This window comes from Homalodisca vitripennis, chromosome 1, assembly GCF_021130785.1.
Source record: "Homalodisca vitripennis isolate AUS2020 chromosome 1, UT_GWSS_2.1, whole genome shotgun sequence".
Taxonomy (NCBI): domain Eukaryota; kingdom Metazoa; phylum Arthropoda; class Insecta; order Hemiptera; family Cicadellidae; genus Homalodisca; species Homalodisca vitripennis.
The window spans coordinates 94,539,736-94,642,500 of record NC_060207.1 but is presented as its reverse complement, the minus strand read 5'-3'; the positions used below and the strand labels follow the sequence as shown (position 1 = coordinate 94,642,500).

Genomic DNA, 102,765 nt, shown 5'->3' with positions numbered 1-102,765 from the left:
TCGCACGCAAATCTTAAGAACCGAAGTCCTTATATTACTTAGTAAAATTTTTTTTTTTACTATAATAAATTTTAGATTAAATTAGTTATATCTCCGATGCCACGATTGAGCTTGCTTTGTTGTCTCGATCGAGAGAATATGTACACACGGAGTTTTGAGAACCATACTTCTGTCAAAAAAAAACAACTAAGGTTGATTTTATAACATTCTTTATATTTGTAGCCAACGTAAGATAGTAATTATGATATCTGCATTACTCTTCTGATCAAGCATGAGCATGGTTTATATTAAATAAATATTGCAGTTAAAGGTGAATTTTTACGTCAAATTTGAATTGTATTATCTGGATAGTAAAGTCTATGTTTAACAGTGATTGCAAAAACAGTTTAAACAAAATTTGTCGTTTCTCTTAAGCTTTCTCTATGCTTTAAAACTATAAGTGTAATATATGTTTACAAAGAACAGCTGATTAAAAATTTGAAAAGACGTTAACATATGTTTGCTGCAATGCATTTCTTATGGGTATTTCTGTAACCAGTGGGGCGGAATCCTGAATCGGGAAAGGGATGGGCATAGCTTATAAACCTTCTCCGTGGAAAAATACATATACGTACAAATTTTCATCATGATCGGTCCAATAGTTCACGATTCCATAAAGGACAAACATACAAACATTCATTTTTATATATATAGATAACAGACAGTCGAAAGCTGGTGGACTACCGTGAAACGAAGTTTAAAAAGTGGCATATCATCTCTGTATTTGTATAGAAGAGAAGTATGGGTTTCTAGAGAGGATGCTTTTAATGACTTCTTGAGTGGTTACTCATTGCTACCAAGGAGAAAACATATAAATAGTTAACATTTTTCGTATTTTTTGTTTTACATGTTTGATATATTGTTAACATTTCGTTATTATTTATGACTTCTCCTATGTCTAGTTCTAATTGCTTCTGCTCATTTATTAGCTTCTGCTAATCGTTATAGCTCATTTATTATTTATGATATTGTTACTATGTAGTCTATATTATATTATTTTAATTTCAAATATGATTGTTATTATTAATATAATATATTGATAGGCTCGTATTCGATATATGAATATTAATTATCGATGTTTATACTAATCGATATAACAGCGGATTTCGCTCATTATAGTGATGGGAGAATCAAATACGGTGTATTTAAAGCACACTGGTATTCGAATATGTATTTGAATACAAATATGAATAAATGAAATGAATAAATGATTTATTCCACCAAACAATATCTAGAAACATTACAAGGTTACACAATACTTGGGAATTAACCGACCACTGTTTCAAGTAGTGTGGCCGGTGATAATAGAATATTATTATCAGCTACAGTCCATAGTTCAAAATTATAAAACACCTGAGCCGGCTCTCTGTGACGTCTGTCAGACACAGCTGACCAACTTACACTGCACAATACATATTATACAAATTAAATCAATTCACTAAAGCATTTACTGTTTATTTTTATTACACATTTACTAATACTACACAATTTAAGAAAAGGAAAAAGATTTTCTCACTTATCAACTGTACACATAGACCAGGGAGACTACAATTTAAAATAAATCAAATTCTGCTGAGTAAACAACCATACTTTTAATCTGTTACAAAATTTACTAATATTGCTTAGACTTTTTATTTCCAAAGGCAACTTATTAAATATATGTGGTCCGAGATAACAAAAAGAGTGTTTAAAAAAATGATTTGTTAACTTTAGGCATTCTGAAAATTCTACGGTAAATATTTCTTGTAGCGTATATCAAATCAATTGTTCCGTGGTTACCACATCTTGAATAAAAGAGTCTTAAAACTTTGAACACAAAAAGATGCTGAAGGGGCAAAATTCTTAACTCATAAAATATAGGGAAAGAGCTATGCCTTCTATTTTTTTGAAATTATTCTTAAAAAGTAGTTTTGAGTAACTCTTATCCTTTGAATTAGGTATTTAAATGTCCCGCCCCAGCAAACTAATCCGTATTGTAATTTGGAGTCAATTAATGCAAAATATAAACTTCTCAACAAATCTTTAGAACAAAAATTTCGTAAAAAATAAAATTTCCTAATTGAAGATGTTTAGTCTGTAAAGTTGTTATGTGTTTACTCCAAGTAAGTTTACTGTCCAAAATTACCCCAAGATATTTGAAGTGTGAGACTTTACTGATAGTTTCACAGTTGCAGTTAATTTCATTACAAATTAAAATGTGATATTTAATTTCTTTTTCAATGTTAAAATTTTTGAAATAAAAATTGACATATTGCGTTTTTTTTACATTTAATTGCATTTTATTTAAATGACACCACTTTCTTAGAGTACGCAAATCTTCTAGTATGTAATTTAACAAAGTCATTATATTTTTGTGTGAGTAAAAAAATGCTACGTCATTTAGCAAACGCATTTGGCATGCCCTTTAGGTTCATTTCCAGGAGATCGTTTATGAATATCAAAAACAGGGTTGCAGATATGACGGAGCCCTGAGGCACACCAGCCCTGACTAGGAGCGGTCCGCTCAGGAACTCGCCAATCCGCACCCGCTGTTCACGGCCCAAGAGGAAACTGCGAAACCAGCTGAGAGCAGGTCCTCTCACTCCTAACAATTCCATCTTGTGTAGCAAAATATCATGGTTTACTAAATTGAAGGCGGATTTAAAGTCAATAAACAGTCCTATTGATTTATTCCCTGAGTTTAAACTTTCGTAAATCATATTAGAATTAGAAGCGCATCTTCGGTAGATTTTCCCTTTCTGAAACCGTACTGATTGCCATTGAAAAACCCTATGTTATTCAAATATGCAGTAAGTCTTACATTCATTAACCTTTCAAATATTTTAGAAAAAACTGTTAACAAGCTGATAGGTCTTAGATTTTCTAATTTAATCGAAGAGAACCCCTTTTTAAGTATAGGAACTACCACACTGATTTTTAACTTGTCGGGAAAAACGCCTGAAATAAAACTTAAATTAATGATGTGTGACAATATGGGTGATATTACTTCTGCAATGTGTTTTATAAGAGCTGAACTTAAACCATCGATACCAAAAGATTTCTTGTTTTTTAAACTTTTTTATTGTTTTTAAAACTTCTACATTGTCTGTGGGTAATATGAAAAATGGCGTGTTTCTGTTGCGCAAACTGAGTGGACCTAAGTTCGGAACACCGCTGTCCTGACCTGACTGTACTGCGATAAGATGTTTATTTACTTCTTCCGCAACAATATGAGGTTCCGTAATGACTATACATTGTTTAGCTTAACCCGTTCAACTCTTTTCTCTGCGGATTTTTCGGTTAAATTATTTATAATTTTCCACTGAAGTTTCGTATCACCTTGGCAATTCGAAATTTGATTTGAGCAGTATGAATTTTTTACTTTACTGATTTCATCATAACTATGATAAAAAATTACAAAATTTCTGTCATACAGTCTCCTTTTAAGAATATTATACAACCGTTTCCTTCGATCTTTTTTTGATAAAAGGCTTGAATTTATCCAAGGGCTTATCGATTTATTGACCTACTTTAATTATTTCTAACAGACAAGTTAATACTTGTCTTACTTCCTTCCTTTAATCTATTGTTTCTTAGTTATTTGGAATTACCTTGCTAAAAATATGTGGAAATCGTTTGCCTTTTTGTGCCTCCTACAAACATTTCATACCCATAATTTATGAACTTCAGAAAAAATACATTTGTTTACTTGCTACTTCAGTTCTGACATGCGATCGATATGCGATTAGCCATGGATCGAGGTCTTTATACCGTACTAGTTCTGTTCGATTTCAGGTTTCGATGAAGGCTTTCAATATAATCATTCATAAAATTCTATTTAAAAACTTACAGATTTAGGATTCTCTGACAAAACTTCAGAATGGATAAAATCATATCTAAGGAACAGATAGCAGTGTGTGTGCAATTACAACTCAATGTCTGATTTCAGAACTGTGACCTACGGAGTTCCGCATGTGTCAGTTCTTAGCCCACTACTTTTTACCATGTACATAAATGGCATTAACACTGTATTGCGATATTGCAAATTTCCCTGCTATGTTGATGACTTACAAATATACTCACACTTTAACAATATCGACACAAACCAAATTGTGAAGTGGACGAATGAAGACATAACCTACAACAACTTATTCAATGAGATTTAAAAATGAACTTAAGATTAACCCGGACAAAACCCAACCAATGATGATTGTCTGTCATCTACAACTTTTCAACTCCATTAACCTACAGAATAAATCGAAAATAACTTTAGACGGAAACCCCTTACTATACGTTGAAAATGTGAAAAGTGTAGGACTATCATAAACACTTAGATGGACCGATGCAGTGGTGTACACCTGTAACAGGGTATTCGCTGTTGTGCACACACTGAAACAAATGCAAGGACTTCTACCATTTCACATTAAACTTCTTTTGATTAAATCCTTACTTTAACTACTGCAATTTTGTAGTCAATGGCATGACTGTAGCCCTTAGCACAAAACTGTAAAGAGCACAAAGTTACTGCATTCGCTTTCTGTTTGATTTATGTAGAAGAAAACATGTTACGCCATATTTTATTCAGTCATCAATTCTAAAATCAGTCGATTCAAGATCGATTCACAGTTTGTCATTGTTGTACTCTATTAATAATAATATTTATCTGAAAACTTTCAGTTTTTGGCAGAGAGTGGCGTAAGAAAAAGTTGGTCTGGTGCACAAGTCTCAGAATTCCAATACACGGAATCATAACCAATAACCGATCCTTCACCGTTACTGCATTTAGATTATGGAACTTCTTATCAGATTTTGTCAAACAAATTAATTGAGGTAGCGGGATCGGTTTGTGGCGGAGCTGAGACGAAAAACCCTGGACCGGATGGCGGGCGGCGGAGCTACTCTTTGTATCGTGACTGTGTGAATGGAAGAGTGAATAGAATATTGTGTTAATAAGTTTTAGTTAGATAAGCCTTATTTTGTACTATTAAGATTGATTTTAGTTTAAGATGTTAAATGTAAGACAGGACCATATATGATGCCACTTTAATTTTGCTTGAATAAAAAAGTGTTTCTATTCTATTCCCGTCTGAAATGTTTTTGTATACTCAAATCAAATCAAATCATTTCTTTATTGCTTTTAGACAATATATAACATTGTATAGCAGTCGTCATATATTCAAACAGCAAATACTCTACACACTCACACACAGTCAGACTTACATTTCACTCATTCACACTAATTCACACTATCTTTGGATCCAGATTTTAAATTTTGGTAATTTAAGATATTTTTAGATATCCCAGCGTCTCATCATAAACTCCTCTAGCGAATAAAATGCTTTTGACACCAACAGGCATTTGAGACGAGTTTTGAATTGGATTTGATTAGTTGCATTTTTTACACTTTCAGGGAGCTTGTTGATTAAGCCGACGCCAACCTGATGCGGTAAATGCTGAGATACCGCCAGTCTATGACTATGGACTCTAAAGTTGTCCCTGGCTCTAGTTTCATACTGATGAAAGTCCCTGCCCCGGACTAAAGTGCACTTCGATTGACAGTACAGGATCACATGAAACATATAGAGACAGGGCAATGTCAACAAACCTAGCTCCCTAAAAGAGTCCCTACACGACTCTCTGTAATTCAAATTTGCAATAATTCTAATTGCCTTTTTTTGAAGCCTGAAAACGCGTTCCATCTTGTGTTTAGCACAGCCCCCCCACAGTCTCAAGCCATACGCAAAGTGCGGATATATGAGACCGAAATATGCCGTCATTAAGACTTCAGGGGAACAGTATTTAGCTAGGCTTCGCAAGGCAAATATGCCAGAAGTAATTCTAGCACATATATTGTTAACGTGGTCGTCCCAGGTCAGACCTTGATCAATGTACATCCCCAGGAATTTCGTGGATCCAGTTTCCTCTAAAAGGACATCGTCCACAAATACAGCAGGTTGCCTTGCAAATTCCCTTGGTCTTAGGCAGAAATTGATGACATTTGATTTTGATTGGTTCGTTTTCAAATTCCTGTCAGTAAAATACTGAATGCATGAAGTCAGTTCCACAAATGATGTGATTTCCAAATCTTGTGTAGTTTTTCCTTTGAGGCAAAGAGTCGTGTCGTCGGCATACTGAATCAGATCACCATGCTGGATCACTGAGTTAAGTCTACAGACGTAAACCAAAAAAAGAATAGGCCCAAGAATAGAACCCTGAGGGACACCGTGGGCTATTTTAATTTTACTAGAGATGACATTCGAAATCTGCACGCATTGATCTCGATTCTTAAGATAAGAAGCAAGCCACGCGTTTGGCAGACCCCGAACGCCACATTTTTGTAACTGGTGCAACAGTGTTTCATGATGCACACAGTCAAATGCTTTGGATAGGTCAAGAAATATGCTGAGCACTTGTTCTCGCCTTTCCAAGCCATCAACAACATTGTTCAAAAGACTGTTTACTGCGTCAATTGTTGATCTTTTTTTCCTGAAGCCAAATTGTTCAGGATTTAGAATTTCATTGCTTTCTAGAAAGCTTTCAAGTCTTTCACAGAAAACCTTTTCAAAAATTTTGCTGAAAACTGGAAGAATTGAAATTGGACTGCAGGTTTTGTGATCGTAGAAATAGATTGAAGCCAAAAACCTCAATCATATTTTGTTTTTACACAACAACATGAAATGAACATTCATTTTTGTCTTTATTGTTTATAAATACGTTTATTAATCGAATAATTGTACAATTATACATATAGACAAATTTGAAAATTCGTTAATACTTATTCCAAACTATGAATCTCCCCTTCATTTTTCTTTTCATAGACCAGTATACATACATATATATATATATATATATATATATATATATATATATATATATATATATATATATATAATATATATATATATTCATCTACATCCCTCCAGTGAATACTTGTATATGAATAAGAGTACAGTTCTTGAATATTTTATTTAAATACTATCAGTCCAAACAATTGAATTCTGTAGGTTTGAAACAGATTCGTTCAGAGAAATTGTATTCATTTCAAAAGTATTCGAATTTATTTTGAGGTGTTCGGGCTGTATTCGAATACTGTTCGATTCTGTATTCGATCCTCCCATCACTAGCTTATTATTGTACTCAATGTACTCTACCTAATTTGTTGTCACTAGTAAAAACATAACCTCTCTGTTAAGTTATTATTTTCAATAAACTTTTCTCTTATTTTTGTTAATGCTCCAAATCTAGGCCTAAGTGAAATAAATCAAAATCGTAATCCTGCATGAACAATGTTTTCAATAATAAAAGATAAACTACAATCTGTTCAAGATAACTTGACAACTAGGTAGGTTTATAATAGGCTAGTAGATATATTGTTGAAAAAAATTTTTCATTTAAGAAAGTTTTAGCATAGCTAAATATTTACTTTACCAATTCACACTAATTACAGTGCTTTATTTTCAAAAGGAAAATACTCAGCAAGTGAATACAAAATTTATGTAGGGCGCGCTGTATAATAAAGTTACATGACAATTGACTTAGAAAACAAATTATCAATTAGAAATACCTAAGTTACAAAATAATTCTTATTTACAATCAAGTAAATCTAGGCCTACGTGTTTTTAGTGTATTGTATCAATATTGTTTAAAATTAATTTCAACAATGTAAAATCATCTGTATGATATTTGAATGATGGCCACAACTAAAATGGTGATAAATATATGTTATTTGTATCATAAGCTACTCTTCAAAATAATAAGAAGTAAGATTTGCACCGCTTTGTTAGTTACATTCAATAAAAAATATACATACCTATATGGTTTTTAACTCATAATTAAATTATTACTTTCTAGATATATCGGTAGTTTTGATAGTTAGACATATCGAAGATTCAATTGTTGTGGTGGGCGCTTTTAATACTGCAGCAAAAAAATATTAAAATTGTGCGATCTTATCTATCATGGTAAGGCTAATATGTAATAGGTAAATTATATACTGCATAAATTATAAGAAAACCTCAAAAAAGGGAACTAGTATTTGAACGGGCGGGTAGGGTACGATAAACAGACCTGGTTATTTATATCGAAGAACCAAATCATCGATACCTAATATTTGCATCTCAAATCCTAGACTATAAATCGATATAAAAGTATCTATAGTCCTCAATAGCAATCATATGTTTTAAATTTAAATATGAATTTAATATTTACAGTATTCAAACAAATTATTATAACCAAAATTAGGAAAACTGAAGACGACCATATTTACTCCTCTCACAGTTACAGTTGTTTCTTTCCCACAAATTTCACATAATGGGTTTTTTCGGTACGAGTCCAACATGTTGAAGTCATGAAACACATGTCTCGGTAATTCTAAGCAATATATGGGTCAACCTCGATTTTTCTCATATTACAATATAATGTTCCAATAGTCAATTAGAAAAGGAAATGACTAGAATTTCTTGCCGGAAAGCAGTTATAGGGAGCAGGCAACTCATATTACAATATAATGTTCCAATAGTCAATTAGAAAAGGAAATGACTAGAATTTCTTGCTGGAAAGCAGTTATAGGGAGCAGACAACCGCGAGGATTACCTATTAGTGATCAGGGGCACTGACGTGATCTGGGCTTCAAATTTGGAACTACTCGAGTTAATTTTTTTCTAAAAGAGCAAGCAGCGCGAAGCGCTGCGCAGCGGGCAAGCATCGTGCGTGATCTTCGTATATACTGAATTGATTCAGGCCAAAGGAATGACACAGATTCCTTTACCAGATTTTTACGGAGATTTTGTATTAGGCGGATTATATTGGTTTACTTTGCTTTCCAGCATGTAATGTGTTTAAAACTGTTTTACATACATTAACTACATTATATTGTAATATGTAATAACAATTTATCAGAAATTTTAATAAAAAAAAGGATCACGCACGATGCCTGCCCGCTGCGCAGCGCTTCGCGCTGCTTGCTCTTTTAGGAAAAAAAATAACTCGAGTAGTTCCAAATTTGAAGCCCAGATCACGTCAGTGCCCCTGATCACTAATAGGTAACTGTAAGCAATATATGACCGTCTGGCGGTTGCCTGCTCCCTATAACTGCTTTCCGGCAAGAAATTCTAGTCATTTCCTTTTCTAATTGACTATTGGAACATTATATTGTAATATGAGAAAAATCGAGGTTGACCCATATATTGCTTAGAATTACCCATGTCTCATCTTTTAAAGCAACGTCGTGTAGTTTTCTAAAATTGACTGCCATTTTTAATAATCAAATGTTACTTATCTAAAATTGAACATGTATTATTTGAAAGTGTTTACAGCTGTTGATATAGATTATGTAAGTTAATTGTTCAAAATAATTAATCAGTATCGATTGATTATATCGATGGTTATGATTAAGTAATATCTAATATCGGTTGTCAATTTCGATATAAAAAACCGGGTCCGCTTATCGTACCCTACCCGAACGGGCTGACAATTGTAATAAATTCGGCCATCAGCACGGAGCAGTACGGGTACCGAAGGAATATAGTGGAATATTCCATTCAGCTCATAATATTAATGTTCATCCAGAGAGATTGAAGCCTTGGAAATTCATAATCTAATTTTAAGAATTGTCATTAGATAATGCAGAATTTAATGCAGATAATCCAGAATTTATCTTGATTTGATCATTTTTACTACTACCGCATTTTCGATGAACTCACTGTGCTGCCATTATAAGTGTATTAGCTACAATATCTGCAAACCATTTCCTTGTCACTTGTTAAAAACAATGTTTTTATGGACAATGCATATAAGTAGGAATTCATGCTGAAATGTAGCAAAGTTAGTAAATTTCTTAGTCCAACACTTTAACAAGTGCAATAACATTTAAAACAAGTAATTAACATTAAACACTGTGATTTTAAAATAAATGTACATTGTAGACCATGCCAAATAAAGGTAATCTTAATGTATATTAAAGATCAGGCTTAGAACCTAATTTATCTATGTTATTCTTAATTTTTGTACAGGGAGTTTAGGTAAGCTATTAGAAATTATGCTCTTTAGGTATCTAAAAGAATCATAAGCTCTTAAACTCAATGCCTTTTGTGAATTTGAAACATAAACAACTATAAGACGCTGCCAAACTTCTTATGACGTTCCATTGTTAATCTTATGAGAGTACTTTTGTTTTATTTAGAGCAGCTGAATATTAAATACAGATAAGTTGCTCAGCCAGTTATTTTCAATCCAGTAACCAACTTAATATCAGCTCATTAGTTATAATATTTACTAGCCAAGTTAATATCCGCTTATTTTCAATCATGGTTTATACTTGTTAAAATTGCTGTAGTAAAAAGAATGTTTGGCATAATGTATTTGACATTGTGTAATAAAATCAAATGTAGTCCAACCCTAACCTAACCTTATCTAATTAGGAAAATATTTATTTACCTTTGGGGTATCTTTTAAAATAGTATTGATGTTGGCAGTTTCCGAGGATTGAAAGTTGCTGATACCTCCTCAGATTCGGCCCGGAAACATCCAGTAGACCTGAATGCTGGAGCCGATCTCCTTCACAAGTATCAGACAGAATGGCAAGAGCTACACCAGTTGGCTGAGGAAAACGCTGTAGCAGCCCAGGCAATATTTTCTCATTTTTTATTTAGTTTATATAAAATATCAAATCAATGTACAACTTTGATTTGAATTGTATCAATTGAAATAGTATTTTTAAAGTAGTATTTATACATTTTAAATTTAGCCAAATATGCTAATGTACATTTGTGTAATATAATAATATAATTGAAAAAAACATAAGGCTAATTTGAGTACATTTATAATAAATTTGAGACCATCTGTGCAGTACCTATAGCAGCCAAACATACCAAACTGCATAATTATTTTCAACAGATATCCTCCATTTTTACCCCAAAGAACAGTAAAAGTATTTTTAACCCGGAAAATTGCTCAAAAGGCCATTTTTGGAGAGTAGAGGTCGTTTTCGGAAAATGTTTAAATGGGAATGTAGGTCATGTGATATCTCATTTTAAAGATCTATGTACCCTGAGCATTTTGGCACCAAAAACTCAATATTATGTTTATTCGTATGTACAGAGTGTGATAAAATGTCTTTAATTTAGGTTTCAATAGTAAAATCTGCTGTCAGCCCCCCTCAAGTCTTAGGTGGACAAATCGTTTTGGAATGGTTTGTTTCATACCCTATCAGGAAATATTGAATTGCATAACTTTTTACTTCTTTTTCTAATAACAAAAATCATGATAATACATAAGAACTGTGATGTCAAAAATGTTAGATTAAATAACAATCTAGTATGTTACAATGTAAACCATTTTAAAATCCTCTTAGAGACAAACATTTTTTGTATTTGAAATTTTTTTCTATTTTGCACCATTTATAATAGTGCTTATAAATCTTATTTTACTTTGTTAGTTATTGAGTATTTTGTTACATCAAATAACATACAAGGAAAATTAAACAACAACTGATATCCAGAACAATTAAAACTAGACTTGTTTAGTCCTGTTATTTGCTCACTGTTATAGAGTAGATTACCTGTAAGATTTACCCTGATCCCAATTAGCTTCAGATCAATAGAGATTATGATAACACAGGTCCTCCTGTGTTTTTTTTTATTCATCATAGAGATAGTAAAATTAGGTTTTTTACTTGGAAAGTGTTTGAATTAACTTTTTGTTTTGTACATGTTCGTTATACTGTACAATTTACTTATTGTATTTTATGAGTAAGTTTGTATAAAATGTTGATATTTCTTTACTATAAGTTATAAACTGTGAAAGGGCTGAGCTTGGAGGCGATAACCTGCTGCCAGTTATAAAGTGAAAACTAGGTGTCTTGACAGCGATATTTCATTTTCTAATTACGTCACTCATGCTGCTCACTGAGCTGATGTTATGTTCACTGTCACCTTTTTTAGCAAATCAATTGCAGAAGAGCCCAGTAAAATAGAGCAGAGAAAAATAATATCAAAGGTTCAGTTTTACAAAAATAACAATACAACAAATACAAATAACATTACCAATTTTCATGACAACATACAGCACCTGCCCTCATCAACTGAAAGTTTACATGATTTTTCTCAAGATAGTAGGCATACTAAGGCAAGGAGCTGTCAATCATCATCCAAGTTTTCTATTTTTCATCAAAATGTTCAACATTTGTCATCCCACTTAAATATGTTAAATATAAATTTAGAGGAAATACAACCAGATATCTTAGCACTAACTGAACATAAATTGACAGCAGCAGAATTGGTTGGGTTACACATTCCTCAGTACAACATTTGCTTGTCTTTTGTGAGATCTCATTCATCTGGAGGTGGAGTGCTAATATTGGCTAAAAAGCATATACATTTCAGATGTATTAAATTACCAGCAGTTGAAGCTCTCTTAGGAGAAAAAGAATTTGAGTGCTGCCTGTCTGATATAACTATAGATCAATTTTCTTTTGTATTGGCAGTTTTATATAGATCACCCCAACACTGTCTAGTAGACAAATTTTTAAATAACTTAGATATATTGTGTAATATACTATGTCATAAATTCAAAAATGTGATTTTGGCTGGAGATATAAACATAAATGTATTAAAAAAAGATATAATTTACACTAAATTTAGTAATATATTAAAAGTGTATAACATGACATATTTGGTGGACTTCCCAACTAGAGTTACAGCTGATTCTCAGACAGCCATAGATAACTTTATTACGAATATAGATTGTACAAAATTAAATATATATCAGGTATCATAACTCAAATATCCGATCATGATGGTCATCTTCTAGAATTTTTAGAATTAAATTGTGCTGATTCGAGTAAAATGAATATAAAAAAAACTATGCAGAAGATTTACTTTGAATAACACTGAAACATTTTTGCGAGATATAGCAAAGGAGACATGGATAGAAGTTTATCAATCACCGGTAGATATGAAATATCAACTATTTCATAGTATTTTTAGTTATATTTTCGAAATACATTTTCCTAAAATTAGTCAAACTGTTAAACATTTCTTAGGACAAAAATGGATTACAGATGATATGCAAATTAAAAAGAATGAATTAGTTGAACTTGAGAAAAAATTTAGAATTTCCAAAAACACAAATTTGAAGTTAGTCATAAAAGAAAAGAAAAAATGTACTGAAAGAGTGCATGAATAGAAATAAACAAAAATACTTCGATGATAAAATTCTATACTCTGACAACAAACCAAAAAACAACTTGGAAAATAATTAAAATATGAGGTAAATAAACAATCCAATGTAAATCATAATAAAAGTATTATTGCAAATGGAAAATTAATAACTAATCCTGTTACTGTAGGAAACACTTTTAATGATTTTTTTGTGACAGCCGTTGACTTGCTAGTATTACCTAACATACCTCAGCTCAACTCTATTGATACCAATAGTGAGCATCAGACCTGTGCTCGGCCATGTTTCAGACTTCAACCGGTGTCTGAGTATCAGTTAAAAAACAATTGTTTTGTCATTTAAAACTAAGTTTTCTGTGGGGCACGATGATATACCAATTGATATTGTGAAAAAATCTGTTAACTTTATTTTACAACCTCTTGTCCATGTAATCAATTCTTCTTTAATTTCAGGAATATTTCCTGATATTTTAAAAGTTGCTAAAGTGATTCCTCTCTTTAAAAAAGGTAATGTGACTGATCCAGCATGCTATAGGCCAGTGTCATTGCTCCCAATTTTTTCTAAAATATTCGATCTAAAAGTGGTTTATGATCAGCTTTTAAAACACCAGAGTCTAATGAACTGTTGGACAAACAACAACATGGCTTTCGTCGTGGAAAATCAACAATAACGGCCGGTATAGAATTTATCCAGTCCATTATTGACTCAGTTGATAAAAAAGAAAAAGTAATTGGGATATTTTTAGATCTTACCAGAGCATTTGATAGTGTCAGTCAAGTAAAGTTAATAAGGAAATTAAACAGCTTCGGTATATATGGAAAGGAGCAAACGTGGTTTTATTCCTATTTAACAAATAGAAAACAATATGTAGAAATAGAAGAAACAATTTTTCACAATAAAAATCATTATGTGAGGGCTCATAGATCACAGCTGCAGACACTACGGCATGGTGTGCCGCAGGGGTCTATCCTGGGTCCTCTATTGTTTTTATGTTATATAGGAGGTTTGCCAGGGGTGATGGAGGGGTTGGATGGTGGCGTGTGTCTGTATGCTGATGATTCAAATGTTTTGTTTTCTGGTCAGAAGCTTGAGAATATTGAAATTTCATCATATATTGGTCTAAGTAGGATTAAGGACTTTTTTGACAAAAATAATCTTTTATTAAATTCAGATAAATCAAATTATATTTCTTTTTCTACAAAGCAATCCAGATCAAATTTAAACTGTGACATTTTTCTAGACAATGACAGACTTAAACAAGTAGACCACACAAAGTTTTTAGGACTTATAATAGATAAAAATTTAGCTTGGGATAAACATGTAGATCATGTTACTAAGAAGATGTCTACTGGTCTATATGCATTGCGACAAATGGCAAAAATTAGTAATTTATATACACTTAAATTAATATATTTCTCTTTGATCCATTCACATTTAGCTTACGGAATAAGCATTTATGGAGCAACAACAATAAATAATTTAGATAGGCTTTTGGTCCTACAAAAAAAAAATCTTTGAGAATCATGAAATATTTCAGATATACAGATTCTGTTAAACATATTTTTTTCTGAACTTGGAATTCTGACAGTATATGGTTTATACATATTTGAATCAATAATTTATGTAAAACAATTTTTTGATCCGATACTACAAACCAATAAACATACATATAATACCCGTTTTAATAGACATGTCGATCAACACAATCTTGAATTTTATAAAAAGAAAACATATTACAGAGGTGTTAGATATTTACATAATTTACTAACAAAATTTATAATGGAAACAGATCTGTTAAAATTTAAAAAAGAAGTCAAAGATTATTTAACTAATTTGTCTCTATATTCTTTTGAGGAATATTTCAATACAAAAACCAATTAATTCATTTAAAAAGAATTGAAGATAAATTGTTAAGATGTTACGATTGTATTTTTTTTACTTGTATTTTAAAATTAATATTAGTATTTAGTTTCATTGTAGTGACGCTATTCTTTGTACCTTGTACATATTACAGAATAAAGTAGTTTGACTATGACTATGACTATGTTTATTAGTTCTAATAGCCCTATTTATAATATTTTATTTTATTTCGTGCCGACGGTTTAGACCAAAATATAGAACTTGTTTATTAATATTGTTATAATGTGTGTAATATTGTTAATTAATATCTTTTTATTTTTTATTCTGAAGATTAGTATACTTGTACATGTATATATGATTATAGTGCTTCATGTGATGTCAGACAGCATTCTGGTACATATCCCTGAAAAATGACAATTTTATATGCATTGAAAACTTTTTCCTCTACCTAAGAAATACATAAAAGTACTCTCTTGAGACCTCATGCTCTAAGCATTATTGAGAGCCTTTGAATCTACTTTTTTAGTAATTAAGTTTATATATTAATGGATTTACTGTTTTATCGGACGTACCAGCTTATTGGCAATATTTCTGGTATTTAATAATGTTGTCTATTTAATATTTTTTAAATACTATATCCATTTGTTCTAAACAGGCTGAAAATTTGTATTTGTAATGGTTTACAAAATGTACTATTAAAAATAATAATTATGCAATTTTGAATTTGTTTACAGGAATTTCTGTTTATGAGTAATAGTTTTTGATAGTTCAATTAATTGTACTCGTCAGAGCTTGAAAAACAAATCATTTACAAACTTGCTTTCTTTACGTTATTAAAATTCAGTAGAATGCAAATGAATATTTTTTCATTGTTAAAAAGTGTTATATTTTCATTGAGTTTACTATCATTATTCTCAAAACCCCAAGATAAATAAAACATACTGATTATCATTCACTGAGATATACTCTTCTAATCAGTACCAAAAACAGTGCAATACTTATTCTTGGGTTTGATATATTAACAAGCAAGCATGATGTATTCTCACAAGATTTGGATTATTTAGTAGCGCACACTTAAATTTGGACAACATCTGTCTAGTTAAACTGTAAGTTCCTTATTTTCTCTTGTCAATTATGAAGTAATGATCCTTTAATCTTTACTAGTTTTTATACTAAATCATATCTTTTTATAATTATTTTATTCTTATTTATCTTATAGTAAAGATTTAAAATTTTGCCTTTCAAAAAGTGCATTAAAACAAAAAAGTAAAAGTATAATAATATAAGGCTCTACTTACTGACAAACTTACTTGTGCTCTCCCTTTACTTAGAAAGTAGATGTACGTATTGGAGCTCTCCATGAAGAAGTGATGCGGCAGTGGAACGCAACCTCACAACTGACTACGGGATTGGCGACACTGCCCAAGCTAGCAGCCCAGACTGACAAGATCATCTCACAGATCGGTAATTTAATTTGTTTCAGACTTGATATGTAAGTCTTCTTTGAAATGATAAATGCCTTTAAATTAAAAATGAAGTAAACCTCAAATGTGACTAACTTTTCATTACCTGAAGTTACCCTGAACTCACCATTCATTATAAAACATAGAAACTTACAAGCTATGAATGTATTATATCTTGGCCAGTACGATTGGACATACACGTTGAGATAGCATTACGCCAAAAATTAATCCGCGTTAATCGAAAAAATGGCAGTGGCCAGTAGAGCTGGCCATACAAGCTTCAAGGACAAATTCAAAATACTGCCTTCTAGTGTATAGGGTTAAGCATACTGGTAAGATAGGAGAACTAAAGGCAGATAGCCTAATTCTTTTATCATCTGAGCACATAGGTATAAAGTGTTGAAAACAAGAAAGTTCATCACAAGAAGGGATCTGTAAAGAAACTAAAATGCATACATGAGTATAACAGCAATATTTATGGAATTTATAGGTCAATGTGAGTGGAGTATTGTACAAGTACAAAGAAGTGTTTTTTTCATTTCTTAGACGTCTCCATGCTCTATGCTCTTGTTATTTTTTAAAGAATTTTTCTCTTATAAACTGGGCAGAAACTTACATTGTCAGAAACTGTTAATATTAAATGTTATGACAATTAATTTTATAATTATACTAGCGGACCCGGCGCGCTTCGCTGCGCATTTCAATAAGTTTCCCGCGGCTTCGCACGCAATTTCCCGTTGAAAACAGTACACTATATTCACTTATTCATTTTCTATCACATTCTAAACATTGCTGAGATAATTGATAGTCGTTCCTTCGTGAGCTTCTTGGGCGCATTATGAAGGTATGTACCACATTCCTGATACTTCTGTCAAAAAAAAACAACTAAGGTTGATTTTATAACATTCTTTATATTTGTAGCCAACGTAAGATAGTAATTATGATATCTGCATTGCTCTTCTGATCAAGCATGAGCATGGTTTATATTAAATAAATATTGCAGTTAAAGGTGAATTTTTACGTCAAATTTGAATTGTATTATCTGGATAGTAAAGTCTATGTTTAACAGTGATTGCAGAAACAGTTTAAACAAAATTTGTCGTTCCTCTTAAGCTTACTCTATGCTTTAAAACTATAAGTGTAGTAATTAAATTATATATAAATATATTTTTTGTCGCATTATATATGTTTACAAAGAACAGCTGATTAAAAATTTGAAAAGACTCTTTCACTTAATAACATATGTTTGCTGCAATGCATTTCTTACGGGTATTTCTGTAACCAGTGGGGCGGAATCCTGAATCGGGAAAGGGATAAAAAGTATCCTATAACCTTCTACAGATCAAGACGAACAAATTAAAAAAAAAATTAGGCGAATCCGTCCAGCCGTTTGTGAGTGATGCTGTTACACACGAACAGTTTCATTTTTATATATATAGATAATGCCTCTAACAAAAGTTAAAAATGTTATATGATCTTTCAAATTAGCTAGTACATGAGGATGTTTTTGACAAAAAATGTCAGCCAGGGCAGGTTAAAGTCTAAAATAAGCCAGCTAACTTAAGAGGTTAGATATTTTCCTTTTATATATATCTTTCAAGAAATCTCTCTATTTCAACCATGTCATGAGATGTATAATAATAAACCCTTTGAAGTACATAACATTAGACACAATCAATATGTCAAATGCCTAATCTTATATGGACTTTTTGTGTGGATAACATCAAATAATCCCCTTCAGTGCTGTATATTTTTAAATTATGTTGTGACTAATATTTTCTGAAATATTTTATTTTTGATCTCATGTGCTTTTAAACATTTAATTAATCTAAATTGCTTAGATTTAACTCATTATTTCTTTATTTTGCTCCCAAATCTGTTATTATAATTGTATTAAATAATGAACTGTTATTTTGCCAATTGATAGCTTTGTATCAAACTTTTTAATATTGTTATAACGATAATAACAAAACAGCAACCAGTTTCCCTTGGACCTGACGGATTAAATGCTAACTTATTATGGACCACTATAATAATGTGTTGAGCAAGGATAAGATGATTGTGGATATTTTCCATCGTTACATGTTACAAAATCTGAAACATGGTGTTTGAAGAGCTAGTATATGCCTCTTCTTCAGGTGTCAAAACTTAAGATAAAAGATTAAAAAATAACAAATAACAAACGATGATGAACATACAAGTTCATAATACTTAATAATAGAGTGTCCATTGCCATGTGTTTTAAATTTAATTTTTATGTATGCTCATATTATAGGTTTAACCACCTGAAGAAGAGGGCTGATACCATATATCAAAATGTCATGTTTCAGTTTTGATAACTTATAATGATGACAAATGCCAGAGATTCTGTTACTTTTTCAAGTCATCCAGCATCAATAGGTTTTAATCAAAGAATAAAGAGCAAGCTGGATGGACTCTTCTGTATAACCATATAACTGAAAAATTCAATAGTTACTCTATTACGATAATGAGGCTACATTAAAAGGCAGAGATTTTTATCACATAACCATTTAAGTTGGTAATTTTGTAAAACTATTACATAAACTTGCACAATGTTTGTATGATTTTAGAAGAGCTACGGAATCTTGTCGTTGAGGTGGAGAGCTCTCTGATAGAATTAGCTGATACAGTGGAGAAGAAAGAGCTGCAGGAAAGACAACTTGAGAGCAGGTTCCAACTGGCTTTACACAGCGAGAAGAGGCTTGCTCAGCTGGACATTCTCAGAGGTACAATTTTAAAGTAGAATCAGAATTACAAATAAGAATTATATTTTTAATTAAATAGAGAATTAGGTACCAATATAAGATTCTTAATACCTTAAATTGTTATTTTTAGTGTATTTTTTAAAGTTTATAAATCTGCTCAATATTGTTGGTTATTTATCACTATTGAATAATTTTTTCTTTGTCCTTTACATTGAACGAGGAGGTGAATATTTCGGCCTCGCCATTTCTTCAGCCAAATGATGTTAAACTGAAACTGGCAAAGCTAGTAACTCATATCGACAAAAAACAACTTTATTTCAAATCCACCTATAAATGTGGGTAAGAGTACAGGCTGTATCATGATTGGTTGAAGGTGTACCAATCAGTAATCAATAAAACCAATTGGCCATTAATACCACTAATAAGTCATCAGTATGACTATTACTCAGAGACTGTCAGCTTTATGATAATCTGATTCAGTTTTCTTTGTTGAAATTATTTTTATTCTTTATTATTTTCATTGTTTCTCTTATTATCATTAGAAAATTTCAAAGAAATTTACATGTACTTTGGTTTTGTAAAATTGTATTGTGATTGATTTTTCAACATTGTTCTACTCACCTTCATAAGCAGAAGTGCATCACTGACTGCCAATTTCAGTTAACCATTTTTTGAATGATGGCTCTCCATAGCTAGGCCAAAATATCTCATGATTTTAATTGTGTTTTAAATGTTTTGATACAGTGTGAACTAGAAATCTTATATGACAATCATTAAGTCAGTTTCATCAAATCTGCTTCAGATAATCTTTAAATCTTTTACTTTAAAACTTTTACTCCTGTTTACTTGACAGCAGTTATTTAAATCCCTTGCTGCATAAAGAAAAAAATCACCAGAAAAAGTTAAGATCAAGCAGACAATATCAATCAGCAGCGTTGTAGCAACCATGTGTTGTGATAGATAGAGTCTTCTTTGTCCGATTTAAGTAGGAAAGAAGTTTCTCAGTAACAAGTGCTTCACCACAGATAATGATTAAGGCTGGTATTCTCATGTGGACCAGATGTCTATGATTTCATCATACAAGGTTCTAGAACATTATGATATATGTTTGGCCAAAAATGTAAATTATGTAGAAAAATTTAAGAAAATTAAAAGAATTAAATTTTAAAAGATTTTTTAATCCATCATAGTTTATTTTTTTATCAGAATTGGAGCTTACTCTCCGAATAATCCTTTTTAATGTTTTGAAAGTAACAATAATAGGTTATTCTAATATATTATGTAAATAAGAACAGTAGTTTATAATGTATTTAAATTGACTTTTATATTGTTTTAGCAAAACTGTCAGAAGAACACAGATTAAAAGTAGCAGAATACGAAAAACAGTTTGAGAAAAAACAGAAGGAAAGACAAGAAACATTTAGTAAAGCATTTGAAGAAGACTTGGCAACTTATAAGCAGACTGGTATAGTGCCCACAATCAGTGAGTATTGTTTCACTTAATGGCTTTATACAATTTAGTTTTATATTTCAATTTAATTGAGAATTGGTTGAGGGATAGTGAGCCTAACATTCAGTGGGCTGGTATATTTTTTCTCATGTCTATTTGCATTTCTGTCTGGGAGTTGACCAGAATTTCCCTTCTGATTGTCTATTCAATTTGAGAATTTTGTCTATTCAATTTTCTCAACATTTTGAGAAAAAATGAGCTGTAGATTTTTTTTTATTTTGTGCGAAACTAGCGATAACTACTATGCTACATGAGTTCTAGTGTTCTTCTACTTAAAAAAAATAAATAACAGTGTCAATATTTAAACTCACATTTGACACCTTATTGGATTGATAATCAAACAGAGAAATGTAGTCCAATCCTTCAAGATAGATAACGTACATTTCTAGAGTCTCATGTAAATTGCCCTGAAGCAAGCTCAATGCAGAATTTTGCACCTCTTTTCTGGGGGGGGGGGGGTAGAGGGGCAACCACCACCTTCTCGTAACATCGTGACAACTATGTTCGGGAAAACCAAAGAATAAGCTGGGAATTTAACGCACAGGTGAAAAACCTGTAATAAATCAGGAATCTCATGGAAGCATGAAAGTCTAAAAATCATTTTTCGCCCTCAAAGAGTATGAAATCAAGAATTAAACTACATTGTGGTTTATGCCTTTTTGATCCGTTTAACTGTGAATGAAGATCGACAACGTGCAGACGATGATGTTGCAGAGTTGTTTACTATATGTGTCTACAATGCTTGGTTGCTATAATGTGTGGTGTGATTAGCAGTGTGTTTGTAAATCTCATCTCGTAGATGGAATCCAATATTGTAGTTAAGTTTATTGATGATTAGTCCTACCCCTGTGTCACATCACGTTGTGGTGTTTCAGAGTACGTGACTGCAATCTGGTGAACAAGCAGTTACCACAGCCTTGAAGAAAATCCGTTTTATAATTCTTTGTTAATTGCCCCTTGTTGTGTCAGTGTGGATTCTGTGTTAAATTATTTAGCCTCACTTGTTGGTCACCATGTGTCGCAGTATTGATCTTTTACAGCCTTTCTTTAAATATTTTATTTTTTCTAGGTTATGTTAGTTCTTGAGGTTAACATCTATAGTATTAGCAAATAGGGAGTGCAACTGAAGGGTCAAGTAGTTGCCTCGCACACATGCACCCTTACAATTCATTAGTGCAGAGGGTTATGTCGTATTAGGCATATGTCGTTTTCCTCCCAGTTTATTCAGGAATATTTTAGACTCATGGTTAAACAAACAATACTTTGTTCACTTTATTTTAATTGTTTAACTGAATTTTCCGGCTTCTGGACTTGCAATACTGCTAACTGTCCGTCCATGATATTTTGCTGTGATATATCAAGTTTTATCTGTACCAGGACCTGCCCTAACTAGTGGCCCTTCACTGGAGGAGGTGGAGTTACATGTGAATACAGAGGCCCTCAATCACTTGTTGGAGGAGTAACCTCTGGACTTGCAACACTGCTTAAATGTCCGTCCATGATATTTTGCTGTGATATATCAAGTTTTGTCTGTACCAGGACCAGCCCTGACTAGTGGCCCTTCACTGGAGGAGGTGGAGTTAGATGTGGACACAGAGGCTCTCAATCACTTGTTGGAGGAGTGACCTCTGGACTTGCAACACTGCTCAACTGTCCGTCCATGATATTTTGCTGTGATATATCAAATTTTGTCTGTACCAGGACCAGCCCTGACTAGTGGCCCTTCACTGGAGGAGGTGGAGTTAGATGTGGACACAGAGGCTCTCAATCACTTGTTGGAGGAGTGACCTCTGGACTTGCAACACTGCTCAACTGTCCGTCCATGATATTTTGCTGTGATGTATCAAGTTTTGTCTGTACCAGGACCAGCCCTGACTAGTGGCCCTTCACTGGAGGAGGTGGAGTTAGATGTGGACACAGAGGCTCTCAATCACTTGTTGGAGGAGTGACCTCTGGACTTGCAACACTGCTCAACTGTCCGTCCATGATATTTTGCTGTGATATATCAAGTTTTGTCTGTACCAGGACCAGCCCTGACTAGTGGCCCTTCACTGGAGGAAGTGGAGTTAGATGTGGACACAGAGGCTCTCAATCACTTGTTGGAGGAGTGACCTCTGGACTTGCAACACTGCTCAACTGTCCGTCCATGATATTTTGCTGTGATATATCAAGTTTTCTGTTAAACATGGTTAATAACCTTTCACCAACAAGAAGTCTTCGCACTGTTAATATGAATAAGTGCCTTATTGAATGAATTTTGAAGCAGTTGCCTAGGTGTCAATTTAGATACATGTTTTGGTATTGTGAGTTTTAGTGTGGGGAGGATATTTGTAGTGGATTTGAGTTTCCACTGGTAATCTGGCATTGTTACATAGATTATAATATGAAGCTATTCTAATATTTTTTCAATCGAAAGGATTTATATAGCAATTTTATGAAATAGTAGGGTTTTAGCACGTTGGATACCTAAGCTTATACAAGTAGAACCTGATGGCTCACATTTTTGACACTGCCACTTGGTGGCCCAAGTGTACAGTGATATTTAGAAGGATTCCTATTACAGCAAAGATGTTGGATTTCTACCACCAACAATAAATGAGCTATTTAAAAAAATCATTTGCTAACCAATAATACTCTTAGTCTTCCATTGTTTTAAACTCATTTAAACTTCTATCACTGTTATTGATATATGTTTCTAGTTGTGTTGCTGTACAGTATAATGGTATTGGTATCTTGTAATATATATTTACAAATATCCAATTTGTATATTATATTATTTTCTTGTAATTAATATATTATGAGGTGTATACTATTTATTACAATAAAATTTATTTGTATTGGTGAAATTTTCTAGACTTTCTTTAGATATGTAACTGTTGTTAACATTAATTATTTATACCACTGCTCCTGTATAGTTTTCAAAATATGAAAACACAGTTTTAAACACTTAAATAGGTATTTTTGTGTTTGTTAAAAATTTAATTTTTCATTCTGATTTGTTTTTAAATATCATTCATTAATATCAACTACATCCATTTACACAGAGTTAATGATTAGAATTAATGATTAGATGTATTAAACTAGAAAAGTTGAAGTTTTTACAGGTGGTTGTGTGTATCAGTAACATGCAATTCACTCAGATTAGAAAATCAAGGTTATAAACAGCCATCAAAGGGTGTTAAAAAAAAAACAAAAAATTCTAATAGTATTCAGACTGTTAATATATTGTATCAGCCAATACTGTTCTGTTCAAATTAGTCTTTTTGAAAAAAAAAAAAAAAAAAAAAAAAAAAAAAAGAATCAATATATCATTGCAGAACACCCAAAGGGTTAAATTACTATATTCAATTAATTTTCAATGGGTTCACACTGAATTTGTCAGTTGCAAAACATTTAATGACTAACTTTTTTATATGAGCATATCATCCTTTAAACTGGGAGGAAATCCGCAGTGGATGGATTTGAATTGCCTATACAAATTAAGTTACCACGATTAACTCAGCCTACTGTTGGCTGGTATCGCTTTATAGTAGGGGAGTCTGGGGTACTAAATTTGCAGTTATGTATGGGCCGCTTTAAAGCGTCATGGGGACCTATTAGATTGTGAAGATTAGGTCCTAAAACAAATACAGCTTATTTCAAGTTTGCCATTTTAGTGGGGATGTAAGCATGTACATATTTTCAAAAATGTAAGAAAAATCAGTCACATGGAAATATTTGAGCATATCAGGCATTCAGCGAGTGTATACACGCTATGTCTTTTTGATAACCGAGAGATACAATCTGATAGATAGTGAGGCGAACATTCTTGTAAAAAGAAAATGTTAAGTAAACTCAAAAAAGTGTCCTATTCAGTGACATTTAGTCCCGTCTGACAATTTGGACTCGACCAAAAGTCATGACAAATTTTTGAAGATGTTAAAAAATGTGACCTTGAAATACTCGAGCATGTCTGACTTCAATACAGACGGTCCTACTTGATGTACTAGTCGTTCTAAATGATAATCTGACAATCATATGGAAAAACATTGGTAATCTGACAATTAGATTTTATTTTTTTAATTACTGGATGTAATAAAACAATTTAAATGGGTACATGTATAATGTACTGTTAAATTTCATTTTACGACAAAAAGTTACACAAGTAAAGTTATAGGAGATTTTATTAGCACCAAAAAATGTTTAAACAGTTTTTTGGAAGATAAATAAAAAACCGTTTGCTCTCCTTTTTTCAAGATGGTGGCTGAGAGAGACGAGAGGTGACCCCAAAAACTTGGAATTAAGCTTTTACTAACCCTAATTACTAACTAATTGAGTTTAAAAAAAATAAAATTGTGTCCTCTCAAAAATGCAAACCCGAATGTGACTTTTTAATGGACTATTTTATTTGTTAATCTATTACATTAATACCTTCTCGCATACTCTTGTACCAGCAGTCTGCATTGTGGAAGTGCTAGGACTAGATAATTTGGGCTCTCTTGAGCAAGTTCTGTTGCATCATTACATTTCTGTGCAATTTTCGATATAATTCCATTTTGCTATTGGAAATCGGATGGTATTTTTTAGCTGTAAAAAGTTTGTAACACTCAGCATAATAGCCATCGTTTCAAAATGTTTCATTATATATTTCAACCGTATAAGTGTTGCTAGATTTTCTTCAAACCGGTTTCACTTTATGATACTCCAAAATAGTTATACTTTTTTTAAGTTTCCGGTGTAAAATTTTTAATTTTTTCATACCTTTCTTCTCCACAAAATACACATTTCACATTTACATTACTCATTATTATAATGCATATAAAACTTATTGCATTAAATTCACAAAATTGTATTAAAATACAACAAAAAAATCAAAGCATCATTTCAAAAGTTGCCACATTCTAAAGTCTACAACAGCAAACAGGTTATAATTGTGATCAGCTGAGATGGCATCATGGCAGTAGACTTTAGTGTTGGGATGGCGTGAGAGATAGAGACGCGAGAGTGGGAAATACAGTTCTCAGCACTTGTACGCTCCACGCTTTATTTATGGTTTAAGCTACATCGCCCCATAAAAATCATCAGATTATATTTTTTCCATAATCCTTCAAAATAAAAAAAAATTCAACCGCGCTTGAGTATTTCAAAATGACATTTTTTTACAACTTTGCGACTTGCCCATTTACACCCTCAAATCGTCAGATTATTTAAATATACACTGTTCTTCATGTTTTTAACTTACCTTGTCTTAATATGACATGCTCGAGTTTTTTTTACTAATTTGATAGACTGCCCTCAACGCACGCCTCTATTAAGGGTTCATACATAGTAGGGGTACATTACAGGGTACAGTTTCTCCCCAGATGAGTTTCTGATGCACTCGAGTAACACGAAATTCCCACTTGGACTCCCCTACTGTGTTCATTAAAAAAATGTAATTTTCTAAACGAGATTTTGAAAGAGTTTTGGTTTTTAATGGAATGCTTAGACCACTATTGCCAACTGACTGTGAGTTTAGTAAGTTATCATCGCCTCAGAAAAAGGGATAGCATCGAGAGATGTTGTTAAGAAGGTAGTGAGTTTCAGTCGCCAATCTAAATTGCATCTCCATTTTCCCACTTCTTACAATAAGATCCAAAATCGTAATAATACCATTACACTCTGACAAATAACTGGTGACTTCAGATTCATGACAGCAACGGGTTACTCTAGGAAATTGGGTGTTGTGTCTCTGATTGATATGCTACTAAATTGAAAAGTAAAATAAAAATTATTATAAAGTATCGCTCAATACTCCAAAAGCTTGAAAAAAGCAAATGAAATAATACCTATTCATGTAAATAAAGATGGAGGGACCCTGCCAAGGCTAAACGGAAAATACAATCTTTCACATTTTGGTTTATCTTGAATGCTTGAGAGCTTCTGCTATGGCTGAACGGAAAATATAATAGTGTACATTTGGTTTATCTCAAATGTTTGAGAGCTTCTGCTACGGCTGAACGGAAAATATAATAGTGTACATTTGGTTTATCTCAAATGTTTGAGAGCTTCTGCTACGGCTGAACGGAAAATATAATAGTGCACATTTGGTTTATCTCAAATGTTTGAGATCTTCTGCCAAGGCTAAACAGAAAATACAAACTTTCACATTTTGTTTTATCTCAAATGCTTTAGAGCCTCTGCTGAAGCTGAATGAAAAATCAACCTGTCAGGATTTGGTTTTTCACCAAAACCAAAGGGGTCTAATTGCAAAATAATTATTGTGGTAACAAAAGTTTTTTTATTAAAACTGTACTGCATTCAACGTGTTAAACTCCTGTACAATAACTGTCTAGCAGTAATAAATGTAGTTAACACCTTCAGTGCAGATCTGTTTCTGAGTGAAATCTGCTATTCTTAATCTGGCTCTGCCACAGTGCTTGGCACCTGATCACTTTTCCCTTAACAGCATAGTAGTCATTTTATGGAATCAACTTCTTGTATCAAACAAAATCTGTGTATTTGTTTTCGTCTAAAACATATGTTTTGATGATTTTTATATCATTTACATTTTTACAGGTATGTGGTCAAAATAAGACGAAAGTGAATAGGAAAGAAGATATTGAACATATTGTACAAAATTTAGGTAGGGGAATTATTGTGGAGGATATTCACAATCTCCCTTGCACTACCTCCCTACAAGCTGAGCACTATGGCACTGTAACACAATGTTTGATTATTGTTTATCTTTATTAATGCACAGCTATTTTAGAATGCAACTTTACCAAAGCAAAACAGCCTTTCTTTCGTTACAAATGTAAAAGATATACACATTCTCATGAGAATAAAAAATGTATATGCTAAGAGGTAACTGATTAAAATGTATGTAGTAGCATTCAAATGATGTTTAACTGTATACAGTTTAAATCATTCTTATGATCCTAGTTTCAAAGTAATATCACTTTAAACTGCTGTTATGGATGTGAAATAAAAGAAACCTCTTCACAGACGGATTATTTCCTTTTTGTAATTTCAACGCTAAATTATAATTTATACAACTATTTTTAAAACTTTGAGATTTTTTTTGTCATGGATGTGACACTGAAATTGGTTTCGTTTGTTTTTTATGAACTTGTTTTATCTTAAATTATTTACGTTAACATACATGCTTATGCAGAAATCTTCAAACTTCTTGAACTTAAACTCAATTTACTTGAGGGGAAACCAACAATTATCAAAATCATCTGTAAAAAAAACATAAATATTTGCTTAGCCACAAGCAACGATGAGTTGCCAACTGTAAACTTAAAAATAAGAAACCAGAAGAAATATACCCTCAATTTGTTTATTTTGGATGTTTTATGTAGTTTTTATTAAAAAAAGTATATTTATATTGTGAGATGTATGTGTGAAAAGAATGGCTGAAAATTAATTAATTTGGTTGCTTACCTGAATAAACAGCTGTTTAGACTTAAATGAATCTCCATGCTATCCTTGTGAGCAAAAACTAAACCTTGAAGGTGTGTGTTCTTCAAAATTGTGATAAAGAAAATTGAAAACCATTTTGCATAATTATGAACCAAAGTAATTTTTTGATGCCAATTGTTAAATCAGTTCCCAAATAATGAAGAGTTCTGTTTACAAATATATCCTTAATGTATTACAGTAGAACCCCTCATATCCGGCCTCGGTTTTACTGCACCTCGGTTTATCCGGCCACTTCCCGGAAGCCAATATCGAAATTTATTTACCACGGCTTGCAGACGCGCAGTTGCATGCACTAGTCTCCCAAGACTCGTGCGTTATTTTGGTTATCTATTTGTTTACATTTTCCTGTGTTGTCCTCAGTTGAGCTAATAGGTTTAAACATGTAAACAGTTCTTGATTATTTTCTAGTGCGGTTAGTACAGTACAGTACCATTTTTTTTTTCGTCAAGTGTTGTGTACTGTAGGTTGGTTTATCCGGCCGAATCGTTATCCGGCCAGGGGCTCGGTCCCGTGGTGGCCGGATATGAGGGGTTCTACTGTATAGAAATAGATGGTCAAAACTACTAGAATATAATGTTTTAATTAAGTAGCCCCAAGTAAAAATTGATTTTGATCTCAAATGGTGATAATGTGTTTGTGGAAATTAGGAATTTTATATACACATATGATTACTTATTAAGTGATTAATACTCACATATTTTACATTTATCAGAATACCTAAACTTTTCTATATTAAAAAATTGTACTTCATGCTATTTATTAATAAATTGATTTTAAGACTTGTTGGTACTTTCATTTGTATCAATCTCATTTACTACTATGTTAAAACACTTAGGAGCCATATTAAAATAGGTCCAAATTCCTCCAGAAAGCCACATTTTGTGAAAATAAATTTGTTTTAAACCCCTCTTTCAACCAATATTTTCAAAACTTCTAATGTAATTTAACAAAAATAAAACCATATATTTAGAAATAATTGCTGTATTATTGTATTGAATATTTAAATATTTTTAAAACTAAATTTTTAAGAAAATTATAAAGTTATAAAATCCCAACAGTAGGATCTCGAGTCTGTATATTTATCACAACTAATTTTATTTATTATTCCTACAACCGTATACAGTATTTTAACACTTCTGTCAATCCCATAAAACTGTTTTAGTGTTAGATTGCAAACATATTATCTTAACTGTACGGTTCTTTCTCATCACTGGACATTACTAACTCCATGATATGATGGTTTATTTGACATCAGTACATTTTTAGACTCATGTACAGTTGGAGGAATTTAGCTCTGCTCGTTGGGCCCTAATACTACCCTTTCAACAAATAAACGCTATCTGTGTGGCGGGTTGCGTTTACGTGCTAGCTGCTGAGATGAAGGTGCGACAATCTCTTTAACGACTTTAAACTCACGATTTCGATTTGCAGATTAGTATTGACAAATACGTTATTTTCAAAACACATTAAACAACACTATAACAACTGAAAAACAAGGATTAGTCCTATTATTGCTATTATTTAGTATTCTCTTATTTTTTAATTCCATCACAATCAACACTGTCACAAAACATACTGATTTTAGCGAGTCTGATGAGTTATTTGGGCCAATACGATTCCTGAAAGGAGGGTTTTACCTACGTGTCACAGGAAATGTTTTCGGGACGCAGCGCATAATACTACCCCGCCACCCCTCCCGCCTATCACCACACACTTAAGGTCACGCGCACAGCTGAAGTCCTCGAACTGTACATTGGCCTGACAAAACTATTTACAAGTAAAAATGTAACAACGAATTTACTATTGGGGCATAAATGCCTTGTAGTATCTAGAACAATTTTGTATTCTTGGTTGGGAGCATCAGTATCTCTTAAGCTTTTGTTCCTCGGATACTGCAGGCAACTGTACTATCACTCTTAAAGGTTCATGGTCATCTTCTTTACTGGAAACACATGCTCTCCACATTCCATAGATCTGTGTCTTGCTTGACCCAGAAGATATTGGTGGGCCATAAATCTTGAAGCTTTAATCCTCATTGATTGTAAGGCAAAAGTTGGGATTACAGTTTATCCTACAGCATTGCTGTGCATCCAAGTGTGAAGATTCTACAATATAGTAGAACTTCAGTGGTTTATTAATTGTATGTTGGTCTACAATAACTGTACATACTCTTAAAACAATACCCAATACTTAAAAGAAAAAAAACTCTGTTTTTATTATTAACCCTCTCCCGGTCGAATTACCGCGACGCGCTTTTGGCGCTACTGGGCTGAATTAAATCGCCCGCTCTGCCGCGAGGGCACACTTATTCGCGTTTTTACTACGTTAAGAACTTTATTTTAATAAAACTATTATTTATGGTACATAGTTACAAAGATGATTAAATCCTCTATAATAACGTTTTATTTATTTTAAAAAAATATCAACATTATGAGGTAACTTAAAATTAAACAAAAAGTCAAACTTACATGAAAAATCTTGTTTTAATCGTTGTATAAATTATTGTATATAAAGGGTTATAAATATAAAAATTAAGATAACACTAAGACTTTGTCTAGTGTTATCTTTGTCTAGACCAGACAGGCGGGACCCGAGTGGCGGTACCAGAGGCGCGAGGCAATGGTGGGACACGGGTCGCGGTGCCGTCGGCGCGAGGCAGCGCCGGATCACGTGGCGAGTCATCAGTGTCCCTATCTTCTTGGTTAGAATGGTGAATTTCCTCATCACTAAATACATCGCTATTCATGGAACTTTCATCGTCACTGAAACCATCAACTTCATCATCCACTTCATTGTCAAAAATGCGATCAATTTCGCTATCACGCAAACATCTTGAACCTGCCATTTATGAAGTACAGAACCAAGTGTAAAGACTGCGAAAACAATTAACGAAATGATTTCAGTAAATAAGTGGTTATAAAAAGTCCCAAATAGTTCATCAAATTATGTAAAATAGCAGCACAAGTCAGAAAGAATTGTACTACTAAACAACAAGATCACCGTCAATGAAGTAATGAATGAATCGTTTCAAATTATTAATCCTAGATAGCGTCCCTAGTCATAAAACTATGAATAAGCAAGGCAACAATGATACTGCCAATAGATATTTCCAGTATTAGTTACCCAAACAATCGTATGACAGCAGCACAAAGCAGAGGGCGTTGATAAAGCAGTTGGAGGCGTTTGGACTTTAGCGCCAGGCGCCCTGCCGAGGCGTTTGCCCGGGAGAGGGTTAAGTTCAAAGAGGAATTGGCCTGTTCACAAAAAAAATTGGCTTGATGACATAAGTAAAGAATTATTTATAATAATTATATAAGTTATAAAGAATATGAAACAAAAATTTATTTAGATGTATATAGTCTGCAGTTTTTTTAGCCACGGTAGCGAATATACGAGTATATGCTTATATTATCAAAGTTACATAATCTTGGAAGCTGTAAGTGAAAACTGATGCACACAAGTTATTGAGAAAGGAAATAATTAAAATAGGTTATGATTACCAGCAATGGGTCCTATTGTCGCACCTACCAAAATTATAAATACCAAAGTTTCAAAAGTAACCACAAATTAACAAATATAGCTACAATAACAGCAGTTGTATTACAATTTAACTTCTTTGTTTCTACAAAACCTACTCCATTAAATTGCTATTAAAATAAATATTTGAAATAGTGGTTTAGAAAATTAAATGCCCAAAATAGTGAATTTAAGAGCTCTATAGCTTGTTTGATACAACTTTTTTTCATATAATTGTAAAATTACATACTCATTAATAGTGCACTTGCATACAAATTTTGTCTTATGCAGGCTACAAGTTTCCAAATTATGAATTTTTAAAGTTGCAGTTTGATTGAAAAGCACCAAAACCTATTACCCTTTTTTTGTTGATTCAACATAAAACTGTAAGTTATTGTCTGTAAACTATTTGCTTTACAGTATATATCCAAATGCAGACAAAAAACTCAATTTTAATATAACTCCTGTTATTGTAGCTCTGCTAATTAGTTTGTGGTTAACTTTTAAACTCGAGTATGTATACTTTTCGATCCGAGAGTACACCATTATTCGATGGTGATCATATTCATAGGTGATCAAGCAACCTTGTAGGTCGTTTTTTCTTCAAGATTTATTCGCGATACTAACATTAGAGGATAAATATTACAACATTTATTGGCATCAGGCAAAAAAACGTAAAATTCAAATAAATTTTTATTTCATAATTATTTACAAATCAACAATACAGCCACATACACAGGAAAGAGGAAACAAAGTTGTAAAACATCAAAATCATTTTTTTAAACACATTGTATTATTGATGAAATCATTTGCAGACCATTTGTAATTGGATTACCTAGGTGTTCAGGCAGCTTAGTTTAAACATAGTCTATACTGTATTGACTACTGGTGATACAATATTTCAAGTGGCTATTATACAGGAGGCTTGTAGACTAATTTAAACCAGTAGCCGCAGTTGCAACGTCGAGGCTGGCCCTGATGCAGCCACATCCACGAGACAGCCGTCGCATCCTCTTCACAGATGCAGCCAACGATCCTGGCGTCTGTGGCTGATGGAATTTCATTTGGGCAGTCTTTGGTTCCCTTGCCCCTCTTTAGTACTCTTAAGTCGAATGGATTCTATGAAAATAAATACAAAAAAATTACTAAATATTTAACAATTTGAAAATGGCAGATAAAAACGTTAAGGAAATAAACACTATTGGAATACGATATTCTAATAAAAATACAAAATGTAAAACAATCAATTACTTGCCAACAATACGTCACAAAACCGCTTGTTACTAAACAACAGTTTTAGTCTAAAACATTGTTTTGTTGTATGTAACATAGCCAAAAGACTCTCAAATCTTGAACTATATTACACTGTTTATTTTTAACCCTCTAACTGGTATGAAACGAATTTTCGTCGCCAAAGGCCCGTCCGATTTGGTAAGGACGAATATTCGTCGCCAAAGTAGACATTTACAGTTATTGAAATTTTATGCAATTAAGGTCATATAAATGATTTTTATTTGATATATTCTGGAAGAGCATTAACTATAGTACCGAGTTACTGTTCTTACTTTGATTATTGTCTTCTTTGTTACCGTAAAACATCATTCTCTATGGACAGCTGACGTGAACGTAGTACGAGTCAACCACGTTGTTGTGAAACTGTAAACAAGTGTCAGGTTTTGTGTTTGAGGTTACGAATCCAATAGTATTTTTGTAAATTGTATTTTATAGTGTTTTAGTGTTGTTATTATTGTTGTTTAGCTTTCTTAGTTTTAGTTTTAGTTGAGTTATGTTTACCCACGAACAATAATATTTATTTAGAAATTACACATTTTTGTAAATAAATAAATATGCACGCTTTTTCATACAAAGCCGTGTAAACACATACGTTTTGAGGTAAAAGTTACAATAATTATATATTTTTGGAATCAGGAAAAAAATCTGAATAAGTTATACATTTACAGTTTTGATGTAAAGCTTATTGCTAATCCATAAAACATTTTTCTTACATTTTGTAAAAAAAAAAAAAAAAAATATGTTTACATGGAAACAATAAGTTATTGTTATTATAATGCTCTCCATATAGTTGTGAATACATTGACATATAATAGTTTATATTTGGATCAACAGTTATGAAATGTGATACATTATAAAAAACATCTGCGAGGCTGTTAAAATAGAGCCGTCAGTACAGAGTGACACCATTGCCAGTTCTAGAGTTAAATAAATCGTAGTTGGAAATTGACAGGTTGAGAGCTCAATTTCAACATGGCAGTCCATACAAGCTATGAATTAACATTTTTGTTTTATTATAATTGACCAGCATAATTTCTCTGAATTATAACTACTTGCTTTTAACAGCACAGGAATTCATTAGGAACACAAACACATAATAAATGGGTGATTCCATACAATACGGAAATTTCCAAATCCCCTTTTCAAATTTTACAGTAGTATGAAAAACAAAAAAAAATCCTCAAGAACAGTGACTCATAAGTAGTACTTTAAAAACATAAACTTACAATTTAAAAAACAAATTTTAATATGTTTTATACCAACTAATTTGTTTAAGAAATGTCATTCCTTTACCTATCCCTATCTTCTATCCCTATCTTAACAGTTCATAATACTTTTTTATTGCAATTATTAATATATCTTACTGAATAAAATTTAATTTATAATTAAAATGATGTCAGTCTTAAAAAGTTTATTTAAATTATTTACTAATTTTAATTTTGATGTTATACAAATAAGTTGCCTTTACCCTACTTCCTCATTCTCTCACATTTAAATATGTTAGTTATTTTTCTGGCCAAAAGAGTTCTCTCAAAATTCACTACAACTGAGAAGGAACAACAATTTTTTTTTTTTTTTTTTTTTTTTTTTTTTTGTGGCGAGGAAAGAGCTAAACCTTTCACAATCAACAGTGAATCTTCACAAATTTTCAATGTCTGTGGAGAGTGTATTTTCAGCTCATCATTCCTGCACTGTTGCCCAAGGCAAAGATGTTAAGAATTTTAAAATTCTTTAATGTGCTGAAAAATCATTGCTCTGGGGTGCAAATGTTTGAAATCAAAGGCGAAGACATTCATTATAAGGAAGACTTGGCCAAAGGAAGTGAGGAGGTGAAAGCTTTCTCAGGAACATTAAAACCACATCAAATTAACATCAATTCAGCTATTCCGACATTAAGCTTTAGAGGTTTTCAGTGCAAAGAACAATCAATGTCCCCACTTCTACAAGGGAGAAGACTGAACATAATGAAACCTCTTTCAGCACTACGCCAAAGGAAAATGCTAAATGAACCTAACATTAATGGCCTTACATCTCATAAACGGAATAAAGGCATGTATAAATCCATACTTATGGTAAAAGTAAAATTCTAGACTACATTTAAAAAGACCCAATAACAATAAATTACCTATAATTATAACCTTGTTTTAGGGCTTCAATATTCGTTCTCAGGACATTATTGAACTTGGAAGCTATGTCCTAGTATGATTTGAGCTCAAGAATGAGGACAAGAAGAGAAAAAACCAAATATTCATCAGTTTCTGGGTATCACATAGAATTGTGAACAAAATACTGAAATTGAAGTAATGTTTCTAAAAAATGCTAGTAAAGATAATAGTTTGTTTTATGCTGACGATAATGATGTTTCATTTGTATCCACTAAAAAAAATTGCTAAACTCTGATTTTTCAGACGTCTCGAAAAATATTAATAGGAAATATTAATTATTAATAAAAACCAAAACCAATGTAACTTATCTTTCATCTTTTTAGCCCATTATTGATGATGTAATAATTGTGAGGGTAGCAGGAATTTTTAGGACATCTGTCATTATTCTGTGATAAACAAACTAGTAATGCTACAAATAGGAATCTGTAATTTGATCTTGTCCTCAGGTGAATATCTAACGTAACTATAATCTAAGTTAACCCTCCTATTTGTCCATCGACTAGAATCTAGTCGAATGCAGTCTTTCTACATTTAATTCTTGAATGCTGAGGAAGGTTTTTTATAATGTTCTGACCTCCACATGCTTATTACCATTATGTACTGTATTGCATACAGTATTATAACCAATTTAACAACATTTGCTTTAATTATTCAATCAATATTCATGTTTTTATTAGTCAACACAAAAATCTTTCCTATATACGTCATAATTAAATTATATATAATTATTTTTTATAAAAGATATCTTACTACTTATTACACATACAAATTTTACATTTTCTCATATTGAGAAACATAATAAATAGCATTACTTTAAACACTCTTATTTATTTTTGTTTGTGGATAATTTAAATTTATACTGGCATCTTCTACAAAATGTTCAAACCCAGTCTAGACCAAAACCAGTTAACAATTCAAATTGAGCTTCTGAATTAGGAAACTTATGTCTTTAAATTGTATTGCATTTCCAAAATTAATTATACTAACCTCATTTCCAGCAGCTTTAGCCAACATTTCTCTCTTCTCTATGCCTGTTGCAATATTTATAGGTTCGTCAAGCACTGAAAAGATAAACTCATATTAATTCAGGCTGGGGTCTAACATACATACTTTATATCATAATAATGTCACAACTAGGACTGTAATGTCTTGTTGGTTGACTAAGCAGTTGTTTTACACTGGAGAAAATCTGATATCGTCTGTAAGAGAGACGATGACCTGTGTGTAAAGAGTTCCTATGTTGAGTAGTTACCAGTCTTTTAATGCTGGCTCTAACTTGGAAGTACGATGTAAGAGGGTAAAACACATATAACCGGGTTTTCTTTTAGAAATTTATTGGTAGGGTAAATAAATGTAGAACCTTATTAAGCATGTATGGATATTCAAATTAAAAGTAAAGTAAAGATGTCTTATTTTAACAGGTGAAGTTAGAGCTAAGAAGCCCTATCTAACATATAACCTGAAAACCAATGGCTTAAGGGTAACTTCTAAACCACCACCAATGGCCAGGCAGGCAGGCTGCATGCAACAGCATTATCACTCAGCGGTCACCCATCCAAGCAGCATCCATGCTTGATGTTGCTTGATCTGGTTATCTTGTGATAACCGTTTGTACTCACTACATTGTGCAATTGGGAAAGTTTGGAAAAGAAATTCTTCATGCACAAAACGTTTGACATAATATTGTTTTTATAGTATGCAAACAGGTGTATTTTGACTTAAAATAAAATTTAGATAAAAATAATATACATATGATCATATAAAATCAGTTAATATAATGAATCACCAAGTAATGTACATACACTAGACTATTAAAATTGTAAATTATACTTTAAAAACTCAGGAAAGACTCCCTTATCAAAAGAAGTATTTAATAAACATGTTAGGGGAGCAGTTATGGTTCTTGAAATAGCCTTAAGAAGGTTAGGTGAGATTTCGCCCCATCCAGCAGGTTTTAAACATTTTAAAGTCAGAAATTGTCAATTGTTATCAGATCGCTGATGACTCCAGACCTCTTATCTACGGACATCCTGTCTTATCTGATTGCAAGATTCAACTTGTCTAGCTGAGGTTATTACCCGCTGTTCTGGTTTTCTTTTATTTGTGCCGTATATTATTTCAAAATGTCAGAAAAGTGAAAAAAGTTGTGATATCAACTTCGTTGCTTCTGATGTTGCAAATAGTGTTTTGTGATTGTCTACCCATAGGGAACTCATAATAAAAAAATTAGGCAAATTAAAAATGTTGAGCAACAAATTTTATTTTTATTGGGTGATTTGAAATGGATTGACCCTGGATTGATCTGAGTTGTAGCTTCATAGTTTATTTCTGATATTACATTAGGCTTAGTTTGTCCTCCTATCTCTTGCTTGACAATATCCAAAGCTTTTTTACTTTTCTATTTGAGTTTTTTATAACTTTGCTGTTGTACAAAATTTTTGCAACTGCTACATATTTCTTAATACTTTTTTATTTATAGACATAGTCATGAAGAAGGGGATCAATAGAAATTTTACTCAATTTGTACAGCTTTTTTTCATCTCTCTCTATCAAAAGTTTTAGACCATTAGTGAAAACCGTAGCTTCTTGTTTTGATTTGCTTTTCTTTTTTAGTGCACTTTTGGGAAAGCTGTTTCAAAATTAATTTCTATTATGTCTATACATTTTTTGTACTTACTAATTATATTATTCTTTTGTTCATTTGAGAGACAGAGATCCCAATTTACTGACATTATTAGAGGTGCAAAGCAATGTATATTATGTTTAAAGTCATTTTGAACCCAAGAGTTAGTCAATTTTTAAGATTTAGCTTATGATCTGGTTTTAATTGTAGCAATTGTGCAGTGTGATCAGAGAGCCCCAGTCTCAATCACCAGAGAAATACACAGACTAGAATCATAGTTCACTAAATATGTTATCTAAGCAAGTAGCTGAATGATGCGTAACTTTAGTAGGTGAATGTATTAAAAGTTTCCAAATTATGTGAGTTAAACATGTTAACGAATTCGTATTGTAGTAAGTTAGTTTTCAACATTTTATGTGTGTTTAATGTCACCAACAACAAGCTTAGATCAAGAAGTTTTGAGTTTTAAATTATTCAAAAGTACTTGAAACCATTCGAAAAAAGTACCTATAAGTTGTTACAGGTACTTATAACGTATTATAAGTTGTTCTATAAACACATATTATGACAATGGGAGGCATTCCAGATATACTAAACTGTACTCCATAGCACTGAAAAGAGAGATTTGAAACAATTTTTATCATCTGGTCGATAGTTACAGCATAATAACTATCAGCTAATATGCACACTCCTCTTCTACCTAGATTTGTCCGAACATAACTTGAAATATGACTGTAACCTAAAAGTGTTTCTAAAAAAAATGTGTTATTTGGATTCAGCCAGTGTTCTGAAAAACAAAATATATGGGGTTTGGTTATAATACAATCTAAGACAATATTAAGTTCACCCATTTTCAGTTTTCTAGGCATATGTTGTATATTAAGAGTTCATGAACCATTCATTATACAAGGTACCATTATTATGTTTTGTGTTTAACCATAACAGTCAAGATTTCTAAAATTAATCTGTATAGAACTGTTAACAGGTTCTAGGTTACTTTTTTTAAAGCAGCGTTTGGCCTAAGAAATTTGACTTATATACTTAACTTGGACTAAGAAACTAAATGACTTTTTTACTTCTCAGAAATAGTGTTCTGACTGTCAGTTGGATCAAAATTGAATAAGTTGTTTACATATAATTGGCTTTTTATGTGTCTTTGTCATGATTGTGACTATGTACAACTAACTGAATCCCAAGAAATAGTTGAATTCCAATTATCAGGCATCTTAAAAAAAAAACAATAAAGTAATCTGCAGTCCTAAATTATTTGACAAAAATGTATTTGTTCTTAAATGTTTGTTTATATATTGTAAGATTTTGAGATAGCGGCTGTATAACTTAAATCATGAGAAGTTTATGAAAACTGCAGAAATACAAGAATACAAGGTAGCCTATATAAAAACGTTAAATGATTACAAATTAACTTATATAATTCCAATGTAATTGAAACCAAGCAAACTCCATAATTTTAGAAACTTTTTATATCTTAACCCTTTTACTGCCGACGTCCGACATATCGGACGTCGGCATTTTTGCCGAAAACGCCAACGTCCGATATGTCGGACGTCTGTTTTTTTTTATTGTTACTGGCTACTGTTATGTTCAAATGCCGAAATATTCGGTATTTTGGTTGTTTAGGAGGAAAGGATAATGAAAGAAGCCATTTGAAGAACTTTGGATTTCTATTTTCGTCGTCTTTGACTAGAATTGACGAACTACCTAGACAGCTGTCAAAACCAGATGATCGGGTTAGATTACTGAAATCTTCGTTCATTGTTGTTGTTTACAATGTTATCGAAAGTTTTTTGAAGTGTTACTTTTGTTGATCAAGGATAAAATGAGTAAAAGAGTTACATCTAACTCTCCTGTGAGTGAGGGAACAATAATTAATAGTCTAATCGATGGTGGTGTACAAGTGCAAGACGAACTGAGTGACAATTTCCTTCAGAATTTGTCAGATTCAGATGCCGAGAACGATTCTGATATTAGTGTTAGGGCTATTGATGACAATCAAAGTGATGTGGATGACACTGATGACGATCCTGACTTTATCTTACCATCAGATAATGAGGAGTTATTAGATAGTGAGGGGGATGTGGCACAGATAAGTTTACCTTCAACTTCCACTGGTAGGCCTAGAGGAGACCTACCAGTTTTGGGAAAATCCTCATAGTGCAGCTATGTTTCAAGGTAGCACCTTCAAATTTGGTATATGTTCTAAGCAATTGCTCTAGTTTATAATGATATCATGCTCAAAATTTTAGTATAATTTTAAAAATAAATTATCAGATGCCAAACACAATTTTTTATTTATTTTTTATTTACATAATTTTTAAAATTAAATAATGAGTTTGTTTCAAATTAAAATTTCTTTTTATTACTTGAAAAACAGCATTTAAATACGAGTAAATAAAGTAAAAATTAATGCAAATCTAATGAAAAATAAAAAAGATACAGCATTTTTTGTAAATGAATGCACAACAGCGATTTTCCCCCTTGGCAATTTTGACTGGTACGATAAAAAAATGGCCGGCAGTAAAAGGGTTAAAAATGAAAGATAATGAGGGTAGGGTATGATAAGCGGACCCAGTTTTTTATACAGAAATTGGCAAACAATATTACTTAATCATAACCATCGATATAATCAATCATATCTGATTAATTATTTTGAACAATTAACATAGATAATCTATATCAACAGCTGTAAACACTTTCAAATAATACTCGTAATGTAATATTTCAATTTTATATAAGTAACATTTGATTTTTAAAAATGGCAGCCAATTTTAGAAAAAATACACAACATTGCTTTGAAAGATGATAAGACACGTTTTTCGTGACTTCAACATGTTGGACTTGTACCAAAAAACCCATTACATGAAATTTGTGGTAAAGAAATAACTGTAATTGTGTGAGGAGCAAATATGGTTGTCTTCAGTTTTCCTAATTTTGGTTATAATGATTTGATAACTGTAAATATTAAATTCATATTTTAATTTAAAACATATAATTGTTATTGAGGACTATAGGTACTTTGATATCGATTGATAGTCTAGAATTTGAGATGCGAATATTAGACTTATCAATGATTACATTCTTCGATATAAAAAACCGGGTCCGCTTATTGTACCCTACCCGATAATGATGTTCCAAAGTTGTTGTGCTATAAGTGACAATTTCAATATAAAAAACCAAGTCCGCTTAACCCTAGAACTGGCGGTCATTTCATCCTGTAGTGTCGGGCTGTTTTGGAGCTTCGCGCAAGGTTTTTTTAAAAAAATTATTAAAAATATAAAATAAAAAGCAATTATATATTTTTATTTTTTGGTTCAGAATTAAACGAATTAACGTAGAATTGCACTATATTGTAAAATTAACCATCAAAAATTTTCTAATAAACACTTTTTTTAATCAAATATAAAATTTACGAAAAATATTTCTTAAAATTGGGGGGGACCATACCTAGCAAAAATGAATTTATAGTGAGAAATATTTATAAGTGAGATAGCCATTCTGTGTCAAATTTTATGTGTTTCAGAAAATTTTATCTAGTTTCAGAAAAACATAAACATTATATACACATTTATGAAAGCATCATAAAGCTATAGAACAAAAAGCAGCGATGCTATAAATTCTGAAAATCGGGTGTAAACGTCGGTGTAAGACGATTTGGTAAAACAAGTTTTTCAAATACATTTATCTATGAATACATGTTATTTTTTTGCATATATTTTATTACTTAGAATAAAATAGAATATACAGTAATAATGAAATAATTACCATAAATTATTTTTGAAAAGTAAAAAAAAGTTAAATTTTTGCCATTATTCAAAAATTTTTGCGAAAAATTTCATTCAGCAAAATATAAAATAGTTTCTAAAGCTTGTACTATACTATATCAAAATTTATAAAATTTATGGTTTATAAGTAATAGGAAAATATTATGTAGTTAGAAAACTATAAATATAACTAAAGATATTAAAAAAATAGAGAAATAACCCAAACAGTTATTATATATAACCAAAGAAATTACAGGAGTATATATTTTATTGTGAAAACTATCTATTTACTTAAAATAAATAGTTACTTCAGAGCTAAAAGAGAGTGCTATAAATACGTTTAGTAAGTGAAAACAATAACAAACTATGTGAAATGAATTTTTAGCCAAGTCATTTTTGCCATAGCCTACACAAAGCCGGTAATTTCTCAAACATATTTCAGTAAATAGAAATTGATTTATTTCTAAAATATATATGTTTACACTACTACGACATCAAACAACACACTACACATTAAATTACGACACTAAAACACGCGTAAAAACTATTAAAACTTACAAATATCTACAGCTCGGCACGAAAGTGATACAGAACGGCAGCGGCAATATGGCGGTCACAACAAAACGGCGTCGCGTTTTCCTTTTACGTTCAAATAACAAGCTTGCTACGTCATAACCATAATACAAAGAGGAATAAAACTCATCTGTTCCTTAGCATTTTTCTTCCCGAATCCAATGGTGCATGAATTATATCGATACGTTACGGAGTATATTATAAAAAGTAATTATAGGAGGGAATGTTTGATCGACAAAATTTTTGACGGTTAACACCACAAAAGCGGCATTAAACCGACATAATTATGTCGATTAACAGTTCTAGGGTTAACGAACTCTACCCCATGGAAGTTAAAACTCCTGCACACAAACACAATTGACCATAGTTACTCCAGAACTGGAGCTTTTCATTGGTCTAACTTTGAAGTTTCCACAAAAATTAATAAAGCACACGTAATTTTACAAAGTTACTGAATTTCGCAGATGCAACTGGTTAGCTGCCAAAAATTGTGACTTACTAATTATTGTAGTTTTTTTTTATACTATTCGTAGACAAATAAAAAAGGACAGGTATGTTTTAAGTATGAAAATTAAAGTTCAGAATCTCTTCTTTACATTGATATATGCTATGTTTGGATTAAATGTAGTTTTAAAAGGAGAACGGTACTTGACTGTTGGAAAACCAAGGGCTGTCACCTAACAAACATAAAAAAATAGTCGAGAATCTGATGAATGCCACTTTTAGGGATAAGATTTGGTCTAACCTGATTTGGATATTTAAATCTTAAATAGACCACTGAAATTTTAAAAGGTTTAGATTGTTGGATTCTTTTATAATGGTTACTTTATGTACGCCTAGTTACAAAATATTCTTATGGTTGGCTTTAACTTTTTTACCCATTTTGAAGGAAATATTCTCGGGAACGTTGAGGACGAATCTATAGGCTACCTAGTCCTAGTAATACAGACGATATGCATGATTCCATGTATATTATAATTTAGAAGATTTACTTACCCTTAGCTAAACTTGAACTAGAAGTATATAATTTTCTAAACGAATTTTGCACAACTGAACGCGCACAGATTAAAGCCATTATTGTAAGAATTAATGAAAACTTATAAAATGTCCGACAGAGGTCACCAAGCCCAAGAATATCACCAACCAATAGACACAGAAAGAGAAGTTAACTCGGTGAAGCTATCACAGATTATAATAAACAGCTGTTATTTATCCTTTAATATCTAATTACTCCTCTATGTGATTATTTTGCATGTGTATACGAAGGACTCCTCCATTATGTGTAATGTAAAATCATCCCACGGATCCAGAAGGTTAAAATATGATAATACATGATTACCTCTAAATAATATACCGAATATTAACATATAATGGATGTCTGTGGTGGAGCAGGGGTGAATCTAGAGGCCAGTGGGCTGCTTGTCCCGGCGTCGGTTGGTAGGAGGCGTCAACCTAACCTATCGGAGTTTAAAAAATAAAGGTTGGGAAATATGTAATAAAGAAATATTGTAATACATTGACGAAACTCATTTAATTACAATTTACTGTAAACAACTATTAACAGTTTTTGGTGAAACGAACAATCTTTATATTTCTAAAAAAATTATGGTTGCCTGTAAAGTCGGTTTTACGGGCGAAGATTTTACGTGACAACGTCTTTTTCTCGGTAGAATATTTATTGATATGAATATTATTAAATTGCACAATAGGAACAAGGAATTGAATGAAAATAAGAATTGCACAAATTTTAACTATAGAAATATATTTTGTTTACTAAAACATTGTACATAATTTGAAATTAATTAAAATTTTTTATTGTAAATGGTAAAGTTGAATAAAACATTTACTAAAATTGGAATTTGAAATTCTTGCTAAACACAGTTAAATTCTAACTCCGCGCGTGGTGATTGGTCGGTTTAGTTCGTTTGTTTGGTCGCACTGTTATGACAGGTTAGAGGTTATAATTTGTTATTTTAAATGTTTGACTAGCAATACGCGCTGTTTCTTCTCAATCGACTGAATTACGATTGATTGCAGAGTGATTTAAACTAATAATTTACTTAACACTATCAACATTTGTCAATAGTATGACATAACCTATAAACTCAGTTTCTCAACTTTTGTGTCAATCTAACAATTATTAATCAATCAATCATAGTTTACGATAATGAAATATCAGTGCACAACTATTTACCTTTATTGTTGTAGTTGTTGTAAATGACGAATCTAAGCACTCCACATTTTCACGAATAAACATAGTTATCTGCTTTATCCCGTACGGCGGACCCACAGTTATCTGCTTTATCCCGTGCGGATCCCGTGCGGCGGACCCACTGGACGGGCATCGTAACGTTACCGGGCGTTACACTTTTTCATGAGTGACTCCGAGCCGTAACCTAATTTAAGACGTTGTCACGTCAATAATTACATGTTCTTTGGGCATCGCCAAAGGTCAAAGCTTTACGCCATGCTGCCACTACTTAAAAATAAGGGGGGAAGGACGAGAAAGACGTTCTACGGCATGCATAAAATTGTATCGTATGGAACGGGTCTGGTTCGATTACTCCAGCGATCGTTGAGCCAACGACCCAATTAACTTCTGTTGTAACATTAAAAGAGCATTTGGAGATACATAACTCTATTCGGAATTTTCTGAAATGAATTCTGACATAGTCTGGCGCATTAACTCTAGAATAAGAGAGGGAAAAAACGGGCATAAATGTTTTGTCATTGTTGGGGTTATTATTCACTTGGCTAGACGATGTTGATAAGATTAGATTTTTAAACAAACCTGCTCACAATGTCAAATTTACTACAGTTAACATTTAAAACTATGTGGTGTCTAGATTACCTCTATCCTTAGCTAAGCCACGCCTCATACTCAATGTATACGGTCTGTGATTTGGGCAAGTCATCATGTTGGACATTGCTGTTCACTTCATAATGTTCAGAGACGCTTTCTTCGTATGATGGGTGTTAGGAGTGGTCTTAATTACTCTGATGACGACGTCCATGAAAATTTTAATCAGTATAGTATCACCTCCCTCCCTTCCAGAATAATTGCCTTAGATCTGATTTTCCTATTCAAGGTTGTCAATGGCTTACTTGACTGCTCCGAGCTCTTTCAGCTGATCGGCATCCACATTCCACAGAGAACTCGCCTGATACAGACTTTTACCAGACATCACCATCATGCTGCGAATGCCTACCACAGCACATTCTCTCGTCTTATGCGCTTGGGAAATGCCTCTGAGCTAGAGTTCTTTGGACTTTCCTACCAGACCTTTAGGGCGCAAGCCTTCTCGTTTGCATTTGTGTCTGATCAATTTACTTTCTAGGTCGTTTTATTATTGCTTATTGTGTTGTAAACCTTATCTTCTATATTTTGTTATTGTTATTTGATTCGATTACCTTAAATAATAGTCTATCCATGTCTATTAATCATGAGCTTACTTGTTGCTTTATGTTTATGTACGTTGACGTTGTTTTATTGTTACTGTTATGTTTGCTATTGCTATTATTGTTAATACTGTTATTGTTATTATTTATATGATTTTCCTCGTATTACCACTATTTATTAAATAATTGTTTTAATTTATTGTTTGTATATTGATTTGGCTTATTTGTTGCATATGTTGGTTGGCGTGCTTGTAACACGTTATTGTTTTGTTCCTTTTTGACAATCTTGTATTGTTTTTCTACAATTTATATTACCATCTTATTATCCAGATCTGTAAAATGATATATTACCATTAATAAATACATAAATATACGAGAATTCAATTCACCTCGTACGGATATCGTGAGGATCAGCTATTACATTTAGTTGATTACGTTGAGAGTACGCCATTAAAATCAAACAAGCGTCTTTAACAATATCAGAAAAATTGTTGTACTTATATCATATTCAGGATACGCTGAATAACTGTTCTTGCATCCTGAGACCATACAAACCCCAAAGAAACTGATTTAACAATCTCTCATCAAGAGTGTCTTTAAACTTACATTCTGCCGTACTTAATATCAGAGTGTTCACAAAATGAGGAACAGTCTGTTCATGACCCTTAGTAAAATGTAGCAAAATTTTAGTTTTTCTGACTTATATGGTGGGCCAAGGCTTGTAGAACACATCTAAAAACAAAACAATTTTTTCAAATCCACTTTGCTATACATGAGTAGTAAGACTAAAGATATCAACAGTAACCTTGTAATGTTCAGAACTAATCCATGTATACAGTAAAATCTTTTGTGTTTTAATATTATCTTGCAATTATTTACATGTAATTTTCCGTTGAAACTGTTGATAGTAGTTTTTCTATGACTTCTATAGGAGACAAATGTCTTCAAACTGAACTTTGTTAAGTCTATTTTATATTATTAACTAATATTTGTTGTAAACCTTCATCCCGCAATGCCTTATGTAATGTTTTAAAAAATTAACAAATGTAGTGAAAAAGTAGGATTTGCATTTTGTGAACTCAAACAGACAATATCTACAATAAACACCAACACACAAAACGTAAAATTGATATTGTTAGTTTATATTACAGAAATATTTAAATTAAAAATTAAATGCAGAATGTTACCATTCGATATTTTTGCGTCCTTTATACCGATAGTTGGAGGCTTTATTTCCGAAAGTCTTTTCCATCTTCCTACTAGGTATAATTTTCTTCTTCTTACATCTTATGGAACACGCTGGTGCTCCTTCCTTCTGTTAACTGCTGGACAAGGTAAAGCATTTTAATTACGCATGTATTAAATTATTAAATTTAATGCTATATATTGGTTCATTGGCAAAGTAGACTATCTTTGCGTTACTTTTATTTCAAAGAAATGTTTATATCAATGTTTACAACTTGGATGCAAACGGATAAACTATGTGTTCCTTGCTTGTGTTACAATAAATAACCTGATAAATATGCCAAGTTTTCTAGAATTAGGGTAACAAAATAGAGAGTAACAAATTATTGCACTTTTATTGCTAATTTCCTAATTTTAAGATATATAGAATAATATGGAATTAGTCTCATATTTAGATTGAATTTACAACGACTTTTGAGGCCTAGGTTATGTAGTCTTAAGATGGTGTATAGGCCTACTTCTGAATAGGCTAGTTAACAATCTTATTTAGGGCTAAGTTTGACAGAACATTCTGGACTCTAGTCCAGTGGGTTGTAAATGTTTACAAAACATCAATGAAATTTCATATTCCTGAAAAACATGAAATTTAAAAATCTATATTTTATTTATTGATTCAGATAATGCCGTACTTTAATATGATATGTAACTTTGCTCATTTATATAAAGTAAAAACAGGTTTTTTAAGAAAGTTATTTTAAGTATAAACCAAAGTTTAAAATGAGATAAAAATTTGTGTTGCAAAAATGCTACAAGCTCTTGCGACTTTTTAACTACAATGTTTGTCTTATAGCACTTAACCCTAGAACTGGCGGTCATTTCATCCTGTAGTGTCGGGGTGTTTTGGAGCTTCGCACAAGGTTTAAAAAAAAATTAGGCCTATTAAAAATATAAAATAAAAGCAATATAAATAAAACTATTTATTTTTGTGTTCAGGATTAAACGTACAATTACACTATATTGTAAAATTAACCATACAAAATTTTTTAATAAACACTTTTTTTAATCAAATATAAAATTTACGAAAAATATTTCTTAAATTTGGGGGGGACAATACCTAGCAAATGAAGTTATAGTGAGATACATTTAAAAGTGAGATAGCCATTCTGTCTCAAATTTTATCTAGTTTCAGAAAAACATAAACATTATACACATTTATGAAAGCATCATAAAGCTATAGAACAAAAAGCAGCGATGCGCATAAATTCTGAAAAACGGGTGTGCACATAAGACTTTAGTAAAACAAGTTTTGCTAATACATTAATTATCTGTGAATACATGTTATATTGCATATTTTCTTACTTAGAATAAAATAGAATGTACAGTACTAATGAAATAATTTCCATAAATTATTTTTTGAAAAGTAAAAAAAAGTTACATTTTGCCATTATTCAAAACTTTTGCGAACAATTTTCATTCAGCAAAAGGTAAATATTAAGATCAGCGACTACCGCTGCTCCGATCGCCGTAATTTGTTGCATACTAACTTAGGTTAACGTAATTTCACCGAAAAAAATAGTCTCGATTGTCGCTAACATATTAAAACCTGTTTTTTTCGGCAGTACAATGTTGGCAATACAAAACACATCAATAACAAGATTTTTCGATTATTAAACTAAAAACAATGGCCGACCATGGTCGTTTTGATGAGTTGACAGTAGTCACGTAACAAACAGGAAAGTTTCCGATTGGTCGGGCGGATCATGTGACCTATAGGACGGCTTTGATTGACTGCCAGACGTCAACAAACAAACCCACATGGACAAGAAATAATTAGTGAAGTTGAATTAGTTGTTATCGAGTTGAGACGAGTGCCTCCGGCCATCAGCACGGGCTTCATTTGGTGCTGCCCTGCGCTGATGTCAAGGAAAGAAAACCATCCCTCGAGATAGTACCTATCAGTAAAATATCAAATTCTAGAGGGGCTGATCAGAAATATAAATTGAATTGTAATTGAAAGGCACTGCTGAAAAACGGATTTTTATATTTTAGCGACAATCGGGACTAGTTTTTTTCGGTGAAATTACGTTAACCTGTGTTAGTATGCAAAAAATTATGGCGATCAGAGCTGTAGTCGCTGATCTTAAGATTTACCTACCCAGCAAAATATAAAATGGTTTCTAAAGCTTGTACTATATCAAAATTTATAAATTTATTGTTTAATAAGTAATAGGAAATATTATGTAGTTTTAGAAAACTATAAATATAACTAAATATATAGAAAAATTATAGAATAACCCAAACAGTTATTATATATAACCAAAGAAATTACAGGAAATATATATTTTATTGTGAAAACTATCTATTTACCAAAACTAAATAGTTACTTTAGAGCTAAAAGAGTGGTATAAATAACGTTTAGTAAGTGAAAACAATAACAAACTATGTGAAATGAATTTTAGCCAAGTTATTTTTCCATAGCCTACACAGAGCCAATAATTTCTCAAACATATTTCAGTAAATAAAAATTGATTTATTCTAAAATATATATTTTTACACTACTACGACATCCAACAACACACTACACATTAAATACAACACTCAAACACACATAAAACTATTAAAATTTACAAATATCCACAGCTCAGCACGAAAGTGATACTGAACGGCAGCGGCAACATGGCGGTCACAATAAACTGCGTCGCGTTTTCTTTTACGTTCAAAATAACAAGCTTGCTACGTCATTACCATAATACAAAGAGGAATAAAACTTATCTGTCCCCTAGCATTTTTCTTCCTGAATCCAATGGTGCATGAATTAAAAGGATACGTTGCCGGAGTATATTGTAAAAAGTAATTATACAAGGGAATGTTTGACTGACAAAATTACAGAAGCGGCAATGACCGACAACATTTTGTCGATTAACAGTTGGAGGGTTAATAGTATTGGTATTCAGTGAAGATTACAATAATACTTATAGGAAAACAGTATGCAGTTCTATTATATTTTAGCATCCAGAACCAATGTTTACATATATATATATATATATATATATATATATATATATTTAGAACCTCAATAATAAACGATTTTTGTGGAGAGGTTTTATTAAAAGCAGTATATTTAGAAAATAAAATTTTTAATTTATTTTTAAAATGTACAAAAAGTAAAGTCTTCTCAGTTTAGAATACAAAATGAAAATAAAATGGCATGGTTATATTTTTATAAACCAAGTTACTTTTAACATCATTTTATCTTTACAAAAAAACCTAATTAGGCTCTACCAACATCATTGAATCTGTAACCTTCCATGTGTTGTAAATGCTTATGCTTAATCTTCATTTAAATGGATCTTTCTATTAGGAACTTCGATAGATATCATTAACATTTTGCTTAAATTGGTTATGCTTAGCATTTCACGAATGTCTGATATTTCAAAATAAAATCTGACTTTATAACATAACCTCAAATCGCCATTATTAGTTAGTCGTCAACACAAGATGTTTAGAAGTGTACAATGTGCGTTTTTGTTCGTAAATGTCAGCCATGGCATATTGTAGTATCAGTATCGGAAACCGCTGTTATATAGCAACAAGCATATGCGTTCATTGCTCTTCTGATAGTACTCTCGCCAAAAAAAGTACAGATAACCTTGTTTAAACGTTGACCACAAGGTAACTAATCGAGCAAAAGTCACAGGAATTAAATAAAAATGTTGCTTGTTTATTTTTGTATCTAACTGTTTACAAACATTAAATTTAAGTTTTATGTCGGTAAGAACGAAAAATGGTACCTGTTTTGGCGCTTTTCAACCAGTGTACAATTTTGAACATTCATAAGTAATAAGGAAAACTTGTAATCGTATTAAGACCAAAGTTTTATACAAGATATGTACAATAGTACCAACTTAGATGTTGTAATTTTTGAATGATATGGATATAAAGTTATTGTTGAACTGGTTGTTTACAAACGATTTCAACTTTTACTCTCAGCCGGGTTCAGTTATTTTTGTTTCATAGGCAATTTATTTATGCAAACTCAAATTAAAACTGTTGTTTTTAACCACTTTAACTTAATTAAACAGATTTTGTTCATTTGCCACGGCTGACGTCTGCTCGGAAGATGCGAACCATTAAACCGTCAAGGGCTATGTTGCAATGATTGTGTACGGACCACTCATGCCCTAAGTGCAAGACGTAGCTGAAGTAAATTATATATTGTTGTGGACTATTCCACATCAGCCATCAGGACATGTGGACAAAAACCATCAGCTTTTTCAAACGAGCTTTGGACCTCCATTGGCAGGTTTAACAATGAATTACTTAAACTTTCAAATTTGCAGTTTAGTAGTAAAACACCGAAACCAGTACTTTCTTTCATTGCTACAAACAGAAAACTTTGTTATTGTTTGTCAATAATTTGCTTTATACGTCTGGACGCAGAAATAAACAAGCTTAAGTATTTTTTTTTTTTTTTACTTTCATACTCGGGTATTTATTCTTTTTGATCAGAGAGTAGGCAGGCATTTCCGAACCAAATAGTTTGTCGACCAGCTGTGCGGCACAGTAATAATCTAATATTTTACATCTATTTGAAATTAAATGTGACGAAAAAATATATGATCTTAGTATCATTGAAACACAATATATGTATCCCTGTAAACTGATTTTAAAAATTATATATACTGTTTTGTGGTTAATTGTTCTTTTTTTTGCTTTCGTCACAATTTTTCTCAACAACATCGAGTTTCTCGGCTCGTTTCACAAAATGCGATCACAGCTTAAAACCCTGAGTATAAAATATATTGTAATAGTAATGTTTCCTATAGTTTAGATAATGTTTACATTAGCTACACAATCCATAAAATCTCTTTTATCAATTTTTAAAATAGTTTTTAAAATGTTTTCATTTTTAGGTGGACACAATGCATATATTTTACAATAATTTTTGTTTCAAATACTCGCATCAGTCTAGGAAACTGAAGGGAATTGGGGTTTTTGGTTGGGAGGGGTAGGCACTGGTGAAGGGGATAATCAGAATATCAATATTCACGCTTAGTATTTAAAAAAGTAAAGGAATAAGTATAAGGAATTTAAATTAGGGCTTCTTTAATGGGGCGGCCTATTACCATGCATTTAAGACTCTAGGGTCTTTTGCAGACCCCGGAAGCACACCATGAGGCACACCCATCCACAGTTTTAGCAGTTCTACATACCTCAGAAAACAACCGATCAGGTCCTCCTGGGGAAATTCGCAATCCAAATTATCAAATTTGGCATACCGCTCCATTGCTATTGCAATGCAGTCAAAGAGCAGGTGTTCAGCAGTTTCCTCCTGCTTGTCACACATTCCACAGAGTGGATCCTCCTGAAGAATATCGGCTCACTGCATATGAGATTAGTTTAAAGAGTTTTTTGTATTATTTGGAGACGCACTACGTTTAACAGTTTCTTACATTATTAGAAAAACATACGATTTGACTTAATGTGAAAATTACATGTAATTATGAGGAGCGGTTCTTGTTTTCTGCTTCTCGAAAGAAAGTGATGTCAGCAAGAAGGAGGCTTCTCTGTCCCTGTCTACTATTTTTTATTAGGCTATATGTACATGTGTATTATACATATCAAAGTTAGTTGACATTTACAAGTGCACACCTGATGGTCGGGGGCATTTCTGATCAGTACTTTCCTGACTTCAAGTCATGTGTATCAGATTGTATTCAAATGTAGTTGGTAAACTTTACAATTTTGCTCGAATTCTTGTGTGAATGTTGCCATCACTGTTACCTCCTCGCTTAAACCTTCTTAGTTTGTTACCCTCCCCTTCTAAGAAACCCTGATTCCTCCGGGCCCCAAAGATTGATGGACTAATTGAGACATTATCTAAAAAATAAAACTCCTTAACCCTTTAAAGCCCCATTTACACTGCCCAAACATCCCCGAGCATCGAGCATCGAGCATTCGTGATCGTAGCTCGCCGGTTTTTCAACGAGCACGAACGCAAACGAGCCCTCTGTTTACACTGCTCGAGCATTTGTGTCCGATCAGTTTCTCGTGAGCGTTTGCAGTGAATATTGATGATGGCACCCGGACTGTCAAAACTTGCGGTTTCCGCTGCGGCGTCCTCATCCTGTTACAGGAGGAAAACGCGAGGAAGGAAAAGGCGACGCGTGTGGGAGTCTTCATTTTTGAAAAAGAGGAACCACACTATTTTGCTGAGAGATTTGAAAGAAGACCACGGAGGGCCTCTTTGAAAACTTCAGCCGAATGTCGTTAGACGATTTCGCCATCATATTGGGAAGGATAGAAGGGAAAATTGCCAAAACCGACACCAACTTCCGAGAGTGCGTTCCTGCATCAGTCCGGTTGGCGATAACTCTTCGATTTTTAGCAAGTGGTGACTCGTACGGTAGCCTCATGTATCTCTTCAGGGTTTCAAAGCCTACAATTTCTTTACTTGTTCCTGAAGTCTGTCGGGCCATCGTTGAAGCACTACAGGAGTATGTCAAGGTAAGAACAAAAATGTATAATATAATTTTATTTTTGGAAATATATATTTGGAATAAGTACATGAAAAAACGTTGAACGGAACTATTGAATAAAGTGCAAACGTGTGAATATTTTAACAGAACGAGGAAAAGAATGTTCCTGCTTCTGAGGGTACCCCAGTTCCAGGATCCGAGGCAAATACGGAGGCGAGCGGATCTGCATCATCACTGCTTGATTGATGTGAATGGTCTGTGGTGGGGGGTTGAGGTTCTAGATGGTGGTATGTAGGAAGAGAGGACAGAGGTGAAGTAGAGTCCCACTGTACTCTGGTGTATGGAGCCGTATCATGGCAAAAACGATTACGCATGATAGCATTCTGATTGCGCCTAAACCTCAAGTTATCAACACTGAAGATAGCCCTAAGGATAGTTATAGTAAAATCTTGAAGTCAAGTACAAGAAATAGGGTTATTTATGGATCTTTGGAATCAAAGGGCAGCGTTCCTTTGAAGACTGTTAAAGAGAATGTTCTGGTTATTTCTATCTGGCTTGGTGTGCAGCAAATTCTTTATGTTTGAACTAGAGTAAAACCCAAAATCTTATGTTTAGTTTAAGAAAATGATGTTGACATATATAATATTAAATTTCTTGGTGTTTATGTACAGTCTAATATTAAATGGAATGTTCATATTGAAATGTTATGTAAAAAGATGGCAAGAGGAATTTTTTATGTTGTGTAGGTTAAGATCAATTGTTAATAGAGAAGTGTTAATAGCTGTTTATTATGCCCACATACATAGCCATTTAACCTATGGAATTTTAGTATGGGTAATGATGGGAATGTAAAAAGGGTACTTGTATTACAAAAAAGGGATGTGAGAGTTATATGTCAGGTGGGGAATAGAACTCACTGTAAACCATATTTTAGACAGCTTAAGATTTTAACTGTTTTATTCTATTTTTATATTGGAATGTTTGTTGTATGTTAAAAACGCATTTAAATTCTGTGCCAACTAATAGTTCTGTACATGGTTATTTCACAAGAAACTGTAATATGCTTAGATTAGATAAGTACAACTATCATTCCACTAAATCAAACTTTTAGAAATAGGCAAAAAACTGTATAATTTGTTACCAAACCATATCCAACAACTTAGCTTAAGACCTTTTAAATTGAAAATTAAATGTTTGTTGTTGGATTTCTGCTGTTACAATATTGAAGAGTTTGTTAGTTTGATAAGTCAGGTAGATAGACTTAGTAATTAGTCAAAATAATCATTAAGCCTAAGCATGAACGTTGTGTCGCATTTGTGAAAATGTTTACCACAATAAATTTTCTGATTCTGATTCATTACCTATTTATTGTACTACTACTAGGAGGGCATATTATACCTGAATCTATTAGGAGGCATTTCAAGCTTAAGTACATAAAAATGAATCTCTAATAAGCCATGCAGGTAAAAAAGTGTAATTCGTGAGCTTACCTGTGAATCATTCTCCCTTTCAAGCGTTTTGTGAAAGTACATGAGTTGATGGTTTCCTTGCACTTGTTCTTATCCTTCAAAAACCCAAAAGCTTCGTAAGCAAACCATTTGCTCCTGTAGATCTCGTCTGCACCTGATAAAAAATAGGTACATTTAATTATCAATTCGTTGAACCGAAAACATAGGTGTACTATTCAGAGAACAATGCACCGTCTGGCTGCAAATCACAACATCTTATTTCCATTCCACCTTTTATTTTCTATATTATAATAACGATAATAAAGATACTTAACTTTTTATATATATTAAGAGATGATCACCTTCTATTTGTATTATTATTTATGATTTCTTGAAAATAATATTGTCAATTGGTGTATTCAAAGTGTATGAAAATTGGTTGAAAAGATTTATGAATTTGGTTGAAAAAATTATGAATTTCACCGGAAAAAGCTATAAATTTGCTAGAAGAAGGCTGACTTACCTTTTCCAGTCCCTTTTGAAGTTTTCTTCCTTGTTCTTCTCCCTCCTGAAGGAAGCTAACAAGGAGGTTATTTTGCTTTTGACGGTGTCGTATGTCGTCTCCAACTGCGTCGCTATAGCTTCCCAAGCGTCATTTTTTTTTTTAATTTTGTTGAAGTACAGCTTGTGGTTCGGCTGCCACAGCTCTAGGTGCCCCTCATAAAGAAAAACTAAAAGGAGGCACTTTTCATTCTCCCACTCCATGCTGCTTTTACGAAAAATTACTACACAGAATAAACTAAAGAAGGAATTCCACACTCGAAATGGGAGACGTGTGAACTCGACAGCCAGTAGGCAAGAACAGAATTCGGTGAACGCTGTTCGAAGAAACCCGAGGTGTGTTATACACTGAGCGAGCGGCGAACGAGCATCCCTTTGATGATTCGCCGGAAAAACCGACATCGGCGGATCAGGCTCGAGCACGAACGAGCATTCGATTCGACCTTGCTCGGCTCGCCGAAACTGTTTACACTGCCTGAGCCTAGAACGAATGATCGTTCGTCACTCCTGTTTGCGACGAATGCTCGGGCAGTGTAAACGGGGCTTAAGGAGTATGGACGTCATATGACGTCTTCTTTTGATAGGCTAAAATGAGTAAAGGATGGAATCCAAAAAATTACTTAAAGGAGTAAAAAATAAAAAAAACTTAAAAATCTCTTAAAAAATATTTATTTACATTTGAATGCTTAATAAAAAGGACTACATGTTCCACAAGTCAATATTTCAGTACTTTTTCAAAACCAAATGTCTTATTTCCTCTCTACGACAGACTTGATCAATATTGTCTGCCATTTGGACAATAGTAACAAACAACATGGTTGATCAATAAATATAAGTTACTCTCACAAGATAAATATGGTCACAGTATGCAGTATACATGGAATGGCTAGTATAATGTGGCGACATATTCTGACAGCAAAGCAATGCGCGCAACACAACCTTCAGTCAGTGGCTTCTACCAGGTGGCGACTGCGATCTGGTGGTAAAATCAGATTACAAGTGAATGCGAGCACAAACATTGAAGTTAAGATTAGTATGTTGCCGATAGATGGAACCACTTTACAGACAAATTTACTTAAGGGCAATCAGTAATAGCATTGCATTTACGATAATACAAAAATACAGAGGCTAAACGTCATATGACGTCGGTACTTTTTTGGGCCACTATTATTTATTGTTGTTATACAATTTATTTTTGGTTTCAGTTTGATAGTTTTGTCTTTATTGGTACTTTGGTAATATCCGGAGGCAACTATGTTCCTAAATACTACTTGTTATTAGGCTATATATGTAGTTAAATACTTACATACGATTTATAAATTTAACCCGGGAACGGTCACCCTGTTAGATTTTTTCTAACATAACTAATCGTTGTATTGAAAATTTTTTTTATCTACAGTCCTAGGCGATTGAGAGCCTTGGTATGTGTCCTTTACTATATAAGACGCCTTTTGCACGTGTTTTTCCAATGACTCATTCAGCCGGAGGGGTGGGGGTAAGATTGGAAGTGGGGCGCGCACGGACCCGCAGTCGGAATCTAACGCTCGACCGGATACGTACTGCCTATTGTTAAATTTTTTCTAACGGTGCGACCTTTTATGTCAGTGTATATTTCATTTTGTGTTGTTGTTTTGAGTGCTGTTCTTTGTAATTTATTTAATTTAGTTTAGTGCAACGGCTAATAAATCGCATGAAGCCCTTATTTTGGGATGGATTGATGAAGTTGAGGAGAGTGAGCTTGACAACTGCGATTCTATGAATGAAAGTGATGCCCAGACTGAATACTCGGACCATAACACAAATACAGACCAATCAGATTGTGAAATTGTGTTACGACAAGAAGACACTGTGCAAAAGGAAATAAAACATTCACAAGCTGCAACTGCACCTTTAGCTTCGACATCAAATATTCAATATGTACAAGGGTCAGCTTATGTATTATGTAGGGAAAGATCCATACACTAAATGGTTGGTTCACAAGCCTACAAACATTCGCAATACCAAAACTACAAAGGAAAACATTATTATTTCATTACCTGGAGTCAAATCAGTGGCAAAAAACAAAGTGACTCAATTAGATTGCTGGAAAGTATTTTTTCCAGACGAAATGATTCATCGAATACTAATTTGGACTAACAAAGAACTTCTATCAATATATTAGGACCTTCAGAGAATATTCCAATAACTAATTAATTGATACTTGGTATAAGAATACGTTTGAAAAGCTGTAAAAACAAAAGGAGTCAGATGTTAGATTTTTTCTATACGCGCGACCATTTACGTAAAATATCTAGGGTGAATTCTCCCGGGTTAAAAAAGTTAAAGTTAACATTACAAGCACTTGTGCTATCTGAACTTTGATTTAGGTATCTCCAAGGATGTTTTCCTTTTTTGCCAGAAGTACGGAGTGATGCCCTGGCACCATCAAAGCCCGCACTGATGGTCAGGGGCATTTTCGATCAGTACTTTCCTAGAATATGTCCCAGATCATCCAACTTACTGATGTCAGATCATGATCAGCACCTGATCTAAGGTTGGGAAAGTTCTGATTGGAAATGACCCTGGTCATCAGTATGGGCTTCTGCGCCACCCAGCATGTCTGGGGAAAAAAGAAAAACTCCTCAAGATAGTAGCTAAATTAAATTCGCTTTTAAAGGTTAACTTAAACTGTGGTAGGTTACTACTAGTTACATATTTATGATAACTTAATCTAAACCTACTTATATCACATAATAACAAGTAGTAGATAGGGTCAGAGTGGCCTCCGAATAAAATAACTAAATATATAACTAATGATTATAACTCTTGTCTCTCACTCTGCAATTAACATGTTAATTAGTCAGTTCATATGGATATTTAGTGTTTGGGCTATGGCACTAAATGCTAGACATTAATTAAGTTGTTTATCACATGTCTGATGAAATACCGTTTTCCAGATGTTTCCTGCTAGTTCAAAAATAATAAAGAGTGGGGGGGCAGATCCCGACCCATTTGAGGTGTCAATCTCACAAGCCCTTCTAGAGTTGGAGATGAACAGCGATCTTAAGGCACAGCTAAGAGAGCTCTACATCACCAAGGCCAAGGAGGTGGAATATAACAATGGCAAGAAGGTAAGAGTTTTATATCACTAATTTGCCATTGCCTTTTTAATGGCAAAAACTTATTAATAGGCTAATTTAAGAATGGATTAGTTCGTGCAAAATTGTCTGGAACTACATTTTAATCTTTTTGCTTCAAATTTGCAGCGTGTACCAGAACTTTAGATGACCTATAGATATACAAATGCAGTCATTTATACTGTGGTTCTTGAAGTAACCCTAAAACAATGAGGTTTTGAAGAGACCCAAAACGACAGGCTTCATGCCTTTGCCAATCATATCTCGCTATACCTTGCATGTTTCTCCTTCAATAACTAAGTGCTCCAAAAGCTGTAATTTTGGTCAAAAGTTATTACTGTGATAAGGAAAGTTCAAACCTTCATTTACATTTATAGTTTATTACTTAATAAGATTTTATATTCTATGTAAATAATTGCACAATATAATGAGATAAGTCCTGTTACCAGTCACTTTAAAATATTAGTTCTGGATGGTACACTATATAAAGGCTCTCAATACCATAGTGTCACTTAAGTTTTGTTAACCTTGTATTATCTTTTTCACCGTTGTAATACCATTTGGTGTTTTATTACTTCTTTGTCATACCTTAAATCATTATGGCCTAGGGAGATTGTTGAGATTAAATTAGAGTACTACTGTACACAGCTTAGTGGTAGGTGACATTTGAATTAACCCCTTAACAGCATACTAAAAATGTTTAAAAAGTGCTTTTCATGAAATTTTTTGATTATTTATAAATTTTATTCCAAATATTGCAAAAGAGAAGCAGTGTACAAACCTACATTGCAATTACAGTAGCCTACTGTTAATATGACAAAAGAGTGTCAGTTATTTATAATATTGCATAACAGTCTCAACATAAGCCATTCAGCATGGCAACACCATCTGGTGGCAAAATGATAAATTATGTATTTTCTTCTATGGGGCAGATTATTGCCATGCACTTAAACTTAATTTATAAACAAACACTCCAGTAATTATAAACTTTTATTTTTAACTGACAATGTAGGTCTGATGATGTGTTCATTGAACATGAAAGGCCTCAAAAAAATAAAATTTCATAATTATTACAGTGTACAGTGGAGTCCCGCTAATCCGAACACGTGTAATCCGAACGTCGGTTAATCTGAACAGGTCCAGGAGGAATTATTTATAACGATAATGAAAAGTTTATAGGAACTAATTTACTTAAAAAATGAAAATGGGTGCATCATTTCGTACATAAACAAAGAAAACTTTAATTAAATAGACATAAAGTATTTTATTAAGACAAATTGTGTACGGTACAGTACATAAATAATGAAGTTAAATACAGTACCAAAATTGAAACTTATAGGTTAATAGTATGAGTTAAATTACTGTATTAAGAAATGAAATCAAACAAAAAATTGGACGTACAGTACTGATATTATTATTGAGTACAATATTAATTGTTAAAAGACAATAAATTCAGTTATTGTCTTCCGTCGCATTGAAGAGAGTCTATTGGATGACGCGTAGTTTCGCCATCGTGTCATAAACATGACATCGGCAGGTGTAGCAGTAGCCTGTTGCTCTAAGTTATATATATGTTTTTCATTTGTTATTATCAATGATGTACCCTAAAATCAGGCAACCTGGAAAACTTTGTTTTTATGCCGACGACGCAAACCTAAAAAATTTCTGCACCTTCAATAAAGGGAGTGGAGGAGTCATCCAGCACTAACTTATCACTTTTAGCCCAATTTTTTGAAGCAAATAAATTACTTTTGAATGTTGATAAGACAAACTTTATAGTATTTAACCACAAAACAAATGAAAAAAAATAATCAAGCCAACAGTAACAATAAATAAAGATAGCCATATTTTCCAAGTAGCAAATTCAAAATTTTTAGGATTATCGATTGACGAGAACCTGGACTGGAGCTCTCACATTGAAAGTGTTCTTGCAAGGGCAGCTTCAGGCATTTATGCTTTAAATAGATTAAGAAATTTTTGTGATGTCAAAACTCTAAGAACAGTCTATTTTTTCTTATATTCATTCCGTTATTTCCTTTGGGATTTCAAATATATGGTGCCACAACAGTTAGAAATTTAGACTCAATTTTAAAAATCCAAAAGAGAGCAGTAAGATCAATTTTTAAACTTAACCCTTTTAGTGCCAGGACAAAAAAATCAAAAGTTGGTCTGAGAAATGCCAGTGATTTTTCACATAATACTACTGAAGGATGCCAGGCCTATTTCAGCCGTTTTTGCAGTGTTTTACTAAAAAAAAATTGTAAAAAATTACAAAATATTGAGATATTTTCCTAATTTTTTCATTGTTTTGCAGTAAAATAAATTTCCTTATAAAAAAAAACTATAAAGCAAATTATATTTCTAAATGTAATTAACTTAAAAAAATTTAAAAAAGTAGACATTTTACTTACAGTTTTTATATTTTTCCAGTTTCACATAAAAAATAGTACTTTAAAAAAATTATTTCACTATAACACATACTGTCACTTGATAAGAGGAATTAAAACTGAATACACACATAAAAAGTTTTGATTAATATTTCAAAAACAAAAAAAAATCATGTCAATTTTTTTAGAAAGTTACATTTTCACTTTTTTGTGTTATTTACACTATTTAGCTTCTTTGTAAAGCTTATAATTGTTCCGGTACTTTGGGGATTATACCGACCTCACCAGTATGAAGAACACAAAAATGTAAATTTATAGAAACAAACCATGATGGAAGGAAAAAAAAAACAACTCTGTAATTACAAAATTACAAACTTACAAGCATTTCCAGGTATTGTGATCGGTATTGTTGTCGCTGTTATCTTATCTTTCTCGAGAATCCCGATTACGGCAAGCCGCGCGGCATCACATGATTTGCACGGGTACATAATTAATTGCCTTTTCCATTACAATTCAATTTATATTTCTGATCAGCCCTCTAGAATTTGATATTTTACTGATAGGTACTATCTCGAGGGATGTTTTTCTTTCTTTTTTTTCTTTCATTCTCCGCCGAAGCCCGCGCTGATGGCCGGAGGCACTCGCATTTTGGGTGGCGGAATGTGATCAAGAATAAAAACAAGTTTTGAGTGTTTTTTCAATAAAGAGTTTAGTTTTAGTTTGGTAATTGATTGTTTTTGTTGAATTTTTGTATTTGGAGAAATGTAGAAGTAAAACACGGAAGTACAACAAAGCGACGCGACTCTGCAATCACGTTATCTACTAGACCGCTCGACTTGACCTGAGGATGGGGAGGGGTTTGCGATAAGACAATTCCTGTTTTATATTGACGAAATATTGTTTTACGCTAATCTAGTAATCAGTAGAAGCAAAATGTCAAATAACACCATGTCTGGGTGTGGTCGGTATAATCCCAAAGTACCTATTTTCCACTATGAAACCATTAAAAAACTGTCTGAAACTACTTTTCTACTTAAAAAATAATGTACACTTTGTAAAATATCAACAACAAAATTTACACACTTTTGTACATAGATATTATAGTTAGGCGGTAAACACAAATATGGTGAGGCAAACATAAGGGATGCAATCCTTTTTTACAGCGTTTGCACACAAATGTGGCTTTCATTTTATTGAAGTTTACTTTTTATGTTATTAAAACATTGTTAGTTAACTATTTATCAAAACAAACAAACACTGTGGAAGCAGCAACACAAACAACCAAACCAGAGGTTAGACGTGAACTATCAGCTGACACAACTTTGTCTGATGCAACAATTACGGCCATTTTATCATGGCTAAACACCTGACTAACCTTACCATATTACTATTATTATTTTTTTTTATGTAGATTGGTTTCATTCTGATTGTTTGTATACCAACAAATTTAGAACAAGTTAAAAAATTATTGCGGTATGACTTTTACTCCGAACGTCCGTATATACGGACGTCGGCATTCTTCAGTAGTTATTCAAACGTCCGTATATACGGACGTTGGCAATTCTCGGTAGTTTTTTTAAAACGTCCGTATATACGGACGTTGGCACTAAAAGGGTTTTAAACCAGGCACATCGTCAAAAGAACATTTTATTTCATTAGGTATAAATGACCGTGTATGGTATGTATATTTATGAAACAATATTATCGGTAAAGCTCAGATTTTCCAATTTGCCACAGCTTGGTACACTTCACCAATACAATACCCGGCATAAAAATGACCTTGCCATTCCCACACATCATTTAAAATTTTTTCCGCAAAAAACCTCAATATATGGGCACAATATTTTTTTAATAAATTACCTCAATATTTAAAGTCAGAAAATGTTTTATCAACTTTCAAATCAAAATTAAAATATTTTCTCATTGCCAAGGCTCTTTATAGTTTTAACGAATTTTAAATACAGAACATGTCAAATTATATAGTTAATAATAATACTTTAGATGTACAATGCTATTGATGACACCATTCAGTGTACAATGTTGTGCCAATGAATAAAGAAATTTTGATTTGATTTAAAGTAATCGTAGTGCAAGGTTAAGCGCTGCAGCACCGTCTGCGTGTGGGACCAAACTCTCCTTTATCACCTAGGTTCTCGTCGTCCCGTAGCGCGTGGACCCGTACAATATCCAGTACGCTCACATTGCTTAACAATAGAACTCTCACACTAAATACAGTAAATGTGCTTAGTATTCACAAACACGTTTATATGTCAAGAAATACAATGCAACAGTCAGAAAACATGTTTTAATAAAAACAATGTTGATAATTCTATAACAAAATAGACCCATTCTCAAGTTTGAAACCGTATTTTTCTGTAATTCTGGCTAATCCGAACAATCACATAATCCGAATAGGGCTCGGTCCCAATTAGGTCGGATTAACGGGCTCTACTGTATGTTTATAAATTAAGTATTTGATTCCAATAAGAAGAAGCTGGTAGAATGTATTATGTATGTTATTTATTTGCAATTTTCCTGAGAATCGAATCGCAAACTGTCACAGATCAAAATAAAACAGGTCATTGTTGCAAGACGAAATAACTCTTATTGAATTTTTACTGGTCATAAATCAGCAACGAATTATCTCAGCTAAAACCATTAAGGGGTTAACCCTTTCAGTGCCAACGTCCGACTACACGGACGTACATAAAATGTGCAAGAAGAGCCAGCGTCCGACTACACGGACGTGTTTTAAAATATTCGTAAAAAAATACAAAAAAATATCTAAACAATCCAAATGTTGTTATAATTGTATTTATAAAGATATAAACTAAGAACACATTCAGTTGAATGTATTTCCATTACATTAGTGTTATAAATAAAACAAAATCAAGTGGCTGTGAACGTCGCTAGTCTGAGTCAGCTGTCGTCTGTTGTTTACTAACCAACTACGCAGTTTCGCCGATTGCGCCGAGCTAACTTGTTTCGTTTATTGTTGTAAAATTTTTACAAAATGAAGCGTATTGCATCACCTCTTAGTGAAAACACTGTACGGAGAGTGTTAGAAGACGATAGTAATGTTGTTGTGAGTGATAGTGGAAACGGAGAGTGTTTAGCAAGATGGTACTTTGGGATTATACCGACCACACCCAATCATGAATCGTTATTTAACATTTTGATTCTACTGATTACTAGATTAGCTTAGAACAATATTTTCGTCAATATAAAACAGGAATTGTCTTATCGCAAACCCCTCCCCATCCTCAGACAGGGTCAATGTCGAGCGGTCTAGTAGATAACGTGCCGTAATCGGGATTCTCGAGAAAGATAAGCGACCTGCCGTAATCGGGATTCTCGAGAAAGATAAGATAACAGCGACAATAATACCGATCACAATACCTGAAAACTTGTTGATAAATGGAATATTAGTTCTGTTACTTAATTACATCGTTTTATAAGTTCATTGAAAAACGTTTAAGAGTTGGGGGCATATAACGGAATCTGACCCCAACAATTGATAATCGTTGTAAGTTTGTAATTTTGTAATTAAAGAGTTGTTTTTTCGTTCTATAATGTTTATTTCTTAAAATTTTTATTTTTGTGTTCTTCATACTGGTGTGGATGGTATAATCCCAAAGTACCGCAAGATGTGCGAAAAATCCAAATACGCGTTATTTTTTTAAAAACAATGATAAAACCTTTATTTTTGAAGATAGATGTAAAACTTTTTTGTGTATGTGTTCAAAAGTATGTGGAGGTTCAAATACATACTCAATTTAGTGAACAAGGATTTTTTTACTGGCCTTATATTTACACCAAACTGAAAAATTCGTCATAAAATTTTATGTAAGTAAAAGTTTTTCTAGTTTTATATTTTTAATGCACGTTGTAGTTAATTTATTTTCCAGTATTAATTTAAAGCACATTGTTTAGAGCAAAACAAAACAAAAAGTAACAATTTTCATAAATAAATAACAAAACTGTGACAGTTTTTGCAAACTGCTGAAAAATTGGCAATTATAGCCTGGCTCTTCTTCTACGCGCACTAGGGAGAATGTCTGGCACTGAAAGGGTTAAATATTTCAATTAAAATTATTGTTATTGATATTCTTGTGTTGTGTATTTAACGCTGTCTGTAATTTTCAGTCAATAATCATCTACGTCCCAATTCCTCAACTCAAGTCTTTCCAAAAAGTCCAAATACGTTTGGTCAGAGAGCTAGAAAAGAAATTTAGTGCTAAACATGTTGTATTTGTTGGGGAGAGGAAGATATTGCCGAAGCCAACAAGAAAGACCCGAACCAAGAACAAGCAGAAAAGGCCAAGAAGGTGGGTTTGACACAAAGTTTATAATAATTTTCTTAACTCAGTGAACAAGCATACAACAGCTGTAGTATATTGTTTATTCCAATAGTTTCAAAGAAAGAAATTGGAAATGTAAATCGTTTCAATTAAGTGATTTTAGGTATTTACAGGATAGACATCCGACCGAGGAAACAGGGAATAGTCAGGAATTTTCCTGTAGAACTGGACAAATCTCACACAATTTTTCTGTCTCTAAGAAATTATAAAATTAAGAAATAACTTGGCAACACATTGAAAGGACTTAATTAATCTCAAAACATTGTATTTTACTCAACGTGATCCTTGAAACTGAATGAAGTTCAAGTTCCATGTAACACCAATTGATCTGAGGTTGCCTTCACTAGTGTAGTTAACCTACACACAAGTGTAGGTTATTGTCAAGAGGGTTTTGGATAAAAACCCAAGGTTTTTGAAAAAAGTTACCTAAAATTTATTTTTGATCATAAAAAGCTCCTTTTTAAAGTTAAATAAATTATGTATCACAAACCATTAAACATTTAGATTTTTTAAATTTAAAAAATCGCTTAAAACAGGAAAATTTCCATGAAAGCAAAATAAAAATCAAGTTTTAGGTGAAATAACTATTGTAAAAAAAGACTTATTTTGAAATGTCAATACTTCCATGATAAAGAGCGTTTAAAAACAACCCAAAATCATTTGTAATAATCTAATATTGTATAATATATAGAATTGTAAAAAATACTTAATTGCTAGAGATTACTTTTACTGAAATAAAAGGTTAACAAAAATACTTAAAATTAAATTTTGATCATTAAAAAGCTCCCTTTTAATTCGATTGAAAGGTAAATTAACTATCCAACAGAATGTATATAACAATAAGATGTTAATACAATAAAAAGAATTAAAAATCACTTTAGACAGTGACTTTTCTACGGAAACAAAATAAAAATCCAGTTAACTACTATAAGAAAAATTTATTTTGAAATTTCAATACTTTTATGATGAAGAGCATTTAAAAACACCCTAAAAAACATGTGTAATAACCTAATATTGTACAATACACAATTATACACATTTTTTAAGCTCTTGAGGTTTGTTTTGCTAAAAAAGCACAGGGTTTTGGATAACATTTAGTTAAGTTTATTTTTTTTTTTACAAAAAGTTTAATACTTTAATGACAAAAACCATTTAAAAACAGTGCAAAAGCATATGTAATGTAACATTACATATTAAAAAACTCAAACATAAACATAGCCTTACTCATTTAACAAACTCTAAACACTGTCTTCATGGACACTCGGACATATAACAGGCACAAAGATTTTCGAAAAGTTTTCTAATGTGACTGTCATCACTTTTTTATCAATTTTAAAATCCAGTATAACTTAGAAAAATTTTAAATGAATAAAAACGCACAATTATATAATATAAAAAATGCTCCACTACTTGTCACAACATTGTGATAGCCATCCAGCTCAGAAAGTGTTGGCATTTTGTTAGTTGTTTATGTCACCTAATAAAAGTTCAAAGTATAACTGTTGAAAAGGTTAGTTTAGTTTATGTATTAGCCTTTGGTATGATATTAGCGAGTATGGTATAAGTTATAGAGGTACTAAATATGTAATAGAAATCATCTCGTTCCGAGGCTCCGGCACTTTTCACGTAAGAATGTCTCTTCTCGGAGCGAAACTCTGCACTCAAGCGTGTTTTTTACATTGTCTCGTAGCGAGATCCCTGGCACTAAAAGGGTTAATAACTGTTCAACATGCAACAGTAAGTAATTTTAATTATTATTTTCTTATTCTGATGTTCTGCTGAAATAAATATATAATATATTAAACTTTGTTAATTTTCATGTAATTATATACTTTCAACATGTGCTTGCAAAAACTCCTAAAACCATTAGCACTACAAGTGAATATAGTCAACACATATAGGGTTAAAGGAAAAAGTATAATGCAAAGGTTTCTTTAATATTTATAAAATAATTGAAATTATGATACAACATATAAATTTAATGGAAATGGAAGAAGAATAATGTATTAGTTACATGATTAACCTTAAAATAATTATTCAGACATCCTCCTAAAATAAAAATATAAACCAATGTTTTTAGTATAAAAATAATGAATGATTGCTTCTAGCAGCTGGAATAAATAATCTAATTTATTTGATATACAATTTATAAAATAGTTTAAATTAAAGTTTATCTTACCATAGAAGCTTTTTTGTTCCCTTTGATCTTGTCCAATGATTAATGGAAGTTATTGTACTTTCAGTATCACAGGACATACAGAAAACTGCTCTTGTACAGAGATGTGTTTTGTGGCACAACTCCTCTAGGGTAGCAGGACAGTGGTCAAATTTTGAATTAAAGATGACAAGCTCTCTGATTTTCAAGCGGAGTATAAATATAATTTACAGAAAACTCTCTGAATTGCTTTGGGTGTGACTGAGATAGACAATTTAAAATAGCAGTAACGTTTTTTAATTTTTATAAAAAGCCTATACCTTGACTGATGAATAATATACAATTGTGTATTTAAGAACCATTGATATTTTTTGAAATAAGACAATAGAAATAAAACATTCAATAACTTACGTGAAACTTGAAAATCTAGAGAAAACGTAAATACAATATTAAATAATACTGCCATTTCTAAAAAGTGGCTCCTTATTTATAAGATAACAATAAATAAGAAAATGATACATTTATTTTAAATAATAAATTCATTGTACATTGACTGAAAAGTTACCTGCTACTACCACCCAGAGCAAAACAGATATTAAAAAATGTTTTTAAAAGATTTGTAAATCTATATTACGTTTCTATATAGTATTACTTGATTAAGGTTGACTTTTTTTCTTAAGAATATCATGTTCCAGTGAATATCTGTCTCTTTTTGACTAGCATTGTAGTATTTTAGGGGTTTGCTAAATTATTGCACAGTGTGTTCTTCCATTTAAAAAATCTATATTTAGTTGAAATCGTATAACACAAAGGGGGTTTTTCTGTTACTTACAAAAACATTTTGATATACTTATTTTTGAATACGTGTGAAACTGACAAAATATTGTCAACTGTCCCAGTGTTACTGCTCAGTTTGGTGATTGTGTAGTGTCAAAGTGGACAAACAGTAAACTGTCATTTCTCCACAGTGGCACCTTTTGTATAAGGTGACCATTACTAAGGAAGTGACACATTTATTTTAAAATACAATTCATTGTACATTATCTGAAAAGTTAAGTACTACCACCCAGAGCAGAACAGATATTAAAACAGGTTTTTAAAAGATTTGTAAATTCTATATTACGTTTCTATATACAGTGTCGCTAGAAAGTTTAGGGACACCTGTCTGAAAGAGAAATGTTACAGTTGGCCCTAAACTAACTAATTTCTCAATGCTATTGATTGTTGGATGTTAAGGACATCAATTCAAGTTTTTATTCAAAATTTCAATATTTTATCTCCAAAAATGTGGAAGAAGCATGCATTAATGTATTTTAAGGAACTGCCAAAAAAAACCTTGTTTTTTAGATATTTTATTTTTATAACTTCTTAACGGCTTGCCATATTGTAATGAAACTTGCACAGTACTTTTATTATAATATGATGATCATTTAAAAAAATATGTCATGTTACAAATAAATTTTGTACTCAACTGGTCAGGGTACAAATAAAATTTTATTTTCGAACATTTTATAACAAAAAATGTGAGTTTTAATTTCGCTTCTACAAGTAGACGCCTTCATTTACAGACATGCGGTCTGCACGTCATTGTTCCTCTGGCGGTTGTTTTGTGAAACAAGCCTGCGCGCGCATTCCACACTGCCATTGTGACAGTTGTACTGCAATCTTCTTTGTGATTTGTTTATTTCGCTGTTTTGTGAAAGTTAAAGCTGTGATTATGGGCCGCTCATCTGTGTCCGAGGACATTAAATGGCAAGTTATCGGTATGTATAAAAACCGGTAGTTCATACCGAACAATTGCATCCAAGTTACATGTGTCTAAAACATGTGTTGAAAATACAGTGCGACGTTTTAACCTAGCCGGTAACCGTGATTGATGCCCCGCGGAGTGGTAGGCCACGTAAAACCACGCCTCGGCAGGATCGTAAGCTACTCGTGATGAGCAAAAAGGACCGAAATGCAAGTGCACCTGATTTACTAAGCAGCATGAAACAAGATGATGATCGTTACAATGTGAGTGTAGCAACTGTGAGTTCCAGACTTAGAGATGCAGGTATGAAATCATTTTACGCTATCCGCAAACCTTTGTTAAATGACAAGGCCAAAAAGACACGCCAAGTTTGGTGCAAGGCTCGATTAGGGTGGACAAAAGAAGCTTGGCGGCGTGTTTTGTTTTCTGATGAAAGCCGTTTTGAACTATTTCCAAGGCGCAGAGTTAGGGTATGACGTACCAATACTGAAAAATTTCTACCAGCATGTGTAGCGCCTGCAGTTCAGGCCGGTGGCGAAGCAGTAATGATATGGGGTTGCATTTCAAGTGAGGGTCCTGGGGAGCTTCAGTTCGTTGAAGGCACAATGAACAGTATTAAATATTGTCAAACTCTAGAAGAATTCATGTTACCATCTGCCAATAAATTGCTTGGTGAAAATTACATCTTTCAACAAGACAATGCACCGTGCCACAAATCAAGACACACACAAGAATGGTTCAGTAATCATGATGTTGAGGTTCTGAAGTGGCCACCACGAAGCCCGGATCTTAATCCGATAGAAAATTTATGAAATACCATGGCCAGTCGTCTAGCGAAGAACAAACCCAAGAACAAAGCTGAACTGAAGTTCATGTTGGCACAGATATGGCGGAGTATCAAGAAGGAAGACTGTCTGACACTCATTGATTCGATGCCAAAACGGATCAAAGAATGTTATAAAGCTAATGGAGGACCTATTGATTACTGATTTGTATGTATTCATGTCCATTTTACTATTTTGTATAATTTAAATATTTGTTTCCATTAAAAACAAACTTTTGTCAGAAATTTGTGTTTTTTTTAAGCCTGTCCCTAAACTTTTTAGCGACACTGTAGTATTACTTGATTAAGGTTGACTTTTTTTCTTAAGAATATCATGTTCCAGTGAATATCTGTCTCTTTTTGACTAGCATTGTAGTATTTTAGGGGTTTGCTAAATTATTGCACAGTGTGTTCTTCCATTTAAAAAATCTATATTTAGTTGAAATCGTATAACACAAAGGGGGTTTTTCTGTTACTTACAAAAACATTTTGATATACTTATTTTTGAATACGTGTGAAACTGACAAAATATTGTCAACTGTCCCAGTGTTACTGCTCAGTTTGGTGATTGTGTAGTGTCAAAGTGGACAAACAGTAAACTGTCATTTCTCCACAGTGGCACCTTTTGTATAAGGTGACCATTACTAAGGAAGTGACACATTTATTTTAAAATACAATTCATTGTACATTATCTGAAAAGTTAAGTACTACCACCCAGAGCAGAAACAGATATTAAAACAGGTTTTTAAAAGATTTGTAAATTCTATATTACGTTTCTATATAGTATTACTTGATTAAGGTTGACTTTTTTTCTTAAGAATATCATGTTCCAGTGAATATCTGTCTCTTTTTGACTAGCATTGTAGTATTTTAGGGGTTTGCTAAATTATTGCACAGTGTGTTCTTCCATTTAAAAAATCCATATTTAGTTGATATCATGTATCTCAAAGGGGGTTTTCCTGTTACTTACAAAAACATTTTGATATACTTATTTTTGAATACGTGTGAAACTGACAAAATATTGTCAACTGTCCCAGTGTTACTGCTCAGTTTGGTGATTGTGTAGTGTCAAAGTGGACAAACAGTAAACTGTCATTTCTCCACAGTGGCACCTTTTGTATAAGGTGACCATTACTAAGGAAGTGACACATTTATTTTAAAATACAATTCATTGTACATTAACTGAAAAGTTAACTACTACCACCCAGAGCAAAACAGATATTAAAAAATGTTTTTAAAAGATTTGTAAATTCTATATTACGTTTCTATATAGTATTACTTGATTAAGGTAGACGATTTTTCTTAAGTATAAAATGTAATGTTCCAGTGAGTATCCGTCTCTTTTTGACTAGCATTGTAGTATTTTAGTGGTTTGCTTAATTATTGCACAGTGTGTTCTTCCATTTAAAAAAATCCATATTTAGTTGATATCATGTATCTCAAAGGGGGTTTTCCTGTTACTTACAAAAACATTTTGATATACTTATTTTTGAATACGTGTGAAACTGACAAAATATTGTCAACTGTCCCAGTGTTACTGCTCAGTTTGGTGATTGTGTAGTGTCAAAGTGGACAAACATTAAACTGTCATTTCTCCACAGTGGCACCTTTTGTATAAGGTGACCATTACTAAGGAAGTGACACATTTATTTTAAAATACAATTCATTGTACATTAACTGAAAAGTTAACTACTACCACCCAGAGCAAAACAGATATTAAAAAATGTTTTTAAAAGATTTGTAAATTCTATATTACGTTTCTATATAGTATTACTTGATTAAGGTTGACTTTTTTTCTTAAGTATAAAATGTAATGTTCCAGTGAGTATCTGTCTCTTTTTGACTAGCATTGTAGTATTTTAGGGGTTTGCTAAATTATTGCACAGTGTGTTCTTCCATTTAAAAAATCTATATTTAGTTGATATCATGTATCTCAAAGGGGGTTTTCTTTTCCTGTTACTTACAAAAACATTTTGATATACTTATTTTTGAATACGTGTGAAACTGACAAAATATTGTCCACTGTCCCAGTGTTACTGCTCAGATTGGTGATTGTGTAGTGTCAAAGTGGACAAACAGTAAACTGTCATTTCTCCACAGTGGCACCTTTTGTATAAGGTGACCATTACTAAGGAAGTGACACATTTATTTTAAAATACAATTCATTGTACATTAACTGAAAAGTTAAGTACTACCACCCAGAGCAAAACAGATATTAAAAAATGTTTTTAAAAGATTTGTAAATTCTATATTACGTTTCTATATAGTATTACTTGATTAAGGTTGACTTTTTTTTCTTAAAAATGTCATGTTCCAGTGAATATCTGTCTCTTTTTGACTAGCATTGTAGTATTTTAGGGGTTTGCTAAATTATTGCACAGTGTGTTCTTCCATTTAGAAAATCTATATTTAGTTGATATCATGTATCTCAAAGGGGGTTTTCTTTTCCTGTTACTTACAAAAACATTTTGATATACTTATTTTTTAATATGTGTGAAACTGACAAAATATTGTCCACTGTCCCAGTGTTACTGCTCAGATTGGTGATTGTGTAGTGTCAAAGTGGACAAACAGTAAACTGTCATTTCTCCACAGTGGCACCTTTTGTATAAGGTGACCATTACTAAGGAAGTGACACATTTATTTTAAAATACAATTCATTGTACATTATCTGAAAAGTTAAGTACTACCACCCAGAGCAGAACAGATATTAAAACAGGTTTTTAAAAGATTTGTAAATTCTATATTACGTTTCTATATAGTATTACTTGATTAAGGTACACTATTTATCTTAAGTATAAAATGTAATGTTCCAGTGAGTATCCGTCTCTTTTTGACTAGCATTGTAGTATTTTAGTGGTTTGCTTAATTATTGCACAGTGTGTTCTTCCATTTAAAAAATCCATATTTAGTTCATATCATGTATCTCAAAGGGGGTTTTCTTTTCCTGTTACTTACAAAAACATTTTGATATACTTATTTTTGAATACGTGTGAAACTGACAAAATATTGTCAACTGTCCCAGTGTTACTGCTCAGTTTGGTGATTGTGTAGTGTCAAAGTGGACAAACAGTAAACTGTCATTTCTCCACAGTGGCACCTTTTGTATAAGGTGACCATTACTAAGGAAGTGACACATTTATTTTAAAATACAATTCATTGTACATTAACTGAAAAGTTAACTACTACCACCCAGAGCAAAACAGATATTAAAAAATGTTTTTAAAAGATTTGTAAATTCTATATTACGTTTCTATATAGTATTACTTGATTAAGGTTGACTTTTTTTCTTAAGTATAAAATGTAATGTTCCAGTGAATATCTGTCTCTTTTTGACTAGCATTGTAGTATTTTAGGGGTTTGCTAAATTATTGCACAGTGTGTTCTTCCATTTAAAAAATCCATATTTAGTTGATATCATGTATCTCAAAGGGGGTTTTCCTGTTACTTACAAAAACATTTTGATATACTTATTTTTGAATACGTGTGAAACTGACAAAATATTGTCAACTGTCCCAGTGTTACTGCTCAGTTTGGTGATTGTGTAGTGTCAAAGTGGACAAACAGTAAACTGTCATTTCTCCACAGTGGCACCTTTTGTATAAGGTGACCATTACTAAGGAAGTGACACATTTATTTTAAAATACAATTCATTGTACATTAACTGAAAAGTTAACTACTACCATCCAGAGCAAAACAGATATTAAAAAATGTTTTTAAAAGATTTGTAAATTCTATATTACGTTTCTATATAGTATTACTTGATTAAGGTTGACTTTTTTTCTTAAGAATGTCATGTTCCAGTGAATATCTGTCTCTTTTTGACTAGCATTGTAGTATTTTAGGGGTTTGCTAAATTATTGCACAGTGTGTTCTTCCATTTAGAAAATCTATATTTAGTTGATATCATGTATCTCAAAGGGGGTTTTCTTTTCCTGTTACTTACAAAAACATTTTGATATACTTATTTTTGAATATGTGTGAAACTGACAAAATATTGTCAACTGTCCCAGTGTTACTGCTCAGTTTGGTGATTGTGTAGTGTCAAAGTGGACAAACATTAAACTGTCATTTCTCCACAGTGGCACCTTTTGTATAAGGTGACCATTACTAAGGAAGTGACACATTTATTTTAAAATACAATTCATTGTACATTAACTGAAAAGTTGTCTACTACCACCCAGAGCAAAACAGATATTAAAACATTTTTTTTTTTTTATAGATTTGTAAATTCTACATTACGTTTCTATATAGTATTACTTGATTAAGGTAGACTATTTATCTTAAGTATAAAATGTAATGTTCCAGTGAGTATCCGTCTCTTTTTGACTAGCATTGTAGTATTTTAGGGGTTTGCGTAATTATTGCACAGTGTGTTCTTCCATTTAAAAAATCCATATTTAGTTGATATCATGTATTTCAAAGGGGTTTTCCTGTTACTTACAAAAACATTTTGATATACTTATTTTTGAATACGTGTGAAACTGACAAAATATTGTCAACTGTCCCAGTGTTACTGCTCAGTTTGGTGATTGTGTAGTGTCAAAGTGGACAAATATTAAATTGTCATTTCTCCACAGTGGCTCCTTTTGTATAAGGTGACCATTACTAAGGAAGTGACACATTTATTTTAAAATACAATTCATTGTACATTAACTGAAAAGTTGTCTACTACCACCCAGAGCAAAACAGATATTAAAAAATGTTTTTAAAAGATTTGTAAATTCTATATTACGTTTCTATATAGTATTACTTGATTAAGGTTGACTTTTTTTCTTAAGAATGTCATGTTCCAGTGAATATCTGTCTCTTTTTGACTAGCATTGTAGTATTTTAGGGGTTTGCTAAATTATTGCACAGTGTGTTCTTCCATTTAAAAAATCTATATTTAGTTGATATCGTATAACACAAAGGGAGTTTTTCTGTTACTTACAAAAACATTTTGATATACTTATTTTTGAATACGTGTGAAACTGACAAAATATTGTCAACTGTCCCAGTGTTACTGCTCAGTTTGGTGATTGTGTAGTGTCAAAGTGGACAAACAGTAAACTGTCATTTCTCCACAGTGGCACCTTTTGTATAAGGTGACCATTACTAAGGAAGTGACATATTTATTTTAAAATAAAATTCATTGTACATTAACTGAAAAGTTTACTACTACTACCCGGACCAAACAGATATTCAAACAAGTTTGCCAAACGATTAGTAATTCTACTATACATTTTTATATAGTATTACTTGATTAAGGTAGACTTTTTTATCTTTAGAGTATTATGTTCCAGTGAGAATCTATCCCTATTTGGCTAACATTGTAGAGTTCTTACACAAATAAGGGGATTTCTAAATTATTGCACAGTGTGTTCTTCCTTTAAAAAAATCTATATTTAGTTGATATCGTTGTATAATACAAAGGGGGTCTTTCTGTTATTTACAAAAACATTCTTATATACAGTTAAACCTCGATAAGTCGGATTAATCGGGACCGCGGCCGATCCGGGTTAACGAAAATCTGGGTTAGCCGGAGAATTAGGTAAATATTAATAAAATACAGTATACTTACAGATAAACTCCATTATAATTGTAAAAACATCAAACATATGCACATTTAATTATTATTAATCCTTACAGTACATTTATAACTGTTCATTTCCTGGTAAAAAAACTCAGTCAGCTTTGGTTGTGACAATGTTGTCTGCCACTTACGTGCTGTGCGATCCCACAGTCTCTTCAACATTAGCAATTCAGCCGTCGATGTTTCTGCCTGCCGCTCGAAATAAACCATTAGTTCGTTTAGTTTGGTCACTGCATCTCCATGACTCATCACTCGATCTTCAATGTCCCCCGTCTGCCTCCTCAGCGTCTGATTCATTAGCATCAGGTAAAAACGACGCGATCACTTCCTCGTCAGTAAGTGGCTCATAGCCTCCGTTATTGTCTGCCCCTAACCATAGAGTAATGTCATTTTCATCGACTTCAGAGCAGCCATCAATATTTTGGAACATATACTAAAGTTCTTGGGGCTGGACATCGTCTGGAGAGTCATTTTCCATATTACAGTTCCCTACTGGTTGAATTATATTTTCAGGCAAGTCGCCACAGTTTTTTTTATACACCCTTCCACAGTTTTTTTTTTCAAAGATTTAATTATGCTAATTCTAGTCACTTGGTCCCAAGATTCTGCAATCATGTACATTACAGTTTTCACATTAAATGTTTTGAGAATCTCAACTACACCGTGTTCTCCTTCATTTTCAATGATTGTGCTTAGCATCTGTCTTCTGTAAACCTTCTTGATTTTCTCGAGAACCCCCTGTCTATGGGCTGTAATAGCGCTGTTACATTAGGCGGCAAAAACTTGACGGTAATGTCCCTACTGACTAGCACATCTGCAGACGGATGTGAAGGAGCATTATCAATTAGTAGGACAGCTTTAATTGGCAACCCACAATCTTTTAAATATTTCGTCACACCTGGCACAAAACAATAAAAAACCCAGTTTTTAAAAGTGTTGCTGTCCATCCATCCACTTCTTTGAGACTTGTAGACAACTGGTAGAAAATCCCAATTTACGTTTTTCAGTGCTTGCGGATTTTTCGCTTTTCCTATTAGGAGTAGAGGAAATTTATGCTTCCCCGAAGCATTGCTGCAGGCCATTATTGTCAATCGGTCTTTGCTTTTTTTGTATCCCTTTGCGTCTTTTTCAGTTTTTGAGGCCAAAGTTTTGCTCGGCAACATTCTGTAAAACAGACCCGTCTCATCGGCGTTATATATTTGATCTGCCGTAAAATTTTCTTCTTTATCAAAATCCAAAAACTTGTTTTTATAGTCTTTAGCAGTGCTGTTGTCCCCAGATAGACTTTCTCCTGTGATAGATAGTTGGCGAATACCATGCTGTTTTTTCCACCTATCCAATGATCCTTGACTCGCAGTAAAATTTTCTAGTCTCTTTTCCATTGTCACTACAACATTTTTACGTTTTGTTGCCATCGCATAGATAAAACCAAACGCACAACACAAATGAAGCACACTATCTGAAGCACGATTGCAGAACCGAAGCAAACAATACAGTACACTACACACACAACACGGGCACAAGCGAGCGGAGCAAGGTACGAACGGTACCTGAGGGGCCAGGCGTGGCGGTAGCGTGGGAGAGGATTTAAGGAAATACGCGTCTGTTATTGTTTCCGAGAATCCATGAGTTACACACTCACTGTCGTACAGTCCCATCAAATACTGATGCAACATCGATTCACGGATACTATACCACTCAAAAATATTACGTTTTTATTATTGAAATGGTTGTCTGATTTTTATTTTTTAATTGAAAATTGGTCCGGGTTAGCCGGACTTCCGGGTTAATGGCGGCCGACTTATCGGGGTTGTACTGTATTTATTTTTTAATACGTGTGAAACTGACAACATATTGACAACTGTCACTGTGTTACTGTGCAGTTTGGTGATTGTGTAGTGTCAAAGTGGACAAACAGTAATCTGCCATTTCTCCACAGTGGCTTCTTGTTTATTAGATGACCATTACTAAGTGAAGTGACACATTTACTTTAAATAATTGATCATTCATAATTGTATATTCTGTATTTTAACATTTTGGGTACTCCCAAACAATTTAAGTCTAGTATATTAATAAAATTCTCTTTAAGTACATTTCTTAATATTTTACCTCACTTAATGTCATTGGAATATGCTAACAAAAAACTAAAGAGTTAAACTAACTCATCATGTCTCTAATATATACATAATTTTTATCCCTAGGTAATCATTATCTGATTGTACCGGTTTTATCAATGGGTTTATTACATTGTTAGCCAGAAAGTATTATTAGAAAAATGCTTTTCTGATTCAAGAAGAACTATGACCATAATGTTTTGTGTTAAATGTGTTTTTGCTTGAATTTTTTTTTTTTTTTTTTTTTTTTTTTTTTTTTTTTTTTTTTTTTTTTAGAAATTTTAACGATGCCACTTAATGTCCTGATGTCTAGCCTCTGAAATTACAGTAAGCCATCTACTTGTTACAATCGTTTGTTAGTACCAATTTGATAAAATACTAATTGAAAAACAGGAGTTTTTCTGATATTCAGGAATGCAGGAATTTATTTCAAAGTTTGTCATTAGTGAAGTGCTTTTCATTTATGACAGTAGGCTACTTAGATTTTTCTTCATCATTAACAGATATCCATTCTTCGTCTAAATGCTTACACTATTTATGTACATTTCCATTACACTTTTGCCATAAACTTCAAAATTAGAATAAGCTGCCAATGAATTTCAGCAGCAAAAACTTTTTGCTGAGTTGAAGTAATGAACATTGTAGTGCACGTAACAATTGGCAGGATTATTGATCAATATTATGACAAACAAAACAGTATATCTACACAACCAACTTCACCTAAGAGGTGGAACATAGTGAAGGATTTGCGATGAGTAGCTAATCTTCAATGGATGTCACATGACAGCCTACGTTGCTTAGTGTGCAGTCAGTTCTTACTTTTATCCTCTCCTGGGTAATCACGGCAGTGAGCTTGGTGCTATAAATTGAATGATAATACTCAGCGATGCTATCTAGGTGTAATATATGAAATGTTTAATCCTATTTTGTCATTTTTCATCACAATTCCTACTGTTTACTGACATATTGTTATGTACAAGAAATAACTGTTATTATGTAAAAAATTATTCTCAATAGTTATAGTAAGTAACAGTTTTTCTATTTAAATAGAGCTGTTTGAATGGCAATTTTAAAGCATATCACATTATCGTGACCAGGAGAGGGTTAAAAATAAAATTATGATAGTTATATTACAGACTAAAATTTAGTGTAAAAGGCGGATATAAAGTAAATTTTAAGAACCATTTTGAATTTTGTTTTTTCAGCATTGTTGATCCATACATTGTATATGCATCTTCTTGTAGTTAAACCTAATAAAAACTGTAAATTTTTTTAACACTCCTAATCTTATAAAAATGTAAATTTAACATTTATTTTTTAGTACTTTATGACAATGTATATCTTACAGTGTCTCATATTTATAAAACTCTTCTTTGACTCATTACAAAATATGTTCATCCAATTATTTAGTTCTATTAGAAAAATACATACACAATTTTAGTACCTAATTTTCAAGTCTCAAAACATTTTTTATGGCATCCTTGAATGTTTATGTATTAAAATTTCCAGTGTTTTTCGTGCCAACCACTTTTTTTACACTGGTTATTTATGTCATGTAACTTTTACTAAGGAAATATAATTTGTATAAATCATACAGTGGGTTTTTTGTATTCACATTAAAACATTTTTATTGCAATAAAATTATCTTACAAATTTAGTACATTTTACAATATACTATTACTATCCCTGTATGTTCGCCATTGTGACCTTATTTTGATTGATGCAATAAGATATTTAATTTGATATGTTAATTAGAACTTCGTTAAAAATATATGTTGAAACTTAGCCGTTATATCTTACATACTGTGTTTTTTAATCAAACCTTGTGTTACTCTTTTACTTACCAGATGTGTTGTTGCAGCCGAACACTAACTGCTGTGTATGATGCTATATTAGAGGATTTAGTGTATCCTGCTGAAATAGTGGGGAAGAGGATACAGGTCAAGATGGACGGTAAACAACTGATAAAGGTCCATTTGGACAAGAACCAGCAGACGAACATTGATCACAAGGTGAGATTGTTATTGGTGTCACAGATCACAAGCACTGACAAGTCCGTTGTTGGCGACAAGTTCTCAATGGTCCACAACAGTGCCACAATATCAGCTCTCTGTGCCCTGGCCAGGCTCTTGTCGTGCTGGGTTAATGTAGAGCTAACATTAAAAAAAGTGTTTAAATAAATGAACTAGAGTAATTTATAAAAAATTAAAATACAAGCAAATTCTATCACATAAAAGAAAAAGCCTTTAGGTACAGAAAAAAAAATCTAAAGTACATACAGCATTACTATAAACAATTGTAATTGTTATCATGACATTAGATATCCAGTATTCAAATTTTATCTTATAATAGAAGTAATTAAAAATTATAACTAGTGCAAGGATATCCAGTAAGCTTTTTATATTATCATGTAGTAGTGGAGGTCCGGTTTTTACAGCAACTAAATGTGTCACTATTTTATATTATAGTAGGAAGGTAGTGCTGTTTCAAGTTTTTCAGTACTGTTTGTTTTATCAGGAAATCTTTGTTAAGTGTGAAGTTTATATGGCAGTTATCCATTTTTTTTTTGACAAGACCGTTGAATGTTAAATTTTAGTAAGTAGTCAGTATTTATCTTGTTTTTGTATTGTTGATAGCTAGGTGTTGATCAGTGAAGATTTCTTACAATATGCATTTATCTTTAACAAAAATTAGCATTTTCATATGATTCTTTTGTTTATTTTAATATAGTGCTTTGTACTACATATTGGTGGCCAATTCGTCCATCATTATACAGAATGTTTGTCCATAACCACCATGAAGTTTATATAGGATAAACAAATAACCTGAAAATCAGCTAGATTCTAGTTGAAGTTTTGAGTTTATTTTTATCACATATTAAACCATCAGTAAGTTAATTCTAGTACAGTACATATGCTAGTAGTGAGTGACTAGTACAGTACATATGCAAGCCTGAGTTGTGAAAAATAAACTGTTGTTTAATGCTTGGGCTGAAATATTTTGTGTAAACTTCACATGAGTTTAGAAGACTACTTCCTTGTGATAACACAAAAGTATGAAAATTAATTGAGATCCCTACATTAGAAATACATAATAAAACCAAACGTCCAGGCTTGCAATGATAGGAATCGTACTATAGTTGGTGCCAACCACCATTTTCTCATACAAACAAATTTTGTATATGAATCAAAAGTTGAGACTTTCAGTTATAAAATACTATTTATCTGTATATTTTTCTTGATGAATAATTTTACGTTTTATGATGTTTTTATAAGTAAATTTACAGTTAACGGGCATTTGCCATTGTTATGTGTTACAAAAGGTATAATATAACATTGTTTTAATCATCGAAAAGTTGTTATACATTTTGTAACATATAATAATGGCAAATGTCCAAAATCGTTTTATATCCTTTTAATAATTAATACATACACTAACTTTAAGTAAAGATTAAATTAACAGATTTTCTAAATTTGTTTAGTATAAGGTACGATAAAAAATATTAATTATATGTTGTTATAAAATTTTTATAATTCTCTTACTTATAAGGTTCCTAACTATTTCTCATTATTTTATGCTGTGACTAATATTTGTTCAGAATTAGAAAAAGTAACCATACTGAAAACTAATTTGAAATATTTGAATGTGAATATTTGGGTTGTTGTGAATTTATACCTTTATTTTTGTATGTTTCAGCTCGACACATTTGCTTCAGTGTATAAGAAGTTAACAGGGAGGGAAGTCAAATTTGAGTTCCCAGAAACGTACCTGTAAATGTTTTATTACAATAAAATGTTTAAATAAAATCCACTTTGGGTGAATGTGTTTGTTTGCATCACTTGCCTTCCTTTTCCCTTATATAAGTAAAAACAATGGAGAGGAATTTTGCCATCAATGGTGTATACCTTTTAACAAAATGTCAATTATAAGCAGTTTTATTTTACCTACAAGAAAAGAAGGTAAGATTTTGTTGTGATAAATATTAAATTGACAAGTACTGATAATGATATATGTTGTATTGATAGCTTGTGCTGAGGGTTATTTGTTACTTGGGAAATTATGTTCTTGAAATAAAGGTTTTATTGTGGTATAAATAAGGTTATACAGTATAGATAATTATTTTTTGACTACGAGTTACAAAAGATACAAAATACTATACATTTATTTAGATAAATGAATGATTCATCTAAATAATATAAAAAATATATAAACTTATAACCTTTAATTTTATTTTATTTAAAATAAATATAAAAACCAAATTGTTGAAATTTATTAACACTGGTGAAATAACAATCCAGCTAAACGTTTCTTTAATAAAGGTTAATATAACTTAAAAACTAATAAATGTAAAATAAAATAAAATGAGCTATAACTTCAATATCAGAACCGTGGGTTTTGAGCTTTTGCGAAGAATAACCAATATTTAATTTTAAAAGAAATCAAAGAATTGTTAATTTGGAATGATCATTAAAGGACTAATATTAATTAGTAAAGGAACAAGCTCTAATACTGATGATGTGGAAGAGCTGCTTGTAGTTGAGCTAGGCATCCTTTGGATGCTTTGTAGATACAGTGGGAATGATTGAAGTGTCAATTGGGATCCGTTACAGTGATGTGAAGGTCTGTCCAATCATAAATTGCGATTTAATGTCAGTTTTTTAAAAGAGGGGGCACAAATAGGTAGTGGATTAAATGATATCAGAAAAAAATTTGAAGCTTTAAAATATGCAAAAGCAGGGAGGGAAAGTAAGTTTTTCTAAGATATAAATTAATAAGGATTGAAAGTTATGGAATAATTTTGATCAGCTAAGTCATTGTTAATCAGTCAATTAAAATAATTAATAAACAGAAGGAAGTATGATTTTAATACTGTATGGAAAGCTGGTGAAGGTATAAATAATTATTGAAGGTGATTTCATGTAGGCCTACATTACAAAATGAAAATTTTTAAATCTGGGGTACTTGTTCGGTTATTAATATTTTATGAATTATAAATCGATAGTTTAAAAATTAATAAAATAGTTTGACAATAATTTGAAATATATCTTGTGTTGTTAAACGACCATATATTGAAAAAAAGGAAATTCTAATTACAGTTATCGTCGTCGCAGATTTAGTGAAGGGAGGGTAATGGATAAAATGTTCCTGTGAATATAGAGAAATTTTGTGTGAAGATGTGAGCCAGTTCTTGTTTATGGAATATCAATTTTAGTTCAATTACAAAATATATGTAGTAATGCAATGTCAAACATATTTAATGTGTCTTATGAAAGTTTTTTTTTTGTATAACAAACCACTCAATAGCAAGTACGATTCTTCTAAAACACTAAATTTTAAGAGGAAACAAAACCTTTTTCATGATAAACAAACGTAGCCTATTATATATTTCAAGTCTTCAATTACAATAACAACCCAAGATGTCAGTAAAATTATGAATTTAGCTCATGTGCGCTATTTTGTGAAGCCTTTCAAAGCAAAGTGATTATATAAAAGGTTTAGATTTATATGCTAGGTTGAAAGGCAAGACAAGATTAATATGTGTAATTTTTTTTTATATTTGCTCGTTTAATATTTTAAAAGTATTTGATAAGACAATTGGTAAGTCTTTGAGCAACATTTCATATAGCAAAAAAAGTTAAGATTTAGCCGACTCTTCATATTTTATTATTTAGGGGAAAGAAGTTTATACAATTTTATGTATTGCAACATATTAAACTAGAGAATCTCTTGATAGATTTGATACCACACACAAATTTAAAAAAATGTAGCAAATAATATTTATTTGTTTTATTAATGAATTTTTATGTTAAATGTGTACTAAGTGATCAAGGAGGAAAAAATTTTAAACTGCATATGAGTTGTCTTATGATCTGCAAGACTGAAACATTACCAACCACTTTATGTAAAAATATGCACATATACATCACATGTCTTATATATCCTTATCTGATGGATTTTTTATTAGGAATTGTAGTTAATAAATAGAATCTTTCCTTGTTCAATACTCACAATTGGTAGAAGTTTCAAGAAATATTTTTACGCAAAAACAGATTCAAACATTCCCTTAAAAATACTAATAAAGGCCATTGACTCATTTAAGTCATCTCTTTAGGAAGCAGCTGGGAAATCAACAGCCGATGTTCTAAATAAACAGTATACAGGTTGTAACAAAAAGGTTGGGCTGGGAATGCATTTTCAGATTTTATATGTGATTTTAAGCTAAAAATGAAGAATAACTTTTTACCACTTCGTTTAGCGCTATTTCTTATTAACAAATTACCTCTAAAACTAGTAAAGCTAAAGAAACCAAATTTGGCACATTAGTTTGAATAGGTAAGAGAAAAATAATAAACAAATAATTGTATTATTTTCTGTAATATAAAAAAACTGTGTCTGTTGAAAGTTTTTAAAGTCAAATATAAAATAACCAGTAGAGTTAAAAAAATGTACTAGACATCAGATATTTGGAGAATTTTATTGAAATTCCAACGGTACTAGTTTCAACGAAATCTGCCATGCCATAAGTGAGCACAACCACTTTAAAGGTATACTTGCACAAGTCAGAAGAAGTAAAACATTTTGCCTTCTGATAGGCATCAGTTATAAAAAATTTACAAGGTACCACTATTTAGTTAGTGTTAATATGTCCACTGAAGGAGTTACACAAGAAAATATTGAGAAATAACGACAAAATCAATATCGAGTACATGAACACTTTTCTAAAGAACAGTGGATCCTGTAAGAAGGATAACATCAATACAGCGACTGAATCGGAAGTCCTGGGTCGAATTCTTTCAACATGATAGTATATAGGGATATTTATCATTTCAGCATTCTCACAAAGTATACAAGCTTAAACTTTTAAGTAATAAATAGGATTAACATAAAACTCATAATTTCGGTTTTTATTAAAATTGCTGTTAGCATAACCTTGGGTTATTTTGATTTTGAGAACCACATTTTGTATGGCTCATGTGAACTTTTTCTTCTTAGACATGGTTAAGGAATCGAGCATGATTTAGAAATAAACAACGCCATGTGAATGTGTGTATGATACAGTCAAAATATGTGAGCTATTTTAGAGCTATTTCATTGTTAGATAATTAGGTTAGTGATATTAGGCCTATATACTAAATAGACCAATACCAATTAATGAAATTCATATTCTCTTGTTATTTGAATTTCTAGACATCTTCAGACATCATTTGTATTGAAAACTCTTGGAGCAATTGGAAAAACTCATAAATACTACTAAATGTAAAAAATACAGTACATTTCCAATTTATTTACTTTTTGGACAAGGCCTCTCGTGGAGTCGCCTGATGATGAAACCTTTGGTTTCAAAAGGCCTCGTCCAAAAAGTAAATAAATTGGAAATGTACTGTATTCTTTACATTTAGTAGTATCTATTTGTATGTCGAACAGGACGTAAGATTCTTAAATCTGCTTAAAGTGTTTTGAATGACAGTTGTACAGTATGTATATCTACAATAGGTGAAGAGTTTGCCACACTACATGTCACGTAATAAGCTTCAGCTCAGATCTATAGCTCAATTTGTTCTATATAGAGGTGTCCTGCTTGGACCCGTAAGGCCCCTTCTTGCTGGTGGTGAATTTTCATCATAATATTAAAAAAGTAAAAGAAATTCCATGTAAAAAGTTCTGTACTATGTATTAATAAGAGCTGACAGTTTAAAATTTTTTACCAAAACTTACTTTTAAGCGTAGCGAGTGAACCAATAATGAACCTTATCACATTGATTTGTTGGTTTTGTTAGTACCCACAACTTGATCCATTTAATCTTTGCTGTATCTCTAATAGTTTAGTTTCAGTGTGCATACAATTTGGGAACATACAGTACTATATAACGGGGAAAATTTAATTCATGGTTTTAAAAATAAAAAATATATCAATTCCACCAGTCGTATTTCACATACCTACTGTACAAATTTCACATTTTTATCTTCAGCAGTTTTCTATTGGGCCTGGTTTTAAAATGGCCCAAGTCCAAAATTACAAATGTCCACAATTTTTCGTGAAGTGACAACACTTTTTATTGTTCTCTTCTGCCATAAGGATTGAAGGATTGTGACTATCATAAAATTGTTTTGCTCAACCAAAAAACGATTATACCACCTTAACATTGTGGATATATGTTGTGGACATGTTATACCTTAACGTAGCTATAACAATTTAAACCCCTATAAGGGCAAAATACAAAAGATTATGTGATGGTCTTTTAAGTTTGAGGAGATATAATGTGTATTACAACAAATTTGGTATTAATCTATAGGATATGTAGTACAATAAATTTGGTATTAAGCTTAACAGTCATTAGGTGATACAAAAATTTGAACCTATGCATGAAAAGTTTTAATTAAATTTATTCTAAACATAAGCCTAAAACTGTAATAGAGTTTGGGTTAGGTGTTACTATAGTAAAAAAGTTTTACATAAACAAGATATTAAGGTAACTAAAATTTTTTTATCAAAAAAGAATAAAATAGCCTAATTAGATTTCTTTATAACAGCCTATACACTCTAAATTCATTTTAATTACTAGAAGTAATTTTTTTTTAATCATCTTTTTGTTAATACCCAACGAGATTCCCTCAACAAAGCAGGGATGAATTGAGTTAGCTATAAATTTGAATGTTAAGTTAATTAAAATATATACATAATTAAATTAGCATAAAGTAAAATACCCAGGCAAGTAGTTATGTTTAAAATTAAATATTTAAACAAATGTTTTGGCCTTTGTGTTTCCTGAAGATGAAAGAAGCACTTTTTTCTGTTTCATGATATGAGAAACAAAAACACTCTTTACACCTCCTTTTGAATAGCATTTTAAATGTTTTAGTAAGATAAAATATTGCATTTATTGTAGTTTTTTAGTTACAATGCAGTTAAATTTTATACTACTTAGGGGGACATTTGTCTTACTTTTTGTAGCAAAAATTATTATCAATGGATATTTTAAAATTAAAGTAATAAATAAAGATGAAAATTTGAACAATTGAAATATAAACTTTAAAGTTCATTAGTCAACAACAACTCTAAAATCTACTCATTTATGTGGAGCTTTCGTAATAGTTTATTAACAGCTAACGTCAGTCAATCAGAAACGAGGTACTGTGACTATAACTCCTTAGGTAACGGTTACTATGGATGCGAATTCTGACGAAAATCTGTTCTGACGAGTACGTCCGAAACCCTCGTCAGAACAAGGCGGTTACAGTGTGCGCGTTTTCAGATCTTCTGATAGTCAGTACGTATCAAAGTTGCCCAGCTAAATGGATAAACTCGATGAACAATATTTTCTTGAAAGGCCGTTATTAAAAATAATGTTGTTGAATAGGGTAAAAAACAGAATATGTTAACCCGATATTTGGTAGTATGTATGTAACAATGTATTTAATTGGTAAAATAAAAATTATTTATTTATTATAACAAAACAATCTCATAAAAAAAAACCAAATTAGATTCATTTATAAAATTATTGAAAATCTGATTGACATAACAATTAACCCTAGAAATAAAACAACCTTTGCTTGATAAAAAGAATAATTTTCCTTAAAAAAAAAAAATAGTTTTACTGAAAACCCACATTCTCCCTAAATTGTGCTGACATAACAATTAACCCTAGAAATAAAACAACCTTTGCTTGATAAAAAGAATAATTTTCCTTAAAAATAGTTTTACTGAAAACCCACATTCTCCCTAAATTGTGCTGAGTGCAACCATATTCTGATTCTTCTGAGCAAGATCTCTGTTGTGGTAATTTTTATCTCTTATGTCCCACAAACACCTGTTCTCGTACACAAGACCGATTAATTCATCAATATCCATGGTTAATTTAATTTAATAACTCTAAAATTCGACGCACAGGATGAAATAAGTTGCTGGCCGCACAAAAAAATCAAACATGTTTGATCGATCAAATCGTTCTGATGACTTCGTGTCTTTTCTGACGCAAAAATCGCTGTCACTGTAAACAGTATCATTAGAAAACAGGCTTTTGTTTGTTCGGACGACTTCGTACGAACTCGTCAGAACAGATTTTCGTCAGAATTCGCATCCATAGTAACCGTTACCTTACCCAAAATTGGTACAGATAAATCAATACATACAACCTATTTTATATGCTAGCCTACTATACTTATCAAAACAATAAATTGAATAACAACACAATAAAAGCTATAGTTATTATAAATACATTGTAGCAAGTTATTGGTTTTGGTTAAAGGGAGATGTGTAAAAGACTTCCTGAGAAGAGACATTTTCACTGTTTAAATTCTCAACTAGGGATTTCATAATACCATCTTATTTCTCTATCATCAGTACTACTTTCTTGTATACAATATAAAATGACAATCAGCGATCTACAGAGCAGCACTGACTGGTTGTCTCATTCTGCAGTCAGTATTACAATTAGTTTACCACAATATCTACTACACTTTGCCTTTGTCACAGATCGATAAAAACCATCATATTTAGTTTGAAGCGTTAAGAACAATGTTGGTGAAAACATCTCACAAGCATTTTAAGGGTTAAAATTGATGAATGAATTATTTTGTAAATGTCAGCTATTTAGTTATTATGAATGTAATAAGCAGAGTCCCAGTACCTAAAGTAAAGTTTGAAATTCCTCGAAAAATTATCCAGCAACAAATATACATTACATCACCAAAGCTTTAAGACCAACAATTCAATACATAAGAATAATGAAATATGTCTTATTTAACAAAGAAATAATTAGATACTACAGAAACAAACCACCATCACTGACTTACCTTGAGAAGCCATGTAAGAGGTCAAATAAAACCAAAATTGAGGTGTGTAAAGAGCATCTTTTGTTTTACATTGTTATTGTTTGTACAATGTTAATAACGATTAAGTGACAATATAAGATAATAATAAGATATGTTATTGTTTAAGTGATTCAAAAGTTATGACTAACAACTAGAATACTATACAAGCAAAATTTCATTTGTAACATTGTACTAACTGTATATTTTAAATATGATATGACAAAAACTAATGATAAACAATAATCTTTCAAAAGGATGATCAACCGAGTTGATAATAAATTAACAATTATATAATTATTTATAACTGATATTTTGTCTATACATGGCACTTGCAATATTATATATTAGGTTAGACGTATACTAGTCATATAAGTAAAATGTATATTTATAAAAACAAGATTGAACTATTCTCAAAATGATGCTAACAAAAATGTTTGTGGTCTTCGAATACTATAGTGATAAAAGAAACACAAGCAAATATGAATAAATCTTTTAAAAGTCCAATTAGACTGTAGAACACCAGAAGTTAACTGCAAATCAGTAGTATAACTAAGGGGGATGAGGGGTATAGAACACCTCTTAAAAGCCCTAAAAATAATAATTGCATAACAGCTATTAAACTGGTTTTAAATACAGTGATAAAAAGTTTAAATTTTAACTAAGCTATTATAATTTATTCAAATTTAGATTGATTAAGAATCACTCCATGGCCCCTGGAGTGTGTTGTGTTTTTCAATCAGATTCATACCCCCTCCTCCTCAAGCTAACTTCTAGTTACGCCACTGCTGTAAATAGTTTTATTATTTATTATTATTAATATTGCTTTATTTTAATTTCTAGTAAATTGATACCAAAATATTTATATGTGTATTGAAAATATTTAATGCTTTCAAATCATACATTGTTTTATGAAATTAGCTCAACAAAATTTAGATGATTATATTAAAATTTTAGGAAAATGTTTACATTTATGTACACATAATTAAAACATACTCCAAGTGTAGCTTTGGAAAAAAACCTTGTTGAGCATATGATGAGGATGAAGGCATCCTTTATGTTGACAAGAAAGACACATGAGAGAAGAAGGATGGCTGATTGAGAATTCTGGAAGGGATAGGATGGGAAGCAAAGCATATTAATAGGGATTTGTAATAAGTAGGCTTAGTGATGCTGGAAATTACTATGGACAATTGTGTAAATAATTTATACAATTTAAATTATGTTCTTTATAAAAATATCTCTTTTGTTATGGTTAACAAAAGATATACTTCATGTGTAGTTGTCACTTCAAAATTTTACATTGAAAGATACATTATGTTTTGAAGGTTAATTTGAACAATATGACTGTATGAATTGGTTAATATAGATGTTATGATACTAAAAAAACAATTATCTTGAAATCAAGTTATAAATATTTATTGTATAAGCATATGAGTGGTTTCAAAAATATGGACTTAGTTTGATGGCAATCAGTCGAGAAGTTGAGTTTGTTGTTATATTTGGTTGTAATTATTCAATATTAACATATATTTTTCAACACCACACAGCATCCAACTAAAATATGAACTGTAAGAACTACAGTTCTAAATAAACTGAGAATTTTAAAGGCTTTTAAAAATGCTGTAAGATGTCAATTTTGAAACCTTCACACGAGATGTCATAAAATGTTTAAAACATTTGTCTGAAATTGTTTATGATTTCTAAAACCCTGCAAGTTTTTATTTATATTGTTTAATAGTCGGATTTATTTTACATAAATGGAAAAGGCATCAATGTAACTTTTCATTCGTTGACACCGGTTATTCCATTGACCCTTTCCGGGGGTCGACTAATACGTAATACCACCATTTCATTTGAATTGTACACCTAATTTTACAGATAGGCCAAGCGTTCTGAGTGCGGCCAGACTGTACTAGCCATCCTATCCGCTGTCATAGTGTGATTGATTTAAAAGAACTAAACTACTGGAACACCCTTTATTTCAATACAACTTTACTTGTAATGAAAAGAACCTATTATTATTAATATTTTTTCATCTTTGTTCTAAGCAAAAGCCCGATGTTCTTAAAAAAGACACTTCCCCGCCCACCCATCAGGCAGCACTGGGCCACACGCATAGATCGCTTAGCCTATCTGTAATAATAGTAAAGCGTAAAGTAAATAGTAAAGCTGTTTTATTACTTTAAAAATGAAAGTTTGAAGTTTTATGTTATCTTTTTAACAACTGCCATTCCTTTGTTTTTTGAGGAATTGGACAACAAAAATAAATCCTTTTTTAACTAAATATTTTAATGGTAATGAGATGAAAAGTGGTTGTTTTTCTCATACTCGAGGATAAAAATATCCATAAGCTTCACCCAGGCTCTCATAAACCGCTCTGCTTAAAACTTATTTTTGCTTCGCAGTAATACAGTATTAGCAAAAATAAACAGTACAAAATGGTAATATTTTATTATGGTGAAAACAGTAACATTACATATAAATTTTACCAATAAATACAAGTCAAAGGAAGCAAAATCGGTTAAGTTGGGTATTAACATGTTCAATATGACCCCTGTTCAGTTTGAAGCAACACTTGTACTGTTCTTGTAGGTTTTGCATAATTTTTATGAATAGGGGTTGTTCCATTCTCCGAATACACATGGTTATTTTTTCTTTGAGTTGAACGATGGTAAATGATGGGTCATTGAGAGAAAATGTTTTCTTTCAACATTCCCCAGACGTAGGCGTCCGGTGTTTTAAGATCGGGGGAGTGTGCTGGGTAAGGAAAGTTTGTTCTAAGGGAGATAAGACGGTTGCCAAAGGTTTGTTGGAGGAAAGCAATGTTGTTAACGGCAGTGTGACTGACTGAATTTAACGGCAGGTTTCGTGCACGACAAAATCTCCTAAGATCTCTCACAAAACTAGCAAGAATGGCCCTAAAATCGATACTGATTTACAGTAAGAGTCTCTCCACTGTTGCCTTCAAAAAAGTATGGTCCCACTATACCCCCCCCCCCCAGACACAGCGCACCAAATGGTTACACACTTACTATGCTGTGGCCTCTCTACAACAATATCAGGACGTTCAAATTCAAGGAAACGTGTTGCCTGTTTGTTTATGAACCATTAAGGTGCACATGACATTCATCTGTAAACCAAACATCACTCAAAAACTCAGGTTCTTCATAGCATATTGCTAACATTGAAGCATAGCACTGAACTCTGGCTAGTTTGTTTCTACAGTTTAAAGGTTGTCCAGTTTGTATCCTGTAGGGAAAACCACCAATGTTTTTGAACATTCTTCGCATTGACGTATTGCTAATATTCAGTTTAAGAGAAGCTTGGATTAGGCTTCTTTTCAGTGACTGTAACACTTGCTGCAAACACTCTTCCGTGGTTTTCATTTGTACAAACAGTAGTTGGGTGACCTGAAAAGCCCTTTCCCTATGTCAAAACACTACCTGTTCTTCGAAATTTTTCAACAACAGTAAGAATCATAGCATTACTACGCTGGTTTTTGCAGAATTTTTCCTGAAAATGACTCATGTTGTTGTTGTGCAGTCTATGACAAGCTTGGCCCATCCCTATGAGCGAAAATGATGCTCCACGATAAAAATTTTCTGTAACGTTGTTAGCACCATGATAGCAAAAACTAACCTAAAATAAGAAAGAAGTAATGAACATGAAAACCGTGGCAACAATCGACAATTGAATCAGCTGATCGAGAAGGCAACTAGAGCTGATTCAGTTTCAGTACCGTTTATTATGGCTAATACTATATTTCAGAGAACTCTGTCTGCAGAGTTACCAATGTTTATCCACAGCTTTGAATAAAAATTGATCTGGATATTGAAATGCGACGCACACACACGGCAGTACTGTACGGAACAGAGCGCTGTGACTCACTGAGTGACCTGATCGTATTCAATGCCTAATATGGGAAGGAGTAGGCTCGCCCCTCCCCTCCAATAACCGGTTCGAGCCGGTTGGTTACGCCGCAGCCGCCTACTAGTCGGCGGTTGGATACTTTTTTGACAGACCTCGTATCTATTGCATGGATTACTGCTTTCTCGATTATCACGAGCTCGCATGCGCATCTATTATGTATCTCGTTATTAAGACTCTGTGAAGAGGAGGAATTGGCACAGCATATTTCGCTAAACTGTCCTGCCATATCTAAAATTCGGAAAAGATTCCTAGGGACATATCTCCTTAGCCCCAAAGACATCAGAGAACAGGAGCATTCAAATCGGATCAGCTTCTGTAAGTCACAGATTCTGAGGATATAAATTTAAGTTATGGAGGCGCAAAGGTCCTTTTAGGACTAAGTGTGGGAACAATCATCTCTTGTCTTGGGAAAAAAATGTTACTGTGTCTTTGTTAAAACTTCCTTCAGCTATCTTGAAACCTCACATGATGTCAAAAATCATGTCAGAACAACCATTGTTGTGAATGGCTTTAGAAAATGACCCTAGACCCTCGATTAGCAGACTTACTAGGGACTAGAATGGTACAATCAGAATGAATGGGAGAGTGACTGCAAACAATATGTGTATGAAAGAATCTTTTATGGTGGAATGAATGGAAAATGTTAGCTTTCTACGTTTGACGAATCCTATACATTTCTTGTAAAAATGTTTTATAGATAAACGATTTATTATTATTATAAATGATTTATTATTTAAATTGAATCTATTATTCGTTTTGCTATAAAATTTCTTACTAACTTATATACAAACTTTTTTTAATTTTAAAAGATCACCATTTTTAATTTCTCAAGTATGTGAATGTTAATTTTAAATCCAGCTCACCTTCCGCTTAGTGCAGCATCTGAACTTTGACGCTGTTACAGGTTTGAGTTATGGAATCTGGAGTCATGTACATCTGAAGAGATAAAAACAATCAAGTCCGTGATGAAGCAGCTCAAAATACTCTTATTTCCGTTTTAGACATCAGAGACACTTAGACTACAAAATCTAGTGTAATCTAGGTTTTTTCTCATTGTCTCAGAGGTGCACAATTGTTCAAGGACATACAAAAAGTTTAGGTATAGTAGATTTTTTAACGCCAAAAAAAGTTTTAGAACGTTCAATAGTACTTTAGATAATTCTATACATAGCGAATTCCGGGTGCTATTATAGTGATGGTAATTATTGAGGGTAATGATAGCCAGAAGGAATGTAAGCCAGGGAAGTGCACAAGCCCCTATGAAAGTACCACATAAATCTTCAATAAATCTTCAAATCTTCACCTTAACGATAAAAAACCTTGTTTCATTTCAACTGGAACAAGGAAGTTAAAATGAAAAAAAAAAATCAACTTCACCTATACACCAATCGTACTGAAGAGGTTGACCCAGAAATAAAGTAAAAATATGAAAAACAAGTTTTGTCACCAAAAATAACCAAACTAATATTGAAGGAAAAACCTTCAACTTCACAAACTGGTTTTGAATCAACAGTCCCCCTACCAACTCTAGAGGTGGAATTGAAGGGAGTTGGATATTTAATTGTTCATTGTGGGGAAAGCAAGTCCTAAAACTGCCAGGGGCAACAAGTAAAGAATATTTGGAAGAAGGGAATATCACAGAAATATCTACAAAAAACTAAACAACTCCTCAAAAAAGAGTGATTATTATCTCCCTATCTGTATGAAAGTAGTAAATGACTGGAGTAAACACCTCAAAATTTGATTAAAACAAAGGATCTAAATACAACACCAAAGACTGGCCTCTTGCAAAGAACACTATCATAAACATAAAGGTTGTCTTGCAGGCCAATTCCATATAACAAGATTGTGTGTTCTGTTCAACACTCTCATTTGGAAAGTCCTCAATTCAAGTTCAATCACCACATCAAGAAAGTTAATATTTTCCCAAGATGTTTGCAAAATAAATCAAGAAATGAGAAGTATGCAAGGTTTCAAAATTTAATTTAATGCTAGTTCAAATTATGATAATGCCCATGAAGTGTAGCCGTCAAAGAGGTTGAATGAAATGTTTCTGGAGAAAATCTTTCAGTAATCTACCCATAAAGAAGCTTTGGGAGTGCCAAACGATGACCTAACTGCCTAAGATACAACACTTTGTATCAGTACCATCGACCTTGTACTGTATTGACTTTCCCCCTATCCTCTTTGATAAGACCCTCACCCATGTGAATAGACGGAATAAGGCTTTAAAGGGGATCGGCCTTTCCTTTTTGTAAGAAAAAGAAAAAAGGAGTAGTATATGAAGGGACCATTTAGGGAAGCATGTCTTGATTTGAGTATAATTTTGTTGCCGGCACTTTGGAAGTGACTTTTTAAATAATGAGTTGGAAAAGTGAAATATGAAGGATTATGTGGGTTTGTTATCAGAAAGATCTTGATCAAGAAAGTTTTACAAAAGCAGCCAGACAAAGAACATAAGAGGTGTTGATGAAAAGGAAGGTGACATTGGTAGTAACCAAAAAGATATTAGTTATTAGATATTGGTTCGGTGGAATGAACCAAAAGTGTAGCCACACTGCATTTCGGCTCCGTATATTTTAGTAATTTTAACCAGTATTTTTCGAAATTGCATACTATTTTTCGTAGGTAAGTGAATAGTGATCCGCTGGATGACATATTTTTTAAGTTTAAAGTAAAATAACTAACCTAATTATCGCTACAGTCGTGAAAATAACCTCAACGGTTCATGTTTCGATCGCCTCAGAAGCTAAGGTCTGGGAGTAAAGGTCAGCCAGTCCCTCTATCAGCTGGAGATAAGCGCAAGACCGCCCGTTCCCTGTCTACACCGGAGTCGTCTGCTAGCCCCGAGTCGTCTGCTCCTGTCATAACAACTAAGATGCCAACTGAAGTGGAGGCCTGTGTAGACGCCTATCTGTCAGGAGAAGCGTTTATTAAGACGTTAGTTGACAGAATTGTGTGAGGCCATGAAGCCCATGATTGCAGAGGCCGTCCGGGCAGCGATCGCGCCCGTCAATGCCGAGCTCACGGATCTGCGCAAGGAGGTGGCATCGCTCAGAGAGAAAGTCAACAATATGAAAGAGATGGAAGACCGAATGGACGAGCTCGAGCAGTACGGAAGAAGAACCAACCTGCGTATCTTCGGTGTAGAAGAAACTGTCGGCGAGAACACCGATGAAAAGGTGATGAAGCTGTGCCGCGAACACCTGGGCGTCAGCTTGCCGCTGGAAGCCATCAGCAGGTCTCACCGAGTCGGGAAGAAGGTGACGGCGGTCGACGGGAAGAAACGGGCCCGCCCCATAATTGTCCGCTTTACCAGTTACCGAGACCGGCAGCGGGTATTCAACGTCAAAAAACAATTAAAGAACACCGGGGTGACGATCTGCGAGGACCTCACCAGGCGCCGACACCAGCTGTACCGCCAAGCTGTGGAACGACACTGGGAGAAGCGCACCTGGACGTCTGATGGAAGGATCCTGTGGATAACCGAGGATGGAAGAAAGGGTATGGCAACACGCATGGCAGACCTGGAGTAGCGAGACACATGACACTGAACAGTAGTAAGAGAAATGTTTGTTGATTTTTATTTCCATTGTGGCACCGTCTTAAGGCCATGTCACACTGCCGTGGCGTCGCGTCCGTCCATCCATAGTATGAACGTCCGCGTATGCCGCGACGGTCTCGAATCCCGTCAAACTACCAGACACGCGTCCGCGTCCGCGGCCAACGCCTAACCTACGTCTTTCTAGGAGTTGCTTATGCATTTCAACTACTTTGAATTTGTTTAGTTATACACTGATAGTGGAATTAATAGTTTGTTATAGCTCTACAAAATTAATTTATTGTTCTGGAGCGTATTCATTAATAATTATTATTATCAAAATTATATTTTCATTATTACATGCAATACTATTTCTATTATGAAATTAGTAATTAGGTCATTCAATACTTTGATATACCTCTTTAAAACTATTGGTTTTTATATATAAGATGCACTTGAAAGGATTATTTTGTAATTTTTGTGTTGGTGTTTTCAGTTTTGTAATAAGTCTTTATGTTTTTAAAATAAGGCCTATTTAATTTTGTTATAGATCAAACATAATATGAAAAATAACAAATAAAATGATTGCATATAAACATGACACCAGAGTATTCATTAACCCTAGAACTGACGGTCATTTCATCCTGGAGTGTCGGGCTGTTTTAGAGCTTCGCGCAAGGGTTTTTTAAACAAATTATTAAAAATATAAAATAAAAGGAGTAGGCAGTGGCAAGAGCGCGTGGTGCCCCGGTGAGGGGGTTGGGGAGGTGCATTATGCGCATGCGCGAGCCTTCGTAGCATCGCCGACGTCGGCCAAGGATCGCTCCAGCCGCATAGCGCAGCAGACGGTGGCCGACGCGACGAACGTTGCGCCACGTCGGTTATGTCAGTGTGACTTGTCCTATTTGACAACATGGTTAGCGATTATTTTAAAAATCCATCCGCAGATGGACGGACGCGACGCCACGGCAGTGTGACATGGCCTTTAAAACGAACGAATTAATTTACAGTAAAATGCTTTATTGGTAAAGTGCCTGCGCTTGTTTTAAAATTTTTAAATAATTATATTGACTTTATGTTTTTATTCCGAGCTTTATGTAAGAGAGTAAACTTTTTTCTTTTTCTTTTTTAAAAATATAGATTATGATAATGCTAGCCAATAAATAAACTTGATTTTGTATAACATAGTTGATTACTACATATTCCAATAATTTATTGTTAATTGAGATAATGTTTTAATAATGAAAGTCAGATTAGTTAAGTTATTGTTATTTTTCATTTTCAATACTTTATTATAGGCTGTTATAATAAGCGGTTAATATTTTATGTATATGTATATATGTGTATATGTATGTGTATATGTGTATGTATGTGTGTATGTATGTATGTACGTATGTATGTGTGTATGTATGTGTATGTATATATTAGTATATCAGGTTTTGCTTATTTAACATTGAATGGTTTTGTTTAATATTTATATCGTTATCATTTAGCGGATAATTTTAATTTTAAGCTATAAGTTGTTATTTTTATTTAAATTATTTGTCCGGTTAAAAAAAATTACTTGTTTTTATTTTATTCTGGAGCCGGAGGGTTAGTGGCCAAGGTTGGCAATGAAGTTGTGCCCTGCATATGGTCACATATATTATAGAATGTATGTAAATTGTATGAATAGTATGTGCTTGTTGTGTGTGTATGTGTGTCTGTGTGTAGCCACGGTAATGAGAGTATCCGCGTCTCCGTGCCGACGCCGTGTCTGGGCGGCCGTGGGTCTAGGATAGCAGGCCCGCACGACTCCGCTCACACTCCGCGACCGGTTTGTCCTCCCCCTCCCATTGCTCCCCCCCGCACCCCTCCTAACCTCCTTATCACGCAACCCATCACCACGGCCCAACTCCTTATCAATAGTATGTCTCCCTATCGAAAACAATTTAAAGCAGCTCATCTGAACGCTCAATCGCTTAGATGTCATATAGATGAAGTTAGAACTATTTTTATGAATCAGATGTTTGATGTCATTACTATATCTGAGTCTTGGTTAAAGCCGAGTATTCCTGACGGTGAGGTAGCACTTCCGGGTTATTTAATTTTCAGAAATGATAGATTGTCCAAAATTGGTGGGGGTGTGTGTGTATTTATAAAAGAAAATTTTGGGGTTAAGCACTTGTACTCTACACCGCAGGAATATTCGGGTAAACCGGAATTTATGTTTTTAGAAATTAATGTGTCTGTTTCAGAGGTACTTCTCTTAGGATTATGTTACCGTCCACCTAAGGTGGGGCATATGGATGACTTTGAGGATAATCTCTTGCGCCTTCTCCCGGGCTATGGTCGTGTCTTGATTATGGGTGACTTTAATACGGATCTTCTGAAACCTAACAATCACAACACTATACAGCTCACTAGGATGTTTCAATCCTGCAACCTGACTATACTACCACTGAACGCCACGCACCACACTGCCGAAACCGCCACCTGGCTAGATCTTATGGTAGTCTCGGACCCTGAGGAATCATTATACCATGGGCAGCTTCCAATTCCGGCAATTTCCCATCATGATTTAATTTTCTGTGCCCTTTCATTAAAAGTTCCCAAACCTAAAGAAAAATATATAACTTACAGATCATACAGAAATATGAATGAAATTGCATTTTTTTTTTGCGGATGTTTATTCATACCCATGGCATTCCGTGCAGAATAAGGAGACTGTTGATGAGATGGTTGACTCTTTAAATTCTCTTATATTAAAGCTGTATGACAAACATGCCCCTCTTGTTACCAAGCGAATTAATAAGAAACGACCCGTTCCCTGGATTACCGAGAATATTCTCGGTCTAATGGCCGAAAGAGACGCCTTGTTTCGGAGGGCTCGGCGCTCTAGAGATGTCAACTTAATGATACGTTACCGCCATCTTCGTAACCAAGTCAAACAACAAATTAGAAATTCCCGTCTTCGATACATAAATGGAATGTTTTCAGACAGAAATCAATCGACAACTGCGTTATGGAGTAATGTCAAGAAGCTTGGTTTTGGTAAGCAACCCTCTCCTGCCTCTACTAATATTTCACTTAATGATCTAAACGAGTATTTTTTCATCATTTTCTCAAAAATCTATCACCGCAGTTGTTCAAACCCATTGAGATGAATTGAGTCAACAAACCCATAATATTCCCTCAGACAGCCAGTTTCGTTTAGATCCAGTATTAGAGGTAGATGTCCTTAAAGCAATCAGGCGTATACAAACGAATGCTACGGGTTCAGACAACATATCAATCTTATTAGTTAAGAAAATTCTTTTTGCTATTCTCCCTGTCATTACAGAAATTTATAATAAATCTCTCACAACAGGTGTTTTCCCCACACAATGGAAGTCCGCCTTAGTTCGTCCACTAAATAAAATTAAATCTCCATCTGAACCCCAAGACTTAAACTACCGACCAATTAGTATCTTACCAGCTCTCTCGAAAGGCCTTGAGCGAATAGTTCATTCCCAAATATCAGATTTCTTGTCTAAAAATAATATTATTAATGTTTTTCAGTCTGGCTTTCGCCAAAACCATAGTACAGAAACTGCACTTCTGAAAATAACTGATGACATTCGATTAGCCATGGATCGAGGTCTTTATACCTTACTAGTTCTATTCGATTTCAGCAAGGCCTTCAATACAATCATTCATAATATTCTATTTAAAAAGCTTAAAAATTTAGGTTTCTCTGAAAATGCTTTAGCATGGATAAAATCATATCTGAGGGACAGAAAGCAGTGTGTGTGCAATGACAACTCAATGTCTGATTTCAGAACTGTGACCTGCGGAGTTCCGCAAGGATCAATACTTGGCCCACTACTTTTTATTTTGTACATAAATGACATTAACACTGTATTGCGACATTGCAAATTTCACTGTTATGCTGATGACTTACAAATCTACTCACACTTTAACATTATCGACATAAACCAGACTGTGAAGTGGATGAATGAAGACATACAACGACTTGTTCAATGGTCTTTAAAAAATGGACTTAAACTTAACCCGGATAAAACCCAACCCATGATTGTCTGTCATCAACGACTTGCCAACTCCATTGACCTACAAAATACACCGACAATAACTGTAGACGGAAAACTTTTTACCATACGTTGAAAGGGTAAAAAGTTTAGGACTAATCATAAGCAAGACACTTGGATGGACCGATGTAGTGGTGTACACCTGTAACAGGGTGTTCGCTGCTGTGCACACACTGAAACGAATGCAAGGACTTCTACCATTTCACATTAAACTTCTGTTGATCAAGTCACTTGTGTTTCCTTACTTTAACTACTGCAACTCTGTAATCAATGACATGACTGTAGCCCTTAGCACTAAACTGCAAAGAGCACAAAATTACTGCATTCGCTTTCTGTTTGATTTACGTCGTAGGGATCATGTTACACCATATTTTATTCAATCATCAATTCTAAAATTAGCTGATTTAAGATCGATTAGAATTTTGTCATTGTTGCACTCTATTATTAATACGGATTCACCAAAATATTTATCTGAAAACTTTCAGTTTTTGGCGGGGGGAGTGGCGCAAGAGAAACTCGGTCTGGTGCACTAAGTCTCAGAATTCCAATACACAGAACCAAAACCTATAACCGATCCTTCACCGTTACCGCATGTAGATTATGGAACTCCTTGCCAGATCCTGTCAAACAAATTGAGAGCCGAAAACGGTTTGTGGCGGAGCTGAGACGAAAATATCTGGACCGGATGATCGTGGCGGGCGGCGGGGCTACTCTTTGAATCGTGACTGTGTGAATGGAAGAGTGAATGGAATACTGTAAGTGTAAGCTATAGTTAATTAGCCTTAATTTACATTATTAAGATTAATTTTTTAAGAGGTTAAATGTAAGAAAGGACCATGTGGTCCTAATTTCGCCTCAATAAAGAAGTGTTTCTTTCTTTCTTTCTTTCTTTCATTAGGGAGAGTAGATTGAAACAATTTTGAGAAACTCTGAAGACATAGTTTGTGTGTTAGAGTGAGAACAATGTTACCATACAAAGAATGAAACTAAACACAAAATATGTTTGGTTAACTACAAGCTATTACAATTAATTGCAACGATAGGTGTGCAGCAAGTGTTCCTTTTCAATTTCATGTTATTTATTAACTGACTTATTTAGAAACACCCTTCCACCACCAATCCTCCTCTCTCTTATTTCAATTTTAAATTTCTTAACTTAATTACCTCTAGTAATTTAGTTATAGTTGTGAAAAAGTACATTGCTGTCCCAAATTATTAAGTAACTAATATTCTTTTTTTAACAATATTAAATACAATCTTTATTAAACATCATATGCCATAATTTTATTGAATCTTTGTGTACAACTAATTGCAAAGGTAGGAGTATGCACACTATGTGTTGTGTAACATACTGCTAACATTCAATGCAAAATTTCGAGTCTATAACTTATTTCATTAATGACAGGCAATCATATGGAACATCTCCAGCAAATAATAGAGAAATTGTGTCAGTCTACTAAGTTATACACTTAAACAGCACTCAGCCAAATTCCATGGTTGGACATCCACCATGATAGAACTCATTCTTTATTTCTATGTAGAAATGAGGTTATATGCAAAACTTAATTTGAGGTTATATGAAAGTCTACAGTATTGGTATCTTTCTCGAAATATCTTGCTACATGTTTCATTCATATTTTTTTCATTAAATTGGGTTACATATAGATGTTTACATAATAAATCTACACACCAAGTCACCATAAATTGGTGTATGTGTTTAGCTACATGTATCAATATATCACAAGTTAATATATTTTATGAATGTACTAAGTTTGTTTACAAATTTATTTATTCTGCTAAATTTTAGTTGCCATCATCATTAACCATTAAGACCAATGTAAATATATTGCTACTGCTCAGACAGAACTTGGTTTTCCTTATGTAGTAATGAAGCTTCATGCACAATTTCAAGTCTATAGATCAGTTCATTTATAAGATATTGTGAGGGCAGACAGACAAAAATTTAATTTTTCCAGGCCCTCGAGTGATATTATGGCTTTGCTAACGCTCAGTCTATTAATTAAATATATCTGAATTTATTTAAATTTAAAAATATAAATTTCAACTTTATAGCACAATTAATTTTTTAAGTTATCACCCTGAGTTATAGGCTTTGCAAAGGTTTGATCAATTCCCACGGAGGAAACATGGACTATAATAGAATTCTACCTTGTGTACACACAAATAGACCAATAAAACTGAGTATTCAAGGACCTGACAAAACATAACGAAAGTCTTGCTGACCAATCAAATAAAGTGCTTTCATTGCATGTGTTACTATATCTACGTTAAAATGTCAAATGACTGTGTTCAATTGGTTTAAAGATTTGTTTTTTTTTTTTATTGTTGCAATTTTCTTGTTGCCATCATGGTTATATATAAGACCAATGTAAAAATGTTCACTAATGCTCACCAAATACCATGGAGTGACATGCACTATCATCGAATTTGATGTTACCTATATAGAAATGAAGCTTCCTGAAAAAATTCACAATAGACCAGTTTGTTTTTTTAAATATTGTGCGGACAGTCAGATCAGACACATAGAAATAAACTTTTTCCAGCCCCTCAAGTAACAGATTTCCTTAACCCTCAGCTGACTCTTGTTTATCCATTAAAGGGCAAGATGTACGGTCATAATGTAAAGAAGTGATTAGTAAAAGATTAGGATTATGAATGGAAACCGTTAAAATAAACAGTGAACGGTTATAGATTGAAAAAGAGTTTCCATCTATAAACATTCCATCATAGCCAAATTAGACATGGAATCGGATTAAGAGGGGTCAGACCAGAGAGTGTTTACTATAATTAAATCATTCATAATGAAAAAAGACTTTTTGGTAATTAAATCATTCATAATGAAAAAAGAGTTTTTGGTATTTACCAAACACTTTATGCTTCACAATTTAGCTTT

The 102,765-nt window shown here is 32.6% G+C and overlaps 3 protein-coding genes across 4 annotated transcripts; 2 read left to right on the top strand and 1 right to left on the bottom strand.

Moving 5' to 3' along the window:
- Positions 1-7,138: 7,138 nt before the first annotated feature.
- LOC124366887 (dysbindin protein homolog) lies at positions 7,139-24,319 on the top strand. 2 transcript variants are annotated; one of them, XM_046823489.1, is made up of 6 exons: positions 7,139-7,360; positions 10,491-10,641; positions 16,386-16,518; positions 19,109-19,264; positions 20,580-20,726; positions 22,779-24,319. In XM_046823489.1, exons 1-6 carry the CDS (start codon positions 7,305-7,307, stop codon positions 22,862-22,864), a joined length of 729 nt encoding a protein of 242 aa, XP_046679445.1. In that variant the 5' UTR covers positions 7,139-7,304; the 3' UTR covers positions 22,865-24,319. The 2 variants fall into 2 exon arrangements, with proteins under 2 accessions (XP_046679445.1, XP_046679449.1); XM_046823493.1 differs by lacking the exon at positions 22,779-24,319 and adding an exon at positions 22,293-22,755 and having other exon boundaries at positions 7,140-7,360.
- An 8,076-nt stretch (positions 24,320-32,395) lies between these two features.
- Positions 32,396-43,312, bottom strand: LOC124366878 (cytochrome c oxidase subunit 5B, mitochondrial-like). Its single transcript, XM_046823480.1, has 3 exons — positions 43,145-43,312; positions 36,161-36,234; positions 32,396-32,834 (listed from the first exon to the last, which is right to left on the bottom strand). The coding sequence occupies exons 1-3, from the start codon at positions 43,221-43,223 to the stop codon at positions 32,628-32,630; spliced, it is 360 nt and encodes a 119-aa protein (XP_046679436.1). The 5' UTR covers positions 43,224-43,312; the 3' UTR covers positions 32,396-32,627.
- A 3,462-nt stretch (positions 43,313-46,774) lies between these two features.
- LOC124366867 (40S ribosomal protein S7-like) lies at positions 46,775-81,322 on the top strand. Its single transcript, XM_046823470.1, has 5 exons — positions 46,775-46,881; positions 58,157-58,330; positions 64,870-65,051; positions 79,363-79,513; positions 81,198-81,322. Exons 2-5 carry the CDS (start codon positions 58,157-58,159, stop codon positions 81,273-81,275), a joined length of 585 nt encoding a protein of 194 aa, XP_046679426.1. The 5' UTR covers positions 46,775-46,881; the 3' UTR covers positions 81,276-81,322.
- Positions 81,323-102,765: the final 21,443 nt, after the last annotated feature.

Bases quoted from the DNA above. Each gene is read 5' to 3' on its own strand.
- LOC124366867 (XM_046823470.1), top strand. From the start codon at position 58,157: ATGTTTCCTGCTAGTTCAAAAATAATAAAGAGTGGGGGGGCAGATCCC. The intron at 58,331-64,869 runs GTAAGAGTTTTA...TGTAATTTTCAG, and splicing joins AATATAACAATGGCAAGAAG to TCAATAATCATCTACGTCCC. The intron at 79,514-81,197 runs GTGAGATTGTTA...TGTATGTTTCAG, and splicing joins AGACGAACATTGATCACAAG to CTCGACACATTTGCTTCAGT.
- LOC124366878 (XM_046823480.1), bottom strand. From the start codon at position 43,223: ATGGCTTTAATCTGTGCGCGTTCAGTTGTGCAAAATTCGTTTAGAAAA. The intron at 36,235-43,144 runs GTAAGTAAATCT...TTATCTTTTCAG, and splicing joins TAGTTCAAGTTTAGCTAAGG to TGCTTGACGAACCTATAAAT. The intron at 32,835-36,160 runs GTTAGTATAATT...TTATTTTCATAG, and splicing joins CTAAAGCTGCTGGAAATGAG to AATCCATTCGACTTAAGAGT.
- LOC124366887 (XM_046823489.1), top strand. From the start codon at position 7,305: ATGTTTTCAATAATAAAAGATAAACTACAATCTGTTCAAGATAACTTG. The intron at 10,642-16,385 runs GCAATATTTTCT...CCCTTTACTTAG, and splicing joins AAAACGCTGTAGCAGCCCAG to AAAGTAGATGTACGTATTGG. The intron at 19,265-20,579 runs GTACAATTTTAA...ATATTGTTTTAG, and splicing joins TCAGCTGGACATTCTCAGAG to CAAAACTGTCAGAAGAACAC.